Source organism: Rana temporaria, chromosome 1, assembly GCF_905171775.1.
Source record: "Rana temporaria chromosome 1, aRanTem1.1, whole genome shotgun sequence".
Taxonomy (NCBI): domain Eukaryota; kingdom Metazoa; phylum Chordata; class Amphibia; order Anura; family Ranidae; genus Rana; species Rana temporaria.
Window position 1 is genome coordinate 255904079 of NC_053489.1, and position 138950 is coordinate 256043028.

A 138950-nucleotide genomic window follows, 5' to 3' on the forward strand; every position below is an offset into this window, starting at 1 on the left:
ACCTGAGCCCTGTATTTCCCACGCCGGAGACACGCTCTTCCCCTTCGCCCGTTGTCTCGGCTCTTGAACGGATAGATTGATTGCTACTGTCAATTAAATACAATGACGTGCGCGTCGGGGGGCGGTGCCAAGTCTGGCATTCTGCTTCTATGGACGCAAATGCTGGACTCAGGAGCACACCAGCAAGGTAACCCCCCGGGAGAGCGCTTCTCCTAGGGGGTTTTACGATACAGGGAGGAGCTACCAGCGCCGGGGGACCCCAGAAGTCGAGCATCGGGGGCCATTCTGTGCAAATCCAACTGCACAGTGGAGGTAAGTATGACATGTTTGTTATTTTAAAAAAAACTAAGCCTTTCAATCACTTTAATTGAACAAGCTGACGTTAGAAGCTGATTCGCTACCATGCACAGCTGCACCAGATTTTGCACTCTTCAGTTTTAGGTAAATCAACCCCAGAGTGTAATTTAAAGGGGTTGTAAACTATCGTGTTTTTTCACTGCAATGCATCCTATGCATCACGGTGAAAAAACACCTTGCTGTATCCGGCCCCCAAGTCCCCCCCGTGCCATTGGCTCCCGCTGCTGTCAATCAAATCCAATGATGCAGTTAAGGGGGGCGGGGCCGAGTCTGACACTCGACGGCTATGGCCACCGAGTGTATGACACGGGAGCGCGCCCGCAAGGTAACCCCCTTGGGATAGAGCTTCCCAGAGGGGGTTATCTATTGCAGGGAGGAGCCCAGAACAGGAGGATCGGAGCCACACTGCAAAACGTACTACACAGTGGAGGTAAGTATTTGTTATTTAAAAAACAAAAAAAACTGAACCCTTAATTTCATTTTAATATGATGTCCCCAAACATCACGTCTTACCAAATGATACACATCTTGGACATGTAGGAAAATACAATAGTGTTAAATTGAATACAAATATCTAAACACACACAGGATGACTTCTTCTCTTGCCTATAATTGGATGCTTGAGATGATCACAGGTTCACTTCCCAGCACCTCACTTCACTTAAAGCGGAAGTAAACCCATCCTTTTACCAGTTTCAAAAAAGTTTCATTTCTGGCACATGACGGAAATGTAACAATCCCATTGGTTGTGCTCTCAACCAAACTGTCAAACCATCCAATGGCTGGTGTCATAACTGATCACATGTGCAGCATCATGGCAGTTGTAGATTAAACAGAGGCAAAGATGACAGCTTCCTTGGCTGAAAATGATAGGGGGGTTTACTTACACTTTAATTAGTAAATAAGACCCAGTGGGTACTGACATCCACATTCAGCAGTGTGACAGTGGGGTTTATTTACTAAAATTGAGTGCAAAATCTGATGCAGCCCTTCATGGAAACCAATCAGCTTCCAGTTTGTTTGTTTTTGGCAAAGCTTAACCTCTTGCCGACCGCGCTATAGCAAAAATACTGCTACAGCGCGGTCGAGTTATTGTGACAGGACGTCCCTGGGACGTCCTCGTGCACTTCCGCGTTTGCGCGTCCCCTGGGGCGCGCTCGCGGAAGTGTCCGTGCTCGCCGGGTCTAGAAGACCCGGCGCATCACGGATCACGGTAAATTGCCGCGAATCGCGGCTGTTTACCACGTGATCGCTCCGTCAAATGACGGAGCGATCACTTGTAAACAAACCGGCGTCATTTGATGACGCCGGTTCCTCCCTCTCCTCTCTGTACCGTTCGGTACAGTGCGAGAGGAGAGGAGAGAGGGGGGGGGAGCGCGGGGTGTCAGCAGTGCTGTGGCTGGATCTGTGACAACTGCAGTCACAGATCCAGCCATCCCTCCCAGCTCAGCTATCCCTGCCCAATACATACAATACTCTGCCATACCCCATACTCTGCCATACCCCATACTCTGCCATACCCCATACTCTGCCATACCCCGTTACTCTGCCATACCCCGTTACTCTGCCATACCCCGTTACTCTGCCATACCCCGTTACTCTGCAATACCCCGTTACCCTGCAATACCCCGTTACTCTGCAATACCCCGTTACTCTGCAATACCCCGTTACTCTGCAATACCCCGTTACTCTGCAATACCCCGTTACTCTGCAATACCTCGTTACTCTGCAATACCCCGTTACTCTGCAATACCCCGTTACTCTGCAATACCTCGTTACTCTGCAATACCCCGTTACTCTGCAATTCCCCGTTACTCTGCAATACCTCGTTACTCTGCCATACCCCGATACTCTGCCATACCCCGATACTCTGCCATACCCCGATACTCTGCCATACCCCGATACTCTGCCATACCCCGATACTCTGCAATACCCCGATACTCTGCAATACCCCGATACTCTGCAATACCTCGATACTCTGCAATACCCCGATACTCTGCAATACCCTGCGCAATACTCTGCAATACCCCAATACCCTGCGCGATACTCTGCAATACCCAAATACTCTGCAATACCCCAATACTCTGCAATACCCCCAATACCCCAATACTCTGCAATACCCCCAATACCCCAATACTCTGCAATACCCAAATACTCCGCAATACCCCAATACTCTGCAATACCCAAATACTCCGCAATACCCCAATACTCCGCAATACCCCAATACTCCGCAATACCCCCAATACCCCAATACTCTGCAATACCCAAATACTCCGCAATACCCCAATACTCCGCATATATAATGTTTTGGGGTTCTATGTAATTTTCTAGCAAATAAATTGTGATTTTTCCATGTAGGAGAGAAATGTCAGAATTGGCCTGGGTGCTCCAGAACGCCTGATGGCGCTCCCTGCATGTTGGGCCTCTGTATGTGGCCACGCCGTGTAAAAGTTGCACACATGGGGTATCGCCATACTCGGGAGGAATAGCAGAATGTGTTTTGGGGTGTCATTCGTGGTATGCATATGCTGTGTGTGATAAATAACCTGCGAATATGACAGAAACAAGTTTGTTTTTTTTGTTTTTTACAGAATTTTCGGTCGTTTTTCTTTTATAGCGCAAAAAATAAAAAACCCAGAGGTGATCTAATACCACCAAAATAAAGCTCTATTTGTGTGAAAAAAAGGACACAAATTTCAAATGGGTACAATGTTGTATGACGGAGTAATTGTCATTCAAATTGTGAGAGCACCGAAAGCTGAAAATTGGTCTGGTCAGGAAGGGGGTTTAAGTGCCCAGTGGTCAAGAGGTTAATTGAACAAGCTGAAGTTAGAAGCTGATTGGCTACTATGTACAGCTGCACCAGATTTTGCACCCTCCAGTTTTAGTAAATTAACCCAGTGTGCGCCCAGGGAGTTTGTTTAGCCAGCTCTGAACGCAGTAAACTATCTGCACCCTATAGTCTACGTGACTGGATCCTGTGTTATCATTTTATTTATAGGAAATCTATTTAATTTTCATTAGGCACAACACCAGTTTTAGGACCAATTACATTGGTAGACAATGTTAAAAATAGTCGTAGTTCAACGTTGAACGCATACCAGGAAATATGAGGCGTTAACAGTATTTACATTGAGTGTAGTTTGTGGATTGACTGTGGTCTAATAAACATAATACTCCTTCGTATGTATATTACTTGCGGTTGCCTTGGGGTATAATTAGCATTATAATTGGTATAATTAGGTTTCCACCCCTGTATCTCTAATAGCTAGCAGAGATATGTTCTTTCAACACTTCAAAATTAATTTGGAAAAAGAATGGCATCTTCTGTACACACAATCTTTTTACAGAATACATCGATTTGACACAATTGTAGCCCAATGTGGACATTTCTACAAGGACTGTTTAATGATCATATATCTGTGGGTCCTGTCCGACCTCTGCATTAGTCAGGCATCTCCTGGTTCAAAGGATCATGGAGGTAAAAGTGATTGTCCATAATAGATTTTCCAAGTACCCGTTATTGTCCCTCTAATATAAGTCCAGGACATGGGGTGCAAAAACATATGTTCCCAGCCAAAATGAACTTGTTTTCTACAGAATGATTATGAGGCTAGACATGCATGAAACATTTTTTTTTTGTTTTATCTGATGAAGATTCAATGAATAACAATAATTTTATTTCAGACACAGGCTGATAAACTGCCACATATAAAGCTAAGATTTTCCAGTGGTATGTAAAATCATTCTCATTACTAAATGTGGACCATCACATGGTGGTGGGCTTTGGACTCTCTGCATTAGTTGCATGTGTGCAATATCAGCTACATCACAGATCTAAATGTTCAATTCCTAATTGTATACCATTATAGCATCATGACAAATGTATGACTTATTAAAACCTTTATCAGACAGGCAATGGGGGACAGTAAGAACTGGCAATTGAGGCACAGTTTATTTACCACCCAACTGCCCACCTAAAGCCTTCCATACGGCCAGGGGGGCTGTTCACATGCTGTGGTGGTTAGGTCATGTGAAAATTAATGATTTAATGTGGCATGTCAAGTGGTGGCATCATCTGTCGCACTCGTCTGTTGAAGTCATGGGAGCCCCATCGCAACTGCAAGCCATATACTTGACCTGTGGCTGCAGCGCATTAGTCCCATAGAACATGAAGGGGAAGTTCCGCTTTATGACCTCCTCTCCTGCTCCTGTTTGCAGCTTTTGGGGAGGAGGGGGGGAGCGGATACCCGATTTTGACAGGTACCCACTTCCACTTCAGAGGCACCAGCAGCTTCAAATATCTGTTTGCTGCTATGTACATGGGCGTCCGCTCCATAGGGCAAGGGGGGTCAATTGCCCCCCCCCCTGGAAGTCAGAGTGGACTACACTTTTTAGGCTCCACATGGATGCATTCCACACACACACACACCATATCTTATTAAATAAATATTATTTTTAATAATGTGGAATACTTTCTATGTAGAACCTGAAAAGTCCCAGTATATTTCTGACATTGTCATGAGTATAAAGAGACATACAGAATACAGCCCACCTCCAGGAAAGGGAAAGGTCCACCCTTGCACTGCTGGGGGGAAATTACCACTTTTACTTCTATGTTTCCATGTTCCAGCCAGCCACACTGCTCTCCTCCTCAACCCAAAGCCTCAGCATCATTGCATACCATACAGGAACATTAACCCTGTATGGTACAATGAGGATGATGGAGTGCTACCACAGCCTGTCACAACTTTCACAGAAGCTGCAGGGGACCAGTCACAGAGATTGAGGGAATCAGGAAAAGTTCGGTACACAGAGAGTATATTTGTTCCAATTTACTATGTTTATTATGCCTCAGAGAAAGGAACTGGAGAATTGACACTCAGTCCCTTTCTCTTTTTAAAAAGTGAGCTATCAGGGGTCTGTTTAGTCCCCTGATATTTTACCAAAGCCCCCCAACAAGACTGGTAAAAAATGTAAAAATAAATACATTTGTAAAAAAATAAATAAAAAAACGACTGACACCGTTCACTGCCCTTCTAACACCGCCCACTGCCCTACTGACACCATCCATCCTATTTGGCTGCTAGGGGGGGGGGGTTTAAACCCCAGCTAGTGGTCGAAGACAGGGTTAAATGTGACTGTGTATTGCCGCTGCGGATGCCCATGGCTATGTAAGGGTGTTTTAGCAGCTGCTCTCTTGATCCGATGCATGGATCTGGCATAAATCTTCCTCAATGTGCTCTTATCTGCACGAAACCCGTCTGAGGTCTGAATCAGCCACAAATCTCTTAATAGTGCGATGATCATGCTTAAGTTTTCGTGAAATATCGAATGTTTTCATACCTCGTCCAAGCCATTGACGTCTTTCACTCTTTTCGGCAGCAGAGAGATCCTTTTTCTTCCCCATATTGCTTAAAACTGGTGCTCTGCTTAACCTCCCTGGCGGTATGATTCTTTCAGATTTTAGGTGCTGAAAGCGGTACCATTATTTTGCATGGAAATGTGGCGTTTTATATTGTAGGCCTGCAATTCTTAGGAATAACACACATAAATCTGTCCAAACAAGAGTCTAGTAGACATCCCAGGTATGATAAAGTTTGAAACACAAAATCATAATATAATAAATAACTATAAATAATTATAACAAATAATAATATAATAATGAAAATTATTACTTTCAGTGTTTGATAACGAATTTCCCCACAAATCACTAGACATGTGCACACTGAAATATTTTGTTTCGGAAATTCGTTTTCGTTCGAAAATACATTTATTTAGTTACTCCCGAAATGAATTTTTATTCATTTTGTTTTTCGTTAGAAATTGCATTCGTCCGAAAATTTGAATGATTAAGGTCGAATCTGTCATTGAAGGCTTATGGTGTCTGTCGAATGTTCAAAGAAGATTCGACGGAGCAGCTAAACTGTACATCGTACATATCCGGTTGAATGTTCCGCCTACAAGCTAGCTATAGTAGAATTCTAATGTTGTATGACTAGTAATAATTATATTTATTAATTATTACTAGTCAACCAACATTAGAATTTGTTTATAGCCTATGGGCTGAGCATTTGACCGGAAATGTATAATTGCAGCTTCATACAGTTTAGCTGCTCGTCGAATCTTCTTAGAACTTTCAACAGACACCATAAGCCTTCAATGACAGATTCAACGTTTGTATGTTTTTGGATGCTTTGTCAAATCTTCGTCGTTCATGTTGAATTGTTAAGTAAGTTCTAGCTATTTTACTGCTCCTCCTCTTTGGTTACAATCAGCCAATAACATTCATCATCATCATTATTTTTATTTTACTTCCCCCACCCAATTCCAGCAGCGATCTTTTCTCTCTATAATGTCGAATCTTTTCTCTCTATGTCGAATCTTTTCTCTCTATAATGACAAATCTTTTCTCTCTATAATGTTGAATCTTTTCTCTCTATAATGTCAAATCTTTTCTCTCTATTTCGACTCTTTCCTCTCTATGTAGAATAATCTTGGACTAATAGAGTTAAGGCTAGGCACATTTAACCACAGGTTCGATAGACACAGATTGTGAGGCCTCGTACACACGACCGAGTATCTCGATGGGCGAAACACATCGTTTTGCTCATCGAGTTCCTTGTTAGGCTGTCGAGGAACTCGACAAGCCAATTTTCTCCATTCCCGTCGAGGAAAAGGAGAACATGCTCTCCTTTTGGTTTGTCGAGTTCCTCGACAGTTCCCTCATCGAAAAATGTACACATGACCGGTTTCCTCGGCAAAAAAAAAAAAAACAGCAAGTTTCTTGCTGGTTTTTGCCGAGAAACTCGGTCGTGTGTACGAGGCCTTATTGTCAGCGTCATGTCGAATCACCTTTCTATATCGAACTGTTGTTGCAACGAAAACGAAAATAAAGCATTTGTTTATGTCGGATCTTTCGGTTTTCGTATTCTGCGCATTTGTTTTCGTTTGTTAAAAAGATAACGAAAATACCTGAAATTTGGACGAAAATGCATTCAGACAAAACGAATGCACATGTCTACAAATCACTATCGCTCAATTATGCAAGTGATTTATTATCGCTGTTTTTTAGCTGGTCTAAAACCACTTTTGACATAAAGGGACACTTTTTGGTTGCTATGGACAATCTACAGTTTCCAGGCAGAAAGAACAGTCTTTATTATATAAAAGTGCATGCAGGACACTGTATTTATTTCATACAGTACTGTAATACTGTATGTGTACTGTGTTTTTATTTTTTTGAATTTGGTGCCGATCTCCGCCCCGTGGGTCGTAACGTTGCAGGGAACGGAGCTCAGCGGCACTCGGGCCCTTTGTGAATCGAGCGAGGAGACAGCTCGATCACACAGCAGGGAGACATCGCAGGATCCAGGGGACAAGGTAAGTAACCATGCCTGGATACTGCGATGCAATCCCGAGTCTGGCTCGGGGATACCGCTTATGGTACTGGATTTCCACCCCGAGCCAGACTCGGGATTACCGCCAGAGTGGTTAATAATGTGGAACACCCTCCTTTAGTAGTTTTTCCTTTAATTGGGCTCACCTGGCAATCTAATTATCATAGTTGTCCGAGATTGTTTTTAGTGATCAAAAGAGCCCTGAGACACAATACCATCCATGAGTTAAACTGAAAAACAAAATATTTAATCTTTGTGACATTGAAATAGAATTTGCAAAATAATTTGGAACAGGGTGTATAATGATCAGATGTGTTTTACTATATAACAACATTTTAAAGAGGAACATTATAATGATCAGCCACATTTTACTAGATAACAACATTTAAAGAGGAACATTATAATGATCAGCCACATTTTACTATATAACAACATGTTAAAGTGGAATATTATAATGATCAGCCACATTTTGCTATATACCAACATTTTAAAGATGAACCTTATAATGATCAGCCACATTTTGCTATATACCAACATTTTAAAGAGGAACATTATAATGATCAGCCACATTTTACTAGATAACAACATTTTAAAGAGGAACATTATAATGATCAGCCACATTTTACTATATAACAACATTTTAAAGGGGAACATTAAACCTTGATTGTGATTTTTTTTTTTAAAGAGGAACATTATAATGATCAGCAATGTTTTATGTTATAACAACATTTTAAAGAGGAATATTATACTGATCAGAAAAGTTTTATGCTATGACAAAATCATTGTGGGTATTGTGAGCTCTTTTACACTACTTCAGCAGCTGTGTCCTTGGAAAGTATAGCACAGGCATGGTGGTACAGTAGATACAGTTACTGGGGGGATGGTAAGGCATGGATTCAGAAGACAGAGGACCACTGTGTACGAGGAGTGTAGGAAGCTGACTGGTGCCGACTGTCCCTTCAAACAAGAGCCCCTCTGTTCCCACGCAGTCCACTTTCATAGTAGCCTTTTCACAAGACGCACATGAAAACCACAGCATTGGTGCTGCGGGCAGGGCAGGGACTTCTTACGTCTCCTTGTGGCAGAGCATTTGACCCAAACACGCATAGCAATAAAGTGGTCAGAGCCATGATATAACAGCTTTTTAAGGAAATCTGTATTAGGATGAAAGGTATGCTGCCATTCTGAAAATACTAATTCCCTGGCTGTCATATGCAGCAACTTCAGTCACTTATGAACAGCCGCAGCATCTCCATTCACTAACAAAGGCTGCCAGCAGCAGACGCATATACAAATGGCTCTTGCACACAGTAGCCAATGTGAATGAGCTTAAAGCCTCATACACATGATGAGAATATTGGACAAATGATCGTCCATTTATTTTTTGTATGCTAGTCTAATATCAAAAACCAATACTGTAGATTACTTAAAGTGGAACTTTAGTCAGAAAATTAAGTCCTGCTAGATCACATCAGGCTGGCCTCCTTTTGCAGATATAGCTATGTACAACATGAAAAAGAAGTGCCTTTCCTTCCAGCATGCGGTTTTTGCCTACTATTTAGTTAGTACTTGTTACCAGTGGCAGCTGGGGCTCCAAAAAATTTTTTTTGGGGGGGGGGGGCCCAAACAAACTGGGAAAAAAACATCAATTGCAGCCACTGTGCCCATCAAATGCAGCCACTGTGCCATCAAACGCAGCCACTGTGCCCATCAAGCGCAGCCACTGTGCCCATCAAACACAGCCATGTGGCCATCAAACGCAGCCACTGTGCCCATCAAACACAGCCACTGTGCCATCAAATGCTGCCACTGTGCCATCAAACGCAGCTACTGTACCCATCGATTGCCGCTACTGTGCCCATTAATAGCTGCCAGTGTGCCCATCAATTGCCGCTAGTGTGCCCCATCAAATGTTGATAGTATGCCCATCAATTGCTGCTACTGTGACCCATCAAATGTTGCCAGTGTGCCCATCAATTGGTGCTACTGTGCCCCATCAAGTGTTGCCAGTGTGCCCATCAATTGGTGCTACTGTGCCCCATCAAATGTTGCCAGTGTGCCCATCAATTGGCACTACTGTGTCCCATCAAATGCTGCCCGACACTTAACTGTCTCTGGGCGGGTCAGTGGCGGTGTCCTACACATCATTCATGTCTTCTTCCATCCTCTCTCAGGCATCCAATCACCGCGCCTAACGTTTCAGCCAATCAGGTGACAGGTAACAGATCCGGCAACCTGATTGGCTGAGAGGCGGTTCAGTGTTAGCAAAGCGAATTTCCTTCGCTTTGCTAACATACAGCTATGGACCGTTTTCATCGGACAAACCGATCATGTGTTGGCCCCATCGTTATTTTTCCCATTGGTGAAAAAAAAATAGAACCTGTTTTAAATTTTGTTTATGGTTAAAAAAACAGATAGAAAAAAACGATCGTCTGTGGGGAAATCCATCGGTCAAAAATCCACGCATGCTCAGAATCAAGTCAACGCATGCTCGGAAGCATTGAACTTCATTTTTCTCAGCACGTCGTTGTGTTTTACGTCACCGCGTTGGACACGATCGGATTTTTAACCGATAGTATGTAGGCAAGACTGATGAAAGTCAGCTTCATCGGATATCTGATGAAAAAAATCCATCGGTCCGTTTTCATCACCGATCGTGTGTACAGGGCATAAATGTTTTTTCACCTTAAAGCATGTAGTATAATATATATTGGCATAAATTGATGAAGAAATTCGATTTTTTACTTTTTTTTTATTGGATGTTGTGTAGCAAAAAGTAAAATATATATATATATTTTTGCAAAATTATCATTGTTTTTTTTGTTTATAGTGCAAAAAATAAAACCCGTAGAGGTGATCAAATACCACCAAAAGAATGCTCTATTTGTAGAGAAAAAGGATATAAATTTTCTGTTTCAATCATTTTTACGGAAATTTTCGTAAAACGATTAAAGGCGACCGGCCATACGCGGTTCGGATTTAAAAAAAAAAAATCTTTCGAAAATCGTATCAAAGAATTCTCGTACGAATTTTGCACCGTTAGTGGACTGCAGCAACAGCCGATTTTCGTGCGGCAATCAAATGTGAGGAATCCGACATGTTGGAATTTTTTTAAAAAACTAACGATTTTCTGATCAATAATGGGAGAATCGTGCGAGAAATGTAATAGAAAAAAATCTATGCATGTGCAAGAAAAGAATATTCCCGGAGAGAAACGAATATTCCCAGAGAGAAAAGAATATTCCCGGCAACATGAAGGTTTGGTCGGCCGAATTTCGAAAATCAATGGTGGCATCATCGGATCACAAAAAAAACGAACTTTCTGATTTTGAAAAGAAAATTTGTTCGAAATTCATCCGTTTATGGCCTGCTTAAAAGCAATATGAACATTGTGCAAAGCAGCAATTCTTGCGTGCTCTGTATAAACTGGAAGAGATGGTACATGAGTAGGGGGAAAACAAGGTTACAGAATCTCTCGGTAATTGAACGATGTCTTCTCTAAAATCACATGTGAGCACTTAGTCACCAACTAATAAAAGCAGGAAAAAATATGCTTTCTGCTAAAACATGGATGTAGTAATGACCAGAACCTTATAAACACTGTGGGGTGGTCTCCACATAATCACCCCCTGAGTCATAATGATTTCGAGGTCAAGACCGCCGTAAAGCTCAATCTCTGGGAGTAGGCCCCCCATGTAGAGAAGACCATCCCCAGAGATCACGGTCCACCAAGGATCACTCATTACCAAGCATTACTACAAGGATATCAATTATATTTGGGCACAGTGTCGCACGACCACGCAATTGTCAGTTAGGGCTCATTTACACTTGCTTTGGCTTCAACAAGGCTTCGGACAGGCTTTGTTAAAGCTCTCTGAACGTCAGTCAAAGCTCCTGTCACTAAATAAAATGGTTAGCTTACAGTCCTGTTTACACCTTGCTTTTGCTTTGCTTCAAAAAATTATATCCCACGTAGCTTCAGTGGTGCTTCAAAGCGTTTTAAAAGCCTCTATAGAAGTCTATGGCAAGGTTCGCTAGAAACCCCACTGAAGCCTCATCGAAGCCCCGCAAAGCCTCACCAAAGCCTCTTTGAAGTCCCACCAAAGCCTCTTTGAAGTCCCACCAAAGCCACATCGAAACCCCACCAAAGCCACATCGAAGCCCCACCAAAGCCACATTGAAACCCCACCAAAGCCACATCGAAACCCCACCAAAGCCACATCGAAGCCCCACCAAAGCCACATCGAAGACCCATCAAAGCCACATCGAAACCCCACCAAAGCCTCATCGAAACCCCACCAAAGCCTCATCGAAACCCCACCAAAGTCACATCAAAGCCCCACCAAAGCCACATCGAAACCCCACCAAAGCCTCATTGAAGCCCCACCAAAGCACCAAGCAAAAGCAAAGTGTAAAAAGGACTGTAAGCTAACCATTTTATTTTGTGACAGGGGCTTTGACTGGCGTTCAGAGAGCTTTAACAAAGCCTGTCCGAAGCCTTGTTTTGAAGCAAGTGTAAACTAGCCCTCTAAAGACATGCTGGTAGGTTAATCAGACCCTGTCTAAATTGCCTCTAGTATATGTATGAATGTGAGTTAGGGACCTTAGGTTGTAAGCTCCTTGAGGGTAGGGACTGATGTGAATGTACAATGCATATGTAAAGCGCTGCGTGAATTGACGGCGCTATATAAGTACCTGAAATAAATAAGTAAATAAAGTAACGCAGTGTAATATATCGCAAAAAATGGCCTGGTCATGAAAGGGGATAAAACCTTCTGGGGGTGAAGTGGTTAAAGTAATGCAGTGCTGTATGGCACAAAATGGCCCGTCATAAAGGAGTGTAAATCTTCAAGAGCTGACGTGTTTTTATTTTATTCATTTCTTTTTCTTTTCTGTGTACACCTCAGTGTAATGTCTCCTGAGTTGTAGACACAGCAGCAGCAGGGGTTCCCTGAAAGTTGTATGAAGGTTTCCTCGTCCATGTGGGATGTGTGAGGAAAGGTGTCCCCATACAGGAAGGTGTGAGGAGAAGCAGTGTGTGGTGGTGGTGTCCCCCTCCCCCGCCTCTTGCACACTACAATAGTAGACGGAGGGGGTTGCTCCGTCGTGTGTCATGGCTCTCCTCCTTCTCCTCCCATTCCTCCCCCTCCCCACCTTTGTGTCTCTCCTTCCCTCCCTCCCTCCTTTTCTCCACACACAGTGCTGGGCTGGAGGACAGGAGGCTAGGTGACTGGGGGAGTTGGGAAGTGCCAGGTGAGCAGCCTTTTCTTCCCCTCCATGATTGTGTGTGACTGGCAGGGACTGAACTCGTGTGTGCACCGCCCTTGTCCCGTCTCCATTCTCTCTTCCCTGTCCCCGGACTGCTGGCGCTGACTGGGTGGCTGTTTGTCTTGCAGGTGCCGGGTGTGTGAGGAGGAGGACGCCACGGCTGCTGTTGGAGCTCCCTGGGCTGGGGCATGTGAGGAGCAATGCCAGTAAGTCATGTGTTTGTTGGTGTTTATTTAGTTTAGGGTGGGGAGGCTGATAGAGTCCCAGTGGGAGGTGTACAGATGAAGTCATACAGGGTGATGGGGCTTTCTGTGTGGGATTGATGATGACCAGGACATGGATATGGGTGGTCATTGGACCCCCCAGGAGGGAGCACTTACTTTATACTTACCATGTACGTTTTCCACATTATTCACCATCTACAACATTCTTACTTGTTTGTGAGGAAAGGAAAATACAGCTGGAAATGTGGAGCTGCTAGTTTAGTAAATTGGGGACTATTGTTCCGTCCCGCTTCAGCGTCTTTAGCATTTTTGTGCTTTTCGGGTGTTTTTAGGTTTGAGCGTTTTTTTGTTTCAGTCAGTGGAAAGTTGGTTACTAGGAGAGGCAAGAAATCACACGAAAAATGCATGTTCTACACATTTCATACGTTTTTCAGACCTTCCTATTGAAGTCGTTCGGGACCAAAAACGCATGCTTTTGCCTCAAAAGAATCTTATGCATTTTTTTTAATTATTCTTAAAGCAGTTGTATACCGCTCAACGTTTTTTTGTTTTTCCTTATCCCCCTGCAAGGTAAAGTCATAATCTGCTAGTATGCATCATGTGAAACAAAGCTGTTCCAGCAGCGCCGCAATGTCAGCGCTGCCATCTTCACCCGTCTTGCTTCCGGGTTCGCAGACCCCGGCTCTGTGACTGGCCACCGGTCAAAATAGGCAACTCAGTAGAAAATGCAACCACGTCACTTACGCTTTTTTTAAACCATCAGTAATTTCTAAAATAGACGAATTGGCTTTGGACACAACAACGCCTACCGAATACAGTCCGGTACAGGAAGATGTTGCTGTTTTCACAGCACAGCGGCTAACGAGGACAAAGTTGTCACCGCCTCGGAGGCGGCCATTTTCTTGGTTAGTTTCGGAGCGGAGTAACAATCTCCGCTCATAATAAGGTGCACCGGACTCTATTCAGTTGCCGGTGTTGTGTCCTAACAGCAATTTGTCCTAACCTGCAATTCATGATGGTTTAAAGAAAACAGAAGTGACATGGGTTGCTCATTCTGCCAGGTTCGACATTTTGTCAGAACGCCAGCACAGGGCCCTGAAGGAACAGCACGCATTCGCCAGTGATTTCATGCCTGCATGTAATGTAAATGTCTCCTAAACAGTATACGTTTAGGAGATATTTACACTACCTATAGGTAAACCTTATTATAGGCTTAGCTATAGGTAAAAATTTGTAAAGGAAGTTCACTTCCTCTTTAATTTATAAAACAAGAGCATGTTAATTGAAAAATAGAGACATAAGTGGATTTACTTTATAAGGCAAATAGATTGTACACTTTGGAAGTGTAGCTGCATCCCACCCCCCAGAGCTTAGTAAATGCGGTGAAGCTTTACTTTGTAAAGAATATCCAATCAGGTGCAAACAAAAAAAATAACAGCCACTGTTTGTTTTTTTTGCGATGTAAACAAGAACAATAAAAAAAACAAAGATTTTGAACGCAAACAATGTTTTTAACTTTCTGTTATAAAACATATGCAATTGAATCCAATTTTTTCATTAAAGGGGTTGTAAAGGATCCCCCCCCCCCCCTAAATAGCTTCCTTTACCTTAGTACAGTCCTCCTTCACTTACCTCATCCTTCGATTTTGCTTTTAAATGTCTTTATTTCTTCTGAGAAATCATCACTTCCTGTTCTTCTGTCTGTAACTCCACACAGTAATGCAAGGCTTTCTTCCTGGTGTGGAGACAGCCTCTTGAGGGGGGAGGGGGCGAGCAGGAGTGTCAGGACGCCCACTAACACACAGCTATTTTCTCTGTCTGCAAAGTAGTGAGTGTCCTGACTTGCCTGCTCACCCCCTCCCCCCTCAAGAGGCTTTCTGCGCACCCCTAAACACAGAGCAGGCACATGATGTACATGTACATGATTGCGCTTGCACGTGCCGCCCCTCCGCAGCATATGTACTAAGGCGGGGAGGCAACTAGTTAAAAAACAGCATTTTTGCTTGCACACGATTGGATGATGGAAACCATCAGAGCTTTACCACATTTACTAAGCCCTGGGGAAAATAGGTGCAACTGCACTTGCAAAGTATATAGTCTTTTTGCCTTTAGTAAATCTACCCCGTAGAGGTGAATATATCAAAAATGGAGCAGTCAGAATGTGGAGCAGCTGTGCATGGCAACCAGTCAGCTTTTAGTTTTTTTTTAAAGCTTAAAAGAATGAGTTAAAGATAGAAGCTGATTGCTTGTCATGCGCTGCTGCTCCAGTTTTGATAAATTCTTCCAACAGTACACAAAGTTGCACATAGAACAGGGGGGGTACACTGTGAGGTGGACTTACTAAAGGCAAACAGGTAAGGGGGTAAAACTTTTCAGAGCTGAGGTGGTTCATTTTCCTTGCATGTGATTGGGTATTCGTTGCAAAGTGAAGCTTCTCCTCATTTACTAAGCTCTGGGGAAAATGTCTTTGTCAGACTGCAACTGCACTTCAGTGCACTGTCTATTTGCCTTTAGTAAATCAACGCTGTGCTGTTTGTATGGCAACTTAAAAGAGAAGACTGGACAAAGCTTTTTTGGCATATTTCTCATGTGGGTCGCAGGAGTGCGCTTTTCTATTGCTCTCCTGTGATCCAGAATCAGCTGACATTGGGTTAAAGCTCCAGAGTCTGGAAGGATCCCAACCTATTGTCAGGATCCACCTGGATTCCTGATCAGTCTCTCAGTGCACTGCTGAGAGCCTGAGCCAGCTGCACCTGCCTCTTCCCCAACCTGGCGCTCCAGTGAATACTGGAGGGGGAAAGCAGAGAGCAGTGACTGACAGTCACAGCTTTCTGTTCCAGCAAGACCAAGAACTGAACAATCAGAGGTCATGTGATCGCTCAGTTCTCAGGCATAGTTTGCCAGCAGAGGACGGCTGCAGCATCACACCAATGCTGCAGCATGGAGGTGAGTAGAGATTTAGTTTTTTAAACCCCAAATTTGTGCATTAAGTTGGCCATAGATTTTTTTTCTTGATCAGCTAGTGTTCCGATAAAAGAAAAAATAATGGATTCCCCCACCCACACATTCAAAGGGGAAGAAGGAATCCCCCCCTCTGCGCTATTGTTTTCTGACAGCAGGGACTCTGTTGTCAGAATACACTGATCAGCGCTGCAGCTAAGTGATGAAAAATGTCCAACATTCCTGTTTGAGAGAAGCCAATCGTTAGATCAACATCTGTAGCGGGAATAGCCATACTGTAGATGCATCAAAATTCAACTGGTCCCCAGAGAATCGGGCGAATTTTGATCCATCCAACTTTATACAACAATCATATACAGACGAAATATTGTTCTAAAGGTAAAGGATCTTTTTACCTTAATATGTTTCCCGTATTAGAGTAAAAATTAGTTTTGCCACTTGCTGTTCCCCCCTCCCCCTTTGGATCCCACTGCTGTCAATCAAATCCTGCAAGCAGAGAGTGGAGGGGGGCAAGCTGCGCTGTGTGTGTCACTGGATGCACACAGTCCAACTCAGGATCAAGCCCACACGTCTGCCCCATAGCAAGCACTTGATGTAGGGTAGACACAGAACAAAAAAGGCGGAGCCAATATTGCTGGCTGGGGACCCCAGCAGAGGGGATTTGGAGCTGATCTATGCAATACCGTTGCACAGAGAAGGTGAGTATAACATGTTTGTTATTATTATTTTTAAACAAAAAAGCTTTATTAAGCAATTACAATCGTACAGGTTCCAGAGACACCAGTACGTCAAAAATAAAGAATGTTATGGAAATTCACAGGAATACAATTATCACCTTAAAGGAGAAAAATAGCTCAACCATAGCTTTCACCAGATGTTTATTATTTTAATTTAAAAAAAATCGCCTTTACAAATGCTTGAAGCGCATCTAGAAAAGAACCAGGGCTAAGGTTTTTTTTTTTTTTTTAAATACATTACCTTTTTATTTTAAAAAGGAAATGAGAAGAGGAAATAAAATATAAGTTTAATAAAAACATAACTAGTCGCCATATAGTATAGAAATAAGGAAGTAAAACGTAATCCTTAACCTAAATGAAGAAGAAAAATGCTGCTTTATGAAATAATAGCTTGGCTAGTGGCCGAGGGAGAGAAGGGGGATGTTGGGGGATTTTCAGCTGAACTAAAGTGTATATATAATCATAAAACACCAAAGAAAGAGAATGGCATGAAGTAATATTGTGTTCCTCTTTATTATTGCACAGAAGAAAAAAAATACTAATCCTGCAGCTTGATATGGCAGTTGTGGCACATGGAGGATTTTATTTGATTTATAGTAAAGTAGATGTAAACCCTAACTGGATGTCATTTATTTTGCTAAAGTGATGTATGCCCTAAACAAATATGTTTTTGCACTTTCTTCATCCTTTATTGTATCTCAGTGCTGTTGATCTTCTAAAAAAACATATTTGCACCTACTTCTCTACTAGCATGTACTCCAGTGTTGGCTGTATGTCAATCATCAGTGTAGATTCCTGCGTGGACCGTGGTTGTGTAATCTGTGTTTAAATGGTCACCCAGGATCTGTGGGTGCTATTTTAAGGAGTAAGTGCATTTTAAGGAATAAGTGCATTTTAAGGCATGTGATCACATCTGCGCATTGCGTGAGCGCTTGCAATATGAAAATGCACGTTTTATGTAGGTGTGCTGTTGTACTATTCACTATTAATGGCACAATAACTAACGCATGTGCACTGTAGCACACCATGACACATGGCAATCCATATGAACAGTGTTGCAGAAAATATAAATAAAAGCTACAACTGTTAATTTCTGTTGCCAGTGCATTAAAATGCTTGTTTTATGCATTTTGATGTGCTGAAATTGACTTCTGTAGGCCTCCCAATGCACTGAAATGCATAATAAAGTGATCTTTAAGGCTGGATTCACACCTATGCATTTTTAGAGCTTTTTGCATTTTGCAGATTTGCACTACAGAACGTGTTCCATAGGAAACCATGTTAAATGGTCTGTAGTGCGAACTGCAAAAAGCACAAAAAATGCATAGGTGTGAATCCAGCCTCAAGGATATCTCAAATACTGCGTGACATTTTATTGGCTCATGCTACCTAAGGCTGGATTCACACCTATGCAGTTTTAGTGCTTTTTGCATTTTGCAGATTTGCACTACAGTCCATTTAAGGCCCCATACACACGACCGAGTTTCTCGGCAGAATTCAGCCAGAAACTCGGTCGGAGCTGGATTCTGCCGAGAAACTTGGTCGTGTGTACACTTTTCAGCGAGGAAGCCGACGAGGAACATGTTCTCTATTTCCTCGTTGTTCAAAGTCGGCCCGCCGAGATCCTCGGCGGCTTCAACACTGAACTCGACGAGGAACTCGATGTGTTTGGCACGTCGAGTTCCTCGGACGTGTGTACGGGGCCTAACATGGTTTCCTATGGAACACGTTCTGTAGTGCAAATCTGCAAAATGCAAAAAGCACTAAAACGGCATAGGTGTGAATCCAGCCTTAATGTATTCATAAAATGGAACAAATAATTGTAGGTTTAATTATATAGTACGTTTGTGTATATGCACGTGTTGATTTGAATAGAATCCAAGGCACACAGATATAAAAATGTCCTCTTTTTGTGGAAAGAGAGATACATTTTTTTCTCCAGTTGCAGTTGATCAATAACGTTTATCCCTTCCGAACTTTCACTAAGGGCCAGTTCACTCCAGAAGCAGTTCCGTTCAGTTCCGTGTGGTTTTTTTCTGCACAAAATGCATGCGCAGTGTTTTTCATGTATTCCGGTGGCTCTAGTTCACACCATGCAGTCAGTTTCCGGTCAGTTGCTGCACTGCAAACTGACTGCATGGTGTGAACTAGAGCCAACCAGAGCCATTGGAATACATGGAAAACACTGTGCATGCATTTTTAGTGCAGAAAAAATGCACACAAAACTGTACGGAACTGCGTCTGGTGTGAACTGGTCCTAAGGTTTTTTTTTTGGATATCATGGTGATTGGGCCAATTTGGTGAATGGCTGTGAAAGCAGATGAGACATAACATGCTTGTATACTGTACTTTATATATCAAAACTTCCCAATGCAATTTAGTCCATCAAGCCAGAATTACATACTTGTTCCTGGTCAATTGACAGCCAAGAAATTAGCATTTTCATAGCAACAGCCTTCATTTTTTTATAAGAAACTTTCAGTGACATTTTGAAATGATTTATTTTGGGAAACACCCCTACGTGCGCTTTTTTTAAGCAGTGGCAAGAACAAATACAATTGTTTGAGAGTAAAGTCAACAGAAAAGTGTGTGTTTTCAGATTGTGTACAAGACACAAAGGTATGTTAGCTAACACCGAGAGATAGGAAAACTAGGCAGCTCTTAGTCTTAAAGGGAAAATGTTTTTTTTTGTCAAATGTAAAGGCCTTGTTTATCTTTCTGACCTTGCTTCATGTTCTAGCCATATTTAGGGCGTAACATGAAACTCGGTCACATTTTCCAACCCCCCACCCTCTAACTTGTGTGTCCTGTGAATATTTGAATTTAATTTGACTGTGTGCAGCTCTGACTGCACAGCGGCATCATCCATTCATAGATCCATTTACCAGGATCTGTGAGTGTAAAGATTACTAGTTCTGTCTCCCACCAATGCAAGGGGACTCAGATCACACCAGCACAGCACAGGTGTGGTGATGTCACTGCATTTGTAGAAATGATTACTTCCTCCAGCCCCAGAATGGTAGCTTTGTACATCCACACAAGGCCAGGGCTGGGATGTAAACAATGTAGAAGCCTGTGCATTGCATTTGCTTGCAATCTGATTGCAGAGCTTTGCAGACTTCATTTCTAAATGTAAGCCATGCACATTTTTTGTTTTATTAATGTGGGTGGATTTACAAAAAATTTTCAAAATGTGAACCGTGCCTTTAAAAGTAAACCTGTGGCCATAAAAAAAATAATCAAACACATAATGTAACATGGCTGTACCCCCGCCTACTTCCTTTGCTTTGCTACTGATCCTTTGTTATGGTAAATAGCCAGACAAGGACCAATTCACACTGTATGGCTGACTATTCACTACAGTCTACCTCAGCTCTACCATCCACTATGTAGTGCAAGGGCCTGCCTGGTTTTATGCTGATTGAATGGGTTGTTTAGCTTTTTCCTCATATTATATAGTTTTGGTAACTCTAACAGATATTGTACAGAGATTGTACAATTAGATTGTATAATGTAAGGTTAGTTTATGTTATGTAACCAAAACATGCATTTAACGTGCGGCTCTTACAGCGCCATTCATTTTGTGCATGAATTTAGAACTATCTCTGTCCAGTTGCATGGTCCATTTTTTTTAGGCTGTATCAGTGACACCTAAGTAGATTTACTAAGATTGGAGAGTGCAAATTCTGGTGCAGCTCTGCAGAAAAACCAATCAGCTTCCAGGTTTTATTATCAAAGGTTTATACGGAGTTCCACCCAATAGTGGAACTTCCGCTTGTTTGTCTTCTCCCCCCTCCGGTGCCACATTTGGCACCTTTCAGGGGGGAGGGGAGAACGGGTACCTGTTTTTGACAGGTCCCCTTCCCCACTTTCCGGGAGTCAGGGCCGCTGAGCCGTCTCTCGGAAGTTCGGCCTTTTTCTGCTGCCAGGCCAATGGGAAAGTGCAGCGCACTTCGCGCATGCGCAGTAGGAACTGGCTGTGAAGCTGAAAGGCTTCACTGCCGGGTTACCTTACCGGCAATGGCAGCGGCTGCACCCGACAGTCGATCTGAAGATGTGGTGCAGACATTGCAAGCATCCAGGACAGCTAAGTGTCCATATATTAAAAGTCAGAAGCTACAGTATTTGTAGCTGCTGACGTTTAATTTTTCTAGGTGTGGGTGGACCTCTTCCTTAACTGAACAAGCTGAAGTTAGAAGCTGATTGGTTTCTATGTAGAGCTGCACCAGATTTTGCACTCTCCAGTTTTAGTAAATCAAGCCCAACGCTTTGTAGTGTGTACTGGTCTTTTTATAAGAAAACCCAGCACTGCCTGTTTGTTTTCTGTCAAACTCAGTAAATTTGGATATCATCATCTCTGGTAGGAAATATATCTGCCCCCCAAACCGTCCCCCCCTCCCCCCCTCACACAGAAATTCTGATCTATTTTAGTATAACATTTGCTCTCTGAGCCTTCTGAGGGCTCCACCTGCTAGCTTCAAGGGATAAATATAAAATATGTGTATGCAGAATGCTAGAAAGATAGAAATAGGAAAATATTGCTTTTGTCTATCCTAAACATAAATAAATAAAATATGTAAAACACTTAGTTGCGTGAATGGAGGTGTATAAGTGGAAAGAAGTGCTGATTTATGTTCTTCCTGAAGATAAAAGTCAATGTATGTGTTGCCAGGAAGATATTAGCAGTGAGTGCCAGTGTATTATTGGGATGCTAAATAGTTTGCTTGGAATTGATCGTCAGCATATATCCTTTTAAAAATGTTTCCTGCTTCACACTTTGGCTGACTTTCTGTAGACAAAGAACAATCTACTGAAAGTGAAAATCCTGGATTGAAGAGTATCAATTGGGAACTGTAAACTCAGAATGACGTTATTGGGGGTGTGGTGCAGAACTGGCCAGGTCTGTTTACATCAGGAAGGTTTAGCTGTTATGATGACAAGATTAGTGGCTTGTGCCTACAAGTTAGTGCAGTAAGAACGGCTTCTTAGTAACAGCAGTACTTGTAAATGAGTAGCATACAGCCGAGGAAAACACTCTGCCATGGGGACTGTAACATGGCTTTTCTGGGATTTAGAATTCAAAATCTGTATGCTATACTCAACAAAGTACATATACTGTAATCTCTTTTTGAAAATGTTAGTTGCTTGTCTGTCTCTGGATTCAACTTTTGTCTATCCAAGCTAAGTGGCGTGGGTACACAAATCCCTATGGTGGGCTGTTGTATTCTGACAGTCAGGACGCTCTATACGTTGCAGATAGAGAAAGGAGCTGTGTGTTAGTGGGCGGCAGGTCAGCTCTGCTGGGCGAGATCACGTAGTTATACGTCATCTCACCGATCAGCCAATAGGGGCGCGCGCACCGCCGGAGGCACGCATGCGCCTCGCTCGCCTGTGACGCCGGCACGCGTGCCCGGCCGGCGCTATCACCGCCGGGCACCCGCGATCGCTCGTTACAGAGCGAGAACCGGGAGCTGTGTGTGTTAGCTCACAGCTCCCGGTCCTGTCAGGGGGAGAAATGCCTGATTGTCTGTTCATACAATGTATGAACAGCGATCAGTCATTTCCCCAAGTCAGTCCACCCCCCCTTCAGTTAGAACACACCCAGGGAACATACTTAACCCCTTCCTCGCCCCCTAGTGTTAACCCCTTCCCTGCCAGTGGCATTTTTATAGCACTGATCTCTATAAAAATGCCAATGGTCCCAAAAATGTGTCCGAAGTGTCCACCATAATGTCGCAGTACCGATAAAAATCGCTGATCGCCGCCATTACTAGTAAAAAAAAAAGCAATCAATAAACGCTTATTGCGATTTTTTTTTTTTACGAAAAATATGTAGAAAAATACGTATCAGCCTAAACTGAGGGAAAAAAATGTTTTTTTTTATATATTTTTGGGGGATATTTATTATAGCAAAAAGTAAAAAATATTATTTTTTTTTAAAAAATTGTCGTTCTATTTTTGTTTATAGTGCAAAAAACAAAAATACCACCAAAAGAAAGCTCTATTTGTGGGAAAGAAGGACGCCAATTTTGTTTGTGAGCTATGTCGCACGACTGCGCAATTGTCAGTTAAAGCGACGCAGTGCCGAATCGCAAAAATTGGCCTGGTCTTTGACCAGCAATATGGTCCAGGGCTGATGTGGTAAGCTACTGACCCCCATGTAGCCAGAAAAGTTAGAGCTGTCAAGAAATATTGTTCTAGATTAGTGTATCAGAAGTATTAAATTGGATTAACACGGGATCAAGGCAGCTAGAAGTTTCAGGTAGGGTTAGCAATGGCAGCCACCCTAGGGTTCATGCACACAGACAGTTATAGGCTTTTTCATGCCTAGCGTAGATTTCCTGGTGCTTTCCCACTCCCAGTAAGCCCCATGTACCATGTTCAGCCTGTCACACAATGATGTAGCTTTATGTGGCTGAACTCTGTAAACGCAGATGCTTTTTAGCAATGGTGTTTATCTGCATATGCGCTTTTGATGTATTTCCCAAATGTAGAGGGTTTGTCCTTGGGAAATATGTCAGATGTATATGTATGGCTAAATACTAATGCAGAAAAGCATCAGCATTTACACTGAGCATTAAAAAGATGCCTCTAACTAACTGTGTAGCAAAAGCTAACATGATCATACAAGAACTATAAGGGACTCGGTCACACCATGGCAGCTTAGCTGCGTTGATGTGCAAGGTTGTTTTTTATTGTGCCTTGTTCACACCACAACACTACGTTGAGATGGGTTGCAGTACGCTCTGTAAAATCTAGACATACAGTGCTACACACCGCAGCACATTTTAGCATGCTGCAATACATAGACTTGTATGAAGTGACAAATAAAACAAAAGTTAACAGTCCCTTGCTTTGTACCAATGCAAGCACTGCCCCTACACAACAGACACCAGCCTGCATGAATTTTAGATAAAGACTACAAGGGATTGTTCAGACAGGAAGTGGCTGAAAGGGGCTAGAGGCGATCAGCAGCATTGAGATGCAAACAAGGTCCACTTGAAATAAGGTAAAAAACAGTATTTAAAAAAAAAAAAAAGAACCATGGCATTTATGATATATGATGCATTAGCGATCTAAATGCTTTGATTATATTCCCAGTAGTAGTATCTTCAAACCCTACGGATGTTGATTATTGGACTGGTGAATGCTACATAGCCGACAATGTATAGGGCTGAAGATGCAGTCTTTTAAAGCTGCTTTGTCCTATAATTATGGCTTGGAATCTAAAGTGTGTCCACCCATTCTATTCTGGGAAAATGATGCATTATTCAGTCCTGGGGTTAGCAAATGTGGTTGCATCTGCTTTATACTTTATGTTGTAATGTAAGACGGTACAGTCCAAGTTTTTCCAAAGCTGTTTTGGGTCAGATCATATTAAGAAAAAAAAAAAAAAAATTGCATGTCTTCCAAAAGTTCATCCTACAGTGGAATAATTAAAGTGGATCTAGCATCCCATATATATTGCCCCATGTTGTGTACATGCATGTTAAGTAATTTGTAACGCTTGAAGCCGTTAATTACTTCTTGACAATGACTCCTTCTTCCTTGCTTCCCAGAAGGATGGCACCATTTTTTTTGTTTTGGATACAGGGGAGATGTATTACAATATCTCTGTTTTTATTGTTGTCCATCATGGTTAGGGAGACTCACGCTCTCCATTTGACCTGTTTACCATTATCATTGAAAGTATAAGAAAATCACAACTTTTGGGTTGTCCCCTGAAATATAATAGAGGGGAAATCTTCCAATGGGGACAATAATTCTGGTGACCTGGGGGTTTCCTAGAAATTCCCTTAATTTGTAGGGATTTCCCCTCACTTCATGTTTGGCTATGGGACAGGAAGCCAAAATGAAAAAAAAAAGTTTTTCCTATAGTTCTACTTTAAGTAAAAACACTTACATTGTGTGTCGCATGTTTATATTTTAAATGTTAGCTTTCCCCCTGTCAACAAATATAAGAATCCGCGCTTTGGATGTGATAATGCTGCTGCCTCCCTAGAAGGTCCCAAACCTGGGACCAGTAATGAAAGAGTGTAGATGATGGGATAGTGGCGCTGCAAAATTGACTAGATCACCATGTGATGATAATAGTCCCTGTTTACAAACAGGTGTTGGGTAATCTGCATAAGGGGTAGATCCAATATCGTGGATCCCCTTTGGTGTAACACACAAAGTGAAGTGTGGAGGCCTACAGGTTACCCGTTAATAATGCCAATAGAAACTTGCTGTCAAGTAGATGGCTGTTGACAGTCTGTCACAGTATAAATTCGTGTCCTTGAGAAATAGGGGTGCTGTGGATCCAATATAGAACACCGCACATCAGGAGATCCTAAGGTACCACCACCAACCGCTTTTTGCCCCCTGGGGGTGCCGACATCCGGTGAGTGGGGACCCATGAGGGGGAGCACAACTGTCACCACTATTGAAGTGTACCAGATCGGCACACAAAGTCACCATTTACATTGTGTTTAACTCGCACCCAGGAACCATATTAGGAATTTGAACTTTGATACAGTATTTCCCAGTGGAAACATTGGAACTTGCATAGCTTATTTCTTAATTTACTATATCTGCATTATATGGACTATTCTGTGAACTAAGATTCAAGTCATTTGGTTTGCCTAGAGCTTGATGGTTTAATTACAGTGGCAGGCTTGGCTAATAATAGTAATATTGCTGCATTTATTCACCCTTGTCTATCTGCACAGTATCCTGACCACCCACTGGTCACTAGACTTCACATATATTTTTACTAATTTTTTGGGTAAACCTACGATTTTAGGTTCATACTTTTCACCTATCCCACCAACTAACGCAGGTGTTGGGGTATTGTTGGTTTTGTGGTTTGTTGTTTTTTCCCGGCCGCTCCGGGATATATATATACATTATTATTTTTTCTATTAATTGGAGCACCTATTTTCACGTATGGTAGTATGATTTTGGCTGTTCTATTTTAGTTACACAGGGTTACATACACCCTTTGCACACACCTTGCTGACACCGCAGCACTGTGATACTAAAGGTCAGCACAGGGTCCTGACCTTTACTTATATTTTTATTTTTGTGTACACCTATTACACTTCTTCCTTTGTGCTTTGATATATCACCACTTGGCACACGTATTTATACTGTGACAGACTGTCAACAGCCATCTACTTCACAGCAAGTTTCTATTGGCATTATTAACGGGTAACCTGTAGGCCTCCACACTTCACTTTGTGTGTTACACCAAAGGGGATCCACGATATTGGATCTACCCCTTATCCAGATTAACCAACAACTGTTTGTAAACAGGGACTATTATCATCACATGGTGATCTAGTCAATTTTGCAGCTTTCCCCCTGTGTCAGCCGCTCACCCTTTTGCTGGAGCTGATTTTAAATTATAGGGTCACTTGTGGGTCCTATGGATCCACGCATTTGTGAGCGCTCTTGATAGCGGGCTGGAGGCTGACATGAGAACAATGCCTACAAGGACAACACACAGAAAACATGCCTCTGCTCCTCCTACAAGGTAAGTGATTATCAGCGGCTCTCAAGGTGCTGCCCTGGGAGCTGCTGTCAATCACTTCCTTTGGAGGAGGAGCAGAGGCATGTTTTCGATGCACTGTCAGCTCTCTCACATTAGGCAAATTCAATTTTTTATAAGTGGCATGCATGTGCGCTGGTGCATCATGGGACATGTAGTCCTGAAGAGTGACTAGTAATGACTTAAGAGAGCAGTACACAGGAAGCTGAAGGATGTGGCTATAAATGGACCAAAATGTAACTGCTTCTGAACCGGGCAGGAATTGTTTATTGTCCTGGGCTAGACTCTATGGGATGATTTACTAAAACTGGAGAGTGCAAAATCTATTGCAGCTGTGCACAGAATCCAATCAGCTTCCCGGTTTTATTGTCAAGGCTTATTTAATCTGAACCTAGAAGCTGATTGGCTACCATACACGGCTGCACCAGATTATGAGTGCTCCAGTTTTAGTAAATCTTCCTCTGTATGTGTTGCTGTTTAAAAAGGAGAGGCGTATTACTACTTTGATGCAAAATGTTAAAATTACTGATAGACCCACTTTAAGATTTGAAAAAAAAAATATGCATTTTTTTTTTAACTTCGCCGATTTTTACAAATCATATTAACTCAAGTATGATACTATCATAAGGTATGCAGCAATAGGTAGCAACTCATTTTTTAAATATCTGTAAGGTTGATGTCAGAAGGGGAACTGTGCCGCTAGCGATCCTGCCACTTGACAGTTTGTCCAAATTGCCAGTGGCAGGATTGCTAAGAGGCTGTCTGTTATGTTATGCTATGGAATCTCTGCATCTGAGGTTTAACAGCATTTGGGCCAGCAATAGAGCAACATCTTGCTGTGTCTGGGTACATAGGGAGAGATTCCATAGGGCATTGTGGCAGACTCACCCATCTGACATTAAACAGCAAAGGGGTTCATTTGGTAGAGCTGTGAAAGGGTTCACGTTTGAAAAGAAAATTTAGTGAATATTATAAAAAGGAATCAAGAATTCCAAGGTATGATGAGATGTAAAAATATCTCTTGCGATGATTTGGATCAGGCAGAATGATGATTCTGGGTCCACATCATTATTTAGGGAAAAATAACTCTATGGTAATGTAGCCCTGAGAGCCTGCTTACAGGAGGAGAGAGCAGGATATTGAAATCCTGAGATTATGATTTCTTTCTTAGAGAAATTTGGGGTAGAATTGTGCTATAATGTTGGTTGGGATCAGCAAGTCATGGGAAACTCTGAGTATTTTATTTATGAATAAAAGCATTAATTGGATTCAACTTTTTTTTTTGTTCACCCTGAAGTGTACACGTTGCCAGTTGTTGTCTGGGTAGCTGCACAAGCCTTGCTAAGTAAGCGCAGTGCCCTGTATGGTTTGAAATAGATATTATGACTGCGAAGACAGCTGTCTTGTGCTATGTATTAATTGTGGTGGGTGGGGGGACTGGGGCTACGGCTGAACATTTTAGTATATTTTAGGAGGAATTTGTGCATAGTGGATTTAATGAAAGAGGTGTCTGCTGGGGGAAGGGGGGTTGGTGCTGTTTTTGTAAATGAGATATAATACACAGGCTGCAAGCTCAGTGGTGACATAAGAAGAGATTTCAACAAAAAGGTCCACTGTCTATTTAATTGTGAATCGCTGGGAGGAATCCCCATCGCCGTGCAGCTCTTGAACTGGCTCATTCGAGGCATTGACTTGGATACAGAGCTTCCTTTCTCTTTATTCTGTACCAGGGATGATGTCATCGCCACATGTTCTGCTCTCTTAAAGAGACAGGATCCTTCTACATAATGGGCGAGAGACATGGAAGGGTGAGGAGGGCGATCTCATAAAATAGCAATAGCGTTAACCTTCAGAAGCAATTAAACAATGGCATCTGAATGTATATAGAATTAGTATCAGGCCTGAGAGAACAGATGTTCTTCTCTAGTATAGCGTATAAGGCTGTAGTTGTTCAGGGGCTGTGCATTGAGGAGTTGGTATCTATGGACTGAATGTGTCCTTCACAGTAATAACCTGCATTCTGAAGTACCTGTCACGCCTATACTTACCATTTCTAATACTATTAGCTTTGCTGGGAATCTGCATGGTTCCTTTGTGTACAGTTTGGTAAATTGAGGGGTTGGTTATATAAGGGTTTACAAATCTGATGGGTACTGAAAAGCAGACGGACATATTCAAAGGCATAATAACTGTTTTTGTTTAGCCAGTTAAGGATTTACACTACTGTTGCCATATATTTGAGGCTGTTACAACTGGATCTTCTTGTTTATCTGTGTGGTTTGGTTACAGATGTAGTTTGTTTTAATTTCCCGTTATTTTCCTGTTACACAAGACCTGTGTCCCGAGATGTCATCATTTTTATATCTTGTTGTGTGGTAACATGCAGTATTCAACTAAATGATGCTAGGGGCCTCTAGATAGTAGTATGTACTGTATGTTATTGTCCAAATTCATATATGACCTGGGAAATCTCTGAGGTTATACTAGTTCATCAAATGCTTTTGGCTACATTATGCATCTTGGCCTGCCAAGTTCTCTGATAATTGGACCGATTTTGAAATATTGAGTGCAATCAACCACGTTGCAGTTTCTGTTTGTGGCAAAAGGGAAGCCATAAAAATGTACACAGGTCAAACAGGGAACATTGTTTATTTAAACTAGTTTTAATGAAAACCAGCCAAACTAGCATTATCAGGCATTTTTTATGTATAATGGAAGATGTCATAAAAATATTTAATTTATAGAACGCTGACAGATGCAACTTACATTGCAGGTTATACAACTTTCAGAACATGTGCAAGAAACTTCCTGATAGTTTTGTTGTGTTCAAGTGTTTATGAAATCCTTGCTAATAGTGAGATTTAAGTGCATTGGAACATCTCACTCAGGTGGACAGAAATATTGTTTATACACACACAATAAACAGTTATTGTGATTGCAGTTCCTAAGTCTGACATGAATATGTTTCTTTATCTTTATCCTCAGGCGCAGCTGGCCCAGGCGTTGTATGATAATGCAGCTGAGAGCCCTGAAGAGCTTAGTTTTCGCAGAGGTGACGTGATGCTTGTCCTAGAAAGGGATGCTCAAACACTAGGGGGGTGGTGGCGTTGTTCTCTTGGGGGAAAACAAGGTATCGCTCCTGGAAATCGATTGCAACTTCTTCCAGAGGAAAACACACAGGAAAATGAATACCAGGCACCACGTCTCATTGGAGCCACTGCAGTTACCCCAAAGTTACAAAAATATGAAGTTATGCTGCAAAATTCAACAGAGGAGCAACAATCTGAGGTGAAGAGCATTACTTATATGTACCAACATTATCATTTCTTTCATATATTTACAAAGACTGTATACCTTATTATTGTAACAAATAGCAAATTACATAAAGGGCCTTCCTAAAAGTGATGGGTACACACAATTCGAATATTGGCCGAACAGCAGGAACCGGTCAACATTCAGACAGTGTGTACAGCTGTCTGTCTGACAGAACCAGTCCAACCACTGGCTTTTGTCGAAGGGAGATGCTGGAAAACCAGCATCCAACCAGCAGACGATTAGCGCTGGCAGCCACTGGCTGTGATAGCTGATCAGTGTGCTCTGGTGGGGGAGCATACCCCCTGTCAGAACACAATAGCTCAGTATGGGGGATTGCCACACTAATTTTTACATAGATTGTACAGGGACCCCTCAGTTTTGTTTGTTTTTTTTCGTTCAACCCGCTGGGTTAAAAACGTAATGTGTGTACCAGGCTTAAGGGTTATGGGCAATTACATTTTAGTTGTAGGTTTTGTTTTTACAGTATATTGCTTGTTTATTCCCTTTTTTTTTATTTACAGTATTTGCTTTATACATATGTATATAATACATGACAATTTATTCCCAGAGACTGTTAGGCTCCATTCACACCTAGGCGTAGGGCGTACAGGCGTTTTTACAGGCGATTTTTACCGACGTTTTTGTCGCGCGTATATGCACGTTTACCCGCGTTTTCGCACAGTGGCGTTCGACGTTTTTGTACTTTGTCTTTTTCCATATTAGCCAATAAGAAAAATGATCATCCCTGACATCACTTGTTGCTCTCCTAGGAATTTTTTATTCCTCTTCCTGGGATTTCAGCAACACAGGCGTCAAAACGCTTGTACAAGCGCGTGTTTACGCGCAATACGCGCGTATCAGGCGTTTTACATTGACTTCAATGTAAAAAAAAACGCTCAAATACGTGCATATCGCGCGCTAGGAGCGACAAAAAAGGGTCCGGAACTTTTTTGAGCTACAGGCTACAGGCGTTTAGGCGTTCAGATGTGAACCATCCCCATTGCCTTTCATTACTTTTCGTCCCTCTGGCGTTTGTGCGCGTCGCGCTACAGGCGTAAAAACGCCTAGGTGTGAATGGAGCCTTAGGCCTCGTACACACGACCAAGGAACTCGTCGGAAAAGACACATGGTTTTCCTCGACGAGTTCCTTGTTAGGCTTGTCGAGAAACTTGACAAGCTTTCTTTGTGTACTCTGGTCAAGACCAAATCTCCTCGTTCTCAAACACGGTGACGTACAACACATACAACGGCAGGGGAAGTTCGATTCCACTGGCACAACCCTTGGGGCTGCTTTTGCTAATCTCATGTTACTGCGTGTTAAGTAAAAGTTTGGTAAATGACGATTTGCACTTTTCAGTCTGTTACAGCGTGACGAATGTGCTATCTCCATTACAAACGCTACTTTTACCGAAGGCGCGCTGCCATCTCATACTTTATTCTGAGCATGCGCGGGTTTCTAAGCATACACACGATCGTGTTTCTCGTTGAAAACCAGCCCGACAAGAAACACAACAAGGAAATTGAGACTCCCGACGAGGAAAAAGAGAACTTGTTCTTTTTTTTTTCTCGTCGAGATCCACGACGATCCACGATCGAGGAAAAACATACACACGACCGTTTTCCTCGGCAAAAAAGCTCTGCCACCAAGTTTCTTGATGGATTCTGTCGAGGAAAACGGTTGTGTGTACGAGGCCTGACTGTGCAGTGCTGATTTGAGGTGCATTTCCTGTACATTTCATTATTGTTTGTGTTTTTAATAGAGGCACAGTCCACCTTTTCCCCAAAAATAAAAGCCCATATTGATTAATAAAAAAACTGCTATTCCTCCATCCGCAGGTCTGTACCAAGGTATGGACCTTCAGTTGTGGGGGTGCAGGAAGGGTCAATGGACTACAGTTGTGGTGACATCACAACATTATGCTTCATTGAGAACTACAAGTGAAAGGCTGACCGAAGGTCAGCCTGTATTTGTAGGAGGAGTCGGGAGGTATTTAAACCCGTCCTCCTTCTAGGCGACGATTTTCTTGTGTCCCACCCACCCATCCGTCCCCTTTTTTCTTGCTATTTCTTCTTTTACTTCTACTTGGGTGTGCCCCCTTTTAGGCATACTAACCACGTGACCCCGGCACACCTCAGGTCACTTTCCCTGTTTTCCCCTCAGACCTTTCCCTAGCACGATTACCTGAGACTCTGAGTACAAGTATCTTTGTCGTGCTGGCATATGGGCTTGTAGTTTTTCCATTTCCAGATTCTTGTGAATGAATTACACAGCTGTTCAATAATGACAGGGACCGATGGGTAATAAATGTGGGTGTAAAAAGAAACATGGTCAGAAAGTTGAACTTCTCTTTTAAGTATCCCTTTTGTGATCTTATGGTCGCATATATTTTAAAATGTTATCTTAACCATCATAACAGGTATACCAAGTTCCATCAATTGCACGCCTCTGCATCGCAACACCTCAGGATGAAATCTACAACTCTCCACGTCATATCGAGACATCTCAGCCCTGTCCACAAGAGGTAAGCATAAATGGTCCTTCAGGGAAATCTTTAAAGCTGAAAATACAGATGAAATACATATATGAGAGTTGTTTTATCTGCCAAAGTATTTGTAATTCTGTCCACCAGTCATTAGACCCACAGCACAGCCATGTCTAGCAGGGAAGAAGACCTGATCTTTTTCTGTTGCAGTTTCACTTTTACTTACAGGTCTCCCCACCCTATGATTGGACAGTGAAAGAAGATGCAGCATACGGATGAGCACAGCTCTCTGCCACCATGCTCTGTTTCTGCCTGCTCCTTGTATTGCAGCATGCCTAACTGACTTCTTGTGCTGTGTTCCCTCCCTCTCTTTCAGCTCTGCTGTACAGTAGACTGTAAAAGGATGATACCAAGTCAAATGTGTGTACTTATGCTGTATGCATTAAAAAAATACTCCAAAAATTTCTCCATTGCCCATTAGGGGACACGGGAATTCGGAAGCAGTCGGCTTATGCTGCCATTTTCAAGTTGATTACAAATCGCCTCATCTATTTCATAAGTTAAAATTCCTTTATGAGTTGTTTGAGCTGGTCTTTATGCACAGCTATCCCAATCAGCGTTTCTTAAGCAATAGCTTTGGAAGCTGTACTCAGACCCCACCAGACTGAATGATTGCAGGGCCAAACTGGGATGTGACTTTTTGGACACTGGGCTTTACATTATTGCACTTTCCAGACCTAAGTGTATTGTTAAAGCTAGCTGGGAAATGCGTTTTCGGATTCAGAGTCTTCACATAGCCTCAGGTGTAACCCTGTCTCTGAATTTTGTGAGTGGACTTCTGAGCTAGTTTGGAATGTTACCTTCAGGCACTGGGCTCTGCATTGTGGTGCATTCCACACTTGGGTACTGTGTTAGCCATGGAGTGCTTTTAGGGTCCAGAACCATGGCACAGTCTCTGGTATGACCCTGTCTCTGAAGACTTATTTAGTGAGTAAGGCTGGCCAGGTTGAAACACTGGGAGCTACCTTACAATTTGCACCACTGAGCCTCTTTTTAAAATCGTGTTACTACCAGTTTTACTGCAGTGAGGGTGAGGCCCCGTACACACGACCGAGTTTCTCGGCAGAATTCAGCCAGAAACTCGATCGGAGCTGAATTCTGCCGAGAAACCCGGCGTGTGTACACTTTCGGCCGAGGAAGCCGACGAGTTCCTCATCGAGCCAAATAGAGAACATGTTCTCTATTTCCTCTTTGTTCAATGAGGAAACTTGGCTCGCCGAGATCCTCGGCGGCTTCACACAGAACTCGACGAGCAAAACGATGAGTTTTGCCCGTCGAGTTCCTCGGACGTGTGTACGGGGCCTTAGAGTGATTGTAAAGTTTCATGTTTTTTTTTCTATTAAAATAACAAACTTACCTGCTCTGTGCAGTGGTTTTGCACAAGGCAGCCCGGATCCTCTTCTTCTCTGGAACTCCTGGCCCTTCCCTCCTGTTGAGTGCCCCCACAGCAAACAGCTTGCTATGGGGGCACCCGAGCCAAGCTGCAGCTCCATGTATCCATTCAGACACAGAGCCGCAGTTCGGCCCTGCCCCCTCTCTCTCAATTGGCTAACTGAGTTTGATTGACAGCAGCAGGAGCCAATGTCTCGGCCAATTAGGAAGTAGAGTCCCGGAAGGCCGAGGCACTCATGGACATCACTGGATAGAGATGGGGCTCAGGTAAGCATTAGGGGAGCTGCTGCATACAGAAGGATTTTTATCTTAATGCATAGAATGCATTAAGATAAAAAAAAACTTCTGCCTTTACAACCACTTTAAGACTGAGGGATCTGTTAGGTGTGGTGCAATTCAGCCTGGAGGAAGCATCTATTCCTTTGCCGTTCCTGCTTCTAAAGCACCATATGAATGTCTGGTCTCCAGATTTATTCTACTGCCACAGGCAACTTTAGCCCATACTCCCTCAGTGGTTCTGGGGGCATTTATCTACTATCTCTATACAGAACTGACACCTGTAATCTGGAACCAGGGACCCTCATTGTTATAGGGTTATTATCTGCAATGTCTACCTCAGCTTTGTCAGATAGGGGCTGAGTAAGATTTTTTGTACAGTTACTGCAGCATTCTGCTTACAGAGGCTTTAAACGCTTTCTGGCGCAATCTCCTGTACAGTGTCTCTGATACTCATGAGCCTGTAGGTAATTCCAGGCCTGCAGTACCTGGTATCATCTCTGATCTTGGGACATTCTTCTATGGCAGGGATCTCCAAACTATGGCACTCCAGCTGTTGCGGAACTACACATTCCATGAGACATTGTAAAACTCTTGACATTCACAGGCATGATGGGAATTGTATTTTCCGAACTGGAGGGCCATAGTTTGGTGATCCCCACCCTTTAGGAACTAGATACACCCTGAAAGAACCTGGACCATAGCTTAGCTTGTATCAGAACACAAAATAATCAAACGTGTACTCACCTTTTGGGACTTCACTGACAGGAAGTAAAATTTCCTGTAGGTCCCAGTTTAATTTAAAGTAAAACTATAGGCAAAACATTTTTTTTTTCATTTTGGATAGAGCAAAGAGTGGTTATAACCCCTGTCAGATTTGTTTTCGCCATCTGTGTCCCATTACTGAGATTTCTCTTCACTTCCTGTCCCATAGCCAAACAGGAAGTGAGAATAAATAAATGAAAATTAAGGGAATTACTTGAGGACCCCTAGGTCACCAGAACTAGTGTCCCAATTGGAAGATTTGCCCAACAAACGGGGAAAATAGATATGGTGAATCTCTTTAATGGGGGTACAGATTGCAATAAAAAACTTGTGTCTCGCACAGGACTGATGTCCTTGCAAATGCACAGGGTGCTCTGGCTATGTTTGTGGAAAACGAATGAAATGTCCAAAAAAAATTACCTTTTTATTTACCCTGAGCACAGGAGATCTGCAGAACTGTCAGAGGAACCCCACCCTTCTCCCTTGTCTACTCTGGCAGTAATTGTAAACATGAGTGAGTGAATAACTTGTATAGCGCTACAAATGCGAACTAAATCACCTCAAGGTGCTTATTTTCATCCGGTGTTGTCCTTATGCTTCAAAAGAGGCGGGTCTTAAGTTTTTTCCTGAAGGCCCGATGGTTTTCTTCCATGCGGATGTTCGTTGGTAGCGCGTTCCATAGCCGTGGTTCTTGGACTGCAAATCTTCGTTCTCCCTTCGATTTGTAGAGGGACTTGGGGGATGTGGAGAAGGTTTTGGTTAGTTGATCGGAGTCTCACATGAGTCTCGCTCACACCTGGACCATAGGGTCTGCTAACCTCTCTCTAAAGCCTTCTGCGTGAGGGTTACTTACATAGGGGGGGGGGGGGGGGCTGTTTGTACATCCAGGTGTGTCCCTGGATATTGTGCCTGCTTGGTATTTGGGCTAACCTCTTTGGTATGCCTTTTTCAGCTACCATTCACCCTGTCTTCTGTGTTACTGCATTTAGCTCTGTATCTTTTTAGGTTTCCCTGATACCCTATGTTCCTTTAATAGTTGGAACTTGCCTTTAGGAGTTGTTCCACATTGGTTATCTTTCCCACCTCCAATAGTATTCTATATTCTTGGATATAGTTGATCCCCTTAGTATTCCTCCTTCCCACTCATTTGACATACAGAGTTTAGTTGGGACCTGTTTCTGATGCTTCCTTCCTTAACAGGGACCTTAATCTCAGTATCCTTTGAAGGCACCTGTTGTTGCTTGAGCAGTGGACCTTATGTCTACCCTAGTGTATTAACTTGGAATCCTCACTTAGATAGCCTTCTTTGAAGAGAGTCAGCTTTCTGGACCCTTGCACCCAGAATGTTTTTGAAGACCCATTTCCTGCAAGCTTTGACCAGATGGGGCCTTACGGGCGTCTAGTATTAGTAACTATTGATCATCAACAAGCTGTTTAGCCCTCACTAACAGTCTACATCCTGTTGGTCAGTAGACCTTTCCTTAACTGTCAGGGACCCACCCCCCTTTGGGGCTTATATAGTGTTGCAGGATTACCCTCCTAACATTGTCTCTCCTGTTGTTGACTCTCATTCTTCTGAAGCCTCCCCATCTATATCGGATAGCCTGACCTTGAGGCAAGATGGTTCCTATGGACCAAGAATTCCTTTGTTTGAACCCTGAGTTGCTTTGGGTTAATGGGCTGGTTCAAATGGCACTGTCCCTTCTGCTTTTTCTGATTGGTCTTGATTCCTGATTCCATCTTAGATCCCTCAGTGGCTGTTGCTCACCCCTCAGTTGGACTGCTTTTGGATGTCCCGTTTTGTTTTTTAATTCCCTTTTCCTGTGGACGTAAAATTTTTGTAAATAACATAAAATCTATAACTTTGAGTCCATTAAGGGATACAGGTCCCTTTTAATTTTCTGGTCTGTATTACTTTCTCACAAAACTGAAGGGGTTATACTGGGGCTACTACCTGAATGTGGCAGCATAACCTGTGTCCAAATTCCTGTGTCTCTAAGGCTCCATTCACTAGTGCGACTTGTCATGTGACTTTGGACACAAAGTCACATGACATGTCGCAGCCCATTGATTTCAATAGCACCTGTAACAATCTATGCAAGTTAAAGTCGTTTTGCGTGTAATAGACTCTAATGGAATAGCACCAGAAACGCAAGTTTTGTATTTGTAAATCATGTATTTTAACACTGTATATAGCTGGTTGCCGTATGCTTAACCGATGGAGTCATCAACTGTCAGCTGAATGTAAAAATTTTTTTGGCGAAAACGGTCCCTCCCCAGGTCCATACCAGGCCCTTTGGGTCTAGTATGGATTTTTTAAATGGCGTACCAAACTCTTATCCAAGCATGCAACCCGGCAGGTTGGGAAAGGGAGGGGAGTGGACGAGCGAGCGTCATGTTCCAAAAGGTGAACTTATACCACTATATGTATATGGTTCCTTTACTGCATGCATCCCAGCTGCTCTGTTGCAGGCTGGTTTGACTGATGTTATGTTAATGTTTTTTTTTCCTTCTTAATTCTCTAGGTTTATGATAAGCCATCATCGTTACTGAGGGATATACAATCTGCATCTGAAACATACGACAGTCCTGTGTTGCGTGTGAAGGATGTGGCTGCCCAACCCACTGAAGAGATACCTGAAGATATATATGATGTGCCACCAATGTTTCAGAACGTGCCACTATCAGATAATGAAGAAGATGAGGGTATTTATTCTTTGCCCTCAAATTTAAAACGGGTGTCAGGGCTCCAGAATCTCTATGAAGCACCAGAAGACATTTTAAGTTGTGGCAACGTACCAGAAACTCTTGAACCCCCTCAAACTCATCGTCTTTCGATCTCCAGTACAGGCAGCGCTCGTTCCGCAGACTCTGGAGGAAGTCGGGAGTCTGGTCTGCCATCTGTCCTGTCAAGGGATCCTCGTAGTGATGGAGTTTCCACCATGGAGTCATTAAGACTGTTGCACCAAGAACTGCAAAGGACAGCGGTACTTATGTTTGAAAAGATGCAAGAGAGCTCAGGACAGGGGTGCTTGGATTATCAAGTTACAGCTCAGGTAGTGGAAGCCCTTAAAGACTTTGTGGGCTTGGCCCAGGTTGTTCTCCTTCACTCTTGTCAAGCCTCAGATCCATCATTGCACCGACAACTCTCAGGGCACCTTGAAAAACTCGAGCTTGCCTTACTGGCACTGCAGGAAGCCAATATTGAGCTATCAGTGGTTAACGGAATTCAGGAGCAGAGTGGGTTTATTGTAGCACTCGTGAGTGCCAATGCTGGCCTTCTTTTCCCACGACCACGACTCTCTTCTAGTGAAAGCCTTTCCCGGCGGCCACTTCCTGCACTACCCACAGCCTCCCCTGCTACACATCGCAAAGGCAGCATCCAGGACCGACCTCTGCCACCACCACCTATCATGCACTGCACTCCTACTGATTCTGGTGAAGATGCACACAGTGAATATGAGAGGATTCAGTGCAGAGACAATCATTATGTTCATTTACAGGTAAAATATACACTAAAGATAACACGTTATCCAAACATTATGTTATGGCTTAGGCCACTGAAAATCATTCCTCATAGAAAGTGCCATTGTATGTTTCAGTACTTTCCCTATCCAGTACTGTTGTTTGCATGTTTATAACTGTGACCATTTTTTCTCCCAGGGTACTGTCACTACTCAGACAATGCAAAAATCCAAAGACAGACCTACAGACATAGATCAGCGCAATTCACAGGAGAAAAAGGTGAGTGTAGTTATATCCTTTCATTTTCCCAGGTTGTACTTTATTTTATAAGGACAATAAATGGTATGTGAGAATCTAATCATATATATATCACTTATTGGTCGCTACAATAAAGTCTGTCTCTAATTTGTAGTTTTTTTTGTTTGGCCAGAATGGGAAAGGATTAGAAACCCCTGGTTGGTAAAGCAGATAACAATAAATGCCTTACAGGGGCTTTAAGCCATTCTCACTTGACCAAAAAATGCTGCTACTGCTTTCTTTGCCTCATTGCAAATATTCTGCGCACTTCACATTCCAGTGACCACACACCCACCAAGCAAAAATCTTCCCGTTGGAAACAATAAAATACAATACAATAAAATCATGACAAATGTTCTAAAGCCTCGTACACACGATCGGATATCTGATGGAATCTAATCCGATAGATTTTTTCGCCGGATATCCGATGAAGCTGACTTTCATCAGTCTTGCCTACACACCATCAGTCAAAAATCCGATCGTGTCCAAACGCGGTGACGTAAAACACTACGACGTGCTGAGAAAAATGAAGTTCAATGCTTCCGAGCATGCGTCGACTTGATCCTGAGCATGTGTGGATTTTTGACCAATGAATTTCCATACAGACGATTGGATTTTTCTATTGGTTTTTTATCCATAGGAAAAATTTAAAACATGTTCTATTTTTTTTCACCAATGGAGATCAAACCAATGGGGCCCACACACGATCGGTTTGTCCGATGAAAACGGCCCATTGGTCTGTTTTCATCAGACAAACCGATCGTTTGTACAAGGCTTTACTCTTCTCTATTCAGTTTAAATATACTTTTGGCTGAAGTTGGGCTTTAAACTCCAAATTAATTTTACTTTCTATTAGGCCGTGTACACCTGACAGAGAAACTCGACGGGCGAAAAACACATCGTTTTCCCCGTCGAGTTCCTTGTTCGGCTGTCAAAAAACTTGTCGAGACAAATTTTCCCATTGCCCGTTGAGGAAATAGAGAACATGCTCTCTTTTTGGCTAGACGAGTTTCCCGACGGGTTTCTCGGCGAAAAGTGTACACATGACCGGTTTTCTCGGCAGAATACGTCTCCCATCGAGTTTCTTGCTGGATTCTGCCGAGAAAACCGGTCGTGTGTACGCGGTCTTACACTCTCATTTGTTATTCAGTAATTAGTTTAAGAGAAGGTCTATTTTATACTTTACAAATAAAACTTTTGGCAAAGAGTTAACACCAAAAGGTGTCTGGATAAGTTCACCTTTCGTAACATGTTACATCTATATTCAGGGAGTAACGTGTTAGGCCTCATACACACGACCGCTCTCCTCAACAAAATCCATCAAGAAACTTGGTGGCAGAACTTTTTTGCCAAGGAAAACGGTCGTGTGTATGTTTTTCGTTGAAAAAACTGTCGAGGGTCTCAACGAGAAGAAAAAAGAACAAGTTCTGCTTTTCCTTGTCGGGAGTCTCAATTTCCGTGTCGTGTTTCTCGCTGGTTTACGACGAGAAACACGTTTGTGTGTGTGCTTAGAAACACACACATGCTCAGAATAAAGTATGAGACAAGAGCGTACATTCGGTAAAAGTAGCATTCGTAATGAAGATAGCACATTCGTCACGCTGTAACAGACTGAAAAGCACGAATCGTCTCTCACCAAACTTTTACTTAACACGCAGTAACATGAGATTAGCAAAAGCAGCCCCAAGGGTGGCGCCAATGGATTAGAACTTCCCCTTTATAGTGCCATCGTACGTGTTGTACGTCACCGCGTTTGAGAACGACGAGATTTTGTCTTGACAGTGTGTACGCAAAGAAAGCTTGACAAGATTCTCGACAAGCCTGACAAGGAACTCGCCGAGGAAAACAATGTTTCTTTTACGACGAGTTTCTCCGTTATGTGTACGAGGCCTGAGAAACAGCCTGGCCCCCGGTCTGACAGCTAGCTGAGTTCTCTCCCCCACTAGCTGTCACAGTTTAAAAAAAACATGGATAAGCAAAGCTCGCCCGCCCATCCGCGTCACTCATTCAGTCTTTTATGAATGGAAAACTACAAGTCCTTTGCAGCTGTCAGCTTGTAGTTCTGAATGAACTACCATGGTGCTGTGGAGTGCCATGGTAGTTCATTTAGTCTTCCTGCCAGATTGTATCTGCTTACCTGTACGATGTACAGGCACACAGATACACTAACAGGTCTGCAGAAGACCGGCATGGCACCAGTGATCTACTGATTGCTGGTACAATGCTTTAGAGGCTCCAGAAACCAAAAATAACAAATGCTATTTTTTTTAACCTGCAAAAAAAATTGCATTTATTTTTTGTTAAAAAGTGAACATCTCCTTTAAAATTGCAAAAATACCTGGCATCACTCCAAGGGTTATTGTACACAGGAATAGGAATAGATCAGTGTGATGTCAGCTTAAAGGCATTGTCTACTTATTGAAAAAAAAAAATCACCATATTGATAAAAAAAAATGTGCACTGTTTACCACCTCCAGCACCTTTATGATAGGTCCATACCTCTGTAAAGACTTGGGAATGAGATGTGAACAATGCAAGAGTCTGTGCATTGCACCCTAAATACAAAAAAATAAAATAAAATGCGGGACATCATCACACTTTTGTTTGATTGAGATCTGCAAGTTTCTTAGTGTTTGTGAATGGATGATGCAGATGTATGGGTGGAGCCAAGCACATCTATGCTGAATTCAAACACAGAAGGGCGTTTGAGGGTGGGGGGGGGGGGGGGGTGGGGGTTGATGAATGTGACAATATTTTATGTTACACCCTAAATATGGGTGTAACATGAAATGTGGTCCCAAAGGTAAACTAAGCCTTTCAAAACAGATTGTGTTCAGCAATGTGCTTTACAAATGTGTTTAGTGAAGCCCCGTTATTTCAATGACTGTGCCAGGAGAAGGTCATATAATTGATCAACGTTATGGGACCAGCCTCTGCATGAATCATTGAGTGTTTTTTTGCAGGGTTATGTACATTGCATTGTACCCTACAGGCTCCACAATGCAGCTACCAAGTGCATCCATCAGAGATAGGATTTCTGGCTAAAAAAGGTGATGAGACACCCTGCAGTTTCTGCACCTTGGCAGGACATACCCTCTTGAAAGTACAAAAAGGCCTGACAACCCAACACAACACACTCTCTTCTTCGGAGTTCTGATTGCTCCTTATGTACAACAGAGATACATAGCTTCCATTTTCTGTAAATGAACTGTCTTGTACTTATGGGCTTGTTTACAACACTTTTTTTTGTAGACTAGGATAGAACGGATTCAATTTTTATGTACCTAATTTGCTAATATCTGTCCTATGGATCACTCTCATGATCTTTTATGCCCGCCATAGACATACCGATCAATCAACTTGGGTACAACCAGCCTGCCAAATTTTACTTGCGATTATCACTAACGCCTAGTATAGCTGCTAGCAAAAATCACAGTTTTTTTTTCTCAATGGGTATGGCTTCACCACCCCTGCTGGGAGATGACAATGGCTCAGCAGGAGGAATTACCAGAAAGAAATTTGCAATGTGTATATGGCCTGCCTTAGTAATAAAAGAGGACTCCCTCAGTGTTATGAAAATGATTGTTGTCCCTTTTGTGATCCAGACATTAAACTCTTTACTGCATCTTTCAGAATTGTCAAAATGTATGGTAAAATATGTTATAAATCCAACTCCAAAACTTTAGTGCTACATAAATACAATTATTCATAGACCTGAAAGCAAAACTTTTTAAATGGAGTAAGGGAGTGTTATAACCCTTGTCCATTTGTTTGCCATTTGTGTACTGTTCCCTTCACTTCCTGCTCGGTAGCCACAACAGGAGGTTAGAGGAAAGCCCTCCAAAGTGAGGAAAATCCCTGTTAGTCACCGGGGTCATCAGAACTAATTTTCTCATTGGAAGATCTCCCTTCTATCCCTGTTCTGGTGACCACTCAGAATTTGGGATTTTATTACACTTTTAGCTATAATGGTCACCAGGACAAATAAAACTGCTCAATCTTCTTCATTTGAACTCATACAGCAATAAAAACCCAACAGGCGTTCTAATCCCTCTCCACTCCGCAAAAAAGTTTTGCCTTCAGATATACTTAAAAAATAAATTGAACGTAACATGATGTAACCCTGGTGCGTTGATGGTGTCCTCATGGCTCTCTGACAGTCATACACATGTTAAGAAATTATGGGGCCAGATCCACAGTCAGCAGGGTAATTTTAGGCAGGCGTAGCGTATCGTAGTTACGCTATGCCGCCGCTACTTTGAGAGGCAAGTAGTTACGGCGGTGTAGCGTAAATCTCCCGGCGTAAGAGCTCGGAATTCAAATGATGAACAGGGGGGCGTGTTTTATGTAAAATAAGCTTGACCCCACGTAAATGATGCTTTTTTCGTACGGCGCATGCTCAGTATCACGTCGAATTTTCAAATTAAATTACGCCCGCAAAGCCCTATTCGCGAACGTTTTACGCAAACGATGTACACGACGGAAAATTCTACGCTGGCCCGACGTCCATACTTAACATTGCGTACACCTCATAGAGCAGGGGTAACGTTACGCCGAAAAAAGCCTTACGTAAATGACGTAAAAAAATGCGTCGGGCGGACGTACGTTTGTGGATTGGCGTATCTAGCTAATTTGCATACTCTACGTGGAAATCAACAGAAGCGCCACCTAGCGGCCAGCGTAAATATGCACCTTAGATCCGACGGCATACTAAGACGTACGTCAGTCGGATCTAGCCCAGCTTCAGGCGTATCTTGTTTTGTGGATACAAAACAAAGATACGCCGGAGCATCCTAGAAGTTACGCGGCGTATCAATAGATACACCGACGTAACTTCTTTGTGGATCTGGGCCATGGTGTGTATGTGGACACTCCTCCTTTGCTTATAACTGAGCTTGTGTAACAATATCTGCTCCAATGAATCAGTAGAAGCTTTTTTCCCTTTGCTCAGCTAATTGACAACAGAATAGATTTTAAATAAAAATATGTTTTTAGAAACATATTGGCCTGTCTATTAGTCCATTAGGGGTCTATTTAAGGCTTGACATGTTTGCTATCCATTTGCTCGATGCAGCCTCATCTTTTATTTTATTTTTAATTAATTAATATATTGTTTTTATGTGCATTAAAATTAAACTTTAGAGTATGTTTTACTGAAACTGTATTTGATAAACCGTTGTACCCATATCTTGTGAAATATAAAATTGCAACTACCGCTTTTTTATTTTCCAAGGTCCCTGCTTTTAGAAAATGTATAATGTTTGGAGGTTTTAACTAATGTACAGAGCTAAAATGTGCATTCTATTATTCGTGCAAAAACTGATGTGGCAGCAAAAGAGTTAAAAGGTGTAGATATGTTTTTGTTTCTACCAGAATTCTTTAAATAGCTGTATTAAATCTGACAAACACAAGCATTGTTTAAAGTAAACCTGTCACATACCTGGGCAGGTTAAACTGATCACATGATGAAAAAAATGCAAATACAAAGGTTACTGTCAGTTAAAAGTAATCGTCACACAAGAAATAGATCCCAAGATACAAGCAGTGGTAGATCATGCAAATATAGATTTTTTTTTTTAGAAACTGGCTTGAGTTTGCTCCATTACACTTTATGGCTGTCAGAATGATCTGGCATTCCCCCATGAAAGGAAAGATGTCTGTATTTCATACATTTAGCAATTTATTGGGCACTACAACCATATCAGTAAAACCGGGAAAGGGGGAAAAAAGATGATAGGTAACTGCGAATCAGAGGATATAAAAATACAGGGCCAGATTCAGGTACAGCGGGCGTATCTGTGCGGCGGCGTAACGTATCCGATTTACGTTACGCCGCCGCAAGTTTTTCAGGCAAGTGCTTTATTCACAAAGCACTTGCCTGTAAAGTTGCGGCGGCGTAGCGTAAATCACCCGGCGGAATTCAAATTTGGCGGGTAGGGGGCGTGTATCATTTAAATGAAGCGCGTCCCCGCGCCGAACGAAGTGCGCATGCGCCGTCCCTAAAATATTCCAGTGTGCATTGCTCCAAATGACGTCGCAAGGACGTCATTGGTTTCGACGTGAACGTAAATGACGTCCAGCCCCATTCACGGACGACTTACGCAAAGGACGTAACTTTTTAAAATTTCGACGTGGGAACGATGGCCATACTTAACATTGGCTGCGCCTCATATAGCAGGGGCAACTATACGCCGGGAAAAGCCTAACGTAAACGTCGTAACTTTACTGCGTCCGCTGCGCGTACGTTCGTGAATTTGCGTATCTAGCTAATTTACATACTCAACGCGGAAATCGACGGAAGCGCCACCTAGCGGGGGAAAAAAAATTGCAGTTTAGATCCGACTGCGTAAGAGACTTACGCCTGTCGGATCTAAAGGATATCTATGCGTAACTGATTCTAAGAATCAGTCGCATAGATACGACGGGCCAGATTAGGACTTACGACGGCGTACATGGCGCTGCGCCGTCGTAAGTCCTTTCTGAATCTGGCCCACAACAGTTCTTATAAAAAAAAAAAAAAAAACACCAGGGGTAGAAAACACGCTTTCACTACAGTTTCCTTATAAATTTCTCAGTACCAAAATATCAACGGCATATACCACCATGTGCAATACGGCAAAGCAGCACTTGAATTAGTATGTAAATTGAATCAGAATTTAGATTGGGTGTACATGGAAGGTATTCTACAAAAGGATGAATAGGAATATACTTTAAGGCTTCATTCACACCTAGGTGTTCTGGATCGTGTGCGGAATGGCTGTGAATTTGCGCGCAATTCTAGAATGCATTTGCGATACCATTATTTCTTAAAGTGGAGCTCCACCCAAAAGAAACTCTGCTTTTCTTCCTCCCCCTCTACTGCCATATTTGGCATCTTTCGGGTGCGATGGAGGAACAGGTACCAGTTTTTGACAGGTCCCTGTCCCCACTTCTGGGAGACCTAGCCTAGTTGAGGTCCCCCAGAAGCTTGACTCCCCTCTTCCTTTCACCGCCACTGGGCCATCCAGAAAGTGCAGCACGCTTCGCATGTGTAGTAGGGAACCGGCTGTGAAGGAACGGCTGTGGCAGCACCTAAGAGCCCATAGAAAAATCGGCTGGGGTGCCTGGACAGGTAAGTGTCCTAATATTAAAAGTCAGCAACCACAGTTTTTGTAGCTGCTGACTTTTAATTTTTGGAAGGGGGGCTGGGGCTCTGCTTTAATGGCACCCCCAAACAGTGTAATTTTACCACGATTATTGAGCGACAAGTCGCTGTAAAAATCATGAACGCAAACGCTCCTGGCTCTATGCCAAGATTTGAGCATTTGGAGCAGAAAGGAGGCCCATCCAAAAACGCAGCAGCAGTTGAATAGTGATAGATGCAGCATTAGGTCATTTATAAACTCAACAGACAGCCCCAGGATCGCTTCACGTGTAGTTTTGATCAGACTTTTGTAGCTAATATTTTCTGAGATAAGGCTGGGGTGATATTGTCACTGGGGTGATATTGTCACATCTGTACAGTTATAGAAAATGTGTAAAACATGGAGGCTGCCATTGCTCACCTCTCCTGAAAATGATGGTTGTCTGGCTGTCATGTTGATCCCACCCTTTAACTTGCAACAGTAACCTGAATCAAGAATGCACATAAAAGGCTTTTCCCGTTCCTAATATTCATACTTGTTACTAGTCAGTCACTCAAAGTATTGATACAAGAAGGATCAGCTTGACAGCCAGGCTTCTTTACAGAACAATGTCAGCAATGGCAGGCACTGCATTTCTTTCATGAAAGGTTTACCTTGAACAACAATACATAAAAGTGTATTAGTGGCCAGTTTTACCCATCATGAAAGAAATGGAGGGTGCAGATAGTGAACTCCTTTAAAAAAAAAAAAAAAACTCTAGTTGCCTGGCTGCCATGCTAACTCTCCAGTGGGAGACAAAAAGCAGCACCATCTAAATGTAGCAGTAAAACATTTTAAAAATTGGAACATAAGAGTAACACTCACAAGAGGGCGATTAAAATGTAGTATATTAGGATCATCCGCACTGTCCAAGGAGAGGTGCTTGTGGGTCTAGGGCTGTAGGAGCTGCCTCGGGTCCGGCCGCTAGTGGAAGTCTCTTCTAGCTCTTTTCCAAGCCGGCAGCCACTAAGGATAGTTTATTGGTCATAATTACATGGACAAACTATTACTCTGGACTAATTAAGACTGTCTCATCATGCGACATAGTCACAAACATTTTACACTATTTTAATGTTATAGCCCTATCTGGAGTGCGCCATGTAAATCTGTTGGTCTTTATGCTGACTCTTTAGGATCTGAGCTTTACATCAATAGTCCACGACATATGACTTCCCTGATCTGCAGCCTTGTTCCAAGTCAATGACAGTCAGGTAATAATTTTCAGAAGGAAGTCAGCATTAGAAACCCCCATTATTACATCACAGCATGTTTATCTTACTTTCTATTTTTGAGATTTTAGAGAAAACCCTTAAAATCCTCGCCTGTCAATGTAAGAGGTAACACATTTTTCTATTAAAAGTTTTATATTTTTCAGGGAAAATTTTAGGTTTAGGAGCTAACCATGTCTCTAATACAATAATGAGACTAGAGGAAACACCGTGTAAATTCAGATGGAATTATTTATTGTAGTTTATTTTGTAAACACCCCCTCTAGTGGTCACAAGAAGTGATGCAGCCTCTAAAAAAGGGAAAAACTAAATACTGTATTTGCCGGTGTATAAGGCGACCGGGCGTATAAGACGACCCCCTAATTTTACAGTTTTTTAAGATTTTTTGCCTGTACTCACCATATAAGACGACCCCCCTTCTGAGGCTTTCGACGCTTCATATTTCTTCCTTCTGGAGCCATATTCTTTTTCATTCTTGCTGGAGCTGGAGCCAATCACGACGAGCGATGTATTCTATTAATTAATACAAAGCTTGCTTGGATTAGCAGAGGCTGTAACATCATCAGCCCATGCCTCTCTGACTCTCAAAGCCAATCCGAGCAGGCTACTGTATGTAGCCTGCTCGGATTGGCAGAGGTTGTTACTCCAATCCGAGCAGGCTCTGTATTCATTTGAATACATCGCTCACCGGGATTGGCTAAGCGGTATATACTGTATGTAGCCGAAGCTACATACAGTATTACCGCACATCCAGCACGCATGCGAGCAGCTGACCCGGCGTATAAGACGACCCCTGCTTTTTGGCCATTTTTTTTAAGTGTAAAAGGTAGTCTTATACGCCAGCAAATACAGTATGTTGCAAATGCAGTGCTAATATTTGTACAATATCATATGTAGATTTCCAGGCATAGAGGGGCAGGAGATGCTAAATTGGTGAAATATTCATCAAATTCCCTGATAAATAACCAGCATTTGCAGATTCATTGGATGGGTATCTGAATCCCTCTTCGATACCCTGAACTGGTTGAAAAAAATGTTTCTCATGATGAAGAGGAATTCTACATTTATTTATGAATAGTTAAATTATTTTAATGCAGCCATAACAATGTATATGTGTTATCAGCCTGACCATACGTGGTTCGAATCTCAGCAGGTTCAGCAGGGATCTGAACCATCTATAGCCAGCTTTACACAATACCCTCCCACCCTTGCTTGTAGATGACAGGAGTGCCCTGCAATATCAATAATGATGTGCAAAAGAAACCCTGGCATCTTATCATGTTTATTAGTTGTTTTTGCATGTATTTCCTGGTAGGTGTGGTAAAAAAAAAAAAATAAAGGGGAAAAAAACACTGTTATCAACTGAGTGCTATTGATTGCAAGCATACACGTTTTCCTGCCCTGTAGATTTATACAACTCTTTGGCTGTACTTTGCCCTATTTGTTTTATGCTGCTTTGCTAGTAGACCATCAATAAAATGTACAACTACAATATAGGAATCACTCACCTGGGAACTCTTTTATTCCAGGCTGACCCTTGTCCAGAGCCATCAGAAGAAGACCGTCATTTGCTGCGCTTTTATGCATCTCAAAGTCATGGACACCTACAGACACTTGAGACCTGCATGGGTACATTTCTGGGAAGTGCAAGCTCACAACCACCACGTATTTTTGTAGGACATGGAAAACAGCTGGTGATTGCTGCACACAAGCTTGTGTTCATCGGGGACACACTTGGCCGATTGCTCAGCTGTACTCAACTGCAAGTTAAATTAGCAGGAGAAGGAGGAACCCTATGCCAAGCCCTCAAAGAAGTTGTGATAGCTACAAAGGAGGCTGCTGCCCTGTACCCATCTCCTGTTGCACTCAAAGCCATGGCAGCCAGTGTATCTGTACTCTGTACCTGTGCTCATAGCTTCACAGAACTTCTACAAAAACTGTCTGCTGCCTGACTCATGAAAAACAGAACTTCAGACATTTGGAAGGTTGATTTGGATTATGGTAGAAAAATCTACAATAATTTTGAGAAATTCATGGTACTACCTGCCTAATCATTTTACTGACCTTTTCATTTTAGTATTTATTTTGTATCAAGATCTCTGATGTTATGTTTAAATATATATGAAAAACTACAATAAATTCACTCTTATTGTATTTATTTGTAGCATATAGAGAAACATTTATTTATTTTATAAAACATAGTACTAGTAAGCCTTAAAGTATATGTTTTGGATAGAGAGGAGAGGGACTAGAACTGTCAGGTTTTATTGCGGTCTCCTGTCTCCATTAGCGAGTTTCACCCTCTCTATTTGTCCTGTTACCATTATCATTAAAAGTGAAGGTAAAACAAAATCCCCAACTTTGGGCTGTCACCAGAACAGTAATAGAAGGGAAATATTCTAATGCCACACTACTTCTGGAGACCTGGGGGGTCACCAAGGAATTCCCTTCATTTGCAGGGAAGTGAAGGGAAATCTCCCCAATGGGACACAGATGGTGAAAAAAAATCTGACAGGGGGTTATAACCACTCCTTGCTCTATTCAAAATGAAAAGTTTTACATATAGTTCTACTTAAGCCCTGGTTTACATTGCAGTGATTTGACATGCCAAATCGCTGGTTACTGCCAGCAATGGCACCGTCCAAATCGGTGCGACGCCACACCGATACCCAAAAGTTTTTTGTACTACTTTTGGTGACTTCGGGTGCGATTTTAATAGACATCTGTGCAAAAACCCACACAGATGTCCCTGAAATCACCCCCCCCCCAAACCCAAAGTCAGGACTGGCATGTAGCTTAACTCGCACAATTTCATTCCCGCTGTCAGTGTGAACCTAGGCTTAAGGGTAGATTTAGATCTAAATCTTCCTCTCCTCTGAACAGCGATGTGTTCAGATCATTTTTCAGAAGTGGTCGATAGGTGGGGAAGACACGATGTGATGCCTTTTCTATGCCCGTTTAAACCCAATTGTTTCCAACAAAACCCATTCACTTGAACGAGTTGCATTTGGTGGGCTTGACGCTGGCCGACCGCTACATGTTGGGTAGTTTTTGCCACAGGCGCAAAGCACTGGTACGACATAAGCTCTGACGTTGGGAGCTCATGTTGCATGAGGTGTATAAATCAATGGTTCCCCATGAGAGCTGTCTTTACTGATCCGACTTTGAGCCTAGGTTCACACTGCTGCGAATTCAAAATCGCTGTACAATGCGCGATTTTACCGCGATTTCGCGGCTGCGATTTTGGCCGCAATTTAATGTAAATCGTGGCCCGAAATCGCAAAAAGTAGTACAGGAACTAATTTTTGAAATCGCAGATGCGGCGTCGCACTGATTAGGACAGTGCCATTGCCAACAATTGCCGCCGATTTGAGATGTCAAATCGCATCTCAAATCGTACCCAGTGTGAACCAGGGCTGAAAAAGGTTCCTGCACTACTTTGGTCTGAATTTGGTCCTAGCAGGTGCTTCCAGTTCATGTAGTATTCTTGTGTTTTCTCTGTGACAGTCCAGAGTTGGCAGGGACTACTGTCTCTGCTTTCAGATAATGCCAGTATGTCTGTAATATCCTTGTGGAATTATTGGGCCTAGTCTTACAGTGGTATTCCTGCCACCATTTTGGAAGACTCGCTTTTGTGAGTACCTAGCAAGCTGGTGCTTTATGGCAGTGGTCATCAACCCTGTCCTCAGGGCCCACTAACAGGCCAGATTTTATGTATTACCTTGGGGAGATGCAGAATAGAATGCTGCAATCACTGAGCAGCAAATGATATCACCTGTGATGTATTTCAGTTATCTTGCAAACCTGGCCTGTTAGTGGGCCCTGAGGACAAGGTTGATGACCACTGCTTTATGGTACACAGATCGCACAAAGAAAACAAATGCAGTGATCACATCTAAGGTCTGAAAAGCTGTAATATATAAAAATGTTGTTCTTGGCCTTGTGGGAGAAGATCCCCGCAAGCTGGGAGCGAGGGATTGGGGCCAGTCTGTTCGCAACTTATTATATACTGAACATGGGTGTAACATGTTACAAAAGATAAATTTATAAAAGTCTAGGAAATCAATCTCTCATAAGGTCTAGCACTGCATGTGGAAGGAAATTGGTAAATATTGCGCCAATATGAGTATAAATGAAATAAAATAAGTATTAAGCTGCTCCCCAAAAAATCAGTGTAACTGAAATAAATAGTGGCAAAGAAAGAGGGTAGGGGGCGCTAGATGAAAGTTGTTAAGTTACTAATAGTGCTAAACATCATACATATAGTGTAAATTGCATAAATAAAGGAGTACAAGATGACTTAAAGTAGTCACGTGAAGTGAAAAAAAGTCCATTCATAAGCTCTCGTGGTATAAATGCAAATAAAAGTGCAATATTCCAGTGATTCCACCAATCTTTGTACAAAAGTCCTTGGTAGTAGAAATAGATATATTATTGCGTGCTGCAAACAAATCTACTGTGTTAAGTGTCCACCTTCACCCGTTATAAACAGAAGATCACCCAACGTGCTCAGAATAAGGATGACACCTTACCAACAGTTGTTGACCCTTTTGTTTAGAAAGAGGTCAATTATAGCTTGTTAACACAAAGTGTACTGCTCCATGCAATTCAGGGATTCCTTATCAAAACGACAATATTCCAGTAGCAAACCATGGGATATAGGATGAAAAAGAGGAAGGACCGCAATAGTATAATTCCGTTTTTAATAAAATGAAAGTAAAAACAAACTGCCAAATGGCTCCTTACTGTTTGCGGTGCCTGTATCCCGGCACTGAGGCTGCAGAGCGTTGTATCTATAAGGAGAGATGGCCCCCGTAGCTGGAGAAACTGGCGTGCGCTCCACCACCAGAAACCAGCTGGACCGGAAGTTTGTGTGTGACCAGTTTCCGCCTCGACGTACGTTTCGTGTGTTACGTCATCAGGAAGACGTCATCACATCCAACAGAGTAACCTGAGCCGGCGCCACGGCCGCACTCCATTCGGCCTGCTCCGTTTTCTGTCTGTGACAGGCAAGGCCAAGTACAAGGTGACAGGCTCAGGATGACAGGATCGCCGTCACTTGCGGGAGGTGGCTGCCCGGTATTCTAACATGGTGGAAGTGGGGGGGTGTCCTGATCAATATTCGCTCCATAAGACGCACAGGCATTTCCCACCCATTTTTTTTGCCTCTTATGGAGCGAAAAATACAGTAGATCAAAAGGTGGCGCTATATCACCATCAAATTGTAGAGACAAATTATGAATCATACATAAATAGGTGTGCTCATAACAAGTGTCCCAATAAAAGTGCTTTATCTACATCAAAAGGTACAATAATTATCGAGCGCTCCTTAAGCTCCCGTCCACACCGATGCGACTTCATGATGCCACACCAAATTTAAAAAGTAGTTCCTACACTACTTTTGACGATTTCAGGTACGACTTGCATAGACATCTGCACATGAAGTCGCACTGACATGCGGCTTTGAAATTGTGCGACCACTATAAACTCTTAGGCCCTTTTCACACTTGTGCAACTTGGGACTGTAATGTCGCATGACAAGTCATACCCCACGATTTTCAATGGGTACCATTCATATCTGTGCGACTTCAAAGTATTCCCTGTACTACTTTGGTCTGGCTTTGACAGGGGTTGAGGTCCAAAGACCTCAAGTTTACACACGCTGTCCCTGAAATTGGAGCACAAATCACACGATTTTGAAGTCCCGGTAGTGTGAAAGGGGCCTTAGGCAATACCAGGTGAGAGTACACCTTTTTGTTTGTTTTTTACAACAAAAAACTAAATTCTTCCTCTGCCTTCATCTTCCAGGGCACCACAGACACTATAGGGTTTATTTACGAAAGGCAAATCCACTTTGCATTACAACTGCAAACTACAAGTGCAAAGTGCACTTGGAAGTGCAGTCGCTGTAAATCTGAGGGGTAGATCTGAAATGAGGGGAAGCTCTGCTGATTTTATTATCCAATCATGTGCAAGCTAAAATGCTGTTTTTTATTTTCCTTGCCTGTCCCCACTCGGATCTACAGCGACTGTACTTCCAGTGCAATTTCAAGTGCACTTGTAGTGCAAAGTGGATTTGCCTTTAGTAAATAACCCCCACTGTTCCTTCAGATTTCCATAACACCAGAAAACCAATAGGAATACTTCATTGTACAAGGTTTATTAAAATGAATGTGTATATAAAACAAAAAGTAGCGCACTCACATTTTTCTGGGCCAGGGCCAAGCCCAGCGCCCAATATATCAGTCACAGGTGTGTCCGGAAGCGTGGCCGTTCGCTCACTTCCGGAGCTGGCATGCATTATAAATGCTGGTGACAACCAGAAGTCCCACCCACCCATGATTGCAAAAATCTGACCTGCCAACAAAGGCAAGGACTAATTGTGATTAGCAGTTTAGGTCAGCTGAGAGAAGCAGGTGCTGACATCAGATACCTGTGCTGGAAGCCCCAGACAAGGTAGGGACACTTGCAAACCTAAAACCTGTAAGAAAACTTCCCAGAGAAACACTGCCCTCCGGGCATTTCTCCTGTGAAAAAGTGCATATATGGCAGCAGTCAGTCAACTCTGCCCTTCTGTGATGTCACCAGCGTTTACTGCACCTGCAGTGCCACTATCTGAGATCCAAAACAATCAGGGGTGGGGGAGGAGCTGCATTTGGTACCAACAGCCTCCCAGACCACCCCCTAAGCTCCTGCACTGCTACATGGCAGTCGGGTGGCCTGAAAATAAAGTATATGTAATACAACTGAAACACTGCAGCCAAAAGGGAAGGAGTGCGCAGAGAAAAAAAATAGGCAGCTTGGAAACATGAGGACCTACCCTTCTTACAAAGGAACAGGAATAATATTGGTTTGACCAGAAACTCATGAGATTCCCCCCCTCCCTTCTCTGGGGAATGGAGGGGGGGGGGGGAACTTTACCCATCATGGCAGGCTGCTCGGTCACCAACCTGTGCAGAGACTGCATGACCATCACCTTAAAGTGTTACTAAACCCACAACAGTAAAATCAGCATGTATACTCACTGTGGAACCTAAGGGGTTAATCCTCTGCATGGTGTATAAGACCCCTTTCACACTGAAGCCGTTTTTCAGGCACTTTAGCACTAAAAATAGCGCCTTTAAAACGTCTGGGGCAGTGCACTGACAGGACATTAAAAAAAAAGCCCTGCAAGCAGCATCATGGGGCAGTGGAGGAGCGGTACATACACCGCACCTGCCCATTGAATTGGCACTGCTGTCGAAGTGCTTTTCGGGCGCATTTAACCCTTTCTTTGGCCGCTAGCGGGAGGGGGGTTTAAACACGACCCGCTAGCGACCGAATAGCGGCGATTTACCAATAACACGGCTCAATGTGAAAGGGCTCTAAAGGTGGTTTTGTCTTCTCTGATCCTCTCCTTCTTCCACTGTCTCCAAAAAAATAACCTGATATTTACAGAGCCAGGGGACAGGCTGCACATGCTCAGTTTGGTGTGTATTGCTAAGGAGTTTTTTTTCTTGGGAGGGTGCATGTGATCAGCACAGGGCCAAACAGCACTGTCTGACAAAGGATCAGGGGAGAATGAAAACTCCTCCTACAAGTTTTACTGGGAACTGATAGAAGTCACAAGACTGCTATACACTGCTGATGAGAAGGTATTTATCAGTTTATATTTACTATAATAATTGCATTTCCATGTACTGTGGGAAACCAGATATGGTAATTGCAGGTTCTGGGTTTAGTGACACTAAGATACAAGAAAAAGACAAAAAACTGAAACCATTCCTAGCTAGGAGTTATGCCTGAGGGGATTTCCTTTTTTTTTTACAGTGGCTAATCACCTAAAGAGCAGCATAACCCCCATCATGATAGATATGAAGATACCCTTTGTACTGGGATGTATAATAAAACTCTTTTACTAAGGGTCGTGATGACCATCATTTATATAAGAGAAAATGGAAATGTGCCAAAAACCCATTTCATAAAAAATGTGGGCAAAAGTTTGAGGCACAGCAGATAAGTACCCCCTATGTGTGGTATACAGCATAAATATCAATACAATACTGATGTTCTGGTATAGCCCCAGATTTACTTCATACTTACAATCCATAGTGTCAGACACAGGCTGGCTGGCAGCTGCTGCTGTCCTCCAGGTGGCTATGGCTGCAGATGGCTGTTTTCCAGGGCAGATACTACTGGTGGGTATACCTGATGGCTGCTGTCCGAGGTCGTGGGTTTCCTGACCCCACCATCCCCAAGCATCAGTGTAGCAAGATCTGGCACTAGAGGAAGCTTGCAACTGCAGTAGAGAGCAGAGCCTATGCTTCCTGTATCGCTCTTGTCACAGGCAGAGTACATTTGGTATCACTCTGCCTGTGACAGGAGCCAGCGCTATATAGGAAGCATCGGCTCTGCTTCCTCTAGGTGCCAGCTTCGTTCTTTAGACCGATGCTCAGGGATGGGAGGTTTACACACACCTCCCCCCTGTTCTTCAGCTCCTGAGACCGATCGCGGGACACCGGGTCTGGTCACGGAGCTTCAGACCAGGTCGCGAGCGCGGCACGCTCGCGCCCCCACGGCTGGGCTCTTAAAGATGATGTACAGGTACGTGCTTGTGCCCTTCTGCCGACGTATATCAGCGTGAAGGGGTCCTTAAGTGGTTAAACTGCATAGAGGGTTCTTTACTGTAAGAGCGGCAAGGATGTGAAACTCTCTTCCACTGGCAGTGGTTTCAGTGTGGAATATCAATAATTAAAAAAAACTATTAGATAAGCACCTGAAAGCCCGCAAGGTAATATTGACATATAATCACACACATATAGGTTGGACTTGTGTCTTTTTTTTCAACCTCGTCTATGTAACCATGTCAGTGTTCTTCAAGTTCACTCACCGGGGCTCTGCAAGACCCAAACCCTGGTACCTCCAGCTGTCACCACTCACTGACCCCAGAGCGCACACTACTCCGATCAGCTATAGCACTTCGACCGCTGTATAGGACAGAATACTGGGAGTGAAAGCCAGCCTCTACATTTGACAGGGACATGGGGTCACATGACTAGACTTGTTAAAGGAATCAGTCACTGAATCATGTATGAGCAGAGGCAGCGCTGGCTGTACTGAGACAATTACCAGAGACACACAGGTCACTGAACTGATCAGAGGCGCACAGCAGCAGGGGATGTTTTCTTCCATTCTGTCCTCCAGTGCTGAGCATCTATGACACTACTGTCAGGCAGAGCACCTGTGTTACATGCTGCAGAGGCGCTGGGCGGCATCTACCGCATTATATAGTTAGTGCAGAGACTAGAGGGAGACAGAGTAGGGGAACCAGTAGCCAGGCACCCCGATACAAAGATACATTGGAGCTGTTCAACAAAACTTGGACCCCCATAGGACCTGTGCATGATACATCACCCGACATTACCTCTTACAGTTTTGTTTCTGATGTCACATAGGCTGAATACTATGGTTGTTTGTTCGGATAACAGTACAGGGGGGAGGGAAGCAACACCATTTTTCTATTAGATTTGTTATTTTCATTTACTCCACCTAATGAATGTTATTTAACAAAGCCATCTAGATCTCTACTCCACAATAAGTGTAGACCCGTTGTGTGTTTTGGGCAACTTCACACCTACTGTAGGTTTCTAAGATTCTGTACTTTGTTCTGCAAATAATTGTACATTTAGACAGGTGAATGAGCCCATTATAAATATTTGCTTTTTCTTGTAGTTTTGAAATGTTTCAATCGTCTGGTCACAAAGCGAGTAAAACCTGCACAAATGCACAAGTGTCCAGTCATTGCCACCCGCAGCTTCATGTTAGGTCTATAGCGCAGACAGCTAGGCTTCATGCGCACTGCTGCTGTTAAACTCACATTTGTGAGCTCAGGCTTTTTTTTAATGCCCTTAAAGAATTTAACTAAAAAAACAAAACAAACAGATCCTGTTCCCTTAAAGCATGTTATACAGCACAGTGCCATGTCATTTGGCCCCCCTGTAATACCTGTCTGATCCTGCCAGTTTCTCCCCCCCCCCCCCCTTTATGATGACTCCAAAATATCAGGGATGCCAAGCTCTGACACCAGAGTCAGTAGGTGACTGCATCATACGCAGCCCTGCTCTGTCTGTGTCCTCCTCCCTGAGCATCTGCTCATGTCCGCATCCACCACCGCACCCCCCTGCTTTCATAGTTAACATTCAAAGCCCCTATCCCCTCTGTATTAGAACACAGAGGAACTTTTTGTTGTATCATAAATATGCTCATCTGTACTGATAACACACTGTCTTCCCGCGATCATGCGACTCCTCGGCTCTCTCTCCTCAGTGCTCAGCCCACCACCTTGAACTGTCAAGCTAGGCACAGGAGAGAAGGCAACCGATCACAGGAAGACACTTATCAGTACAGATGAGCATATTTATGATATAACAGACACAGGGGAACTTACTGTTATAATACAGAGGTGATAGGAGCATTTTATAGACATGGCTTAACCACTTTTAACTCCCCTCTATGTCATCATACATGTCCATGCAGACGTGGATGTTTTTAGCAATTTATCAGCAGAGGTATTTATAGACCGTTGTCCGAATGCCCTAAAATCATTCAAGAGCATTTCAGACCACAAAAAACATGCTCATAAACTCTAGGCACATTTAGAACTTCAGTGTTTGTTGCTTTCAATGGCCGGAATGAATGAAAATTCTGGCCAATGGAAAAACGCCAAACTGATTAATTCACCTAAACTTTTGAAAGAAAAAAAAAAAGCAGCTTTGGCTAGTTTATAACAGATCATTTCCTGTCAACGTTTACAAGAAACCAGTGTACATGAGGTCTTACTGTCTCAAAGTAAGTGTGTGCCGCCGTTTCCAGTTTTGCCCCTGGTGGTGTTTGAATTTCTACAGTGCTTTGCCTCAGATGCTTATAAGCCTGAAGGAGAGATGTGGGGTCTTATTGACCCCACATCTCTCCATAAAGAGGACCTGTCACAGTGATTCCTATTACAAGGGATGTTTACATTCCTTGTAATAGGAAATAAAAGTGATATTAAAAAAAAAAAAAAAAAAAAAAAAAGTAAAATAAAGTGTTAAAATTAAAAAAAAATTGTTTTTTTTTTAAATGCCCCGGTAGCCCACGCTTAGAAGTGAACTTGCATGCAAGTCCCGCCCACATATGTAAACGCCTTTCAAACCCCACATGTGAGGTATCGTCGCGTGCGTTAGAGCGTGTGCAACAATTCTAGCACTAGACCTTGAACTCGAAAATAGTAACCTGTAAAAAAAAATGAAAGCGTCGCCTATGGAGATTTTGAAGTACCAAAGTTTTGCGCCATTCCATGAGTGCGTGCAATATTAAAGTGTGACATGTTGGGTATCTATTTACTCGGCGTAACATCATCTTTCACATTATACAAAAAAATTGGGCCAACTTTACCGTTTTGTTATTTTTTTAATCCATGAAACCGTTTTTTCCCCCAAAAAGGCCATTTGAACAATTATTGCGCAAATACTGTGCGAGAAAAAAATGCAATGCCCGCCATTTTATTCCCTAGGGTGTCTGCTTAAAAAAAAAATTATATATATATATATATATATATATATATATATAATGTTTGGGGGTTCCGATTAATTTTCTAGGGAAAAATTTGATTACATGGAGAAAAGTGCCAAAATAGGCCCGGATGTCAAGTGGTTAAGTGACATGGAACGTCATCACTCGGAACGGGAGACTGCATGCCGGCCGGCTCTCCAAGCGTCCTATATGAATGTTTTTACTGCCCTAATTGTAAGTTGCCACTTTTTGGTTATTAAATCCTTTTTATCAAGCGTTACACACCATGCGAGTTCTTTTATTCTGAGTATACATGCCGAGTTTTGAGGATTATCGGGTTCCATCTGACCGCTTGGTTTCCCTGTCATTGGATTTTGTCAGTGACCAGAAGCACGAATTTGATCTTTGGCTCGATACAGCTTACCTCTGGTAAGCACATTATGTTATAGGTGATTACATTCTTTCTTCACATAAAAATCTCATCGGATCTTTCACTGTGTAATCTATATTAGACTATCACATTTGCTATATTGATCATACAGATTCTGGACATTTTTCAATGTTATGTTTTTTCATGTATTCTTTTTGGATCATTTAAGCCCATTCAATATTTTTTCACATTTTTCTTTTGTGATTGATATTCATATTGGTTTATGGTATATTCACTTCATTCTTTTGCGCAGCTCTTTCTTTCCCTTTTGTTAAGCGAAGTGGACCTCACTACAACTGTCTGCGGTTTACAGAACTTCAAAAACAGAAAGGAATACATTACAGGAAATTGCCTGTGACGTTTGACTAATTTTCATTAACAAAACAAGCACAAATAAAGACACAAAATACATGTTACCATTTTTTTTTATTTTTCTCTTTTCCCTGCCTGGCACTATAAAAAAAAACTCTCAAAAAAAAAAAAAAAAAAAGAAAAAAAAAAGAAAATAAAAACACAAAATCAAAAAGGAACAGTCTAAAACACAAAAGATGCCCAGCTTGTGTCTTCCAACACTATGCAGGAATCTGAGCTAGAATAAAACTAAAGAAAAGGCTGTTTTGTGAGGGGGCAGCCGACTCTCTCCGGGAAACAAGCTTCTCCCATAGAAAGATACCTGCAAAGATAAAAACACGCAAAAAAAAAGGAAAAGAAAAGGAAACAGCAGGATGTTTAGCAGACATCACTTCCCTCCGACAGCTGAAACACACACTAGGCTGGGAACCATTCAGTATACACATTCTTTGATTAACAGGTATCCTGCACATAAACAGTCCGCACACCCCCAGAATACCCCAGGACAAGTCATACACTCACTAAATTAGTACAACCTTTTATCCCCCCCCAACATACAGTAACCATCAGGAGCCTGGCCTACCACACCCATCTTGAAACATTGAAGGATTAACATGGGGCATGTGAGCACAAGAGAAAAAGAATGGTCCACATGGGACCCTGTTTTAATAAACTCTTAAAATTCATTTCCAGTCTTCTTTTTTTTTTTTCTTTTTTTGTGTTTTTGCCTCTCAGGTCTTCCTAACGTTATATGTTTAGTAAGGTGAATACCATGATGTCACGCGAGCCCGACCCCTGAAAAAGACAAGCCTAGTGTAAGCAGACAAAGTTTCGTCATAACGTCAAATATCCCAACACCCACCAATAGGACACCCCCCCCCCCCCCCCCAATGCCTTCTGTGCCGATTAGCCCCCAGACCTGTACACGCGTCCTCTGGGTCTTGAAGGATAGCCGCTGTAGAATCTGGAACGGGAACTACTGAACGAGGATGCTCTAGCTCTGTATCTTGCACGTGGAAAGCCTCTGTCTGTTGTGCTAATGCCAGGTCTGTTCGTCCTTTTGGGCACCACCTGCGAAAATACATTAAAGGGTGAAATTGCAATTTTGGTGGATAACACTTTTTCCATCTCTTGGATTTTTATGCTGAAATCTCAGCTTGGCCTGGGGCACATGTTGCAACTACAAGGTAGTTTTATAGAAAAGACAGGAGTTGGAACATTCAAAGGCTGGTGTAAAAGCCAGTAACTGACAGATCTCACCAATGAAGTCCAACACAAAAAAAAAAATCCAGAAGACCTTTCAACCTCGAAGTAAACTTTTGAGCCAACTAAAAATGCCCCCCTCGGCTTATACTCGAGTCACTTTTTTGCGCCTGATCTCCCGGACTTTCGGGACCCGGTGTCGTAGGTCCCGTGGACCCGGAACTTAGCACACAAGTAACCCCATTTCTCCCCTACAAGTGTGCAGTTTGTTGTCTGTGGGACCCAGGGCTGGGCAGCACCAATTTTTCAAAGCCAGACACCCCTTCCATAGACTCCCATGTTAAACGCACAGTGAGGCATGCAGATGTACACCCTAGGCTTATACTCGAGTCAATAAGTTTTCCCAGTTTTTTTGTGGTAAAATTAGGTGCCTCGGCTTATATTCGGGTCAGCTTATACTCAAGTATATACGGTATATAGACTTATTACCACCACTTTTCCTCTATATGTGATAGAAGTAAAAAAAAAATGTTTTCTTCTAATTGTAAAAAGAATAAAAGTTGCACCCAATGACATAAAATCCCCCCCCCCCCCAAAAAAAAAAAAAACTGACAGGGAGGTGAATGAAAAGCATACATTGGGGAAGGAGATTAAAGCAAATCTGCCGATTGGCTCCTAATAGGCAAGGATCAGCTCAATGTCAAAACCAGAATGAACACTGGCCAATTTATGAAGACTGACATTGGTTTTAATCATGGGATCTGTACTTGTATGGATTAAGACCCCTTTCACACTGAGCTGCTCATAGCGTCGGCAGTAAAACTCTGCTATTTTTACCACCGACGCTATGGGCGGATTTGCGGCGCATTTCGGCCGCTAGCGGGGTGATTTTACCCCCGCTAGCGGCCGATAAAGGGTTAAAACTGCCCGCAATGCACTGCTACCAGCGGTATAGCCGCGCTGTCCGATTGATTTCAATGGGCAGCAGTGGTGAAGGAGCGGTAAACACACCGCTCCAAAGATGCGGCTAGCAAGACTTTCTCAGGCTTTCACACTGGAGTGAATGCGACAGCTGTTTTAGGGCGGATTGCAGGCGCTATTTTAACGCTATAGCACCTGCCATACGCTCCAGTGTGAAAGGGTCCAACTCATGACAGCAAAAGAGCTGCAGCTACCAATATCTATACAACTTTTATTCGCACCTAAAATACCCACAAAATGTTACAGCCAATAGGTACTCACCGGCCACTTTATTAGGTACACCTGTTCAATTGCTTGCCAACAAATTGCTAATAAGCCAATCACATGCAGCAACTCAATGCATTTAGGCATCTAGACGTGGTGAAGACGATGTGCTAAAGGTCAAACTGAGCATCAAGAATGGGGAAGAAATGGGATTTAAGTGACTTTGAACGTGGCATTGTTGGTTGTGCCAGACGGGCTGGTCTGAGGATTTTGAAAACTGCTGATCTACTGGGATTTTCATGCACAATCATCTCCAGGGTTTACAGAGAATGTTCCAAGAAAGAAAAAATATCCAGTTGGACGAAAATGCCTTGTTGATGTCAAAGAATAGGCGGACTGGCCCAAGATGATAGAAAGGCAACAGTAACTCAAATAACCACTCGTTCTAACCAAGGAATGCATAACATATCTCTGAACACAGAAGACCACACCAGGAGCCACTCCCATCAGCTAATAAAATGAAACCGAGGCTACAATTCGCAAAGGCTCACCAAAATCAGACAATAGAAGATTGGAAAAACATTGTCTGGTCTGATGAGTCAATTTTAGCTGCAACATTCAGATGGTAGGGTCAGAATTTGGTGTATCAACGGTTCAGGCTAGTGGCTGTATAATGGTGTGGGGGATATTTTCTTGGCACACTTTGGGCCCCTTAGTACCAATTGAGCATTATTTAAATTCCACGTCCATCCCTTTATGACTACAGTGCACTAATCTTCTGATGGCTCCTTCCAGCAGGATAATGCACCATGTCACAAAGCTCAAATCATCTCACCACTGGTTTCTTGAACAAGACAATGAGGTCACTGTACTCCAATGGCCTCCACAGTCACCAGATCTCATCCAATAGAGCATCTTTGGGGATGTGGTTGAACAGCAGATTCACATCATTGATGTGCAGCAAACAAATCTGCAGCAACTGCATGATGCCATTGTGTCAATATGGATCAAACACCTTGTTGAATTTATGCCGTGAAGAATGAAGGCAGTTCCCGAAGGCAAAAGGGGGTCCAACATGGTACTAGCAAGGTGTACCCAAAAAAAGGTGGCCAGTGAGTATATAGTACGCTATCACCGTTAAAAAAAAACACGCAATTTTTAAAAGCAAAAAATAGGATGTGGGTCATTCGCCATATTCGTATTCTAGTAGCATAGCAGAAAACCCATCATGAGCTGTGCGTAGCCAAAACTGCCGCTCATTCTTTAAGTCCAGCAGGGCGCCTTACCTTTATCTGTCGACCTCTGAACAGAGACTCATCAAGGGCCATGGACGTCCGGACAGATTCTTTATCAGAAAATTCAATGTAGGCAAACCTGCAGAAACAGAACACGGTCAAACTGAAAGGCCCGACTTGATTTCCTTACTCCATGCCACAAATATGCAGAGAATGTATGCAACAGCCATAACAAAGAAAAACAAATGACACATGACCTACCAAATGCTATATCAATATAAAAACACAGCAACAGACACAAGTTTTGAAGTCACTTTATGTACAAGATCTATAAACCTTGCCAAGGATATGTTCGCACAACCTCAGCCATTAAACACAGTTGGCTGAACTGCAGAGACTCAAATATTGATCAAATAGAGAACTTTGCTGAGGACAACAGTCTGAAACGAACATCTTTACAGCAGAACCACTTAGTCTGGCAGCAAAAATAGGTGTGCTTGCAAAGAGCAAGCAAAGCTGTAGGGCAAGTATAACCCATTCTAGTGACTGGGTGACATGCTGCAAGGATTCTCATTTTGCAAGGTACTTTCAAAATTGTAAACCTCAAGATGGCTTGGAAGCCAACATTTCAAAACTATTCACACAGTAGCATAAATGGTATTTAACTTTCTTGTAAAATTAGTTTTCTGGAGTACAGGACATAAGACTTCTTTAATTCATTACGACAGGGTTATATACAGCTACCTTCAGATTGGATTCCCTGCATTAAAGTGGAGGTTCACCCGGAAATATTAATTTTTAACATTAGATTGAGGCTCATTTTGTCAAGGTGAATCGGGTATTTTTTTTAAAAACTAAGCAGTACTTACCGTTTTAGAGAGCGATCTTCTCCGCCGCTTCCGGGTATGGGCTGCGGGACTGGGCGTTCCTATTTGATTAACAGTCTTCCGACAGGCTTCTGACGGTCGCATCTATCGCGTCACGATTTTCCGAAAGTAGCCGAACGACGGTGCGCAGGCGCCATATAGAGCCGCACCGACGTTCGGCTTCTTTCGGCTACTCGTGACGAGATGTATGCGACCGTCGGAAGCCAATCAAATAGGAACGCCTAGTCCCGAAGACCATACCCGGAAGTGGCGGAGAAGATCGCTCTCAAACGGTAAGTACTGCTTTGTTTTTAAAAAAACTACCCGATTTCCCTTGACAAAATGAGCATGAATCCAATGTTTACATTTTTTTTCCGGGTGAACTCCCGCTTTAAGATAAAAAATGTCCTAGTAGCTGTATCTCCCGCTGCACTCCCTAAATACTTTCCCGAGTTCTGTCTTGATCCAGCATTGTGCCAGTCTGCAGTGGTGCTGGTCTGTTTCTCTCCTCACAGGACAGAGGTAGAAGCCACTGGCTCCTATTGCTACCAATCAAATCCAGTAAGGAAGGAGCAGGGCTAGGGAGTGCGCCTGCATACGTGTCCCCATAAGAAGCCACTTCCTATAGGGGCACATGCAGAGGAGGCAGAGCCAAGAGCACCACCAGGGGACCACAGAAGAGGTTGAGAGCCACTCTGTTCAATACCTTTGTACAGAGCTGGTAACTATATTGCGTTTATTTTTGTAAAAAACAGACTAGGGATTATAGGATGTGTAATGTGCATAGAGCAATGTACACAACCTTAACTTGCACTCCTTATTTCAAACAAATGGAAGTGAGGGAAAAGGTTAGGAAATAATGAATGGAGGAGAGAGATGAACAAAGGCCTTACTGGAGAATGAAACCAAAGGTCTAACAGAACTGCCAAGGTGGAGATTTGCACCGTCATGGTACTGTACTACTGACCGGTTTTTGGTCCAAGCCAAACTGGAGTAAGGACAGGATACATTCCACAGAGTACCCAACAAAATGTTTACCAGGTGAAGTGGTAGACTTTACAAGTCAGCAGCTTCCTATCCTTCAAGAGGGCTATCTAATCTAAAAAGACCTCCTCTCAGGGTTGTGGCTTCAACAGCCATACCGTTAAAGCCAGTGACCAATAACCAGAATGAATACTGGTACTTGGGACAAGATGTCAGAATGACCTGAAAGTCCAGAGTTTACCAGGAGCGTGTTTGAATTCTATGCTCCCCCATGGCCAATTTGGTATAATGACAACCACCAGGATGCCCTTCTCATAATCAGGTACCTCAATTGCTCCACAGCAGTAGTGAAATTGGCCTATAAGCCATCATAAGACAGGATCAAGGAGCGTAAACTGCTATTAATGTGCCCCTAGGATCCAGAAGATGTTGCAAAGCCATTGTTCTGAATGCAAAGAGGAAAAGGCAGAACACACAAGCACAGAAATCTCCCTCATATTGAGGCTCGGAAAGGTTCCCTGCTGCCTCTTGCCAGAGTCCAATCACATAAACGGTTGCTACATATAAAGAAAACAACGATTTAAACAAGCCGGTGTACTGTATATTTAGAAAATAAGACTATCTGAAGCAGCACAGGAATTAATGTTCCTTCTAGACCTAAAAACACAATCGGCAACGATCTGAGTGCAGCAACATACCATGCAGGGTGCTCTTACTCTTTGGACTCATCTTCTGTGCTCACCAGAAAATGGACCTGAACTTGGTAAGGCTGCATTCACACCTAGGCGTAGGCAATTTGCGGCGTTTTTTACCGCGACAAAACGCTGCGTTTACCACGATTTTCGCTGGAGGGGTGATTACACATTGTGTAATATGGCCGAACGCCGAAGACGCCTGAAAAAAAGGGTCAGGGACTTGTTTTGAGCTTCAGGTGTTTCGGCGTTGGGCGTGGAGATGTGAACCATCTCCATAGCCGACAATGTTAAATCACCCCTCCAGCGCATTGCAGGCTTCAATAGCGGCGGGCGTGAAAACGCCTAGGTGTGAATGGAGCCTTAGGGTTGGAGCATCAATGATTTACATGTGCAAGATAAAAAAAGGATGCAACATAGCAACCAGCTAGATTGATGGCTATGTAAACCACCACATCAGACGCAATCTTCAAAACAAACATCTGTAGTACCATGAAACGGCTCATTTTCACACAAAGCACTTACCCCTTAGGATGACCTGTGAACTTGTCACAAAGAATGGTTACCCTGTTCACAGATCCACAACCATGGAAATGGGCCTCCAATTCTTCTGCTGTTGCTCCATAATCAACCTGCACATTAAAGATTAACACATTAAAGTGGAACTTTTTTTTTTTTTTTTTTAAAGGGTACATTTATTGAATTTTTTCAGACAAACAAAGACAAAATAAAACAAAAAGGTATTACATCACATGGCTATTGAAATTCACAGTATGATGTATAAGCTCAACAGTACATAACTCAAACTGAAATGCATAGCATACATGTTTAACCGTACATTCGTAACAGCATTAAAAATAAAAAATAAAAAAAAAAAGCCTTCAACCAATAACCAATTGCAATATACATTTCTATCACCCGCTCACCCCACATCATGCAGGAGTCTGACCTAGCTCGGGTACCTATTGACCGGATATCCGCTCACATTCCATCCAATCCCAGTATCACATCCACTTCTTATCCCACCACAATTTTCAGAAGATATTTCAGCCATTCTGCCCAAATTTTCTCTAAATTTTTTGGGGCAACCTCTAGCAGTGTAGGTCAGTTTATACATTGGCACCGCCTGGTTCACTAGGTCCATCCAATATTTCAGTGAAAGAGGGGCCGTGTCCCTCCATCTAAGAGCTATTGCCTTTTTGGCACAACAGAACAGTATTCTGAGCAGCGCCTTTCTCAATTCAGACAACACCTCTTGCTCCAGGTCCCCCAACAGGCACCTGGCTGGAGAATAGATTTTTCCACTTCCACCAAGTCATAGGGTTTTACACATGCCCCCAGAGGGGAGCTGTCCATAGGCACTATACCGTGTCTATCAAATGCTGGTGACAGAACCACGTTCAAGTCCCCTGCCAGGATTATAGGCCCCTCCACCACCCTAAGCACTTCAGACATAATTGTGTCCCATACTCCCAATGTAAATGGGGGTGGTATATACACTGCCACAAAAGGTATGTGGTCTGTTATTCACGATAAGGACTAAGATCACAAATCTACCAAATGGGTCTGTTTTAACCAGCTTGGTGGTATACAAAAGGGACCTGTACACCAACACTGAAACCCCCATTGCATAGTTTGAGTACACAGAGCAGAATGCCCTGTCCACAAATGCCCTTTGGAGGACCAGTGTTTTAGAGCCAACTAGACGTGTCTCCTGTAGTAAGACAATACTCGGCCTACGACTCTGTAAATGTTTGAAAACCAAAGCCCGTTTAATCCTGGAGTTAAGACCCCTCACATTCCATGATATGACATTAATGGCCTGAATATTATAAGAGGGGAACATTCAATATGTCAGGATTACTAAACTTTCGAGGGCAGCAAGGCAACCACTCTAACCCAGGCCAGGGAAACTGCGATCAACAACAAGGAGCCCCATCCCCCCACCCTGCCCCTAACATCCCACGGGCCTTCACCCCAAACAATGTAACCATCAGTAAGAAAAAGTCACCCCCGGGGGTAGTTCTCCCAGTCCAGCCGGACAGGAAGATCAGGGGTAGGTATGGGGCAGTCAGTAGAGCAACTGCTGGATCGCGCTGATAACTGGGTCAGATATCTGAGCCCCATAGCTGTGCGATCAGCAAGGATCAATAATGTTCATTTTATCCAGGGAAGAGTAGTTCCAGAGTAATATCTCGGAGGAGCCCCTCCTGAACATGACTAAAAGTTATGTTAAGACCACAGCAAGGGCCCTTTAAGCAGCACCGAGGGATTCCTACCAGTGGTTTGCTTCTTTAGGATAGGTGAAAAATTGGGTCTTGCCGTTGTGCACCACTCTCAGCTTGGCAGGGTATAACATGCTGTAGGGGAGGCTAAGCTCCCGCAAGCGCAGCTTCACACTCTAAAAAGCCGCACGCTGCTTTTGCGTCGCAGCAGAGAAATCTAGGAAGATAGTTGAACATCGAATCTGGCATGGTTTGGGCCTTGCGAAGAATGGTTTCGTTATCCCTGAAGTATAGGAAGTGGGCCAACATAGGCCTTTGGTATCTGCCTGGCTGTTGCAGAGCCCGCAGGGGAACCCTGTGGGCTCTCTCAATAGTGAAGAGATGGGAAAAGCCGTCAGCGCCAAAGGTTTGCTGCAGCCATGAAGTCAGAAAATCCTCCGGGCGCTTGCCTTCTGACCCTTCAGGGAAACCCAGGAAGCGAAGGTTGTTCCTCCTGAGTATCTTCCATGTCTCCGAGTTTGGCCTTCTGGGACTTGTAGTCCGCCGCCATATCCCTGACATGTACCATGAGCGGATTAAGATCCTCCTCCACCGCCCCAATACGCTGTTCAGCATTATTCACCATGTCTAATCTTGTGGACATCATCCTTCGACATGGCAAAGTCCACCCTGATAGTGTCTATTTGTGTGGACAGCGCCACATGGCAGCTCTTAATGGTGTCCATGATCTGAGCCAGCGTTGGCTCCCTCACCTGTGGACCAGAGCCTCCCTCCCCCGATTCCGACAAGGGATCCGCCAGCGGGTCTGGTGGCTCTGTCCAGACCCTCACAGACTGCCATCCGACGGAGTGGAGCCTTGCCGCTGCAGGCCCGGCAACAGCTTGGCTGGTCTCGTGGGCGAACTTTGCAAGACGGTCCGTGGGCGTGCCACGACCCTCGGACCGTACTTATTTACCATGGTCATGCGCCCGGATCGTTCCCCAGCAATCCCAGCCGGTCAGAGTCCGAAATCCAAGCCTGGGGCTTCACAGGATAGCTTAAGGATCACAGCACGGTCCGGAGCTCACAAGGAAACACTCCTCACATACCGGAAGTTGGACATGCCATTAAAGTGGAACTTTACCCATAACAATGATAAAAAATAATGTTCATGTTCCTTGCTAAATTCAAAATTATTAAGTCAGCTACTGACAGTGTGTACTGTAATTTGCCTCCAGTATTGTTCTGATTTCTTCTTGCTGGAGGATGCAATTTTGCTGAAGCCCAGAGCCCCTAAACAGCAGTAAATCAAAGCAAAACTGAGCCCATTGATTTAACATGCTTAAAATTAAAACTGTCACATTTAATTGCGTCTTCAACCAAACTTTCAAACCATCAAATGGCTGGTATCATTACTCATCACATGTGCAGCACTAGGGCAGTTTCAGATCAAACCGAAGCAGCTTCCTTGGTTGTAAAGTATAGGAGGGTTTAATTCCACGTTATGGCTATCAGCAGATCAGGCTCTACAAATTCAGCAATGCCTAAAAATGGACAGCAACTGGGCATGTGCAGGGCGAGAGTATTACTGGATTTTTAAGTAATTGCACAGGTGAAAAAAAATTGGTGATTGAATATTCACAAAACAGGTGCTGGCAATTAAACTGAACATTCGTGTATCAGCCCATAAAAAAGTGAAATGTGTTGGACAACTAAGCACCCGGAGTGCACATTCCACCGTGATAGGGAAAAAAGGCTGTGCCCTTAGCAGATAGCTAGATACCACGTTATAGGAGCCTAGTAAAGCAGGGGTACATACAGCACATAGGGTCCGTCCTCTGGATGTAGACAAGATGATATTGACTCCACTTGTTGCTCTGTCTTTTTGCTCACAAGTGAGGTTATGCTGAGTAGGTCTGGGAATTCTTGCTGTAGGCCAATTATCCCACCGGTCAAATGGGTCCTGGGTTTTCGTACCAGAAGCATTGGTGTGAGATGCAGAATCTGAGTTTGTCATATAGGATTGGGAGCTCATGTTTCTACAGACACCAGGTCTCGCAGAGCTGGGTACAGGAGACGCTTGTGACATGCTGAAGGACAAACCGATTCTGCATGTCACGCCAATGCTTCCAGTATGAAAACCCAGGACCCATTTGTTCCGGTGGCAAAATCAGCCTGCAGCACAAATTCCCAGATCAACTCGGCATAACCTCAGTTAAGAGTATGAGAGCCGATTGGAGGAAAGAAACACCCCCTTCACACAGAAGAACGGTGTTGTGACTAGACGCGCTACGCGCTGAGCATCCTACGACACATTTTACATCGCATGTCTGTAAAACATCTCAGAAGTGACATGCTAACAGGAACCAAGCACCAGAGAGAAAACGCTTAGAGCTTTGGACAGAGATAAGTAAACACTACAGATATGCGCTTTGCTCAGATTTTTATGACTGAGGTTTACAACCACGTACATTTTTTGACTAAAGTTCCATTTAATATTCTTTGAAAGAATATCCAAAGAAATGCAACTACCATCAAGCACAATTCTTGAGTCCAAAGCCATGAAGCTGCATTGTTATTTTTTGTGCACACCAATATAAAATGGAAATACTGACCGATACACAGCACTGAATGTTAGTAATGTGCCAGAAAATCTGTCTAGCAATCGCCAACACACAAGGTCAGCACAGCGGCACATGAAACATACCACAATTGATAAATAACTTCATTGACAATACCTATACAAGAGCGATACAGTATTCTGTCTATAGCCATCTTATTGTATTTATGTGAGTGAGAAACTTATATAGCGCAACACATGCGAACTGAATCGCCTCTGGGTGCTTGGTATCCATTCCCTGGGCCCTCAGAAGAGATGGGTCTTGATCTTTCTCCTGAAGGCCAGGTGGTTTACCTCCAATCGGATGGTGGGTGGTAGAGCGTTCCATAGTCTGGGTCCTTGGACTGAAAATCATCGTTCTCCTTTGGACTTGTATCTGGCTTTGGGTATCTGGAGTAGATTTTGATTGGTGGATCGCAGAATGCGATTGGTGTTGTGAGCTTTTAGTTTCTCGCATAGATATTGGGAGGCATTTCCCAGAATACACTTATGCGTTAGACAGAGCTCTTTGAAAGTGATTCTGTCTTTTATGGGCAACCAATGAAGAGATCTCAACGAAGGTGAGATTGATTCCCATGTTTTTTTTCCCAGTCACAAGTCGATCGGCCATATTTTGAACGACTTGCAGACGAGTGATTTGGTACTTTGGGAGTCCAAGATAGAGAGCATTTGCATAGTCAAGTCTGGAGTTGATAAGTGTCCCCACCACGACTGCCATGTTTTTTTTGGGGATAAAGGGAGTGCTCCTAAAAATAAAAATAAATGCACAAAAGATCAAGACAGGCAAAAAGGTCAATTTGCCGAAAAAGGATTGCAAAATCTGGTGCCACTGTACATGGTAGCCAGCCTCTAACCCCAAAAAAAAAAAACAGACAAACCGAGTGTGTGCGTGTGAATGGGGCCTATAAAGCTAAAATTATAATCCTAATAACCCGTGTAATAATCTTTGCACTTTTTTTTCAGCCAAAATTCCTCAAATACAGTATGAATGGATTGTGAAGTAAAGGCTTTAGTGAACATAATGCAAAAACTTTTTTTATAAATCTATTCTAAAATTTAAAAAAGCAAACTACATGATGAAATGTAATTCATGAGCTATTCCCTTTAACAAAAACTTACATTTCCAACATATATTGATCGAGCATCGGCTTCCATTTTCTCCTCTGCAGACATAATAACAGGACCAGCTGCAAAATAAATAGACATTTTAGCTTTTTACATTCGCTTACAATAACAAAAAAAACAAACAAAGTGGGCAACATACAATATTGAGTGAATTATTTTTTAATGCCCCTCAACCACTATATGCCACCCTGTCATTACAGTGAGCAAGTCGTAACCAATTAAAGTGGTTCTAAGGCTCAAGGTTTTTTTTACCTTCATGCATAAAGGTAAAAAAACCTTCTCTGGGGGAGCAGCGCCCTAATGCTTTACCCGAGCCCGATCTTAAAATCCACCATGCCTCTCTCCCCAGTAGCCGCCTCTCCCTATCACATAGTCTGGGCAAGTGAGACAACCTTTGTATTCCTCTAAAACGAAAAGCGGGGAGATCGCCCCGATGACATTCTCTAAAGTGACGTACTGCATTCGATATATTTCTAGCATTTGGATTATTTGTGTCACAGTAATGTTCCCCAAATCTCTCAAATGCTAGAAATATCTCGAACGCAAAACGTCACTTTAGAGAATATCAGGGCGATCTCCCTGCCTTACGTTTTAGAGGAATAGAACGGTTGTCTCACTTGCCCAGGAGGCGGTTATAGGAAGAAAAGGCTATTGGGGAAAGGCATGGTGGATTTTTAGATTAAAAACTAGATCACCTCAGGGGTTAAACCTGAGATGGGAGCCGAACCTGTACTTACATTCTCTCTTCTGGGGTCTTTTTTCACATACCTGAATAATCTTCATATTTTTCTATGTAATGTTTTTTTTAATTTTTATGGTGCGTTTTCTTATGCATATGTGTATGAATGAATGCCTGTGTGTGTACATACATGTGCATACTATCACCACAGGGTGTGTGAAAACTAGTAGCATACACATGGATCACCCAATATGAATTGCAGCCGATTCCCTTTTCTGGATAATTGCCTGCGATCAATCAAGGCAATTAATGGGTGGAGCCTGTGATCTTTAGAGCTACTATTTATTTCAAAGTTTCATGTCTGTAGGGTGGGGGTACTTCTGACTAAGGCCTTATAGGCTGAAACGCGTCAACTGTTTTTACTTGCGTTTGTGCACTGTGGCTTGTCAATAAAAATTGAGATTTGACCAGAGTGCAGATCATTGGGAGCTCTATCTATGTGGTGTATGGATAGTAGCAATGACTTTTCTGTTGCAACAATGCATGTTGTCGCATCTAAAAGATTCACATTAGTGTCAGCACTACGTGGAGCATACTTCTCAAAAAAGCATGAAATGGGCAATTGCAACTTGGCGATTAGCAAATGACACTCAATTGACAAATCCAATAAAAGGCCTTTTTAAAGGTACAGTTTAGATTCTTACCGTTACCGGGTGGAGGGCTCATGTTCATTTGTTTTTCCACCTCATTCTGCATCTCCTTTAATTTCTCTGCTTCCTCTTCCATTTCCCGAACACGAGCTTTAATTGCTTCAAGCTCCTGTATGACATATAAATAGTAATTAGATCACGCTTATGTCATAACCAAAGCAGGTATGTCCCTGTTTATAGGGGCAATAATGCTAGTTTCTCACAAGTCACCTCTGATTATTCATGGCTACAATTATTGTATGCCTCGATATGCAACATGTGCATGTCTTCAGGTGTAAGCGCCCCAACGCATGCATTTACACGTGGTATATGTGGTGGGGGGGGGGGCCTCATTTATTTTTCACACTTATTTTTGTTTTACACCACATAGGGGACAAAAAGTAAAAGTTAAAGCGGGAGTTCACCCATAAATGCTGTTTTTTGCTCTTTTACCCTTAGATGTATGCTCATTTAGTCTAGGGGAATCGACTAGTTGTTTTAAAATCCGAGCAGTACTTACCATTGTAGAGGGCGATCTTCTCCGCCACTTCCGGGTATGGGTCTTCGGGACTGGGCGTTCCTTCTTGATTGACAGTCTTCTGAAAGGCTTCAGACGGTCGCATCCATCGCGTCACGAGTAGCCGAAAGAAGCCGAACGTCGGTGCGGCTCTATACGGTGCCTGCGCACCGACGTTCGGCTACTTTCGGAAAATCGTGACGCGATGGATGCGACCGTCGGAAGCCTTTCGGAAGCCTGTCAATCAAGAAGGAACGCCCAGTCCCGCAGCCCATACCCGGAAGTGGCGGAGAAGATCGCTCTCTAAAACGGTAAGTAATGCTCGGATTTTAAAACAACTAGCCGATTCCCCTAGACTAAATGAGCATCCATCCAAGGGTAAAAACAGCATTTTACCGGTGAACCTCCGCTTTGAGATATTAAGGAGATCCTTAAAAAAAAGGGGGGCACGATGTCTACACGCATGCGCGCGGGAGGCGCTAGTAGCAGCAGGATCGCCTTGACTAGCGGCACTCTGTGCGCCTGCGCCGTTGTCTATGGCAAGCATGCGCCATAGACATCGGCGCCCAATTTTTGGAAAATATCTCCTTAACCATGTAGGTTAAGGAGATATTTCTTGCACCTACAGGTAAGCCTTAATCTAGGCTTATCTGTAGGTTAAAGTGGTCTGTAATGGTTTACAACCACTTTAAGGCATGGTTTAAACTATAGCAGTTCTGCAAGCCTCGTTTTGTGCAGGCATGGCGTTTGATCGGGCACCCTGAAAATGCACGGAAAAGGCCCCCAGCATAATTTTTTAAGTTGCAGCCGCTGCAATTGCCAGCATGTGTGGATGCCTTTGGACTTATGGCACCTACACACATCTGCTGTGCTTTCTTGGCAGGTGGCTGTGGACCCCGCAGCGGGAACCACCTGTACAAGTGTCAACCAGGCCTCAAGCTGAAGTGGGCAGAATCTGCAGTAGATGTGGATAATCAGCTTCTATCTTCAGTTTAATCATTTAAAGTGCAAGTTCACCTTCACAGAAAATCTGTAAGGTGAACCTACAATGGACCCCATCACTCCGGTATTGCCAACTGGAGTCCAGCAATCACTCGTTCTGACACAACAGATAGCCGCTTTACCAGTCTGGGGATTTAAAATACCTGCGGCTTTCTCTTCACCCACAGTGACAGGACATGTTACATGGGTTCTGACTGGTCGGCAGCACCATCCAATTAGAATGCTCCTAAACGTATCTCCTTTTGGAGACGAAGCCGAGGGAATTTGTAAGCACTGAACCGGTGAGGCGGCGACACGGTGTGTCAGTACAGGTGATCACCACGCTCCAGGACAGTGGAACACGCTCCAGGTCTGTGTAAGTTCACCTTACAGATTTTTCTGTAAAGGTGAACTTACCCTTTAAGCTTTGAAAATGAAAGCTAGAAGCTGATAAGCAAATAGAAAGCATTATAGATGGATTATTCCTATTGAAAAATAGCGATGGCAAAAGAAAAATCATTGAAGTGTATATAGGAGAATTTTTAATACAGGCAGTTTGCTTTAAAGTGTCACCTATGGATAATTTAAAGATGATCTTCACCGAATCCGAGCACCACAGACCAAAAACGCCATTTCATTTTACTATTCAAAGCAAACTCCATTAATCGCTGCTTTATTTTGTTGAGAAACCAGTTTAAAAACACCTTCTATCATTTCCGGCCATGGCCATCTTGTGTAAGGGCAAACAATTCATGTAGCACAGGGGTCTCAACTGGTGGGCCTCCAGCTGTTGCAAAACTACAAGTCCCATCATGCCTCTGGCTGTGGGAATCATGCTTGTAACTGTCTTTTTGCAGTTGGTAGTTTAGCGACAGCTGGAGGGCAGCCAGTTTGAGACCCCTGATGTAGCTTTTACTTCCTGCCTTTAGCTCAAGCACACATTGAGAAGAGTGCGCCTTGTTTCGTCAGACTAGGCGACCTGTCAATTTTTTTTACGGGAGTGACATTCCATCGCCATCTTGCTACACTCCGCACTCCTCCACAGTAACGATACAGCGAGAAGGCGGCAAGCAGACATTTTGTTACACCCACCAGCGTTTTGCATTTCACAATTATTTTTACCAGTAAACGGAGCTTATATAGTGAAATATAGTATTTAAAAATGACAGACTATTTACAAGTTACATTTTAAAAGCAGCGGCAAACCTGTTCTCACAGGTTTGCTAATCTGACAGAACACTGCTGCTTTTATAATTCAACATGTTAACAGTCCGTCGGATTTCCAAATCCTGTATTTCACCATATAAGCTGTTTACTGTTAAAAATGTGTGAGTTGCAAAAGTCCATGGGTGTAATAAGATGTCCGCTAGTCCCATTCTCTGTGTATCCTTACTGTGGAGGAGAGCGGGGTGTAGCAAGATGGCGGCGACAAAACATCACTTCCGATACAAATTCTGACGGGTTGCCAAATTTGAAACCTGTTTAGCTGAGAAATCCCTACTCCTGAGATGTATGACATAATTTGCCTAGGCAGGAAACAAGGAACTGAAGAAATGTAAAAAAAAAAAAAGCCAACTTCCCCGCACACGATCAGAGGGGGCCCCCAACATACGATCAGAGGGGGGCCCCCAACATACGATCAGAGGGGGGCCCCCAACATACGATCAGAGGGGGGCCCCCAACATACGATCAGAGGGGGGCCCCCAACATACGATCAGAGGGGGGCCCCCAACATACGATCAGAGGGGGGCCCCCAACATACGATCAGAGGGGGGCCTCCAACATACGATCAGAGGGGGGCCTCCAACATACGATCAGAGGGGGCCCCCAACATACAATCAGAGGGGGCCCAACGTCCCCAATATACGATCAGAGGGGGCCCAGTTTCCCCAATATATGATCAGAGGGGCCCAGTTTCCCCAATATATGATCAGAGAGGCCCAGTTTCCCCATATATGATCAGAGGGGCCCAGTTTCCCCATATATGATCAGAGGGGCCCAGTTTCCCCATATATGATCAGAGGGGCCCAGTTTCCCCATATATGATCAGAGGGGCCCAGTTTCCCCATATATGATCAGAGGGGCCCAGTTTCCCCATATATGATCAGAGGGGCCCAGTTTCCCCATATATGATCAGAGGGGCCCAGTTTCCCCATATATGATCAGAGGGGCCCAGTTTCCCCATATATGATCAGAGGGGCCCAGTTTCCCCATATATGATCAGAGGGGCCCAGTTTCCCCATATATGATCAGAGGGGCCCAGTTTCCCCATATATGATCAGAGGGGCCCAGTTTCCCCATATATGATCAGAGGGGCCCAGTTTCCCCATATATGATCAGAGGGGCCCAGTTTCCCCAATATATGATCAGAGGGGCCCAGTTTCCCCATATATGATCAGAGGGGCCCAATTTTCCCATATATAATCAGATGGGCCCAAGTTCCCAACATGATCAGATGGGCCCTATGTCCCCATAGTTATTCAGTGTGAGACCGCTTACATGCACCATGCGGTGCTGGGCCTCATAAGGCAGTCTATAGTGCAGCGTACTGATCTGATGAGGCCTAGTTGTGTCCAGGATCGATCAGAGGAAGGAGCCCGCTGCAATCTTCCGTGTCATGGCTTCCCCAGAGCCGCCGCCTCCTCCTCCTCCCTCCCTGCCCCCTCACATCCTGCCCCCACCACGCAGCTCTCACCGGGTCCTCGATGGCGGGATCTCCGCTCAGTTCCCCAGGCTCTTCCTCATCCACGTCGTCTTCTTCGAGCTCCTCCAGTCCCCCGGCTCCTCCGCTTCCAGTGCTCCCACGTCCTCCTGACCGCCTTCCGGTGGCCACTCTCCCCCCTATTCTCCGACTTCTTCTACCCGGGCCCAGCAACTCCAGGTCGAGCTCCAGCCCTCCGCGGCCCATTGGGTCGTCCTCCCCGGGATCCTGGCCTGCACCCGCCGAGCCGGGTCCGCCACGAAGCCCATTTTCGTAGTCTGCCCCACGTAGTCCCGCTGCTGAGGACACCGCCGCCATCTTGAGAAAAGATAGGAGCCAGCAGCCGCAGAGCTAACCCTTGTAACCGAGCTACAGCTAGGATTGGTTTACGGTGCGATCAATCAGCCCATCCCCAGCTGCCGATTGGCTCAGACGTAGTTTATTGTTTCCTCAGGCGCCACTAAAAAAACCCGCCCATCCGGTTTGGTAGGATTGGCTGTTTGGTGGACATGCGCAGTAACAGCACAACCGCCTACCGTGTGTGGGATGGAGAATGGACTTCCCCTTGGGAGGGGTGGGGGTTTTCAGTGTAAAAGCAGGAACAGAGAAACCACCATTGCTGATTTGTTTTAAAAGAGTGAGCACCTTGTTCCTTTTGAAATATTTCACATGCCAACTGTATTTTCTTGCCATGTGTCAGTGGTAAAGGATTAGGCTCTGTAGAAGATTGGGATCAGTTTAGAAATGGTATTGGCATAATTGACTCACACCCCAATCATACCCAATGCACAGAAAACACAGAACAGAATTTTATTGCACATTGACGTGGTTTCTAAGTGCATTTAAATTCAAATTTACAAAAAAAAAACTGCCTATGCAGGTCTAGATAAAAGTCAATTAGGCAGTTCTGGGAGGGCATCATGTGATGTTTTCCCGTGATCCTTGGGACACAGCTGATCACAGATTGGGGTAAAGGGCCAATGACAGCAGCCCTTTACCACGTAATCAGCTGTGCCCAAGCACAGCTGATCACAATGTAAACGCAAGCCAGTTATCGGCATTCCTTTCCTCACACTGACAGCACGAGGAGAGCTGGTAACTGGCTTGTGTGAAAGGGACATCTACACTTATAACCCGGGCATTGAATATCAGTGCAGCCCCACCATTTTTACCTATCAGTGCTGCCTCATCAGCGCACATCAATGAAGGAGAAAGATTACCTGTTTACAAAATTTTATAACAGACTATGAAAAATGTTTGGTTTCTTTTTTGAAAATGTTTGGTCTTTTTTAGTTTTGTGATTAAATGCCACCAAAATAAAGCTCTATTTGTGTGAAAATAATGAAAAAAAATATTTGGGTACAGTGTTGCATTACCGCGCAATTGCCATTGAAAGTGCGACAATGCTGAAATTTTCCTGGGCAAGAAGGGGGTAAAGGTGCCTTGTAGGCAACTGGTTAAAGAAGTAAAGCCAAAGCTCCTTTGGTCATACTTTTCCTGTGGGTCACAGGAGTGCACTTTGTTCTGCACTCCTGTAACCCAGATTCAGCCAATGGCAGGCTAAAGTCTGCTATCGGCTGACATCACAGAGGCAGTCCAGACTCTGCAAGAAACCTGCAAATAATGTCGGGATCCATCTAGATGCCTGACCAGCAGCTGACTTAGCCTCTCAGCATGCCTCTGAGAACCTGTACCAGCTGCTCCCACCCACATTACAGTCTAGCACTCCAGTAAGCACTGAAGGGGCAGAGTAGAGAACCATGACTGACAGTCACTGCTCTGTGCTTAGGCCTGATTCATCATACCTATGCATTTTTATTTCTTTTTGCAGATTTGCACTCCATAGGAAACTGTAGTGCAAATCTGCAAAATGCACTAAAAATGCATAGGTGTGAATAAGGTTTTAAAGTGGGCTAAAGAACTGAGTGATCAGCAGTGTTTGATCACTCAGTTCTCAGTGTAGAACCAGAGGGGGACAGCTGCATCATCAGATCAATGCTGCAGCCATCTAGATGAGTATGTATGGTTTTTTTTCTCTTTTAAAATTATACTAAAGTCAATTTTTTTTCTCCTTCAACAATAATAAACATGTTATACTTACCTGCTCTGTGTAATGATTTTGCACAGATCCTCCTCTTCCCGGGTCCTTGGCTGGAGCTCCTGGCCCCTCCCTCTTGTTGAGTGCCCCCAAAGCAAGCAGCTTGCTATGGGGGCAGCCGAGCCACAGCTCCCTGTGTCCATTTGGACTTGGAGCCACAGCTCAGTCGCACCCCATTTCTCTCCTCATTGGCTGACTGACTTTGATTGACAGCAGTGGGACCCAATGATGCCACAATGCTGTCTCAGCTAATAAGGAGGGGTGTCTTGGTCAGCTGAGACAATGTTATAACATTGCTGGATCTAGATGGGCCTCGGGTAAGTATTAGGGGGGCTTCTGCACACAGGTTTTTTATCTTGATGCATAGACTATACAATCACTATGTTTTTTTGTTCAACCTAGCGGGCTGAACAAAAACCAGAGAGATTGTCATACTAACTATGCAATGTTAGTACAGCCTACTCCCTCACTGTGCTATTGTGTTCTGACAGGGGGAGGGGGCCCCGCAAACAACACATTAACAAGCATCTAAAACATCATTATTCTGGATAAAGCAGGGAACGCCTGGCAGTTTTCAGACATGGAGCCACAGCCTGCCCCACCCTCCTCTCTCCTCATTGGCTCACTAAATTAGATTGACAGCAGCAGGAGCCAATGGCGCTTCGCTGCTGTCTCAGCCAATTAGGAGGTAGAGTCAGGACAGGCCATTTTTAGATTTTTTTTCTTTTTACTGTAACTGACGATTGTGCGGTCATTCAATGCTGTACACAAATGACATTTATATCATTTGTTTCACACAAATAGAGCATTCTTTTGGTGGTATTTGATCACCACTGGGTTTTATTTATTTTTTGCGCTATAAACGGAAAAAGGCTGAAAGTTTTGAAAAAAAAAAAACTATATTTTTTACTTTCTGCTATAAAACATATCCAATAAAAACATTTACAAAATCAAATTTCCTTATAAATTTAGGCCAATCTGCTACATATTTTTGGTAAAAAAAAAAAAAAAATCACAAAAAGTGTATACCGATTACCATTATAGCATCTACAAACTATGGTATATATACTGGATTTTTTTTTAGAACTAACAATGGCGGTGATCAGCGAATTACTGCGGGACTAGTTTGACACTTTTTGGGAACCAGTAACACTAATACAACGATCAGTGCTAAAAATATGCACTATTACTGTACTAATGACACTGGGGGTTAAATATCTAGGGCAAAGGGTTAAATGTGTGCCTAACAGTGTTTGTGATTGTTAAAATATATAAGAAATACTTCCGAGCTGCTATGTACCAATAAATACACTCCCAACAATACCCTGTTTCCCCGAAAATAAAACCTACCCCTAAAATAAGACCTAGCGTACTTTTCCAGGACGACTGCAATATAAGCCCTACCCCGTAAATAAGCCCTAGTTTAAAATCCTATAACCCACTCTATTACAGTAGTACACAATGTACAATGTGTGTGTTTCTGTAACATAAATGCAGGGAAGAGAGCTCCGGCAGGTCACAAAAGCGCAGAGCGGTGCTATAATGAAGGTATTTGGCACAATTATATTACAGAAATACACACATTGTACATTATATACTACAGTAATAGAGTGGATTACAAGATTTTACAAGCATTTTAACTAAGTTCACACTGGGGATTCCTAACAAGCAGGTCGAGAGAGGGGAAGAGAAGACAGCACATTACATGGTAAGACCTACCCCAAAAATAAGCCCTACTGTGTCTTTTGTTACCAAAATTAATATAAGACCCGGGCTTATTTTCGGGGGAAACACGGTATGTGCTCATCTCAAACTAAATCCAACTGCTAGTGCCGATGCCATTAGGAGACGAGGAGAGCTTGGTAAAACAAACACTGTGGATTGTGCATTGCTTCTGCTGGAGATTCTAATATTGTATGTGGTTATATACAATACAATATATTGGCTGGTGCACTGCAAGTGTTTTTAACCTAATCTTTTACAAATAAAAAGCGATTTTAAAAGATAAAGCACTATGTATAGTGTTCTTTTTCTATGGTGCCTTGGCTGAGTGGAGGAGTGTTTAAGGAGGAAGTCAGTATATAACCTTCATGGTCCAGTTATTTGTAAATTAAAGAGGACCCTCTTGTGTGGATCAGAGGTGCAAGTAGACCATACCAGTGGTCATGTATTCCAGGTGAGGGCACATCTGGTGAAGGGAACCTCACACTGCATGGTATAACATGTAATTTCACATTGTGGGGGGAATACAAAAAGGATTATTATTATTACTTCTGTTGTCATTTACTTTGGGACTACACAAGTGGACTTTTCAACTTTTTTTTATATATTTATACTTTGCACATCTTTATTTGAATATTTATTTTGCACATATATGTCACTGTATATATATTGTATGTTGATATATACTTCCCTACCTGTAGGTGCTTGAAATATCTCCCAGACCTGCACGGTGTAGGAGATATTTGCAAATCGCTGTACGGCGATTTGTTCTGCGCATGTGCCAGAGTTTCAAAGGGCACACTGTGCCATTTCCATCTCGGGTCATGTCGTTATAGGCCAGTCACAGAGCCAGAGTTTGCGGCCCCGGAAGGAAGAGGGGTGAAGAATGGACGCTCGCTAGTAGCGGGGAAGAAGTGGACATCGCGGGCATCTCCTGCAGATAAGTGTCACATAATGGGCTACTATGCAATGTATAGTAGTCCATTATGCTTTACCTTTGCAGGGAAACAAAGAGGAAGTAACAGCCATCAGGGTTTACTTCCTCTTTAAAGAGGTTGTAAAGGTACAATTTTTTTTTTCCTAAATAGCTTCCTTTACCTTAGTGCAGTCCTCCTTCACTTACCTCATCCTTCCATTTTGCTTTTAAATGTCCTTATTTCTTCTGAGAAATCCTCACTTCCTGTTCTTCTGTCTGTAACTACACACAGTAATGCAAGACTTTCTCCCTGGTGTGGAGTGTCGTGCTCGCCCCCTCCCTTGGACTACAGGAGAGTCAGGACACACTAACACACAGCTCCTTTCTCTATCTGCAACGTAGAGAGTGTCCTGACTCTCCTGTAGTCCAAGGGAGGGGGCGAGCACGACACTCCACACCAGGGAGAAAGCCTTGAATTATTGTGTGGAGTTACAGACAGAAGAACAGGAAGTGAGGATTTCTCAGAACAAATAAGGACATTTAAAAGCAAAATGGAAGGATGAGGTAAGTGAAGGAGGACTGCACTAAGGTAAAGGAAGCTATTTAGGAAAAAAAAAATTGTACCTTTACAATAAGGTGACCAGATTTTTTTAATGAAATCCGGGGACATATTTTTTCTTTACTAGTAATGGCAACAATCAGCGACTCTCTGCCCGTCGCCGCCCGCCTCACAGCCTGTCAAGTCTTACTCTTCGGGTCCCGGCTACTACTGGATGGGGAGCGGAGGAAGATCACTCTGCCAGGGAAGGCAAGGAGATAGGCAGGTGGCTGGCCAGAATTTGAGCCAAGGCAGAAGAACATGCGAGCGGAGCTGAATGGGCATGCGCCCGAAACTGAAGAAATATTCCCTCCGCTCCGACCAGCACATGATCATCAGAAAGGGGCACAGATAATGGGAAAAATACAACCCCATATGCTAGTAGGCATGACCGTGCGGGGGGGGGATGTAATTCAAATATTTTCGTTTTAATTCTGCACTGATTGTCTTTGAAATTGCCCCTGCCCCCTATTAAATCCAATCTAGGGACAAAACCAGGGACAGACTTGGTCCGGGGACAGTGTCCTCAATCAGGGGACTGTCCCCTGAGACTGGGGATGTCTGGTCACCCTAATTTACAACCCCTTTAAGGGCTGAGCCTCTTTCTGACACTTGTTGTTTACAAGGTACTTAGAACCCCCAAACATTATAAAAAAAAATTCTAACACCCTAGAGAATAAAATGGCGGTCATTGCAATACTTTATGTCACACCGTATTTGCGCAGTGATCTTACAAGCGCATTTTTTATGGACAATACAAATTTTTGAATAAAAAAATAAGATAGCAGTAAAGTAAGCCCAATTTTCTTTTTATATTGTGAAAGATAATGTTACGCCGAGTAAATTGATACCCAACATGTCACGTTTCAAAATTGCGCCCGCTCGTGGAATGGCGAGTAACTTTTACCCTCAAAAACCTCCATAGGCGATGTTTAAAAAAACTCTACAGGTTGCATGTTTTGAGTTCTAGGGCTAGAAGTATTGCTCTCACTCCAACGAGCGCAGCAATACTGCACATGTGTGGGTTGAACACCGTTTTCATATGTGGGTACTGCTCACGTATGCGTTCGCTTCTGCATGCGAGCTTGGCGGGACGGGGCGCGCTTAAAACATTTATTTTACCTTTTATTTTTTACACTTTTATTAAAAAAATAAAAATAATTGTGTCACTTTTATTCCTATTACAAGGGATGTAAACATCCCTTGTAATAGAACAAAAAAGCACGACAGGAAAATGGCCCTTTAGGAGCTATGGGCGGAAGTGACATTTTGACACCGCTTCTGCCCTGCTATAGTATGGAGACAGGTGGGGGCCATCTTCTCCTCACTCCATACCCAGCCATCAGAAGGACAGATCGTCTCCGCCGACAGCTTCGGTAAGTGGCGGAGGGCACCAGAGAGCCGCGGCAGAGGGGGCCCTCTCCCACCGCCGATAAAAGTGATCTCGTCGCAGAGACCACCATTATCAGAAACCGGACCCCCCGCTAAAGAAGAGTATACCAGGGTTATGGCAGCTTCTCGCACTGACCAGCCCCCCAGCTTCCCCGGTTTTACTCACCAGAGACAACCTCTTCCTCTCTGCCCAGGGTTCTTTACTCTTGATTGGATAGATTGATATCAGCGCAGCAATTGGCTCCCACTGCTGTCAATCAAATCCAATGATGCATGTATCTTGGGGGGGCGGGGCCAAGTCCAGCAATCTGTGTCTATGGACACAAATGCTGGACTTGGGAGCGCGCCCGCAAGGTAACCCCCCCCCCCAGGGGAGCGCTTCTCCCAGGGGTTTTACCGATGCGAGGAGGAGCCACGAGCCCGCGGGAGGGAGGTCTCTCTTCAGGAAAGCCCCCTTACCTAGTACTAGTTGGTCAGCATCGGCTGACCATGAGCAGTGGGGTCTGCCAGAAGTTGAATCTTGCCCCTGGGGGGGGTTGGAGGGGCTGGGGGTTCAGGGTAAGGTCCTAATCCTTTGGTGGTGGACAAGACAAGAAACACCCTTAAGTGCTCTTTAAATATTGTTTGCATACACTTTTTTTGTACACAAATCATGTAACTAGCTGTGTGAAAGAGCTTTAAGGCATTGGATTTGGCATTGTTGACCTGAAGGTTGGAAATAGTTGCAAAGGGTGAAAGGGTGTTGAATAACTTGGGTAAGGTTATTTCAGGGAAGGAGACGTGCAAAAGGTTGTTATCGATGAACATCATTATTTTATACTTGCCTAGGAGTAAGGCCCCAGATATTTGGATGTGCCCGAATAGGAGCTGTGAGAGGCTAATGCCTCGTACACGTACGGGTTTCCCGGCGGACTTTTTACAGCCAGGAAACTGCCATGAGAGCTTTGGCTGGGAAATCCGGCCGTGTGTATGCTCCACCGCAGTGTTCCCATACGAAAACTGCCGGGAAAAAGAGAACATGTTCTAATTTTTCCCGTCGGGATTCTCTGCGGTTTTCCCGTCGGGAAAACTGCCATGGAGCATACACACGGCCAGTTTTCCCGGCCAAAAGCTGTCATGGCAGTTTTCCCGACAGGAAAACTGGTCGTGTGTACGAGGCATTAGGGACAAAATCAACTGGATCAGAGATAAGGGCAGTTCTGTTTAGCCACAGGCTATTGGAAAGGCGTCAGAAGTGAATGCTGTGTACTTTATTGTGGCCCTCGGCTGAGCATATTAGGATATGGAGTTCTCTTCTAAACCCAATTTGCAGAGAGGAAAAAGCATGAATTGCCAAGAAAGTGTGTCAAATCCCTTCTGCACATCAAGGGAATGCAACATAGACCCAACTGACCAGGTGCTGGCATGATAAATAGGCTGTATTGCCATGCAGATATTGTTGATCATTCCACAGGCATGACCCAGGAAAATGTTTATCTTAGTGACTAGGATTTTTTAAATCCATGTTCAAAAGTTATATTGGCCTATGGCTAGACCAAGAATTAGGGTTGGCGGTTGGTTTGGGAATCATGACAATGTTAGCCAAAAGGAGGTCATCTTTCTTAGGATAATTAAAGGCTGATATGAAAGTGGTTGTAAAACCTTTAAACTACAGGCAAACCTATAATTAGGCTTACCTGTAGCTGCACTGGATATCTCCTAAACCTGCACGGTTTAGGAGATATCCCTGTATTTGCATGTGCCGACGTCATGCGGCACATGCACATATAAGCCAACTGAAGCAACGGCACGTACGTGCCATTGCTTCAGTTGTACTGTGCCGTTCCCGGCTGCATGCACGGGAGTGACATCATTGCGTCTTCGGTCAAACACAGCGCCGGAGCCGCGATACCTGGAAGTAACCTCCAGGATAGATGACACTGACTGGAGGGGGAGACGAGGACGGCTGCGGGGGCTTCGTTCTCGGGTAAGTAATTCATAATGAGTTAGTATGCTATGCATACTAGCTCATTATGCCTTTATCTTGCAGGGTGTTTTTTTTTCAGGAGGGTTTACAACCATTTTAAGTGTTGGATCAGGACGTCAAAGAAACTATAGTGCCTAGTTCTAAGAGCTTTGGTTGTGGTGCAATGTGGCACAGTTGTTTAGCTAACAGTGCCAGGTTTGTTGCTATGTATGTAACATTTTCCGGTGCAGAGCAGAAAGAATCTCTGCTCCAGTGTGGCTCGTCTCCTAGACAGACCAGCTGAAGCACTGCATGGCATCTTTTAGCCTGACTCGTTAAATGACTCCTTGAATGCTTAGGAGGTACTGTTGGTTCATAGGATAATCCAGCATGGAAGTGGAGCTGACAGATTTTGCACCATCACCACCAACTGTATCATGTGACAGCAAAACAAGCTCCAGTACTAAGCCCTGTCTTGCATCCTTCCTAGTTGCAAGCAGAGTTACCCAGCGTCCCTGACAATGCTTGCTGGACCACAAGTTAGTAGTATGACTGCCTTGCCCGATGATGGCAAAACATTACCTTCCACGTGATGGTAGAGCTGGAATGGCCTTATGTCCAAAGAAATAGGGACTGGGAACCTGCCATTGTGGTACAGCACATTCTGCAAATTCATAGAAGGGGGCATCAGATGGAAAGGCAGGAGTTGTAAAACCAGCAATTTTGACAAGCTGGAATTTAGACACTAGGCATGTGGGTTGCAGGGAGTGTATTGTTTTCTGCGCTGCAGCAGAGAAATTTGCCTGCTATACTCTACAGATGGTGGTGTGCTGCTGGCAGACATGTTGCAAGGACCAGTGACACCCTTTTCTATACCATCATCCCTTTCAGTGGAGGCTTCTGAGAGGTCATAGGACATCAGAGGTGGGGAGAAGAATTTGGTTCCTTGTGTGTTGCTTTAAGGTGCTCTTGCCCACCGGCTGAGTGGTAGGAGGTTAAATGCCTTGATAAGCATGTGGTACCCAAATGGCTGTTTTTTTTGCCATGCTTGATCTGTTTAGGGCAGAGATTGCAAATTGCAACAGTGCGATCAGCTGCACATGTGCTGAAAAAGGCCCACACAGCTGAGCTCTGGGAAGTGGGCCGGGATGGCATAGGGCAGTGATGGCGAACCTTGGCACCCCAGATGTTTTGGAACTACATTTCCCATGATGCTCATGCACTCTGCAATGTAGTTGAACATCATGGGAAATGTAGTTCCAAAACATCTGGGGTGCCAAGGTTCGCCATCGCTGGCATAGGGTGTCTGTTCTCTGCTTTCCAGGATGCCTGCCTCTGGAGGACATCCTGCCTCATTGGGGTTGTTTCTCCCCTTCACTTTCCCCCTGTGCTCTATCCACCATGCAAGTCGCACCAGTGACCTCATCATCAGCATCCCCTCTATCCTCATCACTGGAGCCAACTTGGCAATACGCTGCGGCTGGGGGAACATTGCTGCCAATTTGTTTATCAGTGTTCTCCCCTCTTCAAGTACTGAAATGTCTGTGAATCTTCAAGCAGCAAGTGGCTGATGCTGTGTTCCAATAATTAATGCATGATGCTGGGGCTATAGCAGGAGTAGCTGCTGACAAGAAGTCAGAATAAGCCACTCTGGCAACTGGGGTGGACTGCGCACTAGTGCCAGCTTGAAGGGTCATAGAGAACGAAGAGGGTTTAGTAAGCCAGTTCACCAGCTCCTCCAAATGCTGCGGCTGGATAGCACAGTCAACATCACTAAACAGAGACAAAGGTGCCCTGCCTGAGGACAGACCACATCCACCTTTGCCTGTGGACACAGACGCTGCTGGCCCCCTCGTAGTGGCATGGGAACGTTTGCCTCACCTTGTTGGCTTTCCAGACATGGTGGGGTGCTTATTACACATTTCCTAGTATCTATAAGGTTTGGGTAATTGGATGCACTTTATTTACTATAAAGTGGCATTTAATACACTTTAAATTGAGTACCGACGCTGGCAAATGTAAAAACTATTAAAATTTAAATTTAAAAGACAGAACACAACGTCGCAGTCATAAAAACTTAGGCTGAAAATGTAGCACTAAATGTTATGCAATGATGTGTTAAACACTGCAGTACCATAAAGCACTACACTGACACACTGTTCTTTCACACTATACTAACACTCTACACTCAGTCAAATGTTGTGTAAAGATGCGATAAACACTGCACTACACTGACACAATTCTCACACACTATATTAACAATAAACTAACACTCTGCATTCAGGAGTCATAATAAGTGAACACACCAACTGCTAGTAGCAAAACGAGCCCTGCTCTATCGGCACTCCAAGGCTATGGGAACTTAGCTTTTATAGTGTGGGGTGGGACTATGAGTACAGAGCTGTGATTGGAGAAAATAATCATCACTTTGTCCTATCAGGGCTCTGACAGTGCTAATTGGCATCCAACTGGGGCATTAGAATGAACTGTGAAACACACAGTGCATTGTGAGGCCTTTGGCAGGCAAACATCCCCCTAAGCTACCCACAAATTCGGATGTTTATCGAACAGGCGAAGTTCAGGCCGAACTTATTCCTGGCTCAAATTGTTCGCCCATCTCTAGACTGAAGTAAGCAGAGCTTTATCCCATGCACTAAGGTCTGAGGAACATTCCCTGCAAAATGCGATCAGTCCAATTGCTTTTATTAAATCAACCCCCATGTCTTACAAGTGGCCATGTGTAGAAATATTAACAATTGTGTAACAGGGTAGAGATAAAGTGCACCTGAATGCAAAACAAAAAGATATCCTATGTTACAGTGGACATCTAAAAATTAAAACTTTGCCTAAACTGTACCCCAAAATATATTTATCATCTTGCATTCTTCCTGGAAATAGCTGAAGTTCCTTTGTTTTGAGTCTCATAATGGTTTATCTACAGTGCATTAAAGCACTGCTGTCCCGTAACTGCTAGTCTTATGTGATTTAGCTGTTCACTGTTCTTGTTCAAGAGATAGCTGCTCTACAAGGATTATCACACTTCTTATTCATCTATTTTCCGAATTTGTGCGTCATCCACATTTTTTCTGCTCCTTAAAGTGGTTGTAAAGACTCAAGTTTTTACCTGAGCTCACTCTTGATCCAGCGATGTCCATTAGAGCCTTGCCTCTCCAGGGACTTGCACTCCTGATTGGCTTTTGGCAGCAGCGGGAGCCATTGGCTCCCGCTACTGTCAATCACAGCCAGTGAACCAATCAGGAGATGGAGGGGGTGGGGGCGAGCTGCGGCTCCATGTGTGAATGGACACACAGAGCCATGGCTCAGGAGCATGCTTGCTTGGGTCCCCCCACAGCAAGTTGCTTGCTTGGGTCCCCCAACAGCAAGTTGCTTGCTTGGGTCCCCCAACAGCAAGTTGCTTGCTTGGGTCCCCCCACAGCAAGTTGCTTGCTGTGGGACCACCCGGCAGGAGATATGTGCACCAGTATGGGACCCAAGAAGCGGAGGATCTGGGCTGGGCTGCTCTGTGCAATACCATTGCACAGAGTAGGTAAGTAAAATATGTTTTTTTTTTTTTTTTTAAATAAAGGCTTTAATTATTCCCCCAGTAATCAGCTCACCAGTCAGCAAGGGGCAGCTCTGACAGAAAAAAACAAGCCCTGCCTTTACCAAGATGTCTGCCTTTACTAGCCAGTGCAGAACAGGCATGGTTAGTAAAAAAGGGGAAAATATCGCCAGAGAACCATTAGGAAACACTGGCAACTAGTTATTTGTTGCTTAACCTTTTCAGACACAGTTTGGGTCATCTTTAAACAGATGGAGTAATTTTTGTATAAAATAATTTTTTCCCCAATATCTCTGTATTTTATTTGGCTACGTTTACACTTGCATTTGGGGGTGTTAAAAACAAGCAATTGAGCCTCCTTTTTACAATGCAGCCTTGGGCCCCGGGCAGTTAAAAAAAAAAAAAAAAAGTCAGCTGCTACAAATACTGTAGCTCCTGAATTTTAAAATTAGGGCACCTACCTATCCATGCATTCTTCAATTGGCTATCGGGAACTTGATCATGGGAAACCAACAGTGAAGCCTTGCAGCTTCACTGCGCTTTGTGAATGGTCCACAGCCTTCTGAGACCTTTGACGTGTCCCGGAATGCTGCAGGGGGAGGCACGGTGGCAACTTCCTGCTCAGTTCACTGAGGCAAATTGAGCCAGAAGTGGGAGGGGGTACCTGTCAAAACTGAATGTGGCAGCAGAGGGGGAGAGGAGGCAGACAAGTTTAGCTTCCCCTTTTGGGTGGTCATAATGTGCATCGCATACTACTAGCACAGACTTACCTGAAAACTAAGCCCTCCAGCGGTGCGCTGTCACCGCTGAAGGTGCTTCCATCTTCACCCAGGATTCCTTCTGGGTGCGCGGGGCTTTGGGAATATGAATGGCCAAGCCGCAATGAAATCTCTTCAATGCATGCGCGTCACTGTGCATGTCACTGTTTACGGAACAGCACGGGTATGTCGTTCCTTCAGAGCACAGGTGTCGGTGAGGTCACCGGCTGTATCTAAAGTAAATATATCCTAAATGGTACACATTTAGGAGATAGTAACTGTACCTATAGGTAAAAATTATACAAGAGAGTTTACTCCCACTTTAAAAATAAGGGCCAAATTCAGTAATACACTGTTTCACCCAGCTATGCACATGCTCAGTTTCTCTCTATTTTTAGGCACTGTGCCGAGTTTGTAGAGGCCAATCTGCTGACAGCCTTAAAAGCAGAATTAAACCCGCCTACCCTTTAGGCTGCTTTCCCTCCTAGGCATTCGGAATTGCTGCAAAATGTGAGATGCGCTTTGCGATCCTGTTACTTTCAATGGCACCCCAGCTTTTAACCCCAAAGAATGGCTTAACAAGGGCTTAAAAGCACCGCTGCCCATTGATTTCAATGGCAGGGGAGGTTTAGGAGCAGTGTATACACTTTTCTTTTGACTTTTTTCCGTCCTGCAAGTGCATCTCGCCCCAGTATGAAAGCACTTGGGCTTTCACACTGGGGAGGCAGTTTACAGGTGCTATTTTTAAACGCTAAAATGCCTGTAAAGCACATTCAGTGTGAAAGGGGTCCAAGAAATATGCACAAGGTATAGCATTAATTAATAAAACATCACTCAGTGGGAGAAGTGTAAAAGAGGCACCTGTGATTCAAACCCTGAGTGAGGATAGATTCAGATGCCCTGGGAAAGCATGCGCTTTGTGCAAGGACATTTTGTCAGCTTGATGTTTTAAATCTATTCTTGCCTTTAGGATTTATTACTATAAATATGTGGTGCAAGTGCCCTAATTGACATGATTTCTCCATTGTGTGTCTACCTTTATAATTCAATACATAAGGAAAGTAGCAGGAAACCATGCATTTGGAATAACAGAGGCCAGAATAACATAGGGCAAGGAATCTTTAATGCATGATGAACACTTAAACCAATCTCCTTTGAAACAGTGTTCTCTGTACAAGAAAGCCAATATCAACTTGTGCGAGACCGTAGTTAGTGCAGGAGCCTCCTCCTCTCAGGCCTGCCTTGATATACAGGTATCAAGAGGAAGCCAGTTCATATCTCTTGCTTACTTTAGGTGGGGTGGAGGACAATTGCATTAGGCGATAGCGAAGGGCTGTGTTAGAAGGCAACTTATGCCAATTGCAGGGAGTACTGAGGCAGCATGACATCTAGTTATTGGAACTAAAACTAGAGCATCTGCAGATGGCTGACAGAAACATTTCAGTTAAATGCAATGGTACTGCTTTTTTTTCCTATTCTTTAACCCTTTCACTACCAGAGTTTTTTTGCACTCATTAAAAAGGGGTTGTAAACCTTCGTGTTTTTTTCACCCTAATGCAGCCTATACATTAAGGTGAAAAAAACACCTTGCTGTGTCCCGCCCCCGTTTTACTTACCTGAGCCCCTGAATTTCAGTGGGCACGATCCTGTGTCGTTCTCTCCACCTCTTCTTTGGATAGATTGATAGCAGCACAGTCATTGGCTCCTGCCGCTGTCAATCAAATCCAATGACGTGGCAGGGCGGAGTCGTCTATGGACGCCGATTGTATGACACGGGAGCGTGCCCGCAAGGTAACCCCCTCGGGAGAGAGATTCCCAGGGGGGGTTAGCTATTGCGGGGAGGTGTCGCGTGAGCCGCCGTGGGACCCCAGAAGAAGTTCGGGGCCACTCTGTGCAAAACGAACTGCACAGTGGAGGTAAAAAAAAATGACCTGTTATAAAAAATAAAAAAAAAGGAACCCATAGTATCACTTTAAAATGCATATTTTAGGGCTATTAAACCCATAAAAATACTACCTGAAAGCAGGGACTCAACTGAATAAATTGGTAGCAGCTGCAATTTTTGGTGTCATAAAATTACGCAACTTTATTAAATCTATATTTTCAATAAAAAATTCACTCAAATTAATTTTAGTGCAGACAAAACACCCAATTTTTTAAACTAGCCTTAAAATTGTGTGTGCCTGTGAAACAGCAAGCAAAAAAAGAACTACAGTACCCAAAATTGACCATAGATCGTAAACACTCTGTAGACAACCGTCTCACCCCAGAGCACACAGCGATACTCAATATGTGTGGCACAATTGTCATTTTTGTAGGCATGGCACCCAATAAGCTGGGTAATTTTAAAATTAAATGTATTTATTTTTTTAAACCCAATTTCTATCACAAGGAGGCTGATAAGCCTCCCAAATGATAGTATAGTACAGGTTTCAAGTTCTCTTTAAGGGTACATCAGAGGTTTATTAGACCTCCAATCTGTACTCGTTTGAAGTCGACAGAGTTTGCTTCATAAGCTTCTTCCCTGGCCCGAGATTTACAGTTCTGAACCTGAAAGTGGGCAGAGCCCTTCTTCACAATGGAGGTCAGTGAACAGATGTAGAAGTGATGGGTGGCTTTACAGCTGCCAGGGTCAATTATATTAGAAAGCCAGAAGCCTGGCAAAAATATAAACAAACTCCTGGCTGATTTAGCAGTCAGGAGTCTGTTTATATACCAGCATGGGTGGCAGCAAAAGGGTTAAATTATTGATTTGAGACCATTAGCTCTACTCATGCCTGTTTACTACCCTCAAATGAACAGAATAAAATAATCTGTTAGAGAGAGAAAGAAGCTCCCCTCCTACTACAAATTCATTAGACTAAATCACCAGCAGCAAGGAGAAGCAATAAATACCAGCACTGCTTACAGACACAAATGCAAACAAAGCAATACAGTTCTCTCTTCCATACACAAAGCATCATATAATGGAGCCATACAGACATTACATCCACACAGAGCAAGACATATTGGATACACGTGCACAGAAAAACACTGGAATGCAGACATGCATGATCACACTCAAAAAAACAGCATACAAACAATACCTGTATACTTTAATGCAATCGGACACATAAAATACACTCTTATGCTGCAAAACATCATATTAAAAACAAAGTAACAAACATAGAGCACACAGGCAAGAACCGTCACATACTCTTTAACGATGGCACTCATCTACAAACACACTTCTTTTTGTGCATGGATAAAGCACACTGCTTGCAGAGGACATTTGGTGTCTGTTGCTTTATGTGTCATTTGCTGGCAAACAGAGCTCCTACAGTCATAAGAGCCCCAAGAGCCACTGCCCCAGTCAGTACTGTTTTCAGAGAAGCCCAGTTTCCTTCACGTTGTCTTCTTGCTTCTTCTATAGCACCATCGCCATACAGGGCCAGGAACCCATTCTGAGAAAGAAAGACATACAGTAACATGGTTGGAGTGTCACAACATTGTCAACAGGCCAGTTATTGCACACCTGCATCATCTTAAAGAAAACCTGTACATGTACGCGACTTAAGTCCAACTCTTATTTTCAGCCCCCGACACCTCAGAGAGGAACAGGGCTTTGTGGGCCTGCATCGCTGGACCGTGGGACAGGCGAGTGTGTTTATTAAAAAAGTCAGCGGCTACACTTTTTGTAGCTGCTGACTTTTAAATGGATAGATCATTAAGTATTCTTGTCCATTCCTGCATACATGTACCAGTTTAAGACCCCTTTCACACTGAAGGGCTGCCAAAACAGTCGCTAAAGCACTGGTCATTTTTGGGGTGTTTTAGCAGCACTTTGACACATGACCTTCAAAAAAAAAAAAAAAGCCATTTTGCTGCGATTTGAACCACTTTTAAGGCGCTGCCCATTCATTTCAATGGGCAAGGGCGTTTTTAGAGTGCTTTTTACACTGCTCCAAACATGCTGCTTGCAGGACTTATTCTAACGCCCTGCCCCAGTGTGAAAGCACCCATTTAAATGAATGGGAGGCAAGTTTCAGGCACTTTTTAGGCGATATTTTTAGCGCCAATATGCCTAAAATTTGCCTCAGTGTGAAAGGGGGTCTAAAAATACAGCACCAGTAACTTCATACACCCATAAAGATACATTGAATCAAAAGTCCAGAGGAAGGGCACACAGTAAATATCACTTAAAGCCCCTTTGCACCAATAACACACTGTGCATATGTGACCAGCATTGACCTTCAGCTGAAGTCACCACCCAATCTGCCAATCAATCTCTGGAGGAGTTAATGGGGTATTCTGCAACTCCTCCTATAGAGAACGATTGCGGTCTTTGAATGACAGCGCGTACTGGAGGAGGAGCTAGAGAATAAGCAACATGTGCGTAAGGCTGGGGAAAGGCATGGTGTTTCAAGCTGCCTGTACTTGTAGTGTCTTCACCCCGGGCTACCAAGATGAAGCACACTTGGGGTGGCTCCAGGGTACCCTGCATGGGAAAAGAGTCACCCTAAATATGGAAAAAGGGATTCAGGAAATTTGAAATGTAAATGATAGATAAGAAAATAAAAAAGAACATAAACAGAAGGCATGCACAGTAAGTGCATATGTATGCTACTGTTTGTCTTTTTTAAACAGAGGGCTTAAAAGGGTTGTAAAGGTTCATGTTTTTTCACCTTAATGCATCCTATGCATTAAGGTGAAAAAACATCTTATGATTACCGCCCCCCCCCCCCCCCCCGTTTTACTTACCTGAGCCTTGGAAAGTCCCACATCGCGAACGCACTCTTCCTTTGCCCGGCTTCTCGTCTCTTCATTGGATAGATCGATAGCAGCGCAGCCAATGACGCCGGGTCCTGTACTCGGCGACTATGGACGCCAAATACAGGACTCGGGAGCACGCCCGCAAGGTAACCTCCCTTGGGAGAGCACTTCCCAGAGGGGGTTACCTGAGGTGGGGAGGACCCGAGAAAGCCGCCGTGGGACCCCAGAAGACGCTGTTCGGGGCCACTCTGTGCAAAACGAGCTGCACAGTGGAGGTAAGTGTGACATGTTTGTTATTTAAAAAAAATGAAAAATAATTTGAACCTTTACAACCACTTTAATAACACATTATTTACGGGTCCGTACATTCCCCCCCCCCCCCAAATGTATTTTGGAGAGAAGTTCTAGTGGAGGGGAGGGGGCGACGACTAGAGTGGAGTCCAGCTTTAAAGTGGTTGTAAAGGCTGAAGGCTTTTCTACATTCAGTGGGCAGGTCCCCCCCCCCACAGCCCCTCTAATATTTACCGGAGCCCCATCTCGAGCCAGCAATGTGCACAGGAGCCCCAACTGTCTCAGGTCTCGCTCTCCTCATTGGCTGAGACAGCAGCTGGAGCCATTGGCTCCCACTGCTGTCAATCACAGCTAGTGAGGCAGTGACGCATAGAGCGGGGCTCAGGAGTGAGCATGGACCAGAGCCCCCATAGGAAGCGGCTTGCTATTCGGTGCACTGGTAAAGGGGGAGGAGCCAGGAGTTTCGGCAAGGGACCAGAGAAGAAGAAAATTGGGGTTGTTCTGTGCAAAACATGTTTGTTTGTTTTTTATATCACTTTAATAGCACACTCCTCCACCCTTTATTGGCTTGCTATTGGTTAGAAATGTGAAGAAGGAGGTATGCCTGAGCCGATAACCCCAGGAGATTGCTGCATGCAGGTAGGCATGTGGACCTGTTAACCTGTGGACATCGAAAATACCACCTAATTTTTAGTTGAAAATAATTAGGTGGTATTTTCGATGTCCACAGGTTAACAATAACATGGTAAGTGGCAAGCATGGAAAAATGAAGTAAACTGATGTAGACTTCTTTCTAAATGCTGTAAATACATAATATATATATATATATATATATATATATATATATATATATATATATATATATATATATAAACAGAAGTCCTGCTATGGGTTTTGGAAATATGTAAATGCGTTTCCTGTAAGCAGATACCTGTGCAATACAGGTATTTTGCTCCCACTTCCGGGTATAGATACCTGAGCCACCCGCGGGTATCTACACACAAATCCCAGAAGACAGCAGGGACCAGTGGCATCACGCATCGCGAGTCGCGCCTGCACAGTAGGGAACCAGGAAGTGAAGCCGCAAGACGGCGGTGGCAGCATCCGAGGGATCGATCTGTTTCAAGTGACATCGCGGGCGCCCTGGACAGGTAAGTGTCCATATTTTAAAAGTCAGCAGCTACAGTAAAATTGGTGGACCTCTGCTTTAAGAGTGCTTGCCCTCCCATTACGATCGGTCAGCTAAGCAGCCCATCACAATGATGGGGCAATAGGAATGTGTGGGATAGGATAGGCAAGACCAGACAAGCATTTCAACAAAGTAAGAGGTACTGAAAGCTGCTTCAGGTGTGTCCTACTATTTGTGGGTACCTGCCCTTCATATTGGTTAACAGCTTCTGGCTTTTTGAGGCCCGGTTCACACAAGTGTGATGCCAGACATCGCATGTGATTCACTCCGCATTGCTGTGCAGATCACATGCGATGTCTGTGCGATGCAATTTCAGACAAACTGTATGGCTGAAATTGCATTCACACTAAAAAGGTGCAGGACCCTTCTTTGGTCCGCACTGGAATCAGATTGCACGGGTGTTCACACCCATGCGATCCGATTCCTGCACCATTTCACAGTTTGCACTGCGATCTTCAAACTGATCTGGGGCACCGTTAACTTTACACTGACACTCGCAGCGTTCGCAGATCTCAGCGTGAACCACAGTGCGATGCGGGAACCGGCACTGGATTCGCAGGGTTCTCGCATTGCACTAGTGTGAACCGGGCCTCAGAGTGACAAAATCTCTAACAAAGAAAACTATCCCTTGAGGTGCACAGTCCAGTCAGTAATAAACGAAAATATATATAGTTAATTGGGCATTGTAAAGTAGCCATTTCTTACCCATCCCCCGTTGCTCTGCATCCAGTCTCTCAAGTTGGTCTCCAAAAAGGTCACCATCCAGTCTTGGATCCGTGGTAGAAGGGGAGCCATCTCTTTGTTGACACATTCTGCACAAAGTGCCGCTCCAAACACAAAGAATGCCACCACACGACCCCAGTTAACCCCACCTTGGAAAAGACCACCTGCCACCTCCGCAAAATGTGCATAAGCTGTGCCAGGGGTTACGTGTATCTGTGTGGATATTTCACTGAATGCCTGTCGGAAACGTTCTTCAAACTCATCCCCTGCAGCACGCATAGCTGAATGTAGACCACAGGATGGAGGTCCAACTGGCTCTGGAAGCAAACCCCGCTGACACAGCTTGTACTGGACAAAATCTTCCACCAGGGACCGAGATCTTGGGTCAGACTGCGCCATCCAGGCTCTCTAAAAGCCAAAACACAAAAATGCCTTCTTGCCATCACTAAACACCAATCTTTTAAAATGTACAGAGAAGTCAATAAAAACTGTTTTTAAAATAAAAATGAGGTTCAAGTATTTTCTATAATGCCATTTCCATTCATTATTTTACAATTTGTCAACTTTTTTTTTTTAAAGGAACAAACATTTATAATAGACAAAATATATTTTTAACATTTCAATCTCAAAAAATAAATAGCATACAAGCACCCTCCAATAACACAGCTTTAACCACTTCAATACAGGGCACTTTTACCCCCCTCCTTCCCAGGGAAATATTCAGCTTTCAGCGCTGTCACACTTTGAATGACAATTGCGCGGTCATGCAACACTGTACCCATATTACATTTTTATTATTTTTTTTCACACAGATAGAGCTCTCTTTTGGTGGTATTTAATCACCACTGAGTTTTTTTTTATTTTTTGCTAAACAAAACAAAGGCCAAAAACTTTGGATAAAAAAAAATGAGTTTTCTCTGTTATAAAATTTTGCAAATAAATAATTGTTCTTTAAAAATTGAGGCCAAACTGTATTCTGCTACATTTCTTTGGTAAAAGGAACCCAAATCAATGTCACAGCAATCACATTGCACTGGCAGCAGACCGGTATAGTGATTGGTCATCCGCTGTGTCCTTTGGATGCAGCGGGTGACGGATCGCACCAGAGCAGCCATGCGAGGCATGTTCTCAGTAAGACGTCATATGATGTCCCCCCAGAATTATAGGGTTCCCGCCCGTCCATCATTTTACAATGGCACGGGCAGGAAGCAGTTAATCAAAGGTATGATAATGCCATAACCTGTAACATTACTGCAGTTTTATACATGTTCTCATAATAATGGATCTGGTCCCTCATTTGGTTACCCTATCCTAATTTGGTATGCCATTGTATTGAAGTTTGACATGTCTAGGATAGAGTAACTTTGCAGGAATGGGTATTAAAGCGGACTTCTGCTGACACCACAAACCAACAACACCATTTCGTTCATCTTTATTATTTAAAGCAGGGTTCCACCCAAAAGTTGAACTTCCGCTCATCGGATTCCTCCCCCCTCCGGTGCCACAAATGGTGGGGGGGGGGGGGGGGCAGGATACCTGTCAAAGAGTATCCTTTCCCACTTCCGGGAGTCGCATCCGGTGACGTCAGAGCGGTGGGAATTTCCCCCCTCCACCCGGACCAGTAGGAGAGAGGAGCAGGCCTTGCGCATGCGCAGAAAGGCTACACAGTGGATGGAAACATCAGCTGCATGTGCTGACATCGCTGGACTACAGGACAGGTAAGTGTCCATTTATTAAAAGCCAGCAGCTGCAGTATGTGTAGCCGCTGGTTTTTATTTTTTGGCCGGAACACCACTTTAAAGGCAAACTCACACATCCATCGATTTCTACATGCTTTATTTTGTTGAGAAATCACTTTGAAAAACAACCCCCCTAGCATTTCTAGCCATGGCTATCTTGAGTAAGGGCAAATGATTCATGTAGCATTTACTTCCTGGAATCCATCTGCACTTAGAGCAGGCATGCATGCAGTAGTTTGCTTAGCTAAGAAAATTCCTCCTCCTCCTCCTCTCTCCCCCCACTGAAGACTTCTGGGATGTAGGACACAATTTGCCTAGGCAAGAAATCCGGAAGTAGCTGAAGAAATGTAGGAAAAAAAAATAAACACTTTAAAACAAGTAAATATGATAGACTTTCCTATACTGTTCAAATGATGGCTAAAGAACCTCAAGCAACTTCCAGACAAATTCAAGCTGACCTTCAAGCACAGGGTACAACTGTGTCAGCTTGCACTATACATCGCCATCTGAACAAAAAGTAAACAATGCAGTCCCTACATTCAAACATGGTAGAAGTTCACTGATGTTTTGGGGATGCTTTGCTGCTTCAGGCACTGGATGTCTTTACCAAGTGCATGGCAGTATGAAATCTGAAGACTACCAGAGAATGTTGGATGCAATGTAGGGCCCAGTGTCAGAGGTCATGGGTCTTACAGCAGGACTATGACCCAAAGCACATGTCAAAAAGCACCCAGAAATGGCTTAAGACGAAGCACTGGAAAGTACTGAACTGGCAAGCAATGGGTCCAGATCCCAATCCCATAGAGCAACTTGCAAAAGATCTCATTGGGAAAAGGAACCCTTCCAATCTGAGAGACCCGGAACAGTTGTTGAAGAAAGAGTGGTCCAAAATTCCAGTAGAGGAGGTTTAAGACACTCACTGATGGTTACAGGAAACAATTGATTTCAGTTATTTTTTCCAAGGGGTGTCCTACCAAATATTAAAGTTGGGGGTGCCAATCATTTTGTCCAGTCCATTTTTTGAGTTTTGCGTGGAATGTGTAAGTTTTGGCTTCTCCACTTTTTTGTGTCATACCAATACAAAAAAAAAAAACACACACACACACACACACACACGAGAATACCTACACATTTGTCATTGCAACAATTTTGTGGGCGGAGAGGTGCATTATCTGACAGAAATGCAGGGGTGCTAATATTTTTGGCTCTACGTCATTCTGCACAGTTGGCCCACACTGTAGCAGTAAAACTACAGTGTGTAGTCGGCGGGTGGTTTAACCATTTGAGATCCGCGCTACATAGTACATAGGGACTCGGCATCGGTCACCTCCCCCAGTCAGTCCCCTCCTCCCACACAGTTAGAACACACCCAGGATACACATTTAACCCCTTCCTCACCCCTAGTGTTAACCCCTTCACTGCCAGTCACATTTATACAGTAATTAGTGCATTTTTATAGCACTGATCGCTGTATAAAATGTGAATGGTCCCAAAATTGTGTCAAAAGTGTCCGATATGTCCGTCGCAATATCGCAGGCCTGACAAAAAATAAATAAAAATCATAAATCTATCCCCTATATCAGGGATATGCAATTAGCGGACCTCCAGCTGTTGCAGAACTACAATTCCCATGAGGCATAGCAAGACTCTGACAGCCACAAGCATGACACCAGAGTCAGAGGCATGATGGAACTTGTAGTTTTGTAACAGCTGGAGGTCCGCTAATTGCATATCCCTGCCCTATATTGTAGGCACTATAACTTTTGCGTAAAACCAATCAATATACGCTTATTGCAATTTTTTTTAACAAAAATATGTAGAAGAATACGTAATCGGCCTAAACTGAGGGAATTTTTTTTTTTATTATTTAAATGAGATATTATTATAACAAAAAGTAAAAATTGTGTTTTTTTCCAAAAAAATTCTGTCTTTTTATGTTTATAGCGCAAAAAATAAAAATCGCAGAGATGATCAAATACCACCAAAAGCAAGCTCTCTTTGTGGGAAAAAAATGATAAAAAAATTATTTGGGTACAGTGTTGTATGACCGCGCAATTGTCATTCAAAATGCATCAGCGCTAAAAGCTGAAAATTGGTCTGGGCACGAAGGGGGTTTAAGTGCCCAGTAATGGAGTGGTTAATTACCTGAATGACAAGGGGAGTTTTGACATGAGGGGTGGCATTATTATTTGAATCTATAAGACTCCAAAATGTTGAACCTATTAATAACAGAATGGCAGCGCTGGAAATGGAAAAAAAAACAAAAAGTTTATATGAATGAATGTATGTGATGTATACAACCGTAATGAGTGGGCTACTGCTCCATGTACACTATTCCAGATTTATTTCCTGTTCTAAGTGACAGTCAATGTGCTTGATTTACTAAAACTGGAAAGTCAAAAATCTGGTGCAGCTCTACATAGAAACCAATCAGCCTCCAAGTTTTGTTTTTTTCAAAGCTTAATGGAACAAGCTGAAGTTAGGAGCCAATTGGTTTCTATGCAGAGCTGCTCCAGATTTTCCACTCTCCCCGTTTTAGTAAATCAACCCCACTGGGTTCTGAATATACTACATCTACAGAGATCTGCTAATAGCCTTACAAATTGCTGACTCCATGCTACAAATCTCTAAGCTATCTTGTAAAATAGTCACGCTGGAAACTACTTTCTTCTCCATTGTTTGATTTAGAGAACTATTATAAATGGATGTGAACTGAATACTTCCCATGTGATGCACGTTACACAAAATTCCCCTTTTACACTAACAGTAAGGAGTGTCAGGGGTCACCTCCCTTCTAACCTGCTTCTTCACAGCCCAAGCCAATGACGGAGGACTGTCTGCAGGCCCCTACCACACAGTCAAGTGTAATGGATAGCTGCGGGTCCAACTGTCACACAATGGGGTTGATTTACTAAAATTGTAGAGTAAAAAATAGGAAGCAGCACTACATAGAAACCAATTAGCTTTCATTTTTTTCAAGGGGTGAGCTTAAAGTGGTTTTAAAGCCTCCAGGGTTTTGTGTTACCTCTATGCATTAACCACTTGAGCCCTGGAAGGTTTTATCCCCTTAACCACCTCAATACAGGGCACTTAAACCCCCTTCCTGCCCAAGCCGTCACACTTTGAATGACAATTGCGCAGTCATGCAACAATGTACACAAATGGAGCTTTCTTTTGGTGGTATTTGATCATCTCTACGTTTCTTGTTATTTTTTGCGCTATAAAACAGTTTTTTTTCCTCAGTTTAGGCCGATATGTATTCTTCTACACATTTTTGGTAAAAATCACAATATGCGTATATTGAGTGGTTTGCGCAAGTTATAGCATCTACAAAATAGGGGATAGCTTCATGGCATGTTTATTATATATTTTTTGCTAGTAATAGCGGCGATCCACGATTTTTGTGACTGCAATATTACGGCTGACATATCAGACACTTTTGACACTATTTTGGAACCATTCACATTTATACAGCGATCAGTAGGGGTGCAACGGATCGTCACCGATCCGTGATCCGAACGGGCCACCCCGTTCGGATCGGCACACCCCGCGATCCGCGGACCGCTCCGGAGCCTAGGCCTAGGAAAGTCCCCGGCTTCGGCCTAGCTCCGGAGCGGCGGCCAGTCTGCTGCCAGAGCCCAGCGTGACACGCCTCCCCGGGGAGGCGTGTCACGCTGTGCACTGGGCTCTGGCAAGCCGACATTGAGAGGGAATATTAGAGAAGCACTGGTGTGAGAGGAGGGGGGGGGGGGGGGAAGAGCACATTTCAGGGGTGGATTAAAGAGGAAGCAGGTGAGGCTGTTTGGGACTTGTTAAAAGTACAATCTTGATGTTTTTACAGTATATATATATATATATATATATATATATATATATATATATATATATATATATATTCTGTAAAAACATCAAGATTGTACTTTTAACAAGTCCCAAACAGCCTCACCTGCTTCCTCTTTAATCCACCCCTGAAATGTATGTGTGTGTATATATATATATATATATATATATATATATATATATATATATATATATATATATATATATATATATATATATATACACACACCCACACACATACACACACACATATACACACACACACACACACATTTTTTTTTTTGGACCAATGAAAACACCCCTTTTTTTTTTTTTTTGCGCTGATCCGAAAATGATCCGATCCGTGACTCCTGATCCGAGGATCGATCCGATCCGTGAGTTTTTTGATCCATTGCACCCCTAGCGATCAGTGCTATAAAAATGCACCGATTGCTGTATAAATGTCACTGGCAAAAAAAAGGTTAACACTAGGGGACATCGCAGCCCCCGGGCACGCACATTGGCACGCGCGCCGCCTAGAGGTCCAGGAAGCCGATGATGTCTGCCCAGAACGAGAGCCACACCGCCCAGCTGTCATTTGACAGTGGGCTGAGGGCAAGTGGTTAAAGTGTATTAGCCACTTTTGTTAAGGAAAAAAAAAAAAAAAAAAACCACAACATTCCCCTCTGGGTGATCAATGTACATTGCAAGGATTATAACAACATATGTTGCAGATTCCTAACTTTTGTTATTCTGAAGAGATCCACATTTGTTTGTGCCTCTGTACCGAGTGGGTCTAATGGGAGTGGTTTCATAATTAACTGTCAGTTGTGCAGCTGCAGAGCACTAATGAGGAAATCTGCTTTGCCTGCATCCTTTTAGACGTGCTCCTATTGAAAGTATCTCTCCAAAAAATGATATTTTTGCTGCTGGGGAATCCTGAAATCTGACTTGTATCTTAGGCAGACTTCTGGCAAAATTGGTGAGCCAATCACACAAGCAGGAAACAATGTTTCTGGGGCATGTTCAGTACACACTTTGTGTACAGAACAACTCCAGGTAGCCATATTGCAATGCATTCTCACAAAATTACAGCGGCTGCAGATTGAATAGGAAAGGTAATTTTTAATAACATCCAATTACAATATGATGATTAGTGTCCCAATTATATGCGTTATTTTTTTTTTTGCCTTTTTTTTTTTCTTCCCGCAAAAGTGACATTAACCTTTAATGACCAGGCCATTTTTGGCGATACGGCACATGCGTTACATTAACCGACAATTGCAGCTTGCGCGACGCTGTACTCAAATAAAATCAATGTGCTATTCCCCCCCACAAATAGAGCTTTCTTTTGGTGGTAATTGATCATTTCTGCGTTTTTATTTTTTGCGCTATAAACGAAAAAAAATAATATAGATATATATCTATACATCACTTTCTGCTATAAAAACATAAAAAAAATCAAACTTCCATCAATTTAGCCCAAACCCTAGGGGCAAAGGGTTACGTTTATTCCTTAATTGTGGTTGCTTACTGTGGCGCATAGCTGAGAAGTCTGCTTGTTTACATCAGAAAACCGCCATTCTGTGGGAAGCGATCGCGGGTGGGTCACTGATGGGCTCCCTCTGTGATCAATCAGCACGTGCGTGCACCCCCCTCCCCCGGCTATTGAACAAAATCACGTACAGAAACAGGATTTTGCGCAATAGAGCCGCCTCGCCACAGCATATATGCAGCAGGTAAAGTGATTGTAAACCCTTTTTTTAACATAACAAATATGCCTATACTTACCTGCTCTGTGCAATAGTTTTGCACAGAGCAACCCCCGATATTCTTCTGGGGTTCCCTGCCAGAGCTCCTGGACCTTCCCTTCTGTCAAGTGCCCCCACAGCAAGCAGTTTGCTATGGGGGCACCTGAGCTCTGTGTGTCCATTCAGACATGGAGACAAAGTTTGGTCCACTCTCTCCTCATTAGTTCACTGGCTATGATTGACAGCAGTGGGGGCCAATGGTGCCCTGCTGCTGACTCAGCCAATGAGGAGGGAGGATTCCCGGGCAGCCAAGACTCGCATGCAACATAACTAGATCGAGATGGGGCTGCTGCATAAAAAAAAAAAAAAAAAGAGGGGGCACCGGGCATCTTAGGAGCGAGCATGCATGGGTGCCCCAGCATTTGCAGAAGAGAAGAGGCCCTGCATGACTCGGAAAAAATTATGTAATATATAATAATTTTGGACAACAGTTTTGTTGATCCATGGTGTGCTGGCAAATATCTACTTTGTGACTTGAACCAGCTGGTTGTTGCTGCAGCACCCAAACATTGACAGCTTATCCAGGAACGTGTGCAATAGGAATATGAACTATTAATTATGAGGAGGGGCCCCAGAAGAGGAGGATCGGGGCTGCTCTGTGCAAAACCATTACACAGAGCAGGTAAGCATGACAGGTTTGTAATTTTAGTTATAAAAAAAAAACACAAGGTTTAAAAATCACTTTAATTGAACAAGCTGAAGTTAGAAGCCGATTGGTTTCTATGTAGATTTTGCACTCTCCAGTTTTAGTAAATTACCCCCATTCTGTATAGTCTCAGCTTGTACACACATTGTGAGCTTCCCTGCCTTCTGCTATCAGCTGACCCCTCTGTAACCCTGAGCACCCGTCCCAGGGCACCCAGAAGCCCACCTACCAGTCATGTGCTGCTGGGGGCTCCCCCGGAGACGGCTGGTATCACTCTCATGCTGCTCTCTCCCCCACGGCCCGTACTGCAGTTCCCTTCGCTGATCTAAAAGGAAACCACTTCCGGCTCTGTCATGGCGACGCCCGATGACATCAAACGAAGGCACGCTCCGATTGGACGGCTCTCCTCCTACCGGTGAACGAGGAATACCTCAGTGCCGTAATGTACAGACTAAACTGGCACGCCAGTGTTCCGCTACAAGCGTCTGCACGGGTAGGAATGTGACCCCCCTCAGATGTGTAATGGCCGTATTCTGTACATAGCGGCTGTAACCTTCCTCCGACACACGTTCTACCACCCGCCACGTGTCCAGCGCAGTGCATGTAAAGACTGCACGGCGCCCCAGGAATGCAGGCGGTCAATAAGTGCGGCGCCTCTGCGGTGGTCTCTCCGGATCTCATGGCCCGCAACTTGTCTGCAGCTTCCTCGTTCCCTGACGCCTGCTCCCGCCCGGATCACCTTGCTGGGAGCCCCACCCACTTCCCACTCTCCTCCAATTACGTGCTCGGGACGGTCGGAGGGGGGCTGGCCCTAGTGTCCCGTCTACACGAAGCATTACGGTAGTGGTCCAGGGACTCCGCAGGATGGATGGGATGCAGAGGAGTCGGAGAGTGATGGAGGAGCACCGCACAGCGGGGGGAAGATGAGGGCATGGCGGTGAAAGCGGACATGGAATGACACTGGGGGCAGTTTATCATTTATTATCCAGCCACACACAACACCTATTTCCCTTTACCTTCCCCTAGTTAGTGTTAATGCCTCCATTGTAATATTAGGTGGAGGAATGTCCTGCCGCTCTCGGCCTCCCACGGGGGACATCCCCAGAAACCTCAGTTACATTGCTGGACTTTATGAACGAGCCTACTACCGCACTTCCAGGCCCAGCCTCGAGGAGCGCGACGAAGAGGAGGAAGAAGAAGCCGCGTCCTCTCCGGGTCGCTCCACCGCCGTAAAATCGGCAAGCGCTCCTCGAAGGCGTTCGCGTTCCGCCCCGGCGTTGCGCGTACCGCGGACTGAGCGCCACCGTAGCCCAGAAACCAGGAAGAGGGTCCGCTTTGCCGATGCTTTAGGGCTGGAGCTGGAGTCCGTACGCCATTTCAGACGTGAGGATATGCCCCAAATCCCGCAACACGTCACCCACCGACTTCAGAGAGAATTGCTGGAACAAATTGGAGGATCCTGCAGCTCCAAAGAGGACGTGGTATGTTGTAGATTGTCTTTCCCATCAGATGCAATCAATAGTAACCGTCATAAGCATTATATTTGCTGTGTGTTGAGATGTAAGGGCAGCCATTCTCAACCAGGGTTCCATGGAGCCCTAGTGTCATCAGTACACCAAGGATTCCTCCAAAGGGTCCAAAGCTTTATTATCGTGGTCACATGATAAACATATAGCAATATATCAGAGCTACGCAGGGCTCCTTCATCAGGCAATTGACCACCTGCCTGATGAAGGGGTCCTGCTTGGCTCCAAAACGTTGCTGTATGTTTATAATGTGACCAGGATAATAAAGCTTTGGACTCTTTCGAGGAATCCTTGGTGTGCTGATGACATTTATTTATTTTTCTTTACAAATAATATTGGTCTTTATTGAAAATTGGCATGGTACATTGTAACAGGCGCTCCTAGCCCCGTAATGCGTTCCACGCTGGAACGCATTGCGGCGACCGTGCGATGACGTCATCGCCCGGCGCCGCATGCGTTCCAGCTTGGAACGCAGAAGTGCGCCACACATCACGGCTGCGCTGGATTCAGTGCTGATGCACTACACCTGGCTCTTGCCTATAAAGGCATTCATTAAACATAGAGACACCGTTCTATTAGGCTTCATTTCCATGGACGTTTTTACAGTCACTTTTCTGAGCTTTTTTTGCAGCTTAAAAACGTCTCTCCATGTTAGCCTATGGCCTCATGCCCACCATGACGTTTTTGAGCTGTAGATGGCTGAGCCGTTTTTAAGCTGCAAAAAAAAACAGGACCAGTGCGTTCTGATGCTCCAGCCTTAGAGCTGTAAAAACCCCAGACGTTAAAAAAAACACTCAAAAACTCTCAAAAAACGCTACCGCGGCGTTTTTGAGCTCCAGCTCAAAAAAAAAAAAATGGACAGGCGTTTTTAAGCTGTAAAAAAGGCTAAAGAAAGTGGCTGTAAAAACGTCCATGGAAATTAAGCCTTATTGTCAGCCGTAGCTCGGCCACGCTACAACCAATGGTGCCATCGCTCCCCATGCTGCAAACCCAAACCCGCCTGCAACTCCTGCATTAATGCTGCTACGTTAACTGCAATAGATTGCCGTTGCTGGGGACAACCTTACAGACCTTCCTTGTTGACACCATAAACTACGGAATCCCTTGTTGCTACACTGAAGCCCTGCAAACGGAATAGCAATTGTTTTACTTGTAGTACTATAGAAAGATCTGCTGCACATTTTCCTCCTAAAACAATTGCTGTTATTTATTATGGCTTGTAGCTATTAACATACTACTTGGGACTAACTGTTATGTCTATGGCTGTTTGCAGAGGAACATCTTAAAGGGACATCTACTCTCAAAATTACCTGAGCTATATTTGCCTCTCATATGCAACTATTAGTTGTCTTTACAATTCCTATTTACTACGTGCTCGACTAAATTGTTATTTGTTTATGGGCCTTGCCCTAACTTGCTGAACATGTTCGCTCTAACTTTTCTATGCTAAGGGTTGATGGTATTTCATACCAACTCCCGTAGTGGCCTAATGCATTTCTATATGTTTAAGTGATATGATGTAGAGAACCCCCAAACTCCTGTTTGCGTGGAGTGACGCCTGGGGTCCCGTACTGATAATCACTTGCATATAGAAGTGCATTGCAATCTTTAAGTGTATGCTATAATTTTAAACGCTAAGCTCTGGTCGCATGTTGTAATGCGTCCAACCTTAGTAGCTCAACGCCTTTCTTTATGTGAGAGAGATGATGTAGAGAACCCCCAACTCCTGTTTGCGTGGAGTGACGCCTGGGGTCCAATACTGAATTCTCACATAAGGAAGTGCATTGAAATCTTTGCTAACCGCAGTTGTGGTTCACTCCGTTCACCAGAGCTGTTACATACATTGAGTAAGAAGAAATGCATGTCAAAGCAAAACAGGTAGTTAAGCAGCAGGTAATAAACAATGTCCCCCTGTTACAATGTAATGACAAAATATGAAACAGTGAGCATCAAAGAACTAAAATATAAAATGTTAGTGCAGCATTCGGGGGGGTGGGGGGGGGGCTGATGACATTTCTTCAATTTGATCATCCATGGTTTCCAGCCTACGGTCATTACAGAACCCAGCACTACAGCCAGTTTATTGTCCGTGTGCCCAGGGAATATTGCCCATGGAGCCCTAGGGCTCATCCAAAGCTGGCTAGGATTCCTGTAGCCGTAATTTACCTCCCATCTGGTGGTGCCTGTATAATTCCAGCACCAATGCTACTTGACAGGGGCAGCAGGGTGGCATTCTGACCACTACTATAAGGTGGGCATTCTTCCCATTGACCACTACCGACATGAGGACCATTTTCCCAACGACCCCCAACTGACTAATCTGAACAGGAGTTCCCTGAACTGAAACATTTTTAAAGAGTTCCTTGTTGAGTAAAAGAGATGGGAAAAGCTGCAATAGGGAGTACTTTAGGATGAATGTGTCCTAGATCAACCTCACAATCTTTTTAACATGAAGGAACCCTTGAAATAACTTTCAGGTCTCAGAGAATCCCTGATAATAATTACTATATCTACAGTTGATGGTACATTAGTGTGATGGTCAGTGGAAAGGCCACCCCTAAGACTCCTTTCACACTGGTGCTGCCCATAGCATCGGCGGTAAAATAGCGGTAAAACGCCCCTATTTTACCATCAGATTTGCAGCGCATTTAGACAGCTAGCGGGGGCACTTTTAGCCCCCGCTAATGGCCGAGAAAGGGTTAATACCACCCGCAATGCACCGTTACAGCAGCGTATTGCCGGTGGTAAGGCAGCGCTGCCCATTGATTTCAATGGGCAGGAGCGCCTTAGCAGCGGTAAGTTCACCGATGCTAATGCACTCCAAAGAAGCTGCTGGCAGGACTTTTTCTGACCCCCTGCCAGCGCACCGCTCCAGTGTGAAAGCCTGAGCGGAGTGTGAGGAGCAGCTGTTTAAGGGCGGATTGCAGGCACTATTTTTAATGCTATGCGCCTGCAAAATGCCCTCAGTGTGAAAGGGGTCTTATACTTGTGGTCACTGTCAGGAATCTTTCCCTTACACATAGCTAAAAAGACTATTGGTGTCAGTGGTGGCTTATCCAAGAGGTAGAAATTGCTAATTTATCAAGGAACACCCAGCAACTTCTGGAGGAACCGTATAGTACTTCTGGGGGGACCCTATGGCGAGCTTTGCATTACAGTCCACCACTTTTGTTCTGTAATTTAAAAAAAGTGTACATAATATTATACGTAAAGGAGCCAGGGATAATATTCACAATTATAAAGATGAAAGTTAAACCTGCAGAGAAATTAAAGCTGAAGTTTAGGAAAGGCAAGTTTTACATCGTTACATTGGTTCAGCTTTAACTGTATGTAAAAATTCACTCTAGAGCCACCCTGCTCCCCGCTTACTTGTCACTGAATTTAATTGCCAATGCCTCCCGTTGCTATCAATTTACCCAGTGAGAAAGGAGAGAGCAAAGAATGCTGCTGCCCTTGTGCACATTGCTGGATTGAGATCTGGCTCAGGTAAGAATACAGAGGTGCTGTGAGGATCCTCTGGCACAGAACGTTTTTTATCTTAATGCATAGAATGCATTAAGAAAAAAAAAAACTTTAGCCTTTACAACCACATTAAACACTGTGCATTTAAGAAACATTGTTTACATGGGCAATCTTTCTTAGGAGAATATTGCCATAAAGATCGATCTGCTGAGCTATAATTTTTGGCTGAGGTCCATTAGATAAATTATCTTTTTACATGCCTGTTTTTCCCTCCTATAGTGAACCTCAGTCAGCCTGGAAGGTAAGTAACCTAACAACAGCGCTGATGAGCAGTCACCTTGCAATGCTTGCAAGTGCTTCTGTTTTGATTCAAGTAGACCTTGTTTTTTCTCCATGTCTAGATTAAAGCTGGACCTTCTATCCTTTACTGCCACGGATGCTGTCATCTTAGCCTCTTTTATCTACAGTTGCCATGGAGCTGTCCATGTGATCAGATTTGAGATCAGCCATTTGATGGCTTGACAGTTCAGTTGTGAGCCAACATAAGCTCAATAGTAACTGTAACAGTTATAATTCAAGGCATGCTTTGAAATAACCCCTTTGGAAAACCCTTAAATTGTGGGGTTTAGTTCCCCTTTAAGACCCTTTTCACACTGAAGGTGCTTTACAGGCATTTTAGCGCTAAAAATAGCACCTCTAAAGTGCCTGTAAACTGTCTCCCCAGTGTGAAAGCTTGGTGGCTTACACACTGGGGCGGTGTGCTTACAGTACGGAAAAAAAAGTCCTGCAAGCAGCATCTTTGGGGCAGTACTGGAGCTGTGTATACCGTCCCTGCCATTGAAATCAATAGGCAGTGCTGCCGAAGCGTCTGCAAAGCGATTCGGCGGCAGCGCTTTCCAGACGCTTTTAAGCCCTTCTTTGTAGTTAAAAGTGCCCCAATCCAGCCCGTACAGTGACGGTAAAGCGCTTTACCACTAATGTGGCCCGCGCACCAGTGTGAAAGGGCTTTAAGTCTCTCCCCTTCCTGGTGTTGAGCTCCGCCCTTTGTAATTTAGCATTAAAATGCCAGACACTCTGCCATTCCACTAAGATTCTAGCATTTGATAGTTGAATGATAGGTTCTTAGCACAAGGAGAAAACAGGGCTTAAAGCGGAACTAAACCTACAAATTTAAAGGCTTAATTCACACCTGTCCAACCGTCCTGTGCTGGTCTTCAGCACAGCCGTCATCACAGCACTCAGAGACCAGTCCAATGCTGTAAGCTAAGGTGTGCATGCACAGCTCAGTTTACAATGCCGGAGAAGGCAGCAAGCAGGCATGTAGGGGCATTTTATCGCATGTACATGTCTCTACTGCAGTAAAAGCCTTCCTGCTCGCTGTTATGCCGCGTACACACGATAATTTTTCGGCATGAAAAAAAACCAACGTTTTTAAAAACGTCATTTAAAATGATCGTGTGTGGGCTACACTACATTTTTCGGCTTCTGAAAAACGACAAAAAAAATTCGAACATGCTGCATTTTTTAACGTCGTTTTAAATGTTGTTTTTCGGGTTGTAAAAAATTATCGTGTGTGGGCTAAAACGACGTTTTAAACCCGTGCATTCTCAGAAGCAAGAAATGAGTCGGGAGCGCTCGTTCTGGTAAAACTACCGTTCGTAATGGAGTAAGCACATTCATCAAGCTGTAACAGACAGAAAAGCGCGAATCGTCTTTTACTAACACGGAATCTGCTAAAAGCAGCCCAAAGGCGAATGGAACTTCTCCTTTATAGTGCCGTTGTACATGTTGTATGTCACCGCGCTTTTTTCATAATTTTTTAAAAACGATGGTGTGTGGGCAACGTAGTTTTTAATAATGAAGTTGGAAAAACGTTGTTTTTTGGACATGCTGAAAAACAACGTTTTTTTTCATGCCGAAAAATGATCGTGTGTACGCGGCATCACAGTAGAAGTTCATTTCCACTTTAACTGTTTTACCTTAAATTATAACAGTTACACGATCGGTTTGTCCTCTGAAAACAGACGAATGGACTGTTTATCGGACAAACCGATCGTGTGTGGGCCCCATCGGTCTTTTTTCCATGTTAAAAAATAGAACATGTTTTAAAATTTTCCTATGGATAAAACACCGATAGAAAAATCTGATCGTCTGTGTGGAACTCCATCAGAGAAAAATCCATACATGCTCTGAATCAAGTCGACGCATGCTCAGAAGCATTGAACTTCATTTTTTTCGGCTTGTCGTAGTGTTTTACGTCACCGCGTTTTGGCACGGTCGGAATTTAGTCTGATGGTGTATAGGCAAGACTGATGAAAGTCAGCTTCATCGGATATCCGGCGAAAAAATCCATCGGATTAGATTCCATCAGATATCCGATCGTGTGTATGAGGCTTTACAGTTATTAGTGTGTTTATGTTAGCTCTCAACTGAATTGTCAAGCCATCAAATGGCTGGTGTCATAACTGATCACATGTGCAGCACCATTGCAACTGAAGATCAAACAGAGGCTAAGATGGCATCTTCATCCCGTAAAGGATAGGAGGCTTTAGCATTTTAATTAACATGAAGGTTTACAATTTGAGCCCAGGATCTAGGGGATTGATTAGAAGAATATTACATATTGCAATCACCTCAAGGTACTTGTCAGCATCTTTGATCTTAGGCACATTCTAGTCCTAAACAGATACTTTTAATGCAATCACATTATTGTATTTTATGCATTTAAATTATGCATATTACTTGGACAAGGAAGCATCATTTTAGCATTATCTAATACACACTCAGAATCAGCCTTGTACAAACCTATCTTATGTCTGGGTCACATAGGTCTACCTGAGACGCAATAATAACTACGTTATGTCCTTGCTAATATATCTTTCATAGGAATCTTTTAATGTAAGCAAACTTTAATGAATAGTAATACTCTGTCCTTGCTTGTAATACTGAAAAGAACTGTGATGAATATTAGTGTATTCTTTTTTTCCACTGGAAGCACTGTTTAACCAAGATGTTGTTTTCCAGAGCTGGTGTGAGGCTCGCCATGTCCTATCCCCTTCATGGGTAGTAGAGCCAGAAACACTGGAAAAACAAACATGGGAGCGAAGTGCCTGGGATCAGCAAACATGGGATCAGCGTGTGTGCCTACAGAATATGCGCTGTGAAAGCTGCTTCCTGTGGGGGTCCGTAAGGGTCCTGGATCTGGCTTATGAAAAGAGAGTTACAGTGCGCTACACTCTGGATGGATGGCTTTCTTATGAGGAAACCCATGCTCTGTATGCTGCTCGTCTGTGCCATGGTGGAGCCGGCCACCCCAGCACCGATCTCTTCACTTTCCGTCTACCTCTACCAACTCGAGACCAACCCCACCATTCTTCACTACAGTTTGCTATTTGTTATCAAGTTGGAGATGAGGAGTTCTGGGACAACAACAAGGGCAAGAATTACAGCCTAAATCTGTCTAATGCTCGAGCTTCCCGGACTCAGGATTCTGAAGATGGATGGATACATTTCATATAATACGAGAGAGAGAGAAAAAAAGCCAAGTGTCTGATAATTGTTCTGCATGTCAAAGATAGACCAAAGACTTCGGACCAAATAACTATTGTCAGAATAAAATAAAAGTGCTCAAAATGTAGGGTATAATGGAATGGAATTATTGGTATCAAAAATGGACTACATTTTTAAAGAAAACAGTAATGCATTATTTTATAACAATAGGTAGACATGTGCTTTCTCTAGCTTAAAGGGTTGTCCTCTTGTAGGAGAATGTGTAAGCCCTCCCACCCCTTGACAGTGGTCATTGATAGAGGGTCCTTAGTCTGAGATTACAATTGGTGTGGACATTTAATAGGGGGACATGGAGTCCACGTTTGTTGTCCTTCATATAATAGAAAAGTTTAACTGCTACCAGTAGAAAGGCATTGAAAAATCAATGTTATCTGATTAGAGATTAAATACAAGTGTGACCTATTTGTAATTTTAGTCAACTCCATTCATGCTTCAAGGTTATTCTGGGTATCTAATTCAGGGATCATAGCTGGGGAGCACATTAGCCATTGTTAAATGTTAAACACTATTTCACGTTGCAGTATCAATTTATGCTAGTTTAATTAATGGAAAGGATTGTAAACTTTCAGATGTAAATAGATCATATTATTTGGTCCTACACATTACTGACACATTATTGACTGTAGGATATCTGGCTGCAATAATCTAGCCACGCCATTTTATAGTATAAAGAGCATTAATGTGCAGTAACCTGTAGCAACCAATCCAGTTTGGTGACAGTTTAGCACAGTCAGAATACGCATCTGTTACTGGATACTGAATAGTTGCTGTGGGTTACTTCACATTGCTTCTTCTCTTATATAGAAAAGTCAAAATATAAAAATCTGTCTAATAAACGTAAAAAGATAGATTTAAAAAAAAGGTAAAATAAAAGGTAGATGCTGGAAATATACATTATTGTTATGTAGCTAGTGGTAGTTAGTTATATTTAACTTGACTTGTCCTGTAATGTTGAAGATGTTTCATTGATTATCAAAGTAACTTCTTAAAGCGGAGTTCCAACCACAATCAGCATTTTTTAAATGTATGTCCTTTCATCCTGCGTTTTTATAATATAAATCCGGTCACTTACTATTTTACAATTCGCTGCCGATCCGCATAGATATTCAAAAAAGATAGTTTATAAAACTATATCTACACCGTTGTCACTTTGCTTGTGGGCAATGTGAAGCCTACAAGCACTTACTTCCTGGAAGTCTTGGATGGGGAGTGATAATTGGGTAGCGCACTGCATCCTGGGAAATTATGACACACATTTCCCAGGAGCATTAGAGGGAGATGAGGTGGATTCAAAGGCAGATTTCGTGGGACCGCATAGCAACAGGCATTTCCAGATGAGTAAAAAAAAAAAATTATTTTCTTTTTTAGTCGTAAGCTAGAGTTTAAAGCAAAATTGTTTTTTTGATGGAACCTCCACTTTAAAGGGGAGCTTTAGAGCCGGTTCACACTTCCGCGGCACGACTTCGGAGGCGACTCTGCAAGTCGTCCTGAAGACGATTTTAGAGGCGACCTGCAAAACGACTTCTGTATAGAAGTCAATGCAAGTAGCCCCGAGCTGCCCACGAAGTCGTGCAAGAACTTTTTTCTAAGTCGGAGCAACTTGCGTCGCTCCTAATAGAACGGTTCCATTGCATTGAATGGGACGCGACTCGTCAGGCAGCTGAGCCGCCTGATGAGTCGCCTCAGTGTGAACCGGCTCTAACTCTTTCCACGGGGTTCATTTTTCTTTTATCCTTCTCTTACCTTTTACTGGGTTATGCTCAAGTAACATACACACCCAGCAAATCCAGCATTGTCCTGTTCCATCACTGTGCCACTACTTGCTACCCTCTTCATTTTCTTATATCATCAGGAGCACTCTGTCTTTTTCAGGTTCTTGCAGCCAGCCCCCAGAAGACACAGATATCCTAGGAGGCTGCTGGAGAAGAATAATAGAATAATGTCTTTGTAATTGTGGCGGGGGGCAGACTGAAGTAAGAAATAGTGAAAAAAATGTTTTTTTAAGTTGTAAAGGCTTATTAGAGAAAGGGGGGGGGGTTGTGGCAGAGGTTTGCAAATATGCAAAGTCGTTTTTGGGAGTGAAGGTCAGATTTAAGTTGTATTGTCAAAAACATACCTAAGCATTTATAGGCACCATAATCCAAGCACCATGGAATATGTCAAGGCAGATACTGATTGCACAAGAACACCATTGCAGATGTAAAGCCCCCGTACACACGATCGTAATTTCCGATGGAAAAAGTCAGCCGGACTTTTTCCATCGGAAATTCTGACCGTGTGTATGCCCCATCAGAGTAATTCCATCGGAAATTATGAATTCCATTGGAGTTTAGATAGAGAACATTTTCTCTTTCCCTCCGATGGAATTCCATCGGAATTCCGATGTGATTTTGGTCGGACAAAGGTCCGACCGTGTGTATGGGGCTTAACAGTTTATGAAACCATCCTGTTTCAATTACATTATCCAATCCCAAAGTGGTGTTTATTGTCTGATATAGGAGACCAAAGCTGGGAAATGTTGTCAGATTGCTGGAATAGAGAGGTTAACCACTTAAGACCCGGACCATTATGCAGGTTAAGGACCTTGCCCCTTTTTGCGATTCTGCACTGCGTCGTTTTAACTGACAATTGCGCGGTCGTGCGACGTGGCTTCCAAACAAAATTGGCATCCTTTTTTTCCCACAAATAGAGCTTTCTTTTGGTGGTATTTGATCACCTCTGCGGTTTTTATTTTTTTAAACAAAAATAGAGCGACGATTTTGAAAAAAATTCAATATTTTTTACTTTTTGCTATAATAAATATCCCCAAAAAAGATAACAATTTTTTTTTAGGCCGATACGTACTCTTCTACCTCTTTTTTGGTAAAAAAAATCGCAATAAGCGTTTATCGATTGGTTTGCGCAAAATTTAAAGCGTTTACAAAAAAGGGGATAGTTTTATGGCATTTTTATTTATAATTATTTTTTTACTACTAATGGCGGCGATCAGCGGTTTTTTTCGTGACTGCGACATTATGGCGGACACATCGGACACGTTTGACACATTTTTGGGACCATTGTCATTTTCACAGCGAAAAGTGCTATAAAAATGCACCGATTACTGTGAAAATGACAATGGCAGTAAAGGGGTTAACCACTAGGTGGCAGTAATGGGTTAAGTGTGCCCTAAGGGAGTGATTTTTACTGTAGGGGGGCGTGGCTGTAGGTGTGACATCACTGATCGTCGTTCCCTATATCAGGGAACAGACGATCAGTATCACTGCCACACAGAAGAACAGGGAAGGTGTGTTTACACACACCTCTCCCCGTTCTTTAGCTCCTGTGACCCGATCGCGGGACACCGGCGGCGATCGGGTCCGCGGGTGGCGCAGTCACAGAGCTTTGGACCGGGTTGCGCGTGCGACCCACGGCTGGGCTCTTAAAGGCGACGTACAGGTACGTGCCTGTGCCCAGCCGTGCCATTCTGCCGACGCGTTAGGCAGTCCTTAAGTGGTTAAAGAAGGATTACGGTATATGTGGATGGTAGATGCTGTTGAACACTCTCACCATGTTTACAGAAGGTTGTTCTATTTTGGTATAGATGTGCTCTTTCACATCTCTTGCTAACCACTTGTTATGTCCATAATGTGCACCTCACTGTCTTTGAAATAATGTCCCTTTTCTGTAATGGCGTGTACACAAGATCGGTCTGATGGACCGTTTTCATCAGACCAAACTGATCGTGTGTGGGCCCCATCGGTTATTTATCCATCGGTTAAAAAATTTGAAACTTGTTGGATACCTAACTGATAGAAAAAAAACTATCGTTTGTAGGCACGTCCATCGGTTAAAAATCCACGCATGTTTAGAATCAAGTCGACGCATGCTTGGAAGCATTGAACTTCGTTTTTTTCAGCACGTCGTTGTGTTTTACGTCACCGCGTTCTGACACAATAATTTTTTTAACTGATGGTGTGTAGGCACGACGGACCATCAGTCAGCTTCATCGTTTAACTGATGGAAAAATCCATCAGACCGTTTTCATCAGATTGACCGATCGTGTGTACAGGGCATTAGGAAAACTGACCAGTAGAATTCCTCTCCTATGTTGGGCTTAGGGTTGCCACTTTTTCTTCAAGCCAAACCCGAACACTTTAGCGGTGCACAGCAAAATGTATTTTTATTTTTTATATAGTATAAACCATAGGATAACAGACTTGGGACACCTTTGGGGGCTCCAAAGAGAATAGTAATGTGGGACGCATAGTGCCCTCTAACTCTCCGGTCAGGCCCTGTTCCGAGCCACATTCCTGTTTCAATATTGTGGTGTCCGTTTAATAAACTGTGAAGTTTTTTCTCCGTTCAGTTCACAGCAGTTCACGGCAGTTCTCATGAGGAGAATTATCTTCTCTGCAGCCGGTTTAATAAACTGAGAACTTCAGTTCTCAGATGGTGAACAGAGGTGAAGTTTTTTCTCTGAAAACAGCCGAGATCTGTGTAAAAGTGGGTGGACTGCCTGTAATCTCGTGAGATATTGTGAGATTATGGTGCAGCCGAATTCAAAAAGTGAAACTAAAGTTTAAAAGAACACGTAATTAATGTTTTCAGACATGTGATAACATATTATATATATATATATATATATATAATTACATATATATATATATATATATATATATATATATATATATATATAAATACTGTATGTATATATATATATATATATATATATATATATATATACATATACATATACACATATATACATACATATATACCGTATTTATCAGCCTATTGTGCGCACCCGCGTATAGCGCACACCCCTACTCTGGACGTGAAATTCCTGAATTTTATTTATTTTTTATTACTTACAGTTTTGGTGTCTTGCCTGGCGTCCATTGGCGGCCTTGTCCGGTCCGTCTGCGGCCTTCGTGGTGTCCTCCCCGCTGCTCCTGCGCTGTCTCTGAGCCGATCCCTGCTTCCCGCGCTGTGTTTGAACGCCGCCGCCGACATATACCGAGCGCAGTACACTCGAGCACGCTCGGCTCCTCTCGCATAACCTAGAAGGGAGCCGAGCCTGGCCGACTGTACCCGAGTGTACTGCGCTCGGTATATGTCCGCGGCGGCGTTCAAACACAGTGCGGGAAGCAGGGATCGGCGGCAAAGTTCAAACACAGTGCGGGAAGCAAGTATCGGCGTATATCGCGCACCCACAATTTTGCCCTGATTTTGAGAAGTGCGCGGTATACGCCGATAAATACGGTATATATGTGTGTGTGTGTGTGTATATATATATATATATATATATATATATATATATATACACACACACACACACACACACACACACACACACACATGTTATATAGATACTGTATGTATGTATATATATATATATATATATATATATATATATATATACACACACACACACACACACACGTGTATATTGTTGTTAATATTCATTTTTAACCCACTGGTGTTGAAATTAGGAAGAAATAAGCCTTCTTCCTCTTATCACACCAGCTTCTCTCCCAGATTCTCCACCTCTGAGCTGGTGAATCTGGAAGGGAGATATTTCAGGTGAAGAGCTGTGAAATCTTCATATCACGGTTTATTAAACTGGCCGTTTGTGACAAAACATCCATGTGATGTGATGTGAAGTGGAGAATGTGTTCTCTGCTCCTTATCACAGTTTATTAAACCGGCAATGCTCTGTGATAAGCAGTGATAAGCCGTGATCATCATGATCTCGGCTTATCACGGTTTATTAAACGTACACCTGTGTCTGGGTTTCAGGGGCTCTGAAATCCGGACACATGATTTAAAACCCGGACAGGTGGCAATCCACTCGGTGAGGTTGTTTTGTCTCCCCAATGTACAGATTTATGCATTTCCTCACTACACTGGACTACATGTAAAAAGTCACTTGTGTTTTGCTGCTTTTTCTGTTGTATGCACAAGTGTTTGCCTTGGTGTATTGCCAGGCTTGAAAATCACAGGAATACCATGCTTCTAAAAATTTTTGGACACTCCAGTGTTTTCCTGGCTTTCATTAGAACTGAAAACTTTGCTTGGATAACCAGTGAAACATCTTCAACATCACAGAAAAAGTCCATTTGAATGTGACTACCACTAGCTATACTAGACAGCTATAGTTGGATAAATATGAACCTTTAAAGATAGTGTGATGTGATTTAAAGATTAGAATGTTCTGTGTTTACAAGGTTACTACTATGTTGCTCCATTGATAGACAAATATTCAGTGTTTAAGGACATATTTATTTTAAAGTATTATATAAATGATATAGAATGAAGCAAGTAGAGGTATAAAACCCCACTTGTTTGTTGTAAAAGTAGAGAATTAAAATCTATAGAAATAATTCCTTTTTTAAGAGACAACCTCATTGCTCAGGGACTCTGAGGGCTGCAGCTGCTACTTTTACCACACTGCACAGGGACATCGTAATGAAAACCTGGCAGATGTTCTAACCCTGCTTTACTCTATTCAGAGCCAAGATATAATGTTTGGATGAAAGTAAAGCAACATTACAAGGACTTATTTATTAGGGGGTACAGGGGACATATTTTATGGGAACAATAAAGGATAAGAAAAGTATGCCTTATACTTTAACTATACAGTAATCAAAGTGTATGACCGAAGATGAAGTCTTCTTCCATGTTATATTGAGGGCAAAGTGTAATATAATGTTTGTTCATACAGTATGCAGTGGATACACAATATATTTTGAACATTACTGGTGCATTGAAGAAATGATTGTAAGCCATTAAACTGAAATGGTGTTTCTCAAACTGGTCTAAAGGACTCGAGTCAGGGCTGGACTGGGACAAAAATGTGGCCCTGGACTTCATCCAGACCGGACCAGGGCACAACACATCAGGGTACAGTGCACACCAGGGCACGGTACAGAGCTCAGCACATCAGGGCACAACACGTACAGGGCACATCACATCAGGGCCCATCACAGCACATCAGGGCACCCCACATTGAAGCACATCAGGGCACGTGGCACATCAGGGTACAGGGAACATCAGGGACTGGGGCACATCGGAGCACATAGCACATCAGGGAACATAGCACAACAGGGCAAATCAAGACATGGGGCACAGGGCACATCAGGACACGGGGCACATTGCACATTAGGGCACAGGGCACATTATGGTGCACATCGTTTACAAGTGAGCATGCAGAGTAGCGCAGGAAGCGTGTGTAACATATTACACACGCTTCCTGCGCTACTCTGCATGCTCGCTAAATCTCGATCTACCTGTCAGGTGCCAGCTGTCGGCGATTGACGGGTAGATAGCCGCGGACATCTGACCGTCCCACTGAGCCATCGGCCCTACCGGGAATCTCTAGTCCCGATGGCCAGTCCATCCCTGACTTCAGTCTAAACAAATTTATTTCTAATGGCAAAGTTATTACAGATCTCTGTTAACAATTTTGTCCCACTTTCTTAAACTACAAGGGCTTCTGATACGTAACTGACTTTGCCAATATACTAAAACAGCTTAGTCTAGGCATGCCAGTAAAAAAAAAAAAAAGGTTGTAAATCCTCACCTTTTCCAATGCCTATGCTGCCATATGCCACTGCTATCCTGGGAAATTGTTATTTGACGTCCACAGGGATACTGACACTTCCAGGCGTGTCAATCCTCTGCAGCAGCTAACCAGTTCCTCCTGCTGACCTCCACATCACTACTGCTATCTCTAAACACCTGGAGGTCAGCAGGAGGAACTGGTGAGAGCTGCAGGGGACCCAGGAGATCGACAATCTGAAGTATCAGTTTAACTAGGAACTTTATAGAAAGATTTCTTTGGATGAGCACAGGTGGCTGAAAAGATATATACACTATTTATGTACAGGTATGCCTTCACTGAGTAATGTGTGCGCAAGTGAACAATTTTAAGACGTATTCACTTTACAAAATAACAGTTCTAAGCTGCATCCATTTTGGGGAAAAATTTGCAGAAACGTCATAGTTTTTAGTTTGTGTTTGTTATATGTCTCACGTGTATTTATATTTGTAATGTGTATATTAAGGAAAAGTACGATTTTACAATAGTAGTAGTTAAAGAGTCCCTGTCACTAATAATAACAGGTAAAAGCACAGAAAAAGAAAGCATTTTAAATGCTTACTTGTATTGTTTTTCCTTTCCATAACATTTTATGGACTTGCAATGTGCCTCTGAACTTCCTATGGAATTTGACCACTTAGGGAAGATTCAATTCCCTAGCCCAGCACCTGCTTTGCACACACGGGATGCTGACATCGCATATGATATGGCAGTAATATCACAGCTTTTGGATGTCTGCACAAAGGAAGCTTTAAAGATAATAACATGCTTGTAATATCTTAAATGCACATTAATATAACATTATTGAAAGATTGTTGTTGCAATGAATGGTCCAGTGACAGAGTCTTTTTAAAGTGAGCGTGCGCTTCATTTAAACATTTTAAAGTAAATGTACTGCCTAAAGCCCTGTACACACGATCTGATTTCTGATGGAATCAAATCCGATGGATTTTTTAGTCGAATATCCGATGAAGCTGACTTTCATCAGTCTTGCCTACACACCATCAGACTAAATTCCGACTGTGCCAAAACGCGGTGACGCAAAACACTACGACGAGCTGAAAAAAATTAAGTTCAATGCTTCGAGCATGCGTCGACTTGATTCTGAGCATGCATGGATTTTTCTCCGATGGAGTTCCACACAGACGATCGGAATTTCCTATCGTTTTTTATCCATAGGAAAAATTTAAACATGTTCTATTTTTTTACACCGATGCAAAAAAGAGTGATGGGGCCCACACACGGTCGGTTTGTCCGATGAAAACAGTCCATCGGTCTTTTTTAATCGGACAAACCGATCGTGTGTACACGGCTTAAGACTGAACACTACAAGATGCTTTTTATTACACAGAAAGTTTTTCCCTGTCTCTTATTGATATTGTTTCACCTGGTTACTGGGTCTGTCTTTCTCTAATGCCCCGTACACACAATCGGATTTTGGGTCGGAAAAACCTTGGATGGTTTTTCCAACAAAATTCCGCTCAAGCTTGGCTTGCATACACACGGTCACACAAAAGTTCTCTGAACTTTCATCCGTCAAGAACGCGGTGAAGTACAACACTGCGATGAGCCGAGAAAATTAAGTTCAATGCTTCCGACCATGCGTCTAATTGTTTCCGAGCATGCGTTGGAAATTTGCGCGTCGGAATCGCTACAGGCGATCAGATTTTCCCAGAGGATTTTTTTCCATCAGAAAATTTGAGAACCAGCTCTTATTCTTTTGTTGGTGGAAATTCCGACAGCAAAAGTCTAATGGAACATACACACGGTCGGAATTTCCGTTCAAGAGCTCACATCGGATTTTTGCTGTCGGAATCTCCGATCGTGTGTACGGGGCATAATTTCATGATTTGGCCCTAATGACTACCGTTTCCATTTTCTATCAAATAAGAGTGGTTCAATGGCCAGTAAAAGTATTCTCATTGGTCATGGTGATGGCAGTTGGTAAAGCTTAACCATCAATTCATGGCATCTTGTGATATCTGCCCTTAGGCAGGGCATTTGCTTTTCAAAGTTTAAAATTTAGTACAGGTACATATAAAAGTTCATATTTGGCAGTGTGAGACTTTAGTAAAATGATGTAGGTATACTGTACATAGAAATGAGTGTTGTTTTAGTGATGTATGTAGTGATTTGATATATAAGTGGATCACGTCATGTGCAGGGTACAGGGAACCAATTCATTAAACAATTCAACTGCCGAATTTATAATAGCTTAAGGAGTAATGAATTATTAGTTCATTAGGGCAGTCTGACTTTCAAAACGATGCCTTTTTCATTACCTAAGAGGCCTTATAGCTGCCTTATTACAGTTTGTTGTTTTTTTTATGTATGTTGCTAGTATTATCTTCTGTTCCAGATATCTAATCTTGGATTGCTAAATGAATATATGCTCTGCTAAAACTGAAAACGTGTGTTTTATTCTTCATTTTCCATCTATTATGCCATTTAAAAAATTGTAAACAGTTTTATATTGTATAATAGTCATAATGTAATAAGGTCAGTAACCATTACCAGTGTGTTTGCACAGAGTTCAGTAGAATGACTATGCTAGCTAACAGAGATGCTCTCAGGTAGTCATAAAATGATTTCCTGATCCCCAGAGACTTGTCATTTATGTTGAAATGGGGATTTAATTAATTACCAGAATAAATGACAAACGCACACTAATTTAAGGTCAGATTGGCTATTACTTAATTTGCAATCAGGACAGCAATGCAGACAGAGGGATCTGACAGCTTTAGATAAATGGTCAAATGTTCAGGCTGAGACTCTCTTAAAGTGGTTGTAAACCCACTTTTTGTACTTTTACCTACAGGTAAGCCTATAACAAGGCTTACCTCCAGGTAAGGAGAATATCTCCTAAACCTGCACGGTTTAGGAGATATTTCCCTCGCAATGCGCCGCTGCGCATGCGCAGGGGGTATCTACGGCGAAAGGACCGGCAGCCGCCGGACCTTGCCGAGTTTTAAATCTCCCGCGCGCACGCGCGGGAGTGACGTCATCGCCGCTCCAGCCAATCACAGCGCTGGAGCGGCGATACCCGAAAGACACGCTGAGGCAAGATGAAATCTCGCTCGGCGTGAACCAGGTAAGTGCTACGCACCTCGTTCCGAGGTAAGTATTTCATAATGAGCTAATATGCGGTGCATATTAGCTCATTATGACTTTTCCCTTACAGGAGGATAAAAAATAAAAAAAATTTCATGCGGGTTTACAACCGCTTTAAGGGAAGCAGAAGTTTAAAAAAAATTGCTAGCAGGCAAAGGTTTTTGTACATTTATTTTGCCAAAAATGTCCTTCACTTGTGTGTTAGGGATCTTTTTTTTTTATTATTATTCAATAGTGCCTGCAACAAATGCACAGTTCACTGTACACTACCAGCATTTCTAAAGCTGGGCATACTGTACATGTTTAACAAGAGGGTTGAATGAAAAAAAAAAAAAACTGACAGATCCCTGAAACAATACAATAATGTGTGATGTGGGAATCTCTCCCATGCTATTGTATTTTGACAAGGGGACTATGGGATTGCAACCATTGGATGTAAGCACTGATCAAATGCTGGTTTTCCAGCACGACCGTTCGACAGATGCCGGTCGTGAGACCAGTTTCTGTTAAACAGACAGAAGTACACATGTGCGTGTGTATCCGGCTTAAATTTGTCAAGAGTGCTCCTGTGGTCAGCCAACTCAACTTCAGCTTGAAAGGAACACCAAGCACCAGTTAGTAACAGAGAAACCACCTGGGAAAACCATCAGAGCTTACATTCATAATTTCTCAACACAACCAATAATAAGACATTTAATGCTGAGGGTTTCTAGTCTTTGCCTTGTTGGTAACTGGGTACTAAAACTTCACACAGCTTAAAACACATGACTAAGACCCTCTGGATATTAAACTGCACATCTGTCTAAACAGGAGAACGCAGAGAAATCTGTTGGAACAGAGTTGATTTTTGGAACTGGTGTTCCTGCAACAGCTGGCTCAGTGAGCAGCAGCAGATGCTCAGCCCTAGATGCTCAGGGGCTTTCTACCAACAGTGTTTATGTTCTTACAAGTAGGCCCCCATTTCGTACCCCCCATTCCTGGGTGGAATAATCAAACCACTAGAGGGTAAATTTGGACAGTTTTCAAACACATTTCTATGATGTTCTGCCATATGCCTCTCCTGCAGAAGATACTTAGAGACTTGTCCCCCTTACAGCCAGTGATGATGTTCTATGTGAGGACAGATTATGTCACTTTTTTTTAAAACAATGACTTTAATTTGCTGGCTAGCTGCAAGTGGAACCTCTATTTTTTTTATCATCTATTGAGGGACACAGTTTAATGATAATAAGCGACCTAGGGTTTTACTGCCACCAACTTGGAGAAATGGACACTAAGAGCATAGAAAACTGAAAGCCAGTCTCCTTAAAGTGATTCTAAAGGTATTAATAAAAAAATAAAAATAACAAACATGTTAGACTTACTTGCTCTGTGCAATGGTTTTGCACAGAGCAACCTTAATCCTCTTCTTTCTGGGTCCTCATCCCTGCTGAGTGCCCCCAATAGCAAGCCTCTTGCTATGGGGGCACTGGAGCAGGCTCATTCCTGAGCTGTGCTCCTGTGAATGGACATTGTTCATTCACACACAAAGTGCGGCTTGGCCCCACCCCCACTCTCTCCTCATTGGCTCACTGGCTTCCCGCTGCTGTGTGACTGCTATCATGCAAATTGCTCAATTGAGATTGGGCTCAGGTAAGTATAAGGGGGCTTAGAAAGGATAAGTTCATCTTCTGACAATAAAAAAATAAATGCACTTCTGCAGGTAAAAAAATGCGTATTTATTATTTGTTGCTGCAGGAGCCTGGAAAGCATTGCACCAACGATCAGCAGATCACTGATGCCATGCAGGTCTCCTGCAGATCTGTTAGTGTATCGGCTTGTTCGTACCTCGTATCAGGAAGCTGATACGTTCTGACAGGAACTCAATGAATTACCATAGCTCTCTCAGCACCGTGGTAGTTCATTGAAAGCTACAAGCCGACAGCCACAAAGGCTCATTCACAGAGGATTGTGGTAGGTGGGCAGAGCCCCGCACCGCTGCATAAATTTTAAACTTGTGTTTAGCAGATACAGGGAGAAGATCCCGACCTGCTGTCACAGCGGGGATCGGGGAGGGGAGTCGAGGGGGCCAGTGCATGCATATGTTATATGGTACACCCTGAATATGGGGATAACATGTAACATGTTATGAAAGGCAAATTTGTCCTTTAAAGGAGTTGTAAAGGAAAACCTTTTTTTCCCTAAATAGTTTCCTTTACCTTAGTGCAGTCCTTCTTCACTTACCTCATCCTTCGATTTTGCTTTTAAATGTCCTTATTTCTTCTGAGAAATCCTCACTTCCTGTTTTTCTGTCTGTAACTCAACACCGTAATGCAAGGCTTTCTTCCTGGTGTGGAGAAAGCCTCTCGAGGGGGCGAGCAGGAGGGTCAGGATGCCCACTAACACACAGCTTCTTTCTCTATCTGCAAAGTAGAGAGTGTCCTGACACTCCTGCTCGCCCCCTAGAGATACACAGTCGTTCTGATCGTCCGATGATGGCCACGCCCTGACGCGTTTCGTCATTGGCTGACTTCATCTGAGGGAGGGGTTGCATCTATCGGCGAACAGTTAAAAAGCCCAGTACGTGCGCTTGTTCTGCCCCTCGATCCGCCGTCATGGCGTCATTCATGCACAGGCGCAATAGCGCCTTTGAGGATAATGCCAGACTATGGGCGGAAGTCGGGCGGAACCCCGCACTCCACGCAGAAGCAGTGTGCGCTGTGAGGCTCCCGCCAGGCTGAGGGCGGAAGAGCATACTATTACTTATGAACCAAGGGCAGTGTGCGCGCATCTCTATTGGAGAACTGCAGACGCGCCCACTGTCACCATGTAAACGATCAGGGCATAAGTATAAGTACCCCACTATACAAGGCATCAGTACAATACATGATTTCACATCCGCAATCCTATGTTATACTAAACTAGTTCAGATGCAGGATAAAAGTAATATAAATGCAGGATCTTAAAAACCTCATATTGAAATAACAATTGAAGCAGAGTCAATGTGAATACATAAAATTATACTACATAAATGCATACAATAACATACATATACATTAAACCCAAAAGTAAACACTAAAATATAATGTAGATATATTATATATGATATAAAAATATATATAATAAATATATATATTAAAAATATATATTATAAAGGGAATATATATAAAAAAAAAAGAGAAAACAAGACTACAGGCCCAGTGCATATGGGACTTGTTCTGTTTCCTTGTTTCCTCAAGTGCACGTACTGGGCTATTTAACTGGTCGCCGATAGATGCAGCCACGCCCTCAGACGAAGTCAGCCAATGACGAAACGTGTCAGGGCATGGCCATCATCGGACGATCAGAACGACTGTGTATCTCCAGGATCAGGAGCAGAGGAGTGAGCCTGAGCGCCGTCACTGTTTCAACATTCAGAAAGGGGAAGCAGGCACAGTAAACACTTATATGTTTGTACTTTTTGCTTTGTGGTACGCACATTTTTAAAGGGGACCTGTGGGGTCTAATAAACTTTTAAAACGATAACACACTATGTAAGTTTATTCCTTTATATGTGCACGAGCAAGATCTAAACGAGCAGAGTGGTGGAGAGTGCAAGATTAATAACAGATGCTGTGTTGTATTCCATGCTGATTTTTATCCTTGGTTCGGTGAGTGCATCCCCAACAGGGGAGAGTATCCCCCCACGTGGTGAAACACATCCCCCCTGGTAAAAAGGAGCACATATTAAGGAGGACACTGTTTACAGCTTCTGCTCATTTGCATCATTATTGATACCTATTTAAGTATAGAACTTTTCTCAGAACGCAGGTTTTGAATACCAAGCGCTGCTACAGTATACACTGAACTGTGGGACTTTTTGAGTCTTTATCTTTGGTTACTGTCATTTGATGTTATCTTTCTTTTAAGCGGCTGCTGATTTTTGTATCCAATTGTCTTTATCCTTATAATCTCTCATCTTGATTGCTTACTCCTGTGCGCTGAGTAGTGCTATATTAGAAGTAAGGGCGTCTTTAGCACTTTTTATACAATGATAGTTATAGGTTGGGGTGGGTGCCATTTGTTGGCGCACTTTTCTCTAGAAGTGATCAAGCAGTAGCCCAATCACTTCCATAGTGCTTGAAATTTTTTTACCAAATAATATGTGTATTATATTGTATATGTTCACTAAAATTCATTAAATGAGAAGTCCAGCCTGAGTTTTTTAGGCTGGGCTTCTCCTCTGGGTCACAGGAGTGCAATTCGTTTTGCACTCCTGTGACCCGTTTTCAGCGGAGAGCGGTCTGAAGTCCGCTCTCCGCTGACGTCGCTGCCATCAGTCGGGGCAACCCGTCATCACGACTTCCCAAGTCGGGATCTGCCAGCTGCCCTGACTGATGGCAGTCTCAGCCCCTCCACTGCTCAGCTCTCCAATGAGCGTGGGGGAGCAGAGAGGAAAGCTGCTGACTGACAGTCGACGACTTTCCTCTCGGGATCTGTGAGAACCGAGCCAGCGACGATGTTCGTTGGCTCGGTTCTCAGTGCACAGACAGCGGGGGACAGATGGAGCATCGGTCTGATGGTCCATCCACCGAGGTAAGTATGAATCTAAAAAAAACTGGAAACCCATACTTCTCCTTTAAAAAAAATTTTTTCCTAAACATTTGCTTTTTAAAAATGGTTGCAAAACGATTACGTGATGTAAAAAATCGCAACAACCACCATTTTATTCTCTAGGGCCTAGGATTAAAAAAATGTATAATGTTTGGTGGTTCTAAGTAATTTTCTAGCACAAAAATTCAGATTTTTACATGTTTGTTAGAAATGTCAGAAATTGGCTTGGTGTCACGAAAGACGTTCTGTTTTGCCCCGACGCATGCGCATTGGCGCGCATTTGCGCGCGCATCAACGTGCCTGGTGCGCGCGGCGGCGTGCTTGGCGCGCGTGGGAGCGCGCGGTGACGGTCTTTGGCGCCAAGAAACGCTATTTAAACTGCCTGGTGCCTCTCCATCTTGCTGACCAGTCTACAGCGTTTACCTAAGAATCTGCACCTGTTACCTGTTGATCTCCTGTTTACCTGACCCGGCTTCCTGTGACCTTCCTTGCCTGCAACCTGCCTACGACCCCGGGTTTTACCTGACTACGGCTCCTGCTTAACCCCTGGCTCTGTCTCTGCCCGCCTGTGTTACCGACCCGGCTTGGACTTTCGACTACTCTCTGGACTTACCCTGATTCCTGAACCACTTACCGGTGTTCCGTCCAGCTTACTCACCTGCCTGATTCCTGTACCTGCTAGTGCTATACCACCGCCTCTGCCTGCTGCTTGGTGCTTCTCCTGGACCAGCATACACCTGCCTGCTATCGCTTCCGGACCGCTACCCAGCTTTACCATCAGGCACTTGTGCCCCTCCGGACTCTTGACCCTCTGTCTATTCTACCAGGAGGTCCTGAGTCGGAGGCTTACGAGAGGCCGCTCCCTGCACGTTGAGCTCCATAACCAGGTACGTGACAGTACTGGTCAGCCATGTCTGAGCCCACGCAGGGAGCGTCTCCCATGGAGGACTTATGCCGCCATCTGGATGGCCTCACCACTGCCGTGAGGAACCTGCAGGAGGGATACACCCATCTGGAAGGACGTGTCCAGACCCTGGCTGCGGCAGCCCCCGCAGCATCCGGATCCTCTGCTCCTCCATCAGTAGTAATGCTGCCACCAGAACCCAGGGTCCCTACTCCAGAGAGATTTTCTGGGGACCACAGCAAATACAGGGCCTTTCGCAATGCCTGCCAACTGTTCTTTGCCCTGCAACCCAGGACTTTTTCACTGGAATCCACGAAAGTGGGCTTCGTCATTGCCCTACTAACCGGCGAGCCCCAAACCTGGGCACACCGTCTTCTGGAACGGAAGGAAGAAAGCCTTAATCGTCTGGATACATTCTTCCAGGCCATGGACCTTATCTATGAGGATACCCAATTAGCGGCCTCCGCAGAAGCGGCCTTGTGCGCACTACAACAGGGGCGCAGGGCGGTAGAGGACTATGTGGCCGAGTTCAGACAATGGAGTTCTGATACTAACTGGAATGATTCCGCTCTGCGCCACCAGTTCCGTATGGGTCTGTCAGAATCACTAAAAGATGAACTGGCCCGAGTGGGCATCCCTGCAACACTAGAAGCCCTAATTCTTCTATCAGTTCAAATTGACAGACGTTTAAGAGAACGACGGGCGGAGCGCACATCCGGCCCCGCACGACCAGTGTGGATGATGCCACGAGTATCAAATTCTCCTTATCCACCTCCTCCAAATCCTGTACCAGCCTCCGCCGACACCTTAGAGCCCATGCAACTGGGCGTGTTTCGGCCATCATTGACCCCGGAAGAGCGCCAACGGCGCCATTCTAACAACCTTTGCCTGAACTGCGGGGAATCCGGGCATTACGAAAGGACTTGCCCCGCCAAGTTCCGTAAGTCTTCAACTCTCCCATCTGCTCTCTCTTCCACCCTGTGTAACAATAATACTCACTTGGCTATTTCCATTTTTCTGCAGCTTCCAGGAAGGAACGTCCGGGCCCCCGCCATTATTGATTCGGGTGCCTGCAGCGGTTTTATGGACGCATCTTTTGCCATCAGACATGGAGTTCCTCTTCGACCCAGGCACCAGGAACTCGCCGTCCATCTAGCCGATGGATCCGCCATTAGATCCGGCCCTGTGACTCAAGAGACAGTCCCATTTTATGCCCTCATCTTTAATAACCATTGGGAGCTACTATGCCTGGACATTATTGAATCCCCGATGTTCCCCATCATTTTGGGCATGCCCTGGTTGAGGGTTCATAACCCGCAGATTAATTGTGAGTCTGGAAAGATCCACTTCTCTTCTCCCTACTGCCATCAACATTGTCTCCAAGAACCTACAGCCTCTCCTTCCCCTCTGCTGTGCCTGGAAACTGAGACCGAAAACCGCCAACTAGTTCCGGAGTCATACCACAACTTTTTGGATGTGTTCAGTCAAAAGGGCGCTGAGACTTTACCACCACATAGGCCCTATGACTGCCCAATTGAACTCCTCCCCGGGGCGGAAATCCCATTTGGAAGAATATTCCCCTTAACCGAGCTGGAACTAGGCACCCTTAAGTCTTAGGCCCCATACACACGATAGAATTTATCCGCGAATACGGTCCAGCGGACCGTTTCCGCGGATAAATCCTCTCGAGGATTTCAGCAGATTTTAATGCGATGGAGTGTACTCACCATCGCATTGAAATCCGCGCCGAAATCCTCTGGCGATGACGTGTCGCGCCGTCGCCGCGATTATGACGCGGCGACGTGCGCGACGCTGTCATATAAGGAATTCCACGCATGCGTCGAATCATTACGACGCATGCGGGGGATCCCTTCGGACGGATGGATCCGGTGAGTCTGTACAGACCAGCGGATCCATCCGTTGGGATGGACTCCAGCAGATGGATATGTTCTGCATGTCAGCAAATATTCGATCTGCTGGAATCCATCCCAGGGGAGATATATCCGCGGAAAAAGATCCGCTGAAACCCATTTGCTGGGATTTATCTGCGGATGGATTCTATGGTGTGTACGGGGCCTTATATAGACGAAAATCTGGAAAAGGGCTTCATACGACCTTCCACATCCCCTGCTGGAGCTGGTATATTTTTCGTGGAGAAGAAAGACCATTCTCTACGCCCCATTCTCACGATCAAAAATAGATACCCCCTTCCTTTGGTTCCCGAACTATTCCAGAGACTTGGAACCGCTGTTACTTTCACCAAGCTTGACCTCCGCAGGGCCTACAACCTTGTCCGCATTAGAGACGGCGACGAGTGGAAAACTGCGTTCCGCACTCGATTCGGACACTTCGAGTATCTAGTCATGCCCTTCGGCCACTTTTCAGCACTTCATAAACGATATCTTCAGAGACTACCTGGACTTGTTCGTTATAGTCTATCTAGATGACATCTTGATCTTTTCTCCTCCTCTGCCTAAAGGCAGTAGACCCAGAGCCTGGGGGTTACTAAAACCATTGCCTGTTCCGGAGAAACCATGGAGGATGATATCCATGGACTTTATTGTCGAGCTACCACCATCAGAAGATTATACCACCATCTTCGTGGTGGTGGATAGACTGACCAAGATGGCCCACTTTCTGCCTATGATAGGAACACCTTCCGCTTCTGAGACGGCAAGAATCTTTATTAAAGAGATAGTGAGACTCCATGGTGTACCCGCAAACGTCGTGTCTGACCGGGGGGTGCAATTCACCTCAAAATTTTGGAAAGCACTCTGTGGCGCCCTGGAAATTGGACTGTCTTTCTCATCCGCATATCATTCGCAGTCTAACGGTCAGACCGAGCGCACTAACCAGACGCTGGAGCAATATTTGCGCTGCTTCTCTAGTTTTGCTCAGGACGATTGGGCCTCTCTATTGCCCCTTGCAGAATTCGCTTATAATAACTCTATCCATTCCGCTACCAACCAGTCTCCATTCTTTGCTAACTATGGTTTCCACCCTCTGTTCCTATCCAATAACATAGCAGAATGCTCAGTACCGGCTGTTCAAGAAACCTTGGACTTCTTCTCTACTAATAATAAATTACTGCAGGAGACAATGGCAAAGACCCAAGCACGCAATAAGGAGGAGTTCGACAGGAGGAGGAGGGGAGAACTTGACCTTGCACCAGGAGACCAAGTTTGGTTGTCCACCCTAAATTTAAAGTTGGCTTGCCCATCCAAGAAACTTGGTCCCAAATTTGTGGGTCCCTTTCCGATACTCAGGAAGATCAACGAAGTGGCCTACGAGTTGAAGTTACCTGCCTCTTACCGGATTCACCCAGTCTTTCATGTGGCATTGCTCAGAACCACTGTCCCGGATCCCTTCATCAACCGGAATACCGGCCCTCCTGAACCGGTACTTATCGACGGTAACGAGGAATTCGAAGTGGAATCTATCCTGGATTGTAGGAAGAGACGTAACCAGGTCCAATACCTGGTGAAATAGAAGGGCTATGGCCCGGAGGAGAACTCCTGGGAGCCGGAGGCCAACATTCATGCGGAAAGACTGATCCTGGCTTTTAAGAGAACTCACCCAAGGAAGTTGGCCCAGTTGGGCATCCGGAGGCTGCCCGTAGAGGGGGGGCAATGTCACGAAAGACGTTCTGTTTTGCCCCGACGCATGCGCGCATCAATGTGCCTGGTGCGCGCGGCGGCGTGCGTGGCACGCGCGGTGACGGTGTTTGGCGCCAAGAAACGCTATTTAAACTGCCTGGTGCCTCTCCATCTTGCTGACCAGTCTACAACGTTTACCTAAGAATCTGCACCTGTTACCTGTTGATCTCCTGTTTACCTGACCCGGCTTCCTGTGACCTTCCTTGCCTGCAACCTGCCTACAACCCCGGCTTTACCTGACTACGGCTCCTGCTTAACCCCTGCCTCTGTCTCTGCCTGCCTGTGTTACCGACCCGGCTTGGACTTTCGACTACTCTCTGGACTTACCCTGATTCCTGAACCACTTACCGGTGTTCCGTCCAGCTTACTCACCTGCCTGATTCCTGTACCTGCTAGTGCCATACCACCGCCTCTGCCTGCTGCTTGGTGCTTCTCCTGGACCAGCATACACCTGCCTGCTATCGCTTCCGGACCGCTACCCAGCTTTACCATCAGGCACTTGTGCCCCTCCGGACTCTTGACCCTCTGTCTATTCTACCAGGAGGTCCTGAGTCGGAGGCTTACGAGAGGCCGCTCCCTGCACGTTGAGCTCCATAACCAGGTACGTGACACTTGGTTTTGAAGTGGTTAACGTTTGCAAAAAATCTTGCAAAAACGGCTCTTGCAGCGAAAGGGTTAATGGTAAATTGAGAAAATAGGATTTTTGTACTCCCTGTAAAATCCTTTTCTCTGTGGTTTTTGAGGGACAAAGCTCTCTCCTCTCACATTTTAACTGCTTTGGACTGCTTGCTACAAATGAGCAGGTGTGAGATGGAAGGGGCTATTGGAGTGATGGTGAACCTTGGCACCCCAGGTGTTTTGGAACTACATTTCCCATGATGCTGAACTACACTGCAGAGTGCATAAGCTTAATGGGAAATGTAGTTCCAAAACATGTGGGATGCCAAGGTTCGCCATCACTGTGCTATAGCCTCAAAGGAGATGGCCCTCATTTTTCTGTGCAAATTTACTGTCCAGTCAACAGGCTGGGGTGATTCCATGACAGCCTGGGTTTAGAGACGGTGGGTTGAATGATGTTGGCCATTAGACTGAGGACATCTAGTGACGGAAAGGAATTTTCTCTCTGGAGACAGCTCTGGATTTAAGGTAAATACTGCAGCAAAAGCTGATTTTACTATTTTATCTTCAACAGGTTATTCATTTTTATCTTGCTCTTTTTTAGCTGCATTTCTGTTATAATATTATTCTCATTACGCAATAATGAAGTATTCAAATGTTGACACACCTGATGCTTCTGGATGCTTTGGGTTACGTCTAATTAGTGGTTAATCACTGCACGCCGGTGGCAATAATCAGGGTCCCGGGAAGATGACAGGGATCCTTGGGGATTGCAACAGTATAACTGAAAAGTGGTTGAGGAGGGGAGGAAAAAAACGGGGAGACTCCCATTACTTTTTTTTTTTTTTTTTTGGGGGGGGGGTTCTTTTTTTTTTTGTATCAAAATTTATCATACACAAAGAAGTAAAACATTTCCATACTCAATAGGGTTAAACATTAACAAATTTTATTTCCAAACCTCTATCTGCATTTAGCCCCCACCCCATTCTCCTCTTCTCTAAATAATCTTAATCTCACTATATTTCTTTGTTAATTTAAACTTTTTCCATTTTTCCCATCTCTTAATGAATCCCTCTCTAGTATCCTTATGGCTATGTCTTAGATATTACATATTATATATCTATCTAATTTTTGGGCTCTCTACTTCCTTCCATTTCCTCGGTATCAGGCTTTTTGCAGCGTTCATCATATGTACAATCATTGAGTTTCTATATTATTTTTTCGGAATATCTACCCCATGAAATAGACATGTCCATGGTTCCTCAGGTATATTATTGAATCCCCGATTGGATCCCCATTATTGAATCCCCGATGTTCCCCATCATTTTGGGCATGCCCTGGTTGAGGGTTCATAACCCGCAGATTAATTGTGAGTCTGGAAAGATCCACTTCTCTTCTCCCTACTGCCATCAACATTGTCTCCAAGAACCTACAGCCTCTCCTTCCCCTCTGCTGTGCCTGGAAACTGAGACCGAAAACCGCCAACTAGTTCCGGAGTCATACCACAACTTTTTGGATGTGTTCAGTCAAAAGGGCGCTGAGACTTTACCACCACATAGGCCCTATGACTGCCCAATTGAACTCCTCCCCGGGGCGGAAATCCCATTTGGAAGAATATTCCCCTTAACCGAGCTGGAACTAGGCACCCTTAAGTCTTAGGCCCCATACACACGATAGAATTTATCCGCGAATACGGTCCAGCGGACCGTTTCCGCAGATAAATCCTCTCGAGGATTTCAGCAGATTTTAATGCGATGGAGTGTACTCACCATCGCATTGAAATCCGCGCCGAAATCCTCTGGCGATGACGTGTCGCGCCGTCGCCGCGATTATGACGCGGCGACGTGCGCGACGCTGTCATATAAGGAATTCCACGCATGCGTCGAATCATTACGACGCATGCGGGGGATCCCTTCGGACGGATGGATCCGGTGAGTCTGTACAGACCAGCGGATCCATCCGTTGGGATGGACTCCAGCAGATGGATATGTTCTGCATGTCAGCAAATATTCGATCTGCTGGAATCCATCCCAGGGGAGATATATCCGCGGAAAAAGATCCGCTGAAACCCATTTGCTGGGATTTATCTGCGGATGGATTCTATGGTGTGTACGGGGCCTTATATAGACGAAAATCTGGAAAAGGGCTTCATACGACCTTCCACATCCCCTGCTGGAGCTGGTATATTTTTCGTGGAGAAGAAAGACCATTCTCTACGCCCCATTCTCACGATCAAAAATAGATACCCCCTTCCTTTGGTTCCCGAACTATTCCAGAGACTTGGAACCGCTGTTACTTTCACCAAGCTTGACCTCCGCGGGGCCTACAACCTTGTCCGCATTAGAGACGGCGACGAGTGGAAAACTGCGTTCCGCACTCGATTCGGACACTTCGAGTATCTAGTCATGCCCTTCGGCCACTTTTCAGCACTTCATAAACGATATCTTCAGAGACTAGCTGGACTTGTTCGTTATAGTCTATCTAGATGACATCTTGATCTTTTCTCCTCCTCTGCCTAAAGGCAGTAGACCCAGAGCCTGGGGGTTACTAAAACCATTGCCTGTTCCGGAGAAACCATGGAGGATGATATCCATGGACTTTATTGTCGAGCTACCACCATCAGAAGATTATACCACCATCTTCGTGGTGGTGGATAGACTGACCAAGATGGCCCACTTTCTGCCTATGATAGGAACACCTTCCGCTTCTGAGACGGCAAGAATCTTTATTAAAGAGATAGTGAGACTCCATGGTGTACCCGCAAACGTCGTGTCTGACCGGGGGGTGCAATTCACCTCAAAATTTTGGAAAGCACTCTGTGGCGCCCTGGAAATTGGACTGTCTTTCTCATCCGCATATCATCCGCAGTCTAACGGTCAGACCGAGCGCACTAACCAGACGCTGGAGCAATATTTGCGCTGCTTCTCTAGTTTTGCTCAGGACGATTGGGCCTCTCTATTGCCCCTTGCAGAATTCGCTTATAATAACTCTATCCATTCCGCTACCAACCAGTCTCCATTCTTTGCTAACTATGGTTTCCACCCTCTGTTCCTATCCAATAACATAGCAGAATGCTCAGTACCGGCTGTTCAAGAAACCTTGGACTTCTTCTCTACTAATAATAAATTACTGCAGGAGACAATGGCAAAGACCCAAGCACGCAATAAGGAGGAGTTCGACAGGAGGAGGAGGGGAGAACTTGACCTTGCACCAGGAGACCAAGTTTGGTTGTCCACCCTAAATTTAAAGTTGGCTTGCCCATCCAAGAAACTTGGTCCCAAATTTGTGGGTCCCTTTCCGATACTCAGGAAGATCAACGAAGTGGCCTACGAGTTGAAGTTACCTGCCTCTTACCGGATTCACCCAGTCTTTCATGTGGCATTGCTCAGAACCACTGTCCCGGATCCCTTCATCAACCGGAATACCGGCCCTCCTGAACCGGTACTTATCGACGGTAACGAGGAATTCGAAGTGGAATCTATCCTGGATTGTAGGAAGAGACGTAACCAGGTCCAATACCTGGTGAAATAGAAGGGCTATGGCCCGGAGGAGAACTCCTGGGAGCCGGAGGCCAACATTCATGCGGAAAGACTGATCCTGGCTTTTAAGAGAACTCACCCAAGGAAGTTGGCCCAGTTGGGTATCCGGAGGCTGCCCGTAGAGGGGGGGCAATGTCACGAAAGACGTTCTGTTTTGCCCCGACGCAGGCGCGTTGGCGCGCGCATCAATGTGCCTGGTGCGCGCGGCGGCGTGCGTGGCGCGCGCGGTGACGGTGTTTGGCGCCAAGAAACGCTATTTAAACTGCCTGGTGCCTCTCCATCTTGCTGACCAGTCTACAACGTTTACCTAAGAATCTGCACCTGTTACCTGTTGATCTCCTGTTTACCTGACCCGGCTTCCTGTGACCTTCCTTGCCTGCAACCTGCCTACAACCCCGGCTTTACCTGACTACGGCTCCTGCTTAACCCCTGCCTCTGTCTCTGCCCGCCTGTGTTACCGACCCGGCTTGGACTTTCGACTACTCTCTGGACTTACCCTGATTCCTGAACCACTTACCGGTGTTCCGTCCAGCTTACTCACCTGCCTGATTCCTGTACCTGCTAGTGCCATACCACCGCCTCTGCCTGCTGCTTGGTGCTTCTCCTGGACCAGCATACACCTGCCTGCTATCGCTTCCGGACCGCTACCCAGCTTTACCATCAGGCACTTGTGCCCCTCCGGACTCTTGACCCTCTGTCTATTCTACCAGGAGGTCCTGAGTCGGAGGCTTACGAGAGGCCGCTCCCTGCACGTTGAGCTCCATAACCAGGTACGTGACACTTGGTTTTGAAGTGGTTAACGTTTGCAAAAAATCTTGCAAAAACGGCTCTTGCAGCGAAAGGGTTAATGGTAAATTGAGAAAATAGGATTTTTGTACTCCCTGTAAAATCCTTTTCTCTGTGGTTTTTGAGGGACAAAGCTCTCTCCTCTCACATTTTAACTGCTTTGGACTGCTTGTTACAAATGAGCAGGTGTGAGATGGAAGGGGCTATTGGAGTGATGGTGAACCTTGGCACCCCAGGTGTTTTGGAACTACATTTCCCATGATGCTGAACTACACTGCAGAGTGCATAAGCTTAATGGGAAATGCAGTTCCAAAACATGTGGGATGCCAAGGTTCGCCATCACTGTGCTATAGCCTCAAAGGAGATGGCCCTCATTTTTCTGTGCAAATTTACTGTCCAGTCAACAGGCTGGGGTGATTCCATGACAGCCTGGGTTTAGAGACGGTGGGTTGAATGATGTTGGCCATTAGACTGAGGACATCTAGTGACGGAAAAGGAATTTTCTCTATGGAGACAGCTCTGGATTTAAGGTAAATACTGCAGCAAAAGCTGATTTTACTATTTTATCTTCAACAGGTTATTCATTTTTATCTTGCTCTTTTTTAGCTGCATTTCTGTTATAATATTATTCTCATTACGCAATAATGAAGTCTTCAAAGGTTGACACACCTGATGCTTCTGGATGCTTTGGGTTACGTCTAATTAGTGGTTAATCACTGCACGCCGGTGGCAATAATCAGGGTCCCGGGAA

General features: G+C 43.8%; 3 protein-coding genes across 8 annotated transcripts; 2 read left to right on the forward strand and 1 right to left on the reverse strand.

The window, feature by feature from the left end:
- The first annotated feature begins 12903 nt into the window (after positions 1–12903).
- On the forward strand, positions 12904–49082 carry EFS (embryonal Fyn-associated substrate). Of its 2 annotated transcripts, XM_040354474.1 has the most exons (7): positions 12904–13010; positions 13154–13231; positions 29465–29767; positions 32212–32316; positions 37296–38273; positions 38434–38514; positions 48454–49082. In XM_040354474.1, exons 2-7 carry the CDS (start codon positions 13226–13228, stop codon positions 48874–48876), a joined length of 1896 nt encoding a protein of 631 aa, XP_040210408.1. In that variant the 5' UTR covers positions 12904–13010; positions 13154–13225; the 3' UTR covers positions 48877–49082. The 2 variants fall into 2 exon arrangements, with proteins under 2 accessions (XP_040210408.1, XP_040210407.1); XM_040354473.1 differs by lacking the exons at positions 12904–13010; positions 13154–13231 and adding an exon at positions 28213–28287.
- A 10850-nt stretch (positions 49083–59932) lies between these two features.
- On the reverse strand, positions 59933–105296 carry LOC120941191 (polyadenylate-binding protein 2-B). Of its 5 annotated transcripts, XM_040354508.1 has the most exons (8): positions 105106–105296; positions 96844–97269; positions 72732–72846; positions 71343–71410; positions 65925–66031; positions 62909–62996; positions 60154–60305; positions 59933–60029 (listed from the first exon to the last, which is right to left on the reverse strand). In XM_040354508.1, the coding sequence occupies exons 2-8, from the start codon at positions 97258–97260 to the stop codon at positions 59990–59992; spliced, it is 987 nt and encodes a 328-aa protein (XP_040210442.1). In that variant the 5' UTR covers positions 97261–97269; positions 105106–105296; the 3' UTR covers positions 59933–59989. The 5 variants fall into 5 exon arrangements, with proteins under 5 accessions (XP_040210442.1, XP_040210417.1, XP_040210437.1 ...); XM_040354483.1 differs by lacking the exons at positions 96844–97269; positions 105106–105296 and adding an exon at positions 76910–77261; XM_040354503.1 differs by lacking the exons at positions 96844–97269; positions 105106–105296 and adding an exon at positions 76764–76785.
- Positions 105297–105389: 93 nt separating this feature from the next.
- Positions 105390–114028, forward strand: PPP1R3E (protein phosphatase 1 regulatory subunit 3E). Its single transcript, XM_040354479.1, has 2 exons — positions 105390–106357; positions 112889–114028. Exons 1-2 carry the CDS (start codon positions 105941–105943, stop codon positions 113381–113383), a joined length of 912 nt encoding a protein of 303 aa, XP_040210413.1. The 5' UTR covers positions 105390–105940; the 3' UTR covers positions 113384–114028.
- The last annotated feature ends 24922 nt before the right edge of the window (positions 114029–138950 follow it).

Excerpts from the sequence above, each read along its gene's own strand:
- LOC120941191 (XM_040354508.1), bottom strand. The coding sequence starts at position 97,260 with ATGGCGCAGTCTGACCCAAGATCTCGGTCCCTGGTGGAAGATTTTGTC. Across the intron at positions 72,847-96,843 it reads TGCAGAGCAACGGGGGATGG|GAGCTTGAAGCAATTAAAGC; the intron begins GTAAGAAATGGC and ends TATGTCATACAG. Across the intron at positions 66,032-71,342 it reads GATCAATATATGTTGGAAAT|GTTGATTATGGAGCAACAGC; the intron begins GTAAGTTTTTGT and ends TTTAATGTGCAG.
- PPP1R3E (XM_040354479.1), top strand. The coding sequence starts at position 105,941 with ATGTCCTGCCGCTCTCGGCCTCCCACGGGGGACATCCCCAGAAACCTC. Across the intron at positions 106,358-112,888 it reads GCAGCTCCAAAGAGGACGTG|AGCTGGTGTGAGGCTCGCCA; the intron begins GTATGTTGTAGA and ends GTTGTTTTCCAG.
- EFS (XM_040354473.1), top strand. The coding sequence starts at position 28,228 with ATGTTCTGCTCTCTTAAAGAGACAGGATCCTTCTACATAATGGGCGAG. Across the intron at positions 29,768-32,211 it reads CAGAGGAGCAACAATCTGAG|GTATACCAAGTTCCATCAAT; the intron begins GTGAAGAGCATT and ends CCATCATAACAG. Across the intron at positions 32,317-37,295 it reads CTCAGCCCTGTCCACAAGAG|GTTTATGATAAGCCATCATC; the intron begins GTAAGCATAAAT and ends TTAATTCTCTAG.